General features: G+C 35.7%; 3 protein-coding genes across 7 annotated transcripts; 1 reads left to right on the forward strand and 2 right to left on the reverse strand.

Annotated features, from left to right (window-relative positions):
• The first annotated feature begins 3,059 nt into the window (after positions 1 to 3,059).
• Positions 3,060 to 86,617, forward strand: MS3_00008137 (uncharacterized protein). Its single transcript, XM_051216490.1, has 10 exons — positions 3,060 to 3,113; positions 15,217 to 15,259; positions 17,154 to 18,679; positions 49,617 to 49,793; positions 56,439 to 56,771; positions 67,641 to 67,763; positions 69,899 to 70,225; positions 72,029 to 72,313; positions 77,419 to 77,925; positions 81,446 to 86,617. Exons 3-10 carry the CDS (start codon positions 17,245 to 17,247, stop codon positions 81,526 to 81,528), a joined length of 3,270 nt encoding a protein of 1,089 aa, XP_051067081.1. The 5' UTR covers positions 3,060 to 3,113; positions 15,217 to 15,259; positions 17,154 to 17,244; the 3' UTR covers positions 81,529 to 86,617.
• Positions 51,177 to 52,521, reverse strand: PRDX1_2 (Peroxiredoxin-1; the record flags this gene model as incomplete). Of its 4 annotated transcripts, XM_051216495.1 has the most annotated exons (4): positions 51,919 to 52,521; positions 51,765 to 51,837; positions 51,598 to 51,724; positions 51,177 to 51,456 (listed from the first exon to the last, which is right to left on the reverse strand). In XM_051216495.1, the coding sequence occupies exons 2-4, from the start codon at positions 51,769 to 51,771 to the stop codon at positions 51,240 to 51,242; spliced, it is 351 nt and encodes a 116-aa protein (XP_051067083.1). In that variant the 5' UTR covers positions 51,772 to 51,837; positions 51,919 to 52,521. The 4 variants fall into 4 exon arrangements, with proteins under 4 accessions (XP_051067083.1, XP_051067082.1, XP_051067084.1 ...); XM_051216494.1 differs by having other exon boundaries at positions 51,502 to 51,837; XM_035732755.2 differs by having other exon boundaries at positions 51,240 to 51,456; positions 51,598 to 51,837.
• An 18,183-nt stretch (positions 86,618 to 104,800) lies between the features above and the next one.
• MS3_00008140 (uncharacterized protein) lies at positions 104,801 to 116,285 on the reverse strand. 2 transcript variants are annotated; one of them, XM_051216496.1, is made up of 8 exons: positions 116,258 to 116,285; positions 114,261 to 114,479; positions 112,641 to 112,752; positions 112,528 to 112,581; positions 112,256 to 112,419; positions 111,986 to 112,044; positions 110,012 to 110,748; positions 104,801 to 107,660 (listed from the first exon to the last, which is right to left on the reverse strand). In XM_051216496.1, exons 2-8 carry the CDS (start codon positions 114,420 to 114,422, stop codon positions 107,632 to 107,634), a joined length of 1,317 nt encoding a protein of 438 aa, XP_051067085.1. In that variant the 5' UTR covers positions 114,423 to 114,479; positions 116,258 to 116,285; the 3' UTR covers positions 104,801 to 107,631. The 2 variants fall into 2 exon arrangements, with proteins under 2 accessions (XP_051067085.1, XP_051067086.1); XM_051216497.1 differs by lacking the exon at positions 116,258 to 116,285 and having other exon boundaries at positions 104,849 to 107,660; positions 111,986 to 112,419; positions 114,261 to 114,480.
• Positions 116,286 to 144,179: the final 27,894 nt, after the last annotated feature.

Here is a 144,179-nt window from a genome sequence, read left to right on the forward strand (position 1 = left end):
TTGTCTAGTTTTATCTACCAATAGTACGGGGGTTACCTTAAGTCACGAAAGATTTATTGTAACAGACAAAAGCTGAACACACGTCATTTTTGTGAAGTTAAGTAAAGTCCCATTTTTTATTGTATTTGTAACATTTAACTTTTTCTCCAAGAGATTATCGCCAGCAAAAGAACTTTATAGTACTTTTGGACGCGAACTTCTAGCTATGTACTTAGCCGTAAAACATTTCAACTTCTTGCTACAGGGTTGTGATTTCATCATTACGACAGATCACAAACCCCTTTGCCATTCTTTTAGCACATCGTATGACAAACACTCCCCACGAGAAGCAAGACAACGTGATTATATCTCCCAATTTACTACGGATATCAGGTTTATCAAAGGTCACACAAACATTGTCGCAGATGCACTACCTAGGAGGGATATCAATACGATGGTACGCAATCATGACATCAGCCTTGAAACCTTGGCTAAACTTAAAGTAGACGATGCAGAATTGAAAGTCTGCAAAGAAAAGTCCAGCTTAAATCTCAAACCTGTACCAATTCCTCTTTCAGATGCATTCATCATGTGCGACACCTCAACAGGCAACAATCGTCCGTTTGTCCCACACGCCTGTCGACGGAAAATATTTCGGCACTTGCACGGTCTGTCACATCCAGGCATCAGAGCAACAACAAAGCTCATTACCGAACGTTTTGTGTGGCCGAAAATCAACTCGGATGTTAAACATTGGGCACGTAGCTGCCTCAGGTGCCAACGCAGTAAGACGCAGAAACATACCTACAGTTTAATTGGGAAGTTCCCTATCCCTGACAAACGCTTCCAGCACGTGCATTTAGATTTATTTTGGCCTCTGCCACCATCAAACGTTTTCACATATATCCTCACAGCAACCGATAGGTTCACAAGATGGGCCATAGTATGCCCCATTAAAAACACACCGGCAGAGACAGTGGATTCAGTTTTCCTCGACCGCTGGATATCCATCTATGGCGTACCATCAACAATCACAACAGATCGCGGTCCCCAATTCCAATCCGTCCTATTTCACGAGTTCACTAAGCTTCTTGGAGTAAATCATGTCAAAACCACAGCCTATCATCCGGCAGCTAATGGCATGTTCGAAAGATTCCATCGCCAACTAAAAAGCTCTCTGATAGCAGAACCAGACTCTTCAAAATGGAGAGATGCTTTACCGCTCGTTCTCCTTGGGATTCGCTTGTCAGTAAAGGAAGACATCGGATGCACGGCCACTGAACTAGTCTATGACACGACATTAACGTTACCAGGACAACTGGTCAAGAATGAACTCAGAACGCCAGGAGGCTCTTCTCGTTTTGTAAGCAGATTACTACAAATGATGCACAACATCAGAGCAATAATACCTCGAGAACACAACAACCGAGTCCATCTTGATAAACAGTTAGAAACGTGCAAATTTGTTTTTGTTCGAGTAGACGCGGTAAAAAAGCCACCGATACCACCATATGAAGGTCCTTATAAAGTAATAAAACGCACTCACCAATATTTCATTATCATTAAAAATGGGAATAATGAGACAATTTCCATAGACCGAATAAAACCAGCTCTCTACGAAGTCCCTCAAGACACAGAAGACAATACTGCGAACAAACAATCACTTCCACCGATTACTAATAAACAAGAAGAAGAGGAAGAATTTAGCAATACACCCTCTTGTTTAACACGTTCTGGGAGACTTATAAAAAATCCAAAGCGTCACGTACATTTTACCGTATAAAAAAACTAAAACAATCAAAGCAAACAATTATCGAAGACCTAAACTATCAATACCATCTAAAAATTTTTTCACATTTTTCCACAATTATTCGTCTTGTCACATTTTTTTGTTACAATAATAAACGAGTAATTACGTATTTATTGTACACAAAAATAGACAGTTCAGTTTTTTTGTGGGTCGTTAACAGTTATACACATTATTATCATTGTTAGCCAAACAAGACACTAAATGATAGTGTTTTCATTTTTTTGTGTGTTCGTTAGGCTACGCTACATCACTGCTATTCTCAAACAATAACACATTGCATCTTAGTAGCGTATATGTCATGCCCATCTCCACATTTTCTGTTGGTTATTTCCGTAAATATTATTTTTGTATATATGTATATATCATACCCTTACATTTTCCTTTGTTATAATAACCAGTGTTACCTCCGGACACTCTGGGGGGAGCTAATGTGGAGATAGGTCTGACAAGCTTATTTGTAAATACTTTCAATATTATTTGTATTTGTTTTGTCAATCTTTCACTGTCTGTATATTTATTATTAAATGATTGTACCTGTTGTTTTAGTAAATGACCTTGAACACTTTTTCCCGTTGTGATAATAACATAGCGTGACATACTGTTGCTGGCTAACAAATAAACTACTACTCACACATTCCTCGTTCTATCTTCGTTTGTGATTGAGTTAACTGAAGTCTGAATCAAATTTCGTCTACATTTATAGACTGTAATTGGAATATATCACATCCTACGTTGGATTATATCACTGGAGAGTTCGTCGACACGTTTGGAATTACCAAGCATTTATAATTGTGGATTTACTGTACCAGACAAAAGTTGAACACGCGTCATTTCTGTGAACTCAAGTAAAGTCCGATTTTTTATTGTATTTGTAACATTTAACTGGTATATATTATTATTACTATTGATCTTTATTAACTTTGTTGATATTTTTTGCGTCTATATGTCGTCTGGTCCAGCACAACCTGAATAATAGTTCTGTTATGCAGCTTTGTGATTGATGAGTGCAACACAAGTAAACAAGGATTTGCTTGCGCAAAACCGCACAACGCGATGAAACCAGGGCCTGGATTAACTCACCATAGTTGTCAGGTAATGCCGTTTCGTTTTTAACCCTAAGTAATAAACAGAATTTCATTCGGTAAGCGTTTCGTTTAGCTACGTTTTAGATAAAAAAGCAAGGTGCTTGACAATTTTATCAAAGTGTTACATTTTACATATCCGAAAGGCATGAAGAATGTTACGTTGGTTGTATTTGTTTTAATGTGCCATTTTGGGCGTCCTCTATCATGCTACACTTCAAAGTTCGTTGGTCCGGAAATTGGTATGTTTCTAAAATAATAAGTACATGTTTTTTTATTCGAATGAGTTCTTGTATGGTTTATCTAGTAACGTAATAACGATTCATTATTTTGACGCATTATTTTCACCATGTAAGTGAGTAATCTGCTTGGACGTTCCACATTTGTTCTGTAAATTTGTCGAGAATAATTTATGGACGACATTTGGACGACTTTTAATTGACTTTGAGAATATTAGACAATCAGCAAACACTAAGTATAGAGTAAATATATATTACACAAAACCAAGGGAATAAAGTGGATACATTTCCTATACGCGGTTGAAATACTTGTCAGGGCCAGAAAGAGGTTCAAAGGTTCTAAAAACGCAATTCATGCAATGGAGAAAATAATCCGTATGGCTACAGAGTATTCCGCCTCCGGAGCCATGATAAAGTCTCAAAAACGTTTTCATTCTCTACAATAGTTTCAATATTGTTTATGTGCACACCGGTTGACGAGTGCACAAAATGCTACTTGCCGATAACGAAACGATGCACAAAAACAAGCCTGTGTAGGAATCTGTACGCTCACGAAACATTCTATCGTTTTTAATAAGAAACCGATAGTGACCGAGATGTGATTTATATCGTTAGTTTCCTATAATTCCAATATCCACAAATTGACTTTGGAACATTTTCGATACCAAGACCACTTTCAAATACAGTTTTCTCAGTTGAAATAGATGTTGATAAACTGTTTTGACTCACACAGACGACCCGATAATACACTTCGTGACCGATGTTATTTATTTGTATATCTATCACACTTTGCTAAATAAACCTGTTTCATTCACATCTACCTTAACCTGATAGTCTTTTCTTTCTCAGTGCCCGGTGTTATGTAAACGCAGAAATTAGAACCACTAAAGACAGATTAGAAACGTACATATATGTCGTATTATTAATGTTTTTAGACCTGAACAGCATTTGAAGTATCGGATGATTTTTATGATTATCTTTACGTACGCGACAAGTTTACGAATTTACTTCTTCCATATTCACCGAACCAGTTTACTGAACTGTCGTAAACCCTTGGAATTTAATAGGTCCACAATCATTGAGCTCTAATGAAAAGAATTTCACGCAAACGTTTACGCTACCTATATTAAAAAGCACAGTGACAGTCTTATTGAAAGGGAATATTTACCATCAATACTTTCTTACTTATTGTATGACTTATTTTGACGGTAGTTAAAGTGACTCGTACATAAGCATAAGTATTATTTCAAGGGAGGTTGTTGATTGCATCTCCCTAGTATTTGCTGCCGCATCCTTTGTCTTCGACCTGGTAGATGGACCGCCGATTGTATTTTGCACAGTGCAGACAGTTTTTCAGCTAGACATCTTTGTAAGTGTAGAGATTTTAAGAAAAAATATCCCTAAAATTATCCTGTTAAGTCTAATGCTATCCTTGGACTTGAAATGATGTCATTTTTCTACTGGTCATTATATATTTCACGTGTCGTTTTCCTGTTGGCCAAATTTTGTACAAATGTTATTTTCTATCTTATGCTACGTTGTGGTCTCTTTGTTTGGTGTATAAACTCAGTGTGTTCGAAATATAATGATTCATATTGCAGAGGCTGAAACTTGTGTTCTGGACTTAACTGGCTGGGCTAGGCGGAAAGCAGGGCCAATCAGAACTCTAGGATGCTCGCACGTGCTTTACGCGTCGTTAATCCAATCGACAAGTCACTGCTCTCTAGTTGGCGGTCACAAGTATAACAGTAAGATATCGTACTCACACCCTTTGCCTACACCTAAATACTTGAATTGCATAGGTCAGAGAACTTCTGCAGTTCTTGTATATAAGTATGCACATCGAGTATCCCGGTACGGTTAAGTGAACGCCGGATTCGGAACCCCGGATAATCGAAGATACAACAGAGTGTATGACTAGTCCGATCTTCATCGACCGCCTAAGTTAATTGTCAAGGTTGCTCCTACTATTCAGCAGAGCCACGAGGAGGTTTAAGGTTGGAATTCTCTGTCAAAGTAAAAACATGTTTATTGAAATTACTTCTTTATAGTGAATAGTTGTAGAGCTTTAATATAATATATACACATATTGACATTTAATAAGTAAAAGTTAATCACATCTGCTTTCATTTCAAACACTATTGAAATAAAACTACTGGGTTTGTAAGTTCAACTAAAATCGAATTTCTCAACAGCGACCACGGTCTTCTTAAATAAAGTCTTCAAAAATTTATTTTCAAGCCACAGTAGTGTCACACAGGAGTGACTTATCAGTCTTTAAGACAGTGTATTGTTGTTTTGTCTTTAGGATTACTGTAACAGCTATATCAAAGGTTGCAGTGTCATTCTTGGTGATATATACTAACTACTACTCAATGTAATTGTATTAAATGATGAAGCGGAAAGATTCACTACAAATAATATGCCCTCATTCAGTTCGATTAGAATTTTCTAGACAGTAAAAAGAAGAAAACACCTGTATTTTTAGCCTATAGCTGTGTGTAAAGCAAGGAGGATTCGTCAGTGATATTGAGTCATCCGAGCTATTTGATACCCTATAATGATAATGCTTTGTACCATAACAAAGAAATGTTTTTAATTATTATAATCGACATAACAACCTGATCACAATTGATTGATCACTGGGTGGTGACCAGTGTCATTTGTATCAAGTCCTTATTAGTGCAGATCGAATGCTATCGACCATGATGCAATTTGGCCACCATCCTAGGTGACTTGACACTGCGTGCACTATTGTGAAACCCTGGACGCGGGTTCCCTGTCGACTACCTTCAACCACCATCTAATAACAACCTGATGTATCCTCTCCAAATAACAACAGTATTCATGTACGTTATGATTGATGCCTTCGTACATAAATATGAGATACTGACAGAAGACTTTTAATCGCGGTGATTCGACGTTACCTTCGGTTAGACACCACGAGTTCATCTGATCATCAGTATGTATGTCTATGTTTCAATAGCTGACAAATAAGTAATCAAGTATTTTATTGATATATCCACAATCAGGTAGATCTGAATGTGAAATAGTTCTAAAGATATGTCTTTCTTGAAAGTTATTTAGAAAAAAGAGATTATGTTGAACATATAATATCATGAAGTGATAATAGGTTTATTTTTTTAGGTTTGTACGAAATTTATGCTAGTTATATTGGCTGAGTCAAAATTACGAAATAATAAAAGTTGTAGACTCAGAATTTTGAAGCTTTGAAGACGTTATATGTTTTTTTGTTGCATTACTTAAATAACTTGATCATAAAATATTGAAAATACCCACTGTATAAATCAGAACAATACATACTATCGAGCAGTATTTTTTTATATTTGGATCTTCATCAGGTTTTATTCCAATGTACAGTATTGTTTGTATGAATGTATCAAAAATATTAAACAAACCGAAACAGTTTGGGTTAATTAATTATTAGTTAATGTTAATTAATTAATTACTGATCATTATTACTATTAGCTCTATTCATTATTACATTTTCGGTACAATATGGAATTTTCAACACAATGTATTTCAACAACTTTCTGTTTCTTAACTGTTCATCGATCCTGACGATAAATATTGAGTGATCATCTATGGACCAAAGAGCGTGTTTACTGCGCAGCAGTTCGTTCGGTCCTACTTTATGGCAGTGAAACATGGCCGGTAAGAGCAGAGGATGTTCGTAGGTTACTAGTATTTGATCATAGGTGTCTTCGAAACATTGCTCATATATCCTGGGAATATCGAGTAAGTAACGCAGTTGTTAGGAAACGCGTACTAGGTAAGGATGGCAAATCAATGGATGAAGTAGTGAAACTTCATCAGTTGAGATGACTGGGACACGTGTTACGTTTGCCCAACCACCGACTGTCTCGGCATGCGATGTTCGATGGTATAGGATTAGGTTCGAAGGAAGCTAGGGGCGGCCAGATCAAAACATGGCACAAGTCCCTAAAGTCACTGACAAGTGGACTGAGACATGTTGGTAGGTGTAGCCTACCTGGTTGGGGACCGCGAGATGATAGCAACCGATGGTTATAGAACCTGAATGACATGGCTCAAAATCGTTTGCAATGGCACAAGTGCATCCACTCTTTGTGTTCTACCAAATTCTAATCTTCTGAATTATTCATGTCCCTTTCTTTTTTCTCTTTCCAAATTTATTTTACTGGATTATACTCCTTGAATAATATCTTCAAACCCTAATGTTTCCGATTACTACTTATACTTTTACTACCTCTACCACTACGGGATTTGAGTTGACAACTACATTTCTGTGCTAATGTGGTGTGGCAACTCGAACTGATGTACGTACGTACAAAGTTCTACGTTGTGACTGACTGATCGTCAATTAAGAGGTAGCAGTCCATTCAATTGACAGCTAAATAATGTACATTCTTTTCAGTGTATATTGTCAACAACCACGATATCTCTGACTGAGCCCTGTTGTTACTTGTACAACGAAAGTTTGTACACTTTTCACAAAATCACCTAAATAGGTTATGTGATTAACAGATATCATGATGTATCAAGATGATAGGAACAAGTAGCCCACATGTTGAAGCAGGCCACCAAGTTACATCAATCTTGCAATTTTTCACTTTTATTTTGATCACATCACTTTTCTCAAATCCATAATTTGTTTTTAACTGACTGATGTCAACTCTTGTTATTCTTAATTGCTATTAATTTGTGTCCAGCTTTATGGTCTCTTGTTATTATTTCTGGTGATCTAGAATGCTCTCTTACTCTTCGTATTTGTTTACAGCTCTCTTAATATGTTTTTAGTCTCATCACATTCGAATCACTACTCTACGATGACGCTACATATCTAATTTTACTGTTATAAGTTTTTGAAATTTATAATAATCTTGACTTGAAAGTATTATAAGTTGTAAACACCCAATGAGAATTTAACTAAGTAAAATGAATTCATATTATTATGCCCAATGTTTTGTTTTCACTCTTTAAGAGAATAAGTAAAACCAGATGAGTGAAAGTTAGATGTCCAAGACCTGTTTCCTTTTCACTTATCTGAGCTATGCGAAAATAACTTCACAAAGTCTGTTTACTACTATGATTGAAATATTTGTTATGCAATCTGAACACTTGAATAAACATAGTTTGTAGCCTAAGTGAATCTAGATGAAAACATTCTATGAGTTTGTGAATTCATGAATTATTTAATGAATCTGTTCTATTTTGGAGGATATTTTCTGTGTATGATACTCATGATCCCTATATTCTATACTTAAATCCATTATGTAACATATATGTAGATATATTAAAGCTTGTACTTTATTATAAAAACTTTTGAAACTCATATCAACTTCATAGACTACTGATTCAATATTGATTCTATCGAGCAAGAGTTATACATTCATTGAATATATATATTATTAACGATAAGGAGTATAGAGCTGTCTGGATTATACATATATGTTACTGATGTGTATACATTTTTCCTAATGAGTACTCAGCGATTAAACCACATATGAGTATATATATGTTGGCATACACACAACGGTTTATTCATAATAATAAAAAAATAACTTAGATATTTTCAAATCATATGAAAATTACAAACAAACTTAATCTACTTTACTGTAGTTACCACTCAAACATTTAAGAACAGTTTTTTTTTAAAAAACGTTCTGTACGGATTAGTTGTTGGGATTCAGCTGCTAACAATTAATACTGGTTATCATTTATGAATTCATCACTCTACATAAACTTCATTGACTACGAAAAAGCATTTGATAGCATGAACAGAACAACACTATGGAAGCTTCTTCGATACTACGGCGTGCCTCAGAAGATAGTCAATATCATACGGAATTCCTATGATGGATTAAACTGCAAAATTGTACATGGAGGACAATTGACAGACTCGTGCGAGGTAAAGATCGGTGTCAGGCAAGGTTGCTTACTCTCACTCTTTCTCTTTCTCCTGGTGATCGACTGGATCATGAAGACGTCAACATCTGAAGGGAAACGCAGGATACAGTGGACATCCAGGATAAAGCTGGACGATCTAGACGTCGCAGATGATCTGGCCCTCCTATCGCAATCGCAACAACAAATGCAGGAGAAAACGACCAGTGTAGCAGCAGCCTCAGCAGCAGTAGGTCTCAATATACACAAAGGGAAAAGCGAGATTCTCCGATACAACACAGCATGCACCAATCTAGTCACAGTTGACGGAGAAGATTTGGAGGATGCAAAAACCTTTACGTATTTGGGCAGCATCATTGATGAACAGGGTGGATCTGATGCAGATGTGAAGGCGCGGATCGGCAAAGCAAGAGCAGCATATTTACAACTGAGGAACATCTGAAACTCAAAGCAACTGTCAACCAACACCAAGATCACAATTTTCAATACAAATGTCAAGACAGTTCTACTGTATGGGGCAGAAACCTGGAGAACTACGAAAGCCATCATCCAGAAAATACAGGTGTTTATTAACAATTGTCTACGCAAAATACTCCGGATCCGTTGGCCGGACACTATTAGCAACAACCTACTGTGGGAGAGAACAAACCAGATCCCAGCAGAGGAAGAAATTAGGAAGAAGCGCTAGAAGTGGATAGGACACACATTGAGGAAAGCACCCAACTGCGTCACAAGACGAGCCCTCACATGGAATCCTCAAGGCCAAAGTAGAAGAGGAAGACCAAAGAACACATTACGCCGGGAAATGGAGATAGAGGTGAGAAAAATGAAAAAGAATTGGATAGAATCAGAAAGGAAGGCCCAGGACAGAGTGGATTGGAGAGTGCTATTCGGTGGCCTATGCTCCATTAGGAGTAACAGGTGTAAGTAAGTAAGTAATGATTATCATACTATATTGCGGATGAATTGAAGTTGAACTTTTGCATTCCAACATGGTGATTGTAATAATGAATATGCTTATAAACAGATCATGAGATTCTGAGTGCAAACTGCAGAGGCATTCAATAATAAACCATAATAACTTTCTTTTGATCTGTGATTTGTGATGATAGTCTAAGTGATAAGAGGCTGTGAATTATATGTCCTATAATTGTAATAATAATTATTTCAACGCTAGTTTTTATCGGGAAAAGTTTTCCATGTTTATTTATACTGACGTTCATGATCATTTTGAAGAAAGCAAAATACACGGTAGTAGTTGGTATAGTGAAATGATTGATACACCATGCAGTTTATTATCAGAGATATTCATCTCCTTATTTAAGTAGTTCTTGTAATAAAAACCTCTGTAATATATTAGTCACTATTGTCGTTAACGTAAATATAGTCATTAGTTAAAAAGAAGTGGTGAGTGATAACTAATTTCAATTAGTCAATTGCTTCAATGTAAATACTTGAAACGATACATTCTCCTTGAAAAAAAGAGATGAAAGTTCCCTATCTTTGAGGACTGACTTCGAAAGTCTGAATCCATTTTTTTGGTGACAGAGTTTTTGTTGTTAGGTTGGATATCATCTTTATTGGATCAATCAAAACATAGAAATGCGTGGATTAAACGGGTCTTATGGTAGCTGTTTACTCTATGACAGAATTAAGTTCGTATAAGAAGGCTTAGGGTTAAATGAAAACAGTATCAATATGTACAGTCACTAGTTCATATTTAGAGAGGTCTGGTTCGGTCACTCGAAAATATCATTTCCCAAATCTTAACGTGTGTCCCAACTCATTCTATTTTCATTATATGAAAGCTTGTAACATAGGTAATATTATTCCCTCTATCATTTACTCGACATTTACTGATATAAAGTATGAACATGGACAGACGCATATTCATACCAGTAATTGAGTTATCTATCACTGATCAAAGTAGTAAAAAGCTGATTATATTTCCAATAGGTAAACATAAAACATTCTAAACTTCTCTTTCGATAGTGAACTTTTGGGTATCAGCACTATTTTCTACCGTTTCATTGAATCACCCCCATTTCTTCTATATATTACCACCATTGACCTAACCACTCCTATTAATCCGGGGTTCATCTTTCTGTGCTAATGCGGTATGGCAACCTGGACCGATGCATATATGTGCCTGGTCCTACGTTGTAGTTGACTGACTGACATTTACCATTTAATTCAATGCATTATTAGAAATAAAAACATATTGTATTACTTAACCTTGAATCTGGTGATCAGATTGTGTAATACTATAAAGAATCAATGATAAGTAGTTGTCTGTATTCAGAATTCTGTTGAATCAAACTTTTTGTAAACGTATGGGTTTCTGGAGGGGATGAAATGAACAAGGTTGATAAACGTAAACTAATTGATCAAAGTTGAAGCTAGAACTAAGATCAGTGTGTTATAACTGAAAAATAAATGATGCTGATTAAGGGTAGCGAATTATTGATCGGACCAAAGACGCGTAAACACGTAGAACGACCTAGGGTTCTGATTGGTCTCGCTTCCCTGTATAAACCAGCCAATTGAGTCCAGAACGCAAGTCACAGCCTCGGATATATGAATCATTATATTTCAAACATACTTTGTTTATATACCAGTCAATCAGTCCACAACGTACCATAAAATAGAAGATAACATTGTACAATAATGGACAGTAGGAAAGTAACACGTTAAATAAATATTGACCAATAAGATGATACCATTTTATGTCCAAGGATAGCATTAGGCTTAACAGGATAATTTTTGGGATATTTTCCTGAATATCCCAACACAGTGATCGGAGATATCAGGTCTTATATATCAGATTTTGTCTAAAAGGTACAGGTACTTTCAATCTTTATCTTCCTTTCAGTTTAGATCTTCGATATCATTTCATGCATTTTGTTCCTCGAGTTTACTCTAAACAAAATGCATTCTTTCTCACTATCATTGATACTTCAACTATTTTGACATAATTGCTATTCGCCTTGTTAGTTTCATCTTTTCGTGATGATATGGTTTAGTGATTTGGACTGAATCACATTTGTTTCGGGCTTCACTTCAATTTCCACTAATTGAAGGTGCACACCACTTTCATCTTCTTTATGATACAAAATCCAGGCCAACTTTCATAAACTTGAAACAATCTTGAGTAGACAAGTTAACTATAACCGATATACATAAATCCGCTATTCAAACCTGTTTAAGAATCCTTAGAGAAATGTCTGTATCTAGACAAAAAGTAAGATATTTGGAAGTGCTAAAAAATTCAATTTTACTTGCTATATAATACTTCCTGCAAACGCCTTGGTACGGCCGAGAGTAGATAGAGTCAACTCTCCCTCTCAAAATGCTCTCAAACGATCACGTGCATACAACCACTGACAGGGGAGTTCTACTCACTGCCTTCTCGCGAAGGGGGTGTTGTTTACGAAAACGAGAAGAAGAAAAGTAAATGTTCGGAGCTTTAACCGGGATGTTGGAAACAGAGGGTCCACCTAGGGGAGTTGTAAAACATGGGAACATGGGCTCCAGAATCCTAAGAGAGCAAATGTCGTATGAACCAATTGTTGGTTCACAAATGACAGTTTTATATATGCCAATAATAATAATAATAATAATGTAAATATCATAGAACTTGATAATATAATTTCTTAATAACATTGAATGTTTCATCTCTACTAAAAACACTAACTCGTTACTGAAGATCGTTGTAAATTTCATTAGAAAATGATGTCATTTCAAAACAACTGACAATTCAATACTTTTCAATAGTTCGGATATACACAACTTATGAATTTATCTAAATTGACAATGAGTTATTCATTCATTGTTAGCGGCTTGTTTGAACATGTGTGCTACCTGTTCTTGTCATCTTGATATTTCAACAAGTTATCTGTTGTTTTTTTGAATACATCATGATGGCTATTAATCACATAACTTATTTAGGTGAGTTTGTGAGGAGTATACAACCTTTCGTTGTACAAGTTACAACAGGGTCCAATCAGAGATATCGTGGTTGTTGTCGATTAACTGGACTGCTAACCCTTAACTGACGATCACCCAATATTTATCGTCAGGATCGATGAACAATTAAGAAACAGAAACTTGTTGGATATATTGTGTTGAGAATTCTATATTGTACCAGAAATCTAATATTGAATAAAGCCACTAATAATAAGTAAATCGTATGAGAACAGTACCGCAAGATGAAAACTGAAAATGTTGATCTATATGTTCAAACATTATGATTTAATCTGATTATAGTAACTATGAGAATGATCTGTAAATTATGGAGGTGTATACACCCTCTGTCTTCCCTTAAACTAAGAGATTAAAATCACTTCATATCTTTCTTTCTGCGAACTAGTTCTCTCTTCCTGTACTATACTTTTATATGCAATCTTTCTTCCATATATTACCTCCATTGAAGTGACTACGTCTATGAATCTAGTGTTCATCTTGCTGTGCTAATGCGGTATGGCAACTCCCGACCGTAGCTGCTACCTTGACGCGGTGGTCGGGCGTGCCTATCGTGATGACTCAACCGAGCTATATTGGCTGGAACATATGTTCCTGTAGGTTCTACCATGCCAGGCAGGTCGATTGGAGAACGGTAAGACTAAAAGTAGCAACTCAAGGTCCGAGGGAGAAGTTGTACTGCTGACTATAGAGGGGTGTGACAGCAGTAAGGTGTTTACCTCGGACAACCAACATCTACAGCGATGCTGCCTTTTCACAAGGAAGGAAGGGGTTAGAAAAGGTCGGTCCTAAAAATGTCACACCTCATCTTACTTCACGGATTTCCGTTTCCGGCGGTAAGGCCCTTTGGAGAACGGAGCTAACACATTAACAACCTCCCACGAAAAGTCCGTGCGCGACCGGCCTCAAGTAGTTGTTCCTTTGGCTCTGCGGTCACGCTCCCGGTTCGTCAAGGCCAACATTAATCCAACTTCTTTTTCAGGTTCCTCAAGAAGTGGGCAGCCGGGAAGTGACATCAGCCCTCATACCCGTAACAGCACACGAGACTGACTGACTGGTATGGCAACTTGGACCGATGCATATATGTGCCTAATCCTATGTTGTCGCTGACTGATCGATCTGTAAATGTTGAATTTTTGTGTTCATATTTCAATAAAGTCAGTAATTGGAATTTTGAAAACACCTACTATCTAAAACTTTATGATTTTCAACTGTCTTTTAGATGATTTTTGAGTTTCCGGGGGGTTTTCTTTTGAAAAAACATCTCTTTTATAAAATCGAATAGATGAAATTGTAAAAAAACTTGTTGTGAAGCAATGTATTTCATTCATATAAGAAGATATAACATACAAGCCACTATCCATGTTTGTTTATAAAGCTTGTGACTGAAGGCAATATGAAGGCAATCCACATATGCCAACAAGAGACTGATGAACTACAATCCTAAATAACAATCAAAAGATATAAGTAAAACAACACCAATTGAATTTAAAACTTCACCCCATTACACAAGCAGGTGGTTATTAGGACTCAGTAACTAAGTGGGTAACGCGATGGCGTTTGAAGCGAACGGTACTGGGTTCAAATCTCAGAGTGAACACCAACTCTGGGATGCAGGTACATCCAGCTGACGAGTCCCAAACAGGACGAAACGCGCGTCCTGGATTCCACTGCTAGCCACTATCCATCTTTGCTAATAAATCTTGTAACCAAAGGTAATATCGAGGTAATCCACACAGGATGTACATATGCCAACAAGAAAATAATCAATTACAATCTTAAATAACAATGAGAAGATACGAGTAAAACAACACTATTTGAATTTATACATTTTTTTCTTTTAAGAATTTATTTATCCAATGAATAATATACCCATAATATTTTACATAACTGGAAATGAAAATTATAATATCAGTAATATAAATATGAAGTTTATCCAGTCAGTCAGTCAGTCAGTCATTCAATAACAATGTAGAACTTCGTACGTACGTACGTACATCAGTCCGAGTTGCCATACCACATTAGCACAGACACTGTGGACATAATAATAATAATAGTAATGGTAGTAATGATAATAGTTATAATAGTAGTAATAATATTAATAATATAATTTATTCCCAACGAACACTTGAACTCGGATATAATATTCTCTTATAATATTTTGCTTAAATTTCCATGGTAACATTCTATTTAAGTGGATCATGTTTCTCTTTTTAAGAAATAAAAGAACACACTTTACATTCAAGTACATCTAAGTGAAGGTATGTTTAAACTATACTTACTTAGAAATAAAAAAATTCTTTTCTTTTCTTTTCTATTCTCATATGAGTAAATTTTCTATCTACCAAATGTAAATAAACTATGGTTAATAAATTTGTAGGTATCATTACTATGGTTTGACTTGATCATTTCAAATAAATTAAGTATTGAGTAGATTGTTGTAAATAAATCAATGTTTACTTACCTACTTACTCCTGTTATTCCTCATGAAAGAGTATAGGCCACTCACCAGCATTCTTCATCCAACCCTGTCCTGGGCAATCCTTTCCAGCTCTTTCCAGTTGTTATTCATCTTTTTCATATCTGATTCTATTTCTGTTAGGGACGTTAAATCCCCAGAACTCATTTGGGAAAAGACCTAATTTTGCAATTTTATTTAGAAAATTTGAATTTCTTTATTTTCGCGCCAAAAACACTTGTCGCCTTCATGTCGTATTTCCCACTGGGAAATATCTTAAATACTATTGGTCCGTTGCGTCTTTTGGTATGCTATTTGGTAACTCACCCCAAGGACGGTTTTGAATTGTGTTTGTTGTTATCGCTCGTTTCTGTCTGTTTGCAGAACATACTTCCCCATTCCAAGCTTAGCGGGACATAGACTAGATTAAAGCATGCTCAATGCATGATTGCTTTGCTGCACGCTGATTGGCTAATTCTTATCCAATCAGCACTAGTCAATAGTTGGAGAATATTCTGGAATCTTCTTATGTAGAAACTACAAATATACCGACGTTTTCCATATTGTGCTTCTGGCTTGCATCTTGCCTCCATCTAACCTTGTTATTTGGAATATAATCTCTTTCCTGTTCAACCGTGTTCTGATTTGGGGACTTGTCGAGTGAATCGGTGTCCGAGAATACTAAGCAATAGGAATAGCTGGGTCATAACCGTCAGAAAACAGATTATAACATTCTCCCTCTAGTTAGAGGGGCTGGGATGCATCAATAGCTAGCTTACTGGTCTTTGATCCCTGAGTCTTGTTTCTCGTTTGGAGATTAAATGAACTCGTGATAGCTTTAACCCTAGCAATTTCCTGACGTAATGTGGTCACTATCCAATGAGTTTCGTGACTCGGTGTTAGCCACTTCTTCAGAGTAAATAAATAAACAACCCAAAATTAATCTAAGTTTAAATAGTACAAAGATTATTTATTCTTAATGATTTTTCTTTTGGTCGAACATAAGTCTACTCCGTGCATTATTCTGTAACTATGAAACATGACATTTCATTACAATAAACATAAGTAGTTTGCTAATATTTGATTACAGGTATATTTGAAGCATTTCTCACCTAAATTGAAATCACAGAATGAATGATAATAAGTTGGGTTATGTAGTAATAATTAGAGATGACTATTATTAGAATTACGCAAGAAGATTCATCAAATAGTGAAAGTAGTATAGAGTTGAACATTTTTCACAGTGAAACTAGTCGCATTCTACATGATACACTGTTGAATGGAAGACAAACAGTAGTAGACAAACCCCTGTCACAATTCATTTCTCATTAGCTTTACTAACATAGATGTGGGCGGAAAAGTAAGTACATTAGAAGAATAGAAAGATCGGTATAAAATTGTGCTACTGAATATATGTCAGAGTCTTTATCCATATTTGATCTTCGGTCTTGAAGAATATCTTTCCTTTCAATTTGTGCACCTTTTTGTTATTCAACCCTTGTTAACAATTTAATTCAGAATATGGTTTATTAGAACACTGTCAATGTCTAAGAAAGACTTGTTGATTTACAATTACAAACGAACTGAGCTTTCAATCACCTAGAAATTTAGATAGCTATTTAGAAATTCCTACTAAAGTCAAACATAAATAATTCTTTTACAGAAAATTATATATTTTTCGACTTCATTTATTTCAGTTAAACTAATCTAATCCGATGGATTGGTAGACAGTTAAAGTGGTCTTCAGTTGACCTGTGAAAGGGTGTTTCTCAGTTAAGCAATAACAAAATGACCACAGTCTGGACAGCAAGCAATCTACGCCGACAAGATGGACGTTATAACAGTCTATCCAGAAGTTTAGGATCTTTAATGTCAATTGTACTCGATGAGGATAAATCTCCATCCGTGTTGATTTTTTCTAATCAATCACCAAGAGAGACTAATTTACAAACAAGTGTCTCTGTTGGTGATCGAGTCGGAGATGAGAATATTTTGCCGTTAAATGGATTAAGTTTTCGTTCATTACAAACAGATTCTTCTTCATCGATTGCATTTGTTGGCAAAAAAATTAAACGTGAATATCAATCGGCGTTTGTATTGCCTGATAAACAAACAATTGGTATTATTCGTCAAGAAGCGTTTATGACTGAAGAAGGTTTAGCTCAAGTCACGCTTAGTTTATGCGTTTCGACTCATTTAGATGGTTTAAATGTTAGTAAAAGTGAAAGAATATGTGATTATCTTGATACGGACTATTGGGCTTCCATTTTATTAGCTTCCACTGAATCTCACGATGCTGAACTATTAGGATATATGGGACCTGAATATACTTCAAAAAAACCTAATCGTTTTAACTTTGAACGTTCTGAAAGCCGACGACGTAAACGAGAAATTGTGCTTGTTCAAGAAGAGATTGAAGATAGCGATGAGAAAGATAATGTTGGGCAATTTGATGGTAGCAATATTTTGCCTGAAAGTGTTACAGTGTACGAAAAAGTATATCCTAAAGAAAAGGATGAATGTGATCCCCAGACACATCGATTAATCCTGCATCCTCCACCACCCCTTCCACCTCCACAGCTGCCAGAATCACCGCCGCCTTCACCACCGAAAACTTTAAAAGTATCTGAAAGAAATGCTTCACCAAAACCACGACTAACTTCGAGTAGAAATTCATGTCAGCCAAAAGAACAAGCCCCAATAATTGGACGGGCTGAACCACCTGGAAAAACTAAACCAATTGTGAGTAGTCCGAAATCTAAAGAAAATTTTGAAAAACTTAAACGTCAATGGAATAATCGTATTGCTCAAATGCAAGAACATTTAGATAATCAGTATCGCGATACACCAACATCGCTACCACAAACTTATACAGAAGGACATCGTGGTTCTACAGTTACATCAATTCTCCCCACAGTAGATAAAAGATCTTCTGATCCATATGTAAAAAGTCGAATTTCATCTACTGAACAAAGACTTTCCCCTGAACAAGCATATGATCAACAATCTCTTCCGGATAGAACTTCAATGGATCATGGATCAAACAAAGAGAATTTTATTTTTCACAGCTTTGATTATATCAATTCATCATCACCGGGTTCCGGTGATCTAGTGGATCCGGTTACGGAACGTTGTGAAAAAGATGCACAATTTATCTATAGTCAAGCAAGACTATTTGTTAATCAACAAAATATAGGCAGATTAAGTCCACGAAAATTATCAGGTAAACTAATTATTTTATTTATTATGTCATGTTATTAGTGTTTATTTAAGTACTGATTGATTTATTGATTATATATTTTTTAATTAAAAAAGCTTACTATCGAAACGATAAGTAAGTTCAATGATCGATGAATTAGTATCAGAGGGGGTTTGGTGGAGATTGTAGTAATTTCAATAGTTGAAGCTAGACAACCATGGAAAACCTGGGAGCACTGTCTGACGGCGTTTCGTCCTATTATGGGACTCGTAAGCAGTGCGCATCCATGATCCCGCCTCGCGAGCACTTAATCACTAGACCGATGAATTGTTTGTTCCCTGTTTTCCTCTATAAAATGAGTGTTTCAATGAGTGTAAAACGACAACTTAGGAATCAGTTGCAGATTTGTACACCGTAAAAAAACAGTTAAGTATAATAAGTTTGATGGGATAAACTTTAAGCAAAGCAAGAAATATTTAGAAACTGATAGCTTGCATTATTGAAGATTACCATTTAAGCGATCATTGATCGGAATAACTATACATGCGATGTGAGTGTGTATATGAATGGTGCGAATGGTCCACCAGGGTGCTTGGTACCTGTGTTTTTGCGCCACAGGATTGAGCTGTACTATTCAGATTGTAGTGTTAAAGCCTGCACGGTGTCTGGTTCCTCTGCTAAACGGGGTTGAGCTGCACTGTTTGGGTTTTTACGTGAAAGTCCGGATGGTGTCTGGTTCTCCTGAAAACCAATGTAAAATTACCCTGGCCCACAAGGGTATATTATATATAATATAACTAACCATTTAAACGATAAGATATCATTATGTAATTTAAATCAAATTATTCATATGAATGAAGTGTTATGATTCAGTTAACTAAATTGAACTAGATAAAGTAGATTCTAAATAATGTGGTCTATTAACTCGAAATATGAATAGTTTCATCATTCCTTTCAAACATACAATAAATCTGTGCATCAGATATTTCTTATGTGTAATACTTCAACAGTTTGTTACAATGATTGTAATGAAAGAGTCTAGTTAAGATGAAATTTATTTTTTTCAGAAGTATTTAATAATTCATTTGGTATTATTTACTTGTATCTTTCGATTGTTATTTAGGATTGCAATTGATTAGTGTCTTGTTGGCAGTATGTGCATCCTGTGTAGATTGCATCGATATAGCTTTGGATTACAAGATTTATAAGTAAATATTCATAGTGGTTAGCAGTGGAATTCATGACGTGTGTTTCGTTTTATTTGGGACTCGTCAGCCGGATGTACCTGCATTCCAAGGTTGATGTTCATTCCGGGACACGATGGCTTTAGAAGCGAACGGTGTTGGGTTTGAGTTCTAGAGTGAACATGAACTCTGAGATGCAGACACATCCAGCTAAAGTGTCCCAAATAGGACGAAATGTGCGTCAAACTGGATTCCACTGCTAGCCGCTATTCGTCTTTGGTTAGAAAGTATTTAATAATGTTTAACAAGTTTTCATATTAGTCCGAATATAATTATAATGTAATATCTGGGTTTTTTATTTGTTATATATATTATATAATTATAGCATTTTAACTAATATTAAAACCTTATCTGCAATACATCTGGATGACTCTAAAATCAACAACTTTTAGAGACAAGACAATCTGGTTACAACAACTATTTTCTTTCCATTGAAAACCTTCAATTAACCTAAAGTTCTAATTCCAATGGAATTACTGAGGCCTCTGATGTACCTAAGATTTTAATCCATAATCTCTGTAAATCACTTCATTTAAATTTTTTTAATATAGTTGCAGAAAAGTCCTGATGTGGATATGTGATCAATGTTGACGGAGTGTTTGATAATTAACCCGTTATTTGATATGCATTCCAATTTTGATAGTAATACAAGGTGGTGATTAGAAAACCTAGAAGCACTCGATAGGTTCTGGTTTCGAATCTGGCGAGATGGAATCGTGAGGAGTCCCACAATATGACGAAACAGCCATCTAGTGCTTCCATGTTTTCCATGGTTGTCTAGCTTCAATTGATTCATGATCTCAACTATTGAAATTACTACAATCTTCACAAAACCCACTCTGATATTCATTATAGTTTTATTTAAAACAGAAAGCATTCATGGATAATCTTTATAAATATCTTTACACAATCCGAAATTCTTATATAAAGTGTAAATTTTCATCTTTTCATATAAATAATAGTTCACTCAAATACTTAGACTTCATTGATTATTCAAGGTGATGGAATCCATCAAGGATGATATTTAAAGTTTTATCTAATTGAATGATTAATCGATTGTGATATTTTCAATAATGAACTACTTTCTTTATAACCTTAAAAGTTATACTCCTAATTGGTTAACATTTAAGAATGACCTTGATCACCATAACATTATGATTTACATCGGAAAGTGAATTAACTAGTGTTTATATTTTGAATATTTCCATCAAGTACATATCTATTTAATTTTTATTAATTAAACTAATAAAGGTTGATTCTAATTAGATTATAACAAGTGACCATGACAATCTATTGTAGGTATAAATCGGTGTTAAATGAATGAATATTTATTGATTATATTGTACTCATTTTTACTGTAAAATTGCATATCATCTTTCATGTGATCATGTGATGTGGAAAGAAAGAAGAAAAACAAAACAACAATGTACTTTATTTGTACCTATCCGTTTCTGGAAGATAATCAGTATTTAGTAAACTTTTTAGTCCTTTATATATATATATATATATATATATATATATATATATATATATATATATATATAGGAGCAACTAAACCAAAACGTGGCATCAGTGCTTGAAGTCACGAACTTCTAGTCTCAGTCATGTTGGTAGATGAAGATCACTTTGTTGGGGTTCGCGTGACTATCGTAACCAATCGTTTGAGACTGTGTGTGACATGGCTCAAAATCGATCACAATGGCGTCGGTATATACCTTCTTTGTCCTCCTCTAAACTATGAGATTAAAATCGCTTCATATTTTAATTTCTATGAACTAATTCTTTCTTCCTGTACTATATCCTTATATGCCATCTTTCTTTTACATATTACCACCATTGAATTAACTACTTCTATGGATTCGGTGTTCATGTTGTTGTGCTAATGAGGTATGGTAACTTGGACCGATGTATATGTTTGCCTGGTCCTACGTTGTAACTGGCTGATATATATATATATAGTTTGCTTAAATCCAGGGTAACAATTTGCAAATTGGATCTCCCTGTTATTAACCCCTTAATAGGTCAATTGTAAACTGAGTATTTAAGTGAATAGATGAATACATATGAATGTATGGAGTGATGATGAAACAGTATTCTTGAGTATATGACCAAACTATTTTATTGTCATTGTCATCATAATACCTTTGAACAAACGGTCAATCCTCATTTTTATTTGTTTATATGACATAACTCGTCTTTAATTCATAGGATAATTATGGTGAGCTGTTAGCGGTAGAACCACTGACTTTATCCTTAATGGTGTTTGTTTCTTAACTCTGTTGGAGATACATTGGTTGTAAGCATGATACTTAAGTCAGCTAACTGTTCATTCCTCTATACTTCATTATCGTATCAGCTCATCTAGTTAATCAATCCCATGGAAAGCTTAATCGATAAGATTTTGTAAGTTTTTTCAACCGGGTCTATTGTGAGATAGTAACTCACTGAAGACAATGGTGAATGTGTCGTTCAATTTCGTTGATTGGTCGAAGTTAAACATTAACACCGATGGATGCCGGTTCAGTGGTCTAATAGTTAAGCGCTCGCGCGCGAGACCGATAGGTCCTGAGTTCGAATTTCGCGAGGTAAGATCGTGGATGCACACTGCTGAATTCCGCAAGAGCATGAAACGGCCTTCCAGTGCTTCCAGGTTTTCCATGGTGATCTCATATCGATCGGTTCATGATCTCAACTATTGAAATTTTTCAAATGTATTGAATGCTTTATGTATGAAATTGTTCCTAAATTTGTCATCGGTATCACAAAATCGATGAACTGGAAATAGTCATTTTATAGTTTCCTTAAACTCAATCATTCTGTGAATTCGGACTCACTTATACTTGTCTGGAAAAATTAATAGAGTATCACATTTTGTACAAAAATTTCACATAAATTCTATAATTACAGTCTATAGAATCTAAGGTGATAAAATTCTCACGATACATTTTAAACTTTAGACATTCAGTAATCTTTAACATAACTTTAGTCAGAGCCCTCATGAATGAATACACATTTTGATGGAGGTTGTTATCTTTATTGCTTGGCTTATTGTTAAGACCTCATTCGTTTTTACATATTGTTTATTATCTTACCAAGATTGAATCAGTTTTGTACACATAATAGAGATATTCTCACTGAGTGTTAGTCTTTCATCAGAACTCTTATTGTGAAAGCGATTTGTATGGACAGTGTTATTTTCGAAGTTATTGTCTTATTGAGAATACACATTGAGTAATTTAAAACACAAGTCCACGGTTTTCTGCTGATTCCTACCAATCATCTGGTATCAAACAAAAAGGTTGACCATGATTTCCAGTTGGTCGTATTAGTTACTTCATTGTAATATGATCAACACAATCTAGTCACCTGCAAAGAATAAGCAAACTTGATACCTCAGTTTCACTGAAGATCATTCTTTGCCTAAGCCGCTTACTGTTAATACTTCTAACTATGATATAGATTGATCTATATTACAATTACCTGGACATCATTATTTCCATGAAAATTGTAGATACGCCTTAATGACGTGTACTAATAAAAGCGAAACAAATGTGAGTCTTTTAGCTAATTTTCTCCAACCATCTAACACAAATCACATGACTACGTCGGAGATCACTAATTGATTTTATGGTTGTTATTTGAAGGATTCGGATAAAGCCACCGACGGATTCTCATGTTACATGTATCCTTGTAAGTTATGAACTAATCAATGTTCATTCACTTGATACTCTCTTCAATTTTAACATTTGTTTCTATGTTCATTTTTGTTTGAATTAAGTTCGAGACTGATATTGAAGAAACACCGCACACAACACATACACACATTAATACAAACACCAGATATAAGTGATAGACACTATTGAGTAGAAACTAGATCAATCTATTTTTCATCAAAAAAAAACAAACAACAAACTTCTATTGTCATTTAACAAATTAGCATATTGATTCGAAGAAATGAATGCTGAATTTATAAATATGTACGTTTGTGTGTATACATTTCTGTTATGTGATACATCATAAAGATGGAACCAAGATATAAAAAAGAGAGATACACCTCACTGATCATCATATCATTCATCTTGACATTGTATTAATGAAATATTTTGGCACACATGAAATATAACTATTACTTATTTTCAAAATTATGATAAAACCTATATTTACTTGGTGTTGTTTACTTGTATCTTCCCATTGTTATTTAGGACTCCAATTGATTAGTCCCTTGTTAGCATATGTGCATCCTGTAAGGACTGCCTTGATATTACCTGAAGTCACAAGCTTTATAAGCAAAGATGGATAGTGGCTAGCAGTGAAATCCAGTTTTACGCGCGTTTCGTCCTGTCTGGGACTCGTCAGCCGGATGTACCTGCATCTCACAGTTGACGTTCACTCTGGGACTCGAACCCAATGCCGTCCACTTCGAACTCCATCGCACAGTATTCACATATGCCAATAAGCGACTGATCAATTGCAGTCCTAAACATCAATGAGAAGACTCAAGCGACCAATATCAAGTGAGTTTAAACTTCACCTCAGGACTCAGTAGTTAAGTGGATAACGTGATGGCGTTCGAAGCAGATGGTATTGGGTTTGAGCCCCAGAGTGAACACCAACTCTGAAAATGCAGGCACATCCAGCTGACGAGTCACAAATAGGGCGAAACGTGCATCAAAATGGATTCCACTGCTAACCACTATCCATCTTTGCTTATGATAAAATAATTTGAATAGTATACAAATGACAAATAATTATGTATACGAATTTCCATACGGAATCATCAACAGGTAGACAGACTACATTAAGTTTATATGTTCTTGAGTGACTGATTGCGTGAACGACTGACAATTATGTGACGCTCATATTCGTTTCTATGTTCCAGAGTAGAGCATAAAAACACATTCAACTGGTATCAAACAATATTTCCATCGTGAACTAAGGAGGAACAACTAGGGTGTGATATCTTACTGTGAAGACAATTACTACTGATCTAAGCTGTGCTGATAAGTGCAGGTTTTTTGATTGAGATTCATGGCATAACTGTAATCACTAGTTGAAGACTGTAAGGGATATGAATAGAGACCAGTTACGATGAAAGAGGTTCATTTGCATTGTTTTAATCGTTCTTTTAGTTTTGAACATAATCTGATACATCAGCCTTCGTTTCATATCATGATATCATTATTTTTACTATTGTTTATAACATTATATTCACTTAGCTGTTTTAGTCATTTAGTTGTTTACTAGTTTTCCTATGTTCTGATGCAAAATATAACAATTTCGTACTAGATTTGAGGTTGTTGACATCCATCTATCTTGTTATGTGGTCGCAAACTGATTCTCATTAAAATTACAGCAATATTACGAAAACATTTTAGTACATTAATCTAACTAGTCGCAAGTAAGGACAAATGCTCCCCATAAATCCCACCTTTCAATACACTGAAAAGGAATGCTTGCATGACTTAACTTTATTTCATAAATATTCACTCATAATCATTTCGAAATCAAGAAACCCTGAACAATTGTTTCATTTCCACTTCGGGTTTTTATTCTTCTCAAAGATCGTCAGTGTACAACACTGAAGAGTCCTACATTAGGATGAAACCATTACCATCTCCCTATTAGCTCTCAATAGTTGTTCAGTTGGTGCTAATCCTTGAAAAAAAACTTAATTTCAGTTTAGATTTTTTACTTTTCATTAAAATCAATTACAGCTAGTCAATTTCTACTATGAGAAAATATAATACGCCTAATAGTCATAATATAATACTCCCTCTAATCAATACCATTTGTTTGATTACTGTATATAATTCTCAGTACAAAATATGCAATATTCTAACAAATTCGCGTTTTATAAGCATCCAACCGGGGAATATTCTAAAAAAATGTCTAATAAGCTCAAGAATAATCTTGTGCCCATGATATCTATGCCTACTATGTCCGGTGTATAAATTCTGTCAGTCAGTCACAACGTAAGACCAGGCACATATACGCATCGTTCCAAGTTGCCATACCTCATTAGCACAACAACATGAACACCGATTTCATAGAAGTAGTTGATTCAATGGTGGTAATATATAAAAGAAAGATGGCATATAAGGATATAGTACAGCAAGAAACAGTTAATTCGTAGAAAGTAAGATATGAAGCGATTTTAATCTCATATTTTAAGGGATGACAGAGAATGTATACACCTATGCCATTGTGATCGATTTTGAGCCGTGTCACACAGAGTCTCCAACCATTGGTTACGATCGTCATGCGGACCCCAACCAAGTAATCTGCATCTACCAACATGACTCAGACTAGAAGTTAGTGACTGTAAACACTGATGCCACGTTTTGTTTTGGACACCCCTAACTTTCTTTCAACCATCTCCAACACTAGTCAGCATTGCACGTCATGGTAATCCGTATCCAGGCATTTTCTCAAAAGATAAAGAAGAAAGGAAATATATGAACCACTGTAATGGGACCGTTTGAGTTCTTCAGTAATTAGATTTTTGATAAATTGTAAACATTTATAAATACTTATCGGTTTACCTTGTTGACAGGCAGGTTGTTGATAAAAAACAATCCTAGTAATAAATGGATGTCTAAAAAAGCGGCAATCTAGAAGTTTGAGAAAATCTCCCAGTTAGATGAAGTTAATAACTATAACAATAAAAATAGTCTTATAATTAGTTCGAATGATATACAGTGAACGAGAAAACAGGCGAGGACAACCAGCCGTATTTTGACAAGATTACAAAATATCTTGATCAAGTCTGAGAATCATACAGTTAATACTTCATTTGCAAAATATTCATCAATTTTCTCAGACTTGACTGTTCCTTCATCTCCATACCAATCTCTCTTTGTTCTCATTCTCTTCTCTTCAATTTTCTCAACCTTCTGCCGCTTGGCATTCCACTTTTGACTGACGATACAAACTACTTATATCTGTCGACATCAGTAGCACCCACCAAAGACACAGTATAGAATTTTCTCTTTTTTTTGTTGTTTGTTCTAATACCTAAAGTAGATTAAAACTTTGAAAAACAGTTCATTGAAGTTCTGTCACATTCAAGGATATAGTGTTTTGTGAATAATTATTTTCTAGATGGAAAAGTACTATGAAAGTGTTATAAATGGAGTAAGAGATAGAAAATGTTGACTAGTAGAGTGAAAAAAGTTTTTTTTTTAAATTGTTGGTTTGCATTTCTGCAGTTTAAGATGTGTACAAAATATTGATAACGAATTGTATTGGAAAAAAATGTAATATGATAGATAACTGAAAAACACTTCAGGTTTGATGTAGTATGACATTATTGAGCAGTGAATATCAATGGCTTCGCCGGGGATTAAACAGCGGACTTACAATTTTTTCACTGGACACAACCTTTAGATCACTGACTTGTCATCGAATGGTTAACATTCCTAATTTCACTTATACTGCGATATTGCATAACCAATCAAGCTAGTGTTTCACACCTAACATGGCTGAACCTTCCCACTAGGACTTCAGGAATTACCTTTTGAAATTAATCAACAACAAGCACATGATACTTATTTTAGTATAAGGAGTTCTGTTATTTTACCTTTGTTTTGTTTATTAGAATCGATTGTTTTCATGCATTTTTTTGGTGAATGTTTTAAAATTGGTGATTAGTCTCGTTTTATAATATCTCTAATTTTTTATTAAATTCCCTTAGTAATCGAACTTTTCACTTTGCAGATTACTTACCTACTTATACATGTTACCCCCAATGTAGCATAGGCCGCCGACCAGAATTCTTCAGTCCTTCTCTGTCCTGGGCCTTCCTTTCTAGTTCTATCCAATTGTTGTTCATTCTTCTCATCTCTGTCTCCATTTCTGGGTGTAACGTTTACTTCGGTTTTCCGCCTCCCCTTTGACCTTGAGGATTCCAAGTGTGGGCTTGCCTCGTGATGCAGTTGGTTACCTTCCTCAATGTGTGTCCTATTTACTTCTAGCGCTTCTTCCTGATTTCTTGCTCCGCTGGGATGTGGTTTGATCTCTCCCGCAATACGTTATTGCTGATTATGTTTGGCCAGTGGATCTGAAGTATTTTGCGTAGACAACTGTTAATAAACACTTGTATCTTCTGGATGATGGGTTTCGTAGTTCTCCAGGTTTCCACCCCATACAGTAGAATGCTCTTGATATTTGTGACTTTCGTGTTGGTTGACAGTTGCTTTGAGCTTCAAATGTTCTTCAGTTGTATAAATCCTGATAGTTAACAGTTGAAAGTCTAATGAATTGGTCATTGCATTTTTTAATCAAAAGTAATCATTAAATTTGCAATTTTGTAAAAAAATGTCCTGAATTTACACAGAGTATAGCATTCCTCACTCAACTAATTGAATATATAAATATTGGTATATTGATATTTCTTCGATAGTTATCAGTATAGGGTTGTGGAGACTATTAAGTTTTTGATTTACATCATGAACCAATTGATGTGAGACCATCATTGAAAACCTTGAAGCATTGGACAGCCGTTTCGCCCTATTGTGATGCTCCTCAGAAGCGCACTGCCATGATCCCGCCTCGCGAGATTCGAACCTAGGACCTACCGGTCTCGCACGCGAACGCTTAACGTCTAGACCACTGAGTCGATATTCAACGGTGTTAATATCTAACCTCAACCAATCTACGAAATTGCGCGACCATCTTCCATCACACTGCTGGGTGTCCCACAATAAGACAAAACAGCGGTCCAGTGGTTTCAGGTTTTCAATGATAGTCTCACATCAATCGATTCATGATCTCAATCATTTCGTCGATAACACAAATAGCTGTGATATACCTGAATGTATGTTTATGGGTATACATATATATATACATTACACCAACAAATGGATAATGATGTAGTTAGTTTTCTATTTCCGTTTCTCATCAAGAACACATCATCACCTAGTTATTGTTTTATCCTTTTTCCATGCGAAAAAACAACCAACACAACACAAACAAACTATACATTCATGCCTACTTATAGAGAGTAGTTCAATGAATGATATAACTAAATTGAAAACAACCAATTTAAATCATCAACAATTTGAACAATTATTAATAGATAACACAGTGAAATATACTGAATTAAACAACAATAATCAATCATCAATATCATTTCTAATTGATAAATTGAATATAGAACAATCATCGGAACAAGCTTATATTTATCAATCAATTTATTCACGTTATCCAATCACTATTAAAAATATAAGCTCATATCATCAAAATAATAATAATAATAAATTGATTACTAATAAAATCAATAATCCTATGATCATGAAAGAATTATTCAATAAATTTGCAAAACATGAATTAATATTAAATCGTGAACCAACTTATTCATTTTATATACCAATACAATTATCTACTACTGAATTGAATATACATCGATATAGTAAAACATTACCAAGATATAATAATAAATATGATATGATTATCCATGTCAATGATTTACATAATTCATTAGACAATAATAATAATGTACAATATGATATGAATATGAAACAATCAATTAGACATAGAATGTGTACATCGTTACCACGTACAAAACATGCATTACTTTATTATTCTCAACCAATTAGTCCAAGAATAGTTTCAAATTCTTCCATAGTAGAAGATCAACGACAACAACAACAACGAGATATTCATTCAGAGTTTAGAAACGGTGAATATGAGTTATACAACTGGCTTTTTTTTAAAATTGTTTTCTTCTATCTTCACCATGCGAGTGTAAACCATATGCTTATAAATTAAGGTTGATTTAAAACTGCACAATCATTTGATTAGCACATAGCATCAATGTAATATCTATATATTGCATAACATGACTCTAGTGATTTATTGCCTATATTTATGCGTTTGATTAGCTTTTGTTAATCACTTTGATTCCTCGAGTTTTCTTCTAGCTTATAACTTTTTTTTAATGGAAATAGATTAGTTTGTGCCTTGAAAGTTGCTTTGTGTTATCTTTTTTTAATTAATGTATCATATATTATCCTTAAATTCAAAACGGAGAATAGCAATCCAATCACTCTTGATGGCGAAACTCTGGAAGATGTAGAATCCTTTACATACCTAGGAAGCATCATCGATGAACAAGGAGGTTCAGATGCAGACGTAAAGGCGAGGATTGGCAAAGCAAGAGCAGCATTTCTACAATTGGAGAATATATGGAACTCAAAACAGCTTTCAATTAATATCAAAGTGAGAATCTTCAATACGAACGTCAATATAGTTCTACTATACGGAGCTGAAACTTGGAGAACTACTACAACCATCATCAAGAAGGTACAAGTATTCGTAAATAGTTGTCTACGCAAGATACTCAACATCCATTGGTCGGATACCATCAGCAACAACCTACTGTGGGAGAGAATAAACCAGCTTCCAGCTAAAGAAGAAATTAGGAAAACACGATGGAAATGGATAGGACATACATTAGGGAAATCACCAAACTGCATCACGAGACAAGCCCTAACTTGGAATCCTGAAGGAAGGCCAAAGAACACATTACGTCGGGAAATAAAAGTAGATATGGAAAGGATGAATAACAACTGGAAAGAGCTGAAAAGGACTGCCTAGGATAGGGTTGGATGGAGAACGCTGCTGAGCGGCTTGTGCTCCTTCACGAGGAGTAACAGGCGTAAGTCAGTAAGTAATCATATGTTGCTAAAGTTTCTCTAGATTTGACTAATAGTCTTGTTTTTTGCTTATAACGTTTCTCCATACTATACAAACTTAAGAGATCTCCAGATAATTAAGGATTTGAAAAAAAGGGAACACACCTTATATTTGTTACTTAGTTTTATCCAGTTCACAACCTATTTTTGTTTTATCCCGATGACAATAATGAGTAGTTACTGTTAGAATCTATTTATGGACCAATACGATACCTATATTTTTGTTGTATAATTGTCAAGTAGCTAAACTATGCATATTCATGTTCCTTCTATTACAAGCTTTATTTTGACCTATAGACTATTATTATACGCGATTTACCATTCTTGAGTTATTACCAGTTTATCAATTACAGTCTCCCACATTCACAGCCATATTTGGTTACATCTTGTACAAGTTTTGTTTCCTATTTTACGGTACGATGTGGTCTGTTTGGTTTGTATATAAACCCGGTATATTTGAAATACATGATTCATATCACAGAGGCTGAGATTGGTGTTCTGAACTTAACAGTCAGGGAAAGGCAGGAAGCAGGACCAATAAGTACTCTAGACTGCTCGTACGAGTTTTTGTAAGTCGTTGGTCCGGTCGATAAATCACTGTTCTCTAATTGGTGGTATTATTACGTTATGTATTAATAGGGCACAAGGCCACAAGTTACAACACATCTAAATGTATATTTCTAATAAATGCGTATCATCAAAACTTTATTATGCAAAACATAGGGTGAATAAATCTTGTATCATTCGAATTGCTTCCCATTTATTACAGTACACTAGTGTTATCTATTATTCCATTGTTTAGAATAATTTTTCATTGAGATCATGAACCGATCAATATTGGACCACCATTGAAAGCCTGAAAGGACTAGACGGCAATTTTGCCCTAGTATGGGACCCTTCGGCAGTGCTCATCCACGATTTCGCATACGGGACTGGAACCCAGGATTTTCGGTCTCGCGTGAATGCTTCACCTCCAGACAACTCAGTCGACATCAAACGGTGTTAATATCTAACTTGAACCCGTACGAGTAGTCTAGAGTCTTTATCGGTCCTGCTTCCTGCCTAGCCCTGACTGTTAAGTTCAGAACACCAATCTCAGCCTCTGTGATATGAATCATGTATTTCAAACATACCGGGTTTATATACAAACCAAACAGATCACATTGTACCGTAAAATAGGAAACGAAACATGTGCAAGATGTAACCAAATGTGACTGTGAATGTGGGAGACTGTAATTGATAAACTGGTAATAACTCAAGAATGGTAAATCGCGTATAATAATAGTCTATAAGCTAAAATGAAGCTTATAATTACAGGAATATGGATATACATAGTTTAGTTACTTGACAATTATGCAATAATAATATATGTATCGTATTAGTCCATAAATAGTTCTCATTTATCATTCTCATCGGCATACAACAATAAGTATATGCAATGTTGTTAAAGCTTAAATTTCGTAATTTAATTGTTGGATTCATGAGTCAATTGAAGCGAGACCACCATGGAAAACCTGAAAGCACTGAATGAACGTTTCATCCTAATATGGGACTCCTCAGCAGTGTGCATCCACGACACCGCCTTACGAGATTCGAAGCCAGAAGCTATCAGTCTGACAAATATTTCAAATTTAAGAGCATTTGACAGTTTCCTGACAGATAAATTGAAATATATTACCAAATTATTCAGAATGTGGTTTACTTACCCTCAGTCGATTACTGTTTTAGCCAATTATACCGTTTATCCAAACACAAACCTTTACTTTGATGGCGTTTTGTTCTCTGAGCTGAATGGTTTGGTCGTGGAGCTTTCATCGTTCTTCTGAACGACATCATCAGCACAAACTTCAGATGAAAGTGAAGTGTTCGGATTCCTCAACATTTGATTCACAGCTCGTCCTGTACACCCCGACGTTGATCGGTTCTTATTGACCTTGAATTTGTCATTGTTTACTTCTTTGTTTTGGTTGTGTCTCCCATTGGTTTGATTCTTGTTCCTATATTTGTCCATAGTTTTCCTGGCTGGTTGATAAATTGGATCGATTGCAATGTGCCAGGCTTCTAAAAAGTCTCTGGTGTTTTTGGAATTTCCTCTGTCCATGATTTCCACAATTTTCCAATCAAATGAGTGTCCTCAGTTGTCCACGTATATTGATATAAGTGAGGAAGTATCGTGGCGTTTGACTGCTAATTGATGTTCATGTAGGCGAAGGTGAAGGGGGCCTCCGCTTTGTCCGATGTGGTGTTTTTCGCAGTTGTCACAATTTATTTTGTAGACGATGTTTGATTTGTCTTCTTTTGCTATTTCATCCTTTAGTTTGCATAGGATTGATTGTAGTGATTTTGTCGGTTTGTTTGTCACACCTATTTCGAAGGTTTTCAGCAGTCTCATTGCGGTTTCTGATATGCCTTTTATATATGGTAGGGCAATCCTTTTGTTGATTTCTGTGCTTGACTTAGGTTCTGATGCTGCGTGTGGTTGATATTTTTCGACGAAGTTGATTGGGTAGCCGTTCTTTTACAATACGTTCTTCAGGTATTTCTCTTCATTTTTTCGTGCTGCCAGAGTGCTGCAGTGTGTCCTTTTACTTCAACAGTGGATAATTTTGTATTATTTTGAAACATCTTACCCATTAATGATTTGTTTATGAATATCCCGATTTTTACCTGCATTGATAGGGACGATTACTCAATTGTAAATGCAGTTTAAATCAAATTACAAATCTAACAACTTTATGAGTTTGTTTATAGATTAAAACTATAGGAATTCAATTTTCGAATGGTTGTATTCTTTTAATTGTTGATATTCAGAAGTGTATTAGATCAATCTATGTTGGTAAATGCCTCGATTAGCCCCTGTGATTACAAATGTGATCACTGTTGTTCACTGACTTGAGGAGATGCTTATATGGTTTGAGTATCTGTATGAAAATCAGTATGGATGTAGGTATACTCAGCTGATATATCTCATACAGAGATAAGCACAAGTTCTGAACATCTCTTTTAGCTCAAATCTAAGATATGAATCATTTAACATTGATTGACATCATTACAGAAGCTACTTTAGTCTCAACATAATAAAATCATACAAGACATTCAAGAGATATATTTAGTTATAAAGCTTTACAAATCTTCAAAATCTAATCATATATCTAGTTGATATTTTTGAATAAAACTAAAATCAAACTTTCGATTGATGATACATACTACTTATAACTCTCAACAACAACAATAGCACACATCACATGATAACTTAAGAGAGTAATAAAAATTAACCAATCAAATTATTGATTTAGAAAGTTTTCAGTAGTTACTACATTCATTGATCTCTTGCATACTAACAATTCCAAGAGTTATTTAACATAAATCAATGAAATACATCTTTACTGGCTGGTAACTTTTTCTTTTTATAATCCAATTTGGTTGAAATCGGTGATTAACTTCTATAAATCACTTATTATGATTTACATATAAACATCCCGTTTTTTTTGTGTGTGTTTACCATCTTTCACCTAATTTTTTGAGTGCTGTGTAATGTTTCTCCACTGTGTTTTTGTTCATTGCCTATGCACTTATGTTGTGTGTTCACATATATATCTAATGTTATATAAGTATGTGGTGAGTAAAATTAGCATAAATGCCGTTTTTTTATTGAATAGTTTGAGAAATCCCACTCATCACAAAGTTGCTATAACCTCCATACACACACATACACATAAAATAGTGATTGCGTAATTTGTGCTAACCCATACACAAATTCATAGTCAGTAACTTGTAACTTTCATGTTAAGTAATCTATATCAACAATAACAACAACAACAACAAATTCCTTTGAATTATTTTACAGGAAGTGATCTAACCTATCATGAAAAGACGAGTTATTCAGACTTTTATTATAAAGGTATGTATTACAGTCCCATTAAAGAAATACTTTTCTTATTTGAATTCTACTAAGAATTATTAAATAAACAAAGAAAATTGTAGTTGAGATCATGAGTCAATTGAAGCTAGACCACCATGGAAAACCTGGAAGTACTGGAAGGCCGTTTCGTTCTATTGTGGGACTCGTCAGCAGTGTGCATCCAATATCGCGCCTTATTCACTCCTTCCAGGTTATCCATGGTGATTTATCTTCAATAGACTCATGATTTCAACTAGTGAAATTACTAAAATCTTCACAAAACCCCTTCTGATGCTGAAAGATTGCCTAATTAAACATGTAATGAAGCCCATTAAATTTTCAGTATTTTTACGCTAAAATACCAAAGATGTGTGAAACATAGAACAACACATGTAAGCGAACAATTGTTTTCAATTAGATCGTCATCAGGCTTTATTGTAGTATACATTAATATTTTTACGAAAATGTTACACCAATCAAGGCAATTCGGGTCAATAATCATAATGAAATAAAATAAGTCACTGCACATAATAGGTAGAAATTCATGTTGATAGTAGGAAGACAAGTGTACTGATCGTAGTAAGAATAATAAAGTACGATAACAAAAGTCTTATCAATAGTTAAGCACTGGAAATAAAAGGTCAAATGTGGGTATATAGACTTAGTGTTAAGCGCTCGCGCACGAGACTGATAGGTCCTGGGTTCGAATCTCGTAGGAAGCGGGATCGTGGATGCGCACTGCTGAGGAGTACCATACTAGGACGAAACGGCCGTCCAGTGCTTCCAGGTTTTCAATAGTGGTCTAGCTTCAACTGACTCATGATTTCAACTATTGAGACTTAGAATAGTCATCACAAATTATTAAAACCATTATTTATTAAGAAGTGTGTAAATAATTAGATAGTGAAGAATACAAACGGAAAGAGGTGACAAATTACAAACAAATATCGGGTGTGAAAATAATGTTAATGGCAACAAAAAAATCGTTTGTTAAGTTATAACTGGCTATGGAAGGGATAGAGGGGTCACGAATTTCTTCTGTACACAGAAATATGTGAAGCAGTCAAGTTAAAGTAATTTTTACACCATTTGTTACCACAAATATTTCATTCGATAAAAAATAAGAAGTTCGAAGGAATTTGGTATGGCAATTTGCACTGGTATATGTACGTACGAAGTTCTACGTTGTTGTTGACTAACTAACTTCACATAGTTCATTCAGCTCTGTACGAAGGATTAAGAGATATTTCCGATCATACTCAGTTTTATTCAAGGTTTGAACTTTTAGGTTCTGCTTGCAATATATTAATATACCTATTTTCAAATTATGGCAAAATTATTTTCATCTTAGAAGAAAGTTAATTTTACTGTTTCAAAGAAGAATGATTACTGAAATCAGATAAATAATAAATGGTTATTATGAGCAAAGATAGATAATTGCTAGCAGTGGAATCCAGGACGCGCGTTTCATCTTATTTGGCACTCGTCAGCTAGATGTACTTGTATCTGGGACTTGGACCTAACTCCAGTCGTTTCAAACGCGATGCCAATAAGAGACTGGTCAATTGTAGTCCTAAATATCGATGGGAAGATCCAAGTAAACAATGTGAAGTTAAATAAATGATTATGTTATTCTTTTACTACTTTAAAGAAATAAAGTAGTTCAAAAACATCACACTAAGGATTTAGGGGATACATTCAACCTTAACACCCTTCAACTTTTTAATAAAAACATATTGCAAAAACAATCCTGTTTAACCTTTTCCATCTAGTAAACATCGCTCATGATTTACACACTCATAACCTTCATATGAAACTGTAACAAAGTTGTTTTAAGTACACATAGGACACACGTTATCATTGAATTAGTTTATTAGCGCACCACAGTCAACGTCAAATTGATATTCACATTATCATCACATTTATTATACATACACAAGGATAGTTACGGCGTTATTTTGACCACTTTAGTCAAAACCTTTGTATTTATTTCAATTAGGATATAATTAAACAATTTAAGTCTTGAATAAGTTTCTTATTTACCACTTACAATATAGTTCCAATGGTAATTGGTCATGGTTATTGTTATTACGTGTGCTTACTTTGTGTTGTTTAGGAATGTTTTTCTTTCATGTTGTCTATGTTATATCACTAACTATCATTGTTGTTGTAAATTTTATGTTGTCTATTTATTCGTCTTATTTTCTTGATTTATATCCTCCACCACATCAACACTTGGCAACGTTATCTAATCACCACCTTATTACACATTGAAAACCAAATAAACAACATTATCAAGTAGATGATCCATCAACTGATAGAAGTGAGGAATTTATAAAAACATTCACTAAATACAAAGCATCATCTGAAATAAACTATTCAACAAAGAATAGAATTCTTTTAGATATTGATCAAAATCAATCACCTATTTTAACAGGACCACAATTATATCCATCATCAACTGATCTAAGTTCATTACTAAGTCCTAAAGGTGATCATTTCAAAAGTTATCTAAATAGATACGTTGAACGATCAGAAAAATATTGGAGTCTTCCAAAAAGTTATTTCATAGCTGATGAACCGATTAACAAAAATGAAACAACTACTAAACAATATGATTCAATGAATGATACATTGAAAGATTTTATATATGATAAATTCAAACCGTTATCACCAACTACAGAAGCAAAAACTGATGTAAAACTAATATCAAATCAAGACACATTATCTGTAAAATCTACAGACAATTTACATCTTCTCTTTTTAAAACCATACAAATCTTATACAACAATTACTACTAATGAAAAGAGCTCACAACGAATTAAAGAAATAAGTCAAAATGAGAAATTCAACACTGATGACCTCCTAAGTAAAGCATATTATGATGAAATGAATCGATTGAGTAAAAGAAAATCATTAAAAATGGATGAATTAAGTAGTACATCAAGTTTAAGTATATTAGCAAAGGCATATGAGGAACAAATAGAGAAGCATAGAAAACAAATAGATAGAAAATCGACTTCAATCAAAGGAAATGATAGTAAAACTACTACTGATGAGTTAGGTGAACATAAATCTTTATCTAAGCCAATGAAACAAATTAATGAACAAGGAAATAAACTAATGCAAAGTGATATATTGTCTGATCAACAAGGGAATAATTTAACTAGAGATGAAGAAGTTACAAAGTTTGATCTTCAAAAACCGTCAAAACCTGAAGGAATTCCGAATTTACCACCCTCTGTATTAGACATCAATAAAAGTTTAGAACAATATGATCGAATAAGTAAGCATAAAGATTTAAAACCTGACATTACACATCAACTTGTCACTGATGATAAGATTTCTGGAAAACCACATAAAGATCATCTCAATGATCTGATGTTAAAACAACAAGAATTAAAGCATCATCGACATCCTCCTCCTCCACTTCATCATCAGAAAAGTTCTACAAAGGATGAAATTTTGGAGAAATCCACTGATGATACACATAAACGTTCATGTGACGGTCCAATGTCATTTGCGAAATTCAAAAAGAATATGATTTCAGATAACCTGCCAGTGGATGAAGGGCATAGCCATCATCAAAGTCGCCATCTGTCTCATGACGAGTCAAAAGTTTTTTCAAGAGATTCAAAGTTTAGGAAGCCAATACATAATAATGAAGGCCAAATTGGAACTCCACTTGCTTCTAAACATAGCTTTGAAGACAAACACACCAATAAGAGTAAGATGGAGCAACAAATAAAAACGGAAAATCCGAAAACACAACCTTTGGATACAAAAGCTTCACGTAATTCAGAAGAAAACCATGGAGAATCTGTGAAAGGCCAAGGACGAAGTGAACTTGTTAAACGAAATAAAACACATCATCAGTCACTAAGATCTAAACAAAACAAACCTCATACATCTATAACTTCAAAAAATGATCGTATTTCATCTTGGGTTGAAAATAGTAGATATCAAACAAGGCAACTATTACAAGATGGTATGATTGACGTCGTTCCTCAGGCTCAACCTCAAAAATCTGATTTGAAAAGACATCAGTCTTTAAATGAAAAACGGAACTCCTACAAAACTGATGACAAAATGAAATATAGGCATTCTGATGATCCTTCAAAGAAGTCCATAAAGAAGGACAGTATAACTTCTGATTACATCGCTTCTAAACTACCTAAAGCACATTACAAATTAAATGATCAGAAAGATCCTACAAAACCATTGGATAGTAATCAAATGAATAAAATTGATAGTTTAAAAGATACTCATAAGAAATCAATCATTGAAAAACAACAACAAGACCGAAATAATAAAGATAATATTGTAAAAATACCGGACATAAAACAGGAAGAGAAATATCCATCTAAAAGTGTGCGTAAACAACATCCTTCCAATGAAGTAAATAATCTGGATGTCGAACAATCTGTTGGAGAAATTCCACATCATTCAAAGCAGTACAATCCAAGTAAAATTAAACAACCCTTAAAAGAATGTGATGGTAAACAGTCAAGACTATCAATAAAAAAGCAAGCATATACAAAAGATAATGATGATGATGATGATGAAGAAGAAGGCAAGAGAGAAAATCTTACAAAAAACACTGATGAAGTATTAAATCAGTCGAAACAATCCAGTGAATTAGATCAACATAAAAAAAGAAAAGATAATGTACCATATCGAACAGGTAACTTGAGTTTTTTATATGCTTAAATTGTAGTGCAGTTATAAAATTTAATAAATTGATTTACTGCTTAGATACTATTAATCAATTCAAAATGGTAAGACACTTCCTTTTAATATATAATAATTCACATTTTACATTGGGTTATGTAATTCAACTGGGTGAACGTTATGGTCAATGGTGTTAACCAAAATATCTTTACTTGATATTGATCGGTGTAGTCTCATAGACAGCTTTAGTAACCACAGACTATTAAATGGAATATATATATATCACAAGAGTATAACCAAAGATAACAAATTAACAAACAGTTATTGGTAATAATTTTTGTTTCTATGAACAAGTTTTCATATATGATGTTGTTATTCGTATACGTTATAATGACAGTCTAATTGTTCACTTATATGTGTTGTTCCAGTTTATGTTTTTGTTAACTTCTTTCTGTTCATTATGCACATGGTAACTGGTGTTAGTATTTCTGTTTCTTTTTAGTTTCGATTATTTACTTTATAGCATGTTAAATTCTCATTATTACTAATCAATTGTTCATACCTAAATTCATCAAACTATGTATGTTAAATTCTTCGCTTCATGGCTCACCTACTTGTGAGTAGTATGAAATATTTCGAGAAAATAACAAGATAGTAACTCATCGAAGACAATGGTGTGTCGCGCAATTTCGTGGATTAGTTGAAGTTAGACATTAACACCGTTGGATACCGGCTAACTCAGTGGTTTAATGGTTAAGCGCTCGTGCGCGAGATTGGTAGGTACTGGACTCGAATCTCACGAGACGGGATTGTGGATGCGCACTGCTGAGGAGTCCCATAATAAAACGAAACGGCCGTTCAGTGCTTCTAAGTTTTCCATGATGGTCTAGCTTTAATTGACTCATGATCCCAAATATTAAAATAACAAAAAAGCCTTTGTCACATTATTCATGAAAATATCATTGTTTCTCAAACAAGTTTCTTAGATAAATTTTGAATATTAGCGGGGATTGTAATGGTTTCTCGATCAGAAAATTTTATTTCTGTTCATCACTTCATTGGTGACCAGGGTATTTTTATTAATGAACTTTTCGTATCATCTCCCATTATTATTCACTCCATCAATCATTCTATATGTTAAAGTATGTTTAGTAGAAATTCCGTTTGGTTTTTGAATGTATAAATTAGTTATCACTTGTTTTTATAAACATCACGGAGTTACTCTCAAACAATTACAATAAATAATAACTACTACCTATTTCTAAGTAATATCATTCAATTCTGAGCTACACTTCAGGTTTAAACATTAATTATATCATCCAGTTGTTTTAGTCAAAATAGTTAGAACGGGATTAGAACCTATGACCTAGTAGTAGAAGGTTGATTACCTGTATTACTAGGTTATCAACCCATTATGTTTCTATGATTGACAATTCTGACGACGTTTAGATTTATTAAAATAATAGAGTAAGACATTAGAATAAATTGATCTGTATATCTTGTTAGTCTGAAGCATACCACCTACTTAACAGATATCAGTATCAGAAGCGGTTTTGTGGAGATTTTTAGAAATTCCAATAGTTGAAATCATGAGCTAGACCACCATTGAGAACCTGGAAGCACTGGACGGCCGTTTCGTTTTATTATGGGACTCCTCAGCGGTGGGCATCCACGATCCCGCCTCCCGCGACAATCGAACACACGACCTATCAGTCTCGCGTGCGAGCGCTTAACCATTAGACCACTGAGTTAGCCGGCATCCAACGGTGTTAATGTCTAACTTCAACCAATCCACGAAGTTACGCCACCGTACATGATTGTTTTCAGTGAGTTAATATCTCACAACAGACCTGGTTGAATTCCGCTGGTAACGGCTTCTCACTAGAACTCCAGGAAATGCCTCTTGAAGTCACTCACCAGTCCCGCGCGCGAGACTGATAGGTCCTGGGTTCAAATGTAGCGGGAGGCGGGATCGTGGATGCCCACTGCTGAGGAGTCCCATACTAGGACGAAACGGCCGTCCAGTGCTTCCAGGTTTCCCATGGTGGTCTAGCTTCAATTGACTCATGATTACAACTATTGAGATGTCAATATGTTTATTTACAAAGGTTCAACTTTATAACCGAGGTTTTTTAAACGATACTTCACTCATAAAAATCAAATAGATATTATTAAATAACATAGTCCTTTTAACAGCTTTGTTTTGTTAATAAATGCTTTCAATGGTATTTATTCTTGATACTCAAAGCAAAACTCATACATAGAATACTTGATCAATAAATACATGTTTCAATGAATACAAATCCTCAATGCATGGAAGTTTCTGAAATCAATTGAACTGCAGAAACATGATATCTTCTGTTTTACTTTTAAATAAATAGTCATTACAATAGTTGAGATCATGAATCAATTGAAGCTAGACCATCATGTGAAACCTAGAAGCGTTGTTTGACGGCCGTTTCGTCCTACTGTGGGACTCTTCAGCAGTGTGTATCCACGATCTCGCCTCGCAAGATACGAACCCAGGACCTTTCGGTCTCTCGCGAGAGCGATTAATCATTAGACCACTGAGCCGGCCGGCTGTTGATATCTAACTTCAACCAATCCATAAAATTGAGCGACATATCCACCATTGCCTTCAGTGAGTTGCTCCACTGGTCACTGTTTCTCACTAGAATTCCAGCAAATATGTATTGGAGACTGTCACTAGTGAGCATATGATGATTATAATCAGAGAGGGGTTTTGTGAATATTATAGTAATTTCAATAGTTGAGATCATGAGTGAATTGAAGTTAGAACACCATTGAAAACCTGGAAGCACTGGATGGCCGTTTCGTTCTATTTTCATTAGATAATTACTAATTGGAATGTATAAACTTTAGTCTCGTTTTTTTTTAAATACCTTATTAAAAACATTAACTGCTACTTCTTACATGTTCTATTTTAATGGTATGTTAGAATCTCGACGATAGAAAAAAAGACAGTTTACATTTATCTATAGGAGTTTTTTTTAGAAAAAAAACCCTCTTAGTAACTAAAGATAAATGAACTTTGACTACATAGAAACAATAATATAAATCATGACCAAATGTTAAGTGAATATTACTACATATATCGATTTTTTTAAATATAGCCATAGAAACAACTGGCTAAATCTTCATGATAGACAGTACGATTATTATTATTATTATTATTATTATTATTATTATTATTATTATTATTATTATTATTATTATTATTATTAAGAGTTGATGAGAAAATCTCTGCTATATGGAGACTAATCATATCTAATAGGTTTTTTGTTGTTGTTGTTGAGTTTTTCAAAATATTCTAGCGTCAATCAATTTGAGTTGTGAATATCTATCACATCAATTCTATTCGAATTTATTCAGTATGGATTTATGAGAAAAAATGGTGCTTAGCTCAATATAACCATGGTGATTAGTTATATAAGTACATAAAAATGAGTTACATTTGTTTAAATACAAAAAAAAGAGAATTAATCACTAGGTAACATGTTGTAATCTGTAGTTTTCGGTAATAAAGCAGTACTGATATATATATATTAACGGATGATATATCTAATCTACTTTTGAAAAATAATGAGCATACTGCCTAACATTTCACTTTTTCATTCACTCACAGTTGTGAAATATAATTTATGACGACAATTACGGGTGGATGTGTCGCTCAATTTCGTGGATTAGTTGAAGTTAGACAATAACACCATTGGGTGCCGGCTAACTCAGTGGTTTAAAGGTTAAGGGCTCGCGCGCGACACTGATAAGTCCTAAGTTCGTATCACGCGAGGCGGAATCGTGGATGTGCACTGACGAGGAGTCCCATAATAGGACGAAACGGCCGTCTACTGCTTCCAGGTTTTCAATGGTGGTATAGCTTCAATTGACTTATGATCTCAACTATTGAAATTACTACAATCTCCAAAAAAACCCTTCTGATATTAATTGGAAATTAAACTTTTTTCATCGTAGGTGTCTTAAAGGATTCTTCATGTATATATGGAATTACCAATTGAATAATATTAGGCGTATGATGTAAGACAGAAATGATGACAAATACTTTTATTGTTTTAGTAAATCTAAACATGTATTACATATACTTAGCTGCTGCTTACACTTATATTTGGCTTAGAAGTTGAACGGAAGCTAGGATCTTCTAAACCAAAACATACCATCAGCTGGTAAATTCAATGACTGTTGAACCCAATTACCCGAAATTTTTATTTGTAATTCGTGCAATAGTCGTTTTCCATGGGGAAAAACATTGAGTAATATGGCTTAAGATCGATTACGAGAGTTCAGATCTATTCATGCCTTATTAACTTCTATATCCTGAAGTTAATATCAATCCTACATTTTTATCATTTTCAAACTGTATTGCTTTTATTTAATTTATTTCTGAAGCTGATATTGTTTCTCCTTCATTCTCCATCATCCAGTAAATTTTTTTATCGCAGTACTCATGTGAGTTTTGATAACTTCGATCGACATATATTTGTATGAGGTTATGGGTTGTTTATGACTCACGGATTGTCTGACCTTTAATATCTGAATGGTCATAATTAAAAAGAGTTTAATTCTAAGGTATGATGAGTCCTTTTAAACTAATCAGTCAAGATTGTGTGTTGTCTTACTCATGGACCGATATTATTAAGTTTGCTATTGAATAATTGAGAACAATAAACAGTGGAGATAGTGGAAAAGATTTGCAGCTCAGGTGGATGATTTTGACGGAGTTTTGTTTTCTAAGCTGAATGGTTTGCTTGTGGAGCTTTCACAAACTTCAAGTACCTGAAGTTTGTGCTAATGATGTCGTTCAGAAGAACGATGAAAGCTCCATGACCAAACCATCCAACTCAGAGAACAATACTCTATCAAAATGAAAAGTTGTTTTATAATACTGAACTCTTAAGGACGGTATCACCATCTATTTGATAGGGTAGTACCCACCGAATTCGTGTCTCTAGGTGAGCAATCAACTCTTGTATCAATTAGTTTAAATACGATTGTTCACATTTCTAACTTAAATCAATTTGGAATCTATCATACTGATCATCCAGTGTCATCAGAAACGACCACATTATTCCCGGGACGAAATCTCTGCACAAAATCAAAAAGCTCGTTTGACTTTTGCCAACTTACGTCACCTATGGTGAAGACGAGATGTTCGTCTGTCAATAAAAGGACGAGTATACTGTGCGACAGATCGTTCTGCTTTATTTTATGGATGCGAAATGTGGCCATTAAGAGTTGATGATATTCGTAATCTACTAGTATTTGACCACGAATGCCTTAGAAATATTGCTCGCAACTGCTGGAAACACCAGGTAAGTAATAGTGAGGTTAGACGCAGGGTATTAAGAAATGATGGTAAATTAGTTTATGAGGCTGTGAATCTTCATCGACTGACATGGTTGGGCCACGTGTTACATATGCCTAAACAGCGATTACGAGGACGAGCAATGCTAAGTGATCTTGGGGATGGTTAGAAAAAAGTGATGGGTGACCATAGCATCAGTGCTTACAGTCACTAACTTCTAGTCTGAGCAATGTTTGTAGATGCAGATTATTTGGTTGGGGTCGGCATGACTATCGTAACCAATCGTTTGAGACTGTGTGTGACATGACTCAGAATCAATCACAGTGCCATAGGTGTATACACTCTCTATCTTCCTTCAAACTATGAGATTAAAATCGCTTCATATCTTACTTTCTACGAACTAACTGTTTCTTGCTGTACTATATCGTTATATGCCATCTTTCTTTTATATATTATCCCCATTGAATTAACTACTTCTATGAATCCGGTGTTCATGTTGTTGTGCGAATGAGTGAGGTATGGCAACTTGGACCGATGTATATGTGTGTCTGGTCCTACGTTATAGCTGACTAACTGTCATTATTCCCGACGAAAAACCATCTATAAATTAAACTTCTCAACGTAAAAGCATTTACTCTTGCCATCCTACTAAGTTAGTAATACAATATGAATGTAAATTCTTCTAAATTTTATAATCACATAAACAATCAAATGACCTGCAAACAATGCAGTGCTATTATTCTTTTGTTTGTTTTAAAGTTTCATTCACACCTTAGTTTTTTATTTGTACATAATCCTAGTTTCTTATTTCAATATATAAGGGCTTCATTCATTCATTCATTCACTCATTATGAATAGATTGATTTCATACGGTGGGATAGAGAATATATATATATTGTGTAAATATTTCGTTGACCCTCATTTTAAACAAGCGTGTTTAATACAAAAATGCTACTATGTCAATTGTTTTCTCAATAGAGAATTACATGAGCTATAGAATTAACTGATGTGCCTAATTAACGTAACCTTGAAACGGAGATAGATCAATAGCAAAAGTTCTATACTTCTTCGTTTTGTTTTTATTTCTGGTCATAGATAAAGGTTTACAGTTTACAAAAGAACGGATGCTTATTTTAGAAAACGTTTGCTCAATTTTAAAATATTTTAATGGTTGAAATCATGAGTCAATTAAAGGTAAACCACTATGGAAAACCTGGAAACATTGGACGACTGTTTCGTCCTACTGTAGGACTCCTTAGCAGTGCACACTCATGATCCCACCTTACGAGATTCGAACTCGGGACCTATTAGTCTCGCGCGCGAGAACTTAACCATTAAACCACTGAGCTAGCCGGCATCCAATGGTGTTAATGTCTAACTTCAACCAATCCTCGAAATTGGGCGACACATCCACCATTGTCATCAGTGAGTTACTATCTCACAACGAACCCGGTTGAACTCCACTGGCCACAACTTCTCACTAGAACTCCAGAAAATGTCTCTTGAAGCCAGTCTTTAGTGTTTATATGTTGATTCATATCAGGAGGGTTTTTTGTGGATTTTATGGTCATTTAAATGGTTTAGATCATGAGTCGATTGAAGTTAGACCCACCATGGAAAATCTGGAAGCATTGGACAACCGTTTCGTTCTATTACGGGACTCTTCAGCAGTGCGCATCCACGATCAGATTTTTAAAAACATAGGAATTTAGTTTAAACGATAATGTATACAGAGTAGTTTATATTATCCCATGAGTGATGGCATTGAACATAATGTAACAGACTTTGATTTGTGTTAATTATCATCTCTAAACAACGATATCTAGAATCTTGAAGAGTCAACAAATCCTATACATAAGTACATACATATTTGCCTCATATAAGTATATACATGTTCATAACATTTTTTTAATCAATTTACTTACCAATGGTTAGATGTTATCAATATCGATTTGATGATTCTAGAACCCTCAATACTTTTGATTGAACATTAGTAATTGTCTGTTATCCTCCGAAATCAACATTTGAGTAATATAGTTATGAACATCTAGATTTTTGATGAAACTTTTTTATGTAATTACAATTATGTCATAGAAATATATTTGAACTGAGATCATCCTAGAATTATATCATACAACTATTCGAAATACAACATAAGAGATTCTTATTTATATCTGTACATTCTGTTATCAACTAACTATAAGAGAATTTGTTTGGACTTCTATTGTTCTTCATAAAATGTTATAAATAATCTTAATTCTTTTAGAATAAATGGATTCAGGATAGAAATGAAATTTAGAATGGAATTTTTGTTCTATTTAAAACTTTTCATCTGAATATATATATCTACATCCTATGGTTGATATAAACATGAGGACTTGAGTCTAACACCTTTCGCTTTGAGCGACACCCAATTATCCACTGGGCTTCTGAATTCGAACACCTAAAAACTTGCTCAATGATTATATTGTATATATCACTATTATTAAAGGTTTGAATTATTCTATGTTGCCAAAACCTGCAAGTAATCCTTATTTTTTAATCAGTATAGGTTTGAAACTTTAGATGGTAATTATACTCAGTTAAAAACCACCATCAATTCAGTTAAAACACCGGACATTCGCTTTTCATCCTCTCAGTTTCGTAAACAAGATAGTGAGATAGGACTTCCCTGATAGTGGTTGTATGCACATGGTTATGTGAGATCATTTCGAGAGGGAGAGCTAACTCTACTCACTATCGCGGTCGTTTCACTACGACTACTGTTACTAGGTCAAGTATTTGTAACAATATTCTCAACTCATTCTGATAATTTTGTCTAACTTAAATTTCATTGTCAGTCAGTTTACTGTTTTATTTTGTTTGTAACATTTCCGTTATGATTTAACTATTGTTTATTTATTTGAACACAGATATTGGTACAAGGGGGCACCAGATACATATGCGCCACACAAATCTCATTTGATTTGTGTGAGGGCTGTGATACTACCCGAGTGCCCAAACCGAAGCAGGTGGTTTTCTTAGGGGACGACGAGCGAAGCCTTCGATATAAAGGTCTAATCCACAAGGCAGTGAAGCATCGTAAGGAGATGTAGTCCCATGGTAACCTGTGACCAACGATTGGTTCATACGCCATTTGTTCCTTCAGGATACTGGAGCCCATGTGCACCATTAGTTTGGAATCAGGGTTTTCCAACTCCCCTACATGGAATCTCCGTGCCCACCAACCCGATTAAAGCGCCGGACATTCGCTTTTCGTACTCTCCATTTTGTAAATAACACTTCTACCACGAGAAAGCAGTCAGTAGGACTTCCCTGGCAGAGGCTATATACGTGTGGCCCTGTGAGATCATTTCGAGAGGGAGAGCGGACTCTCCACACTTTCGGCCGTACCAGGGCATTTATGGGTTCGGTTAGCTCAGTCGGTAGAGCATCAGACTTTCATGATTTGACTAAGAAAATGTTGTCCTTCAATTATTTTGAGTCCAAATACAGAAATTAATTTTCTATCCCCTTCATAACTGCAAGTAAATTAATAAGAGGTAGCGACATATTTTATCAAATATTCGACATGATCATAAATAAATTAGGTTTATTGTAAAAATGATAGCTGTACGGACCTCTGTCAATAGTACGCACCAACGATGTCCACGTATAAGTGAATGTACTAAAGCCGCTTAGTTTCAAGGCGAGCGCAATATTGGGAAACGAATGAGTGATTACTAAACGATTCACACTTTACAGTCGTTATCATTGGGGTGATCAAACCAAGATATGACTTCAGTTCATGAAGTCATTGACTACTGGATTGAACTACGTTGATATGCGCAGACTATTTGATTGAGGTTATAGATGCATTCACACTGTCTTCCCTTGGATCTTAAGTTTTTAAATTATCTCACATTTTTTATTCCGTGAATTCATTCTTTATTATCAATTCACGTTACCTACACCTAATCTTTCTACTACTCTGGCATTTTTCTTGGCAATATCATCTCTTTTTGATGTCATTGTGTGGCAACTTGAATTGATAAATATATGTGCCAGGTCTTACTTTACTTGTGATTGACAAACTGATGGAATGGCATACCAATAGAGGAACCTTTAGAGGTCACACAGCATTAAACACTTGTTTCATTCTAGTGTTTGAGAGTCTACACGTATGGTCCCGCACAAGAACTTCAGTTTTCTTAGTAAACATAATAGCTCAAAACCTGTGAGATTAAACTCAGTGACCAACATCTCTAACTTCAGTCAAACTGAACTAATCTCTACAAACCATCCGACTAAATTATACCTTTATTTAATCTTGGTTCCTTTTCTCGTATATTTTCGAGTTTGAATATGGTCTATAGTTGCAGTAATAGTGTCCCAATGAGGTCATTTACTTAACTGCTAAGAGGATATGGAAGAGATGAGAGAAAATACATAAACTAATGTTTTAACTATGCATCATACACAGAAGTAGCATACATTTTATGCTAAAAGTTATTTTACACATCATTAATTTACTGACTAACTAGTTTACAAATACTAGAACAGAACCAGATAATTTGAGCAAATAAATTTCCCCATATGTTACGACATTATTAACTAATAGATAAACAAATTCAGTTTTTATTTGAGTTCTAAGAAAAGATAGGAAGGCAGATTTCAATCTAATTATTTGCAGATTAAACGCTCAATAAGACAACTGAATGTCTTGGGTTCGATCCCTCATGAGTGGTTACTGCTAAAGAGTCTAGAATGAAACAGCTGTTCAATTCTCTGTAGTTTGCAATGGTATTTCAACTTAGGTTGATCACATATATAATATCTACATAAAACTAGAAAGACTAATCAAAGAATATCTAACAGAATAATGATCCCTAGGATTATCTCCACTTTGGAAACTTAGTCAGCTAAATCAATGGACTTGTAGTCTGACTAGTAACCAAAACACTTAATCCAAATCAGATGCTGTGTAACATAACACAATGCTATCATCATCATATAAATATTAGGAAAATCGACATCTGTTCTTAAATGTAAGTCTAGATGAATAAATCACATATTAATATCACTTCACAATTTCATTATCTCATTTTGCCCTAATATTTATACGTTTCAGTTGATCGAGGTAATCGTCATTCGACTACGACAGAAACGCGAAGTAAAGTGACCGATGAGCTCCCAGGTCATAGACGCCATCCTCCACCGCCTCTTTCTCCAAACTCGAAAGAAGATATACACTATCCACGTGACGGGACTGTTAGTCGACCTCGAATTTCAGATGGTTCTAAAGCTGGTAAGTCTTAAAACCAGTTCATAGAGGAGCTGAGTTGATCATCTCTATAATATAAACGATATCTTGATCTCTGGAAACAATATTATTTAATAAACAACAGTTTTTACTATTATCTCGATGTGAAATAAACATAGAGTTCAAGTTAGGTGAACTATTTCTACGACAATAACACTAGTGCTCGTCTGTATAGTCATAAATTGCGAACTGCTGTTGGACAACTAGTGGAAACCAGAAAAGATCGGATAGTTGTTTCGTTCTAATGTGAACCCAGGGCACTCACGGTTGGAGACCTGAGCCCAACCCCTCGATCATTGAGTTGGCAGAGAGTGGCTATGATTCCTAACTTCACTAAACAATATCAGGCATGAAACAAGCATCGTTAATTGGAATGGATTATAGTTGCGCAATATCACAAACCAACCGTAGTTGAGGATGCGAACTACTGAGTCTCAACCCAGTGACATGGGAGTTAAGCTCTCGGCTAGAGGCCTGAAGTTTAATCCCCTGTTGTGTTGTATGTGTGCACTGTGAAAGTTTTGTATTAGGTCTCAACAGCTATCCCGTGCATTTCTAATTCTTAGTGGTTGCATATATATATATATAATATATAAACTTAGTAGAGCTACTAAATAAAGCTACCAAAAAAACTCTTCCCGACTACAATACTTTAGGTTGCCAATGAATGATCTAAGTGTCAAGATCTACCTATTTAGTATAATATTAGAGGAGAGTAAAAACCCAGGGCTTGATGTTACTCACCAACTACTTTTTCCCAAGCACATTCAAGGATAATGCAAATGAGTCTCTTAGGTTTTAAACGTGAGGTGCTTACTTCAAAGCAAACCTTACAAAAAATGAAATGGTTAGGAGTGTGGCAAATACAATGTAGATCTGCACAGAGGACAATTTCGCCATGAACAGTTAGAGCTTACCCATACTAATCATGGCACAAACGTGAGTTCTGGGAGCTTATAACGAGTTGAACCGACATAGTAGCAACCTGAACTAAATATCATAGCCGGTTGAGGCAAGTCACCAGATACCTTTAACGTTTTACGATTTTTGTGAAATCATATCGCGAATCGACCAGACACGCTGACGTCACATACTTAGTCACCACACCTTGAGGCTGCAAGCTAGGTCGGGTGAAAAGAGGTGAGACACAAAATGAAGCCCGTTAAAGGCCTATATGCTCAGTTCCCATTCGCGGACAAATGGTGCCGATTCACTACACACGCCATCATCATTACTACATCGTAGCAAACAAGCTAGCATGTAATAGAACAAATACCACGTTCAACAAGAATCCGACTAGAGCTTCCCTGTTATACCCAGCAGATAGTGCAACATTCTACGCATAAAATGCATCCCACACAAAACCCATTGAAACAGATGACAAAAACTGTTTATTAATGTTAACTAAAATATGATATCAATACAAAAACCTCAGTGCACAGACGAGAAGTAGGAGAGAGAAGCAACAGGATCGGGTACTATTGTTGCTGAATTTGGTTTCCAGTTCGCTGGACAAACTTCGCCATGTTTCTCAAAGAAAATAAAAGCATCCAAAAGACGAATCGCCTCATCAACTGATCTCCCTACAGGGCGATCGTTAACAGTAATTTGACGTAAAATCCCGTTGCGGTCAATGAGGAACATACCTCTAGAAACAAACAAATAAATACGGAGTCAGTTTACGGGCACAGACTCAGGATATGGCTCGTCTTTATGCAAGTACCGCCTGGGTGACATTTGCAATATGATAAATATAGCAGAGATGTGTTCATGAATTAACAAAACGAACCTGAATGCATGACCTTCCTGTTCGTCAAGAACCTCGTACGCTCGTGATATCTTTAGGTTTTTATCGGACAGCAAAGGTATATTCATTTGCCCCAAACCACCAGCTTTGCGATCCAATTTCGTCCATGCTAAATGAGCATAGACTGAATCAGTTGAGCATGCGATTACTTGACATTCTCTAGATTGGAACTCAGCAGCTCTTTCACTAAATGCAATTAATTCCGTTGGACAAACAAAAGTGCTGAAAGGAAAACATGGGTGTTAATTTAATTACGTGAAGTATTGTAAAATTGTTGAGAAATGAATTGTACATTTGACTTACAAGTCAAGTGGATAAAATACCAGTAACACATATTTTCCTTGAAATTGACTCAAACTAATTGGACGCAATTCCGTGCCAACAACGGCAGTGCCTTCAAAATTAGGAGCAGGCTGATTTGGTAATAACATATTTTTTAAATTAAAATATCCCAAACGTACGGAGATCTAAGTAAATTATGACGATCACATCAATGCGTCCTCTGTATTTAAACACTTCATTCGTAAGGGGGAAAACCATGGAAAGCGTGGCTAGCCATACAGACATGTCTAACTCTCGATACAAGCTATTGGTTCAATTCAAATCAACCAATCAACATTCTGACCGTAACCAAATAACCTTGAGTAGCCTAACGTGATTGATTGACTGAATTTTCTATCTCAATCGATTAAACCTTATGTTTTGTCCAGTGGTGTTTCTATCGCCTCAAGCACAGTGACCTTCATAATCTTACCTTAACATATTGAGAGCGTTTTTGGGTTATCTAATATGTATTGTTTGGTAACTTTGCTGTCAAAATTACGCTTCGTCCATTACGAAACATTAATTTGCAATGAAAAGTACTTGATCAGTCGGCATAGTTAATGGTTATATTAAGAAAACTAGTTTCTCACAAATAATCTTCTTCGTTGTTGAAATGTTAGATCTAACCTTTTTTTACTACGATTACAAGTAGATTCAATATTATTTACAGCTTACTTACTTAAGCCTGTTACTCCCAATGGAACATAAGCCGCCAACCAGCGCTCTCCAACTCACTCTGTCCTGGGCCTTCCTTTCTATTCCTATCCAATTGTTGTTCATTCTTCTCATGTCTGTCTCCATTTCTTGGCGATTATTTACAGCAGTTACCTCAAATTATTGATTTCTAACAAAGCAAAATAGGATTAGTGGAATAAAGTGAGATTATTTCATTACAGGTCTTCCCTTTACTTATTAGCACCTTAAAATGTACACACAGATGGTAATCATGATAAAGTTCCATAAACTAGAAATAATACGTGGATTAGGCGTCATACATGACTTTTAGTCACAAAACACCCGTCCTTTTACACGGTCAGTATCACGTGTTACAAACAAAGAATCCCACCGATTATTGAGCAAATTAAATTCAGAAACAATCTATCCATTGTGTGGTTATGAAAATACGGTTCTGAAGAATTACGAACTACAAAATATAGTTGCCGACTATTCCTGTGTTTCCAATGGTTCTTTTCCATCTGACAAAGTTTGTGATGGAAACCATCATCATACTTAAAAAATTTATTCTCTGAAGAAGTGACTTACACTAAGTCACGAAACGTCAGAAAATCCAATTTTCTACTCATTGGGATGTTACAAATATATTATTTCTATTTATGACACCTTCCTTCAAGCACCTTCATTTATCAGTTATATGACATACCCTTGTGGTCCTGGGTAATTTTATATTGCTTTTCAGGAGAACCAGACACCGTCCAGACTTTCACGTGACAACCCGGACAGTACATCTCAATCTCGTTTAACAGGAAGGCTAGACGTCGCCCAGGCTTAAAATTTGTAGCCCAAATAGTATTGCTCAATCCTGTTTCCAGGAGAACCAGACACCACCCCAGGCTTAAACTTTACAACCCGAGCAGTACGGCCCATTCCCGCTTCACAGGAGAACCAGACACTATATAGGCTTTAGCGCTACAATCTGAATAGTACAGCTCAATCCTGTGGCGCAACCACACCGTTACCAATCACCCTGGTGGACCACTGCAAGCACCATAGTATATTAAGATTTGATATTCGGAGCCAGTCTCTCGTAAATTGAGGCACCCACCCCTGTTCATTATCAAAAACTAGAGTTACTAAAATCAAACAAGTATTTGAAGTAATAAGCTCCCTTTCTAAATTTTACTGGAACAATGACAGGACGGAATTGATGCATTTACATCAAACATTTCGAACAATCCAGTCACACATATACTTGTCGAGGCATTTTATATGAAAATTAAGAAAGGTCAAATAAAGTTCAAGTAGACAAAATGATAATTGTAAATAAAGAATGAAAATTAACACTGTATGTAAAGAATAAGAAATGGTCTCATTACCCTAGGTTACAAAATGACTTGAGGATTACGAGGGCGAATTCAAGGTTACGACGAATTATTTGTGTACGTATAATGAGTGTTTGAATTTACGAATAGACAAGGCTTCTACAAACCTAAGAATTCATCGTTGACAAATTTTATACGTTTTAATAGGTGTACTGATGTCAATTCTATGTCCCATTTCAGTTATGTACTTTACTATCGATGAACATGGTTTTCTACTCCCCATGTTTATCGGAGCATTTGACACTAAATGGTTTTAAAGCCATCTAAACGTATATTCCATAATTATCAGTATGGGGGTTGTGGAGATTGTTAAGTTTTTGGTTGAGATCATGAATTAATTGATGTTAGACCACCGTTGGAAACCTGGAAGCACTGGACGGCCGTTTCCCGCGGGTTGGGGGTCGTGGATGCGCACTGCTGAGGAGTCCCATACTAGGACGAAACGGCCGTCCAGTGCTTCCAGGTTTCCAACGGTGGTCTAACATCAATTAATTCATGATCTCAACCAAAAAAATATATTCCATAACCCTGGATTGAATTGTTCGATTACTCCTCCCCATGTATGTGTGTCCACAAAAACATGTAAATTGGTAAATACGATGTTATGTAACGTAACTGTTCGTGGAATGTCTAGACCTATGAGAATCATGAGTTTAGTACTTTCAACCACAACCAGTATAACAGTATATGTTTTCTCGTTGGCTGCTTTTAGTTTATCTTAAAATCATGCTGTTTGATTCATGACTAAATGGTAGAGATATAAACACTTTTCTTCGCAGCAGAATGTTATAACTTGTGGCCCTGTGCCTGATTAAGTTATAACGTAATGATACCACCAATTAAAGAACAGTGATTCATCAATCGAACTAATGGTGCGTAAACTCGTACGACCAGTCTAGATTCCTTATCGGTTCTTCTTCCTGTCTAGCTCTGCCTGTTGAGTGCAGAACACCAATCTCAGCCTCTGTGATATGAATCATGTATTTCAAATATACTGGGTTTATATACAAACAGATATACTGGGTTTATATACAAACCAAACAGACCACATCGTACCGTAAAATAGGAAACAAAACTTGTACAAGATGTAACCAAAAGTAACTGTTAATGGGGAGACTGTAATTAATAGACAGGGAATAACTCAAGAATGGTAAATCGTGTAATAATAATCTATAGGTCAAAATGGAGCATAGGCCGCCGACCAGAGTTATCTAACTCACTCTGTCCTGGGTCTTCCTTCCTAGTTCCAACCAATTGTTGTTCATTCTTCTCATGTCTGTCTCCATTTTTCGGCATAATGTGTTCTTTGGTTTTCATTTTCTCTCTTGATTGGGAGGTTCGTGGGTGCTACTTCAATTTTGGGTGAGTTCAATGGGACTGGTCAATTTAAGAGTTCCTTAAAGTGCTCTGCCCATCTGTTTCACTGTTCTTCAATGTTGGTGATTACGTTGCCTTTCAATTTGCTTAAGACATGGTTATTTCTGAGATTGCGATAAAAATTATTTTATAGTCATATGTTGTATATATAGACCTCGGTGAACATATTTCCTTCCATTTCCTCATACAACTGTCAGCTGTTATTATAATCATTAGCATTATTATCATTAATATTATGATTACTTCACTAGTGTTTTTCTTTAGTAATTAACATCACTTTCATCATTTCTGTCTACCGTAATCATAATAATTTGCACATGTTTCTTTTGTCCGATCACATCATGATCTCTCTTCCATTTAATCCGTTCTACCCATTGAACCTGCATGAATATGAGAAGTATTTACAGTTATTTCTTTTCCCTAGTGAAGAAGAAAGTTATTGTATATAGCCTATTATAGTCCTCTTTTATGCCTCCATATGAAAGATAAACTGCCTAACTTGGCTAATTTAATGTATAAATATCAGTTCACTTACTTCTGTGGGGTTAGATATGTAGACCGTTCGTTATGTCTACTTCGACAACATTTATCACCATTACTTATCATTGGGCAGCACAGATCAATTACGCTTTCTGTTCTGCCCTATGTAAAACCGTGATCACGGACTTACGAATTTGAACCTACCTTACGTAATTTTCTCGCCTAATTAATATCCCATTCCTCGATATTCCATAATCAATCACATGATATAGCATTGTCATTTATAGCATGTCAATGATAGTACCTGTTTGATGATTGTCAGCTATGGTTAAATCCCATCCACAAGTCTACATACTACTCACTATTTGGACTTGGGGAAGTTTTCTTTCTAGTTTTATTATAAAGATTGTTCAATTTAAAGCGTGATTCTCACTATAAAGGTCATCGAAATTGTAAAGTGTTTATTTATCAGATAGATAAGAATTTTTGTTACTGTCTTGTAAAGTTATGAAATTCAAACAAATCCTTTATGTATGCATCAATAGAACACCTTTGTTCCTTTGTGTTTTTTTCTTCACACAGCTACTCCATTAACTCCTACCAGACATTCATCAAAAAATCTTGGTGACGATCCAGAGAAAAGAAAAGGACAACAAAAGCTATACGACGACGAATTCAAAAATGGAAATAGAGAACCAATGCCATTGGATCCCAGGAAACCAATTACACAGTTTAATTATGGCATACTTCAACATCCAGATGAATATAATTATTTAGCTGAAGCAGAAAAACAAAAACCAACTATAGATTTTGCATCAGAATTATCTTATGATAGTAGTCTTTATGGTAAAATTAGCCAAGGTTCCGCTCGAAAACAACCACCAATTAAGCATTATGATAAGTATAAGGATAAAAGTAAGCTGATAATTTTTGCTTACATACGTATTACAATTATTATTACTATTATATTACTTATTCTGCGTTAGGTGATTGGAGTGAATGGATGAGTAGCCTTGAAACATAGTAATGTGAGAGTTGATACATGACAATCAAAATAATCTGTATTAACAAAGGAAACGATGAACTCCATGTTGTACAAATTGTTACTAATCTGTTTTGTTATATGGCTAAGATATTCACACCTTAAATGACATCATATTGGAAATAAACGTTTAGGTTACTATTCTATCACATGCTGTAGATTATAATCTATCTATCAGATAATATAACTTAGTTACCTCATGGTTTGTTATCACAGTTTATCTGCCGTAGCCCTTGTTTCAACTTATTTCCATGTTAGCCAACACACTTTGGCCAGGCTTGTCCTACATGAAACTTGTTAAAACCACAGCCAATTTACCGTATCCATAGAGTATGCTAAAGATTATTTGAATTGTACTTATTCGAGGATTTTCTCATACATCTATTAAGTTGGGAAATATTACAAGGATTATTGGTAATTAAGATGTGACTGGAAAATCCTATACCACTAGAAATAATACAGGGATAGTTGAAGTTACCAGTAGTTTTATAATTATAGATACATCTTACTAATTAGTCTTAAATAGGTCACAACTGATATTTCGTGTTTATTCTTAAGCTTCAATCAAAGTTAAAGTAGTGGTGCGGATCCCGTAAGTATCCTCCCTGCCATTTTGAATGATTTATTGACCAATTTATACTACTAACTGTAAACACTTATTCATTAACTTCTGATATAGCAGTAACTGTTTGTTGTCAAATCATCAATTTCTGATCAATTCTATTAGAACAATCAAATGGTATACTGATTAAAATGATTCTGTAAAAATTTAAAGGATTATATATTTTAAAGTCAGGTTTTCCAAGGTGGTCAAGCTTCAATTGACTCATGATCTAAACCATTGAAATGGCCGTAATATCCACAAAAAAACCGTTCTGATATGAATCAACATATGCTCACTAGTGACTGGCTTCAAGAGGTATTTCCTGGAGTTCTAATGAGAAGTTGTGACCAATGAAGTTCAACCGGGTCCGTTGTGAGATAGTAACTCACGGATGACAATGGTGGACGTGTGGCTCGATTTCGTGGATTAGTTGAAGTTAGACATTAACAATGTTGGATACCGGCTGGCTCAGTAGTCTAGTGGTTAAGCACTTGCGCGCGAGACTGATATTAATTTCAGTTGGGGATCGGTCCAATGTTTTAGTAAATCAATTGTTTTCTATTTTATATGACTTCAGTAAACTGAGTTTCGTACAAAATAATTATTGATTAATCTCAATTGTAGATTGTTCTCAGTGAAATTTTTACTTAGAATCTAACTAGTAATCAAGGTAGATATTAACAAGCAGAAAAAAGTAACTGTAGATTAATCTCATTTGAGAACAGTTAAAAACCAAGGAGTCTACGTCACTATACATAAAGGTTCGGAGGTCGTCGGCATGTACTGTTCAAGAGTCCTATACCAGAATGAAACGGCTGTCCTGTGTTTTCTGGTTTTCAATGATCCAATTGATGTTCTTGACAAAATACCTTATCTAAGAATCAAACTCAATTTATTGAGGAATTTAGATCTCGGTTTGTTTTTGATGTCTAGTAAAAACTGACATCAGTTTTCTTCTTGAATAATTTCCATTGAGTTGTATATTTCTGTGTGCCATTTTCTATTAGAGAAGATTCTATTGTTCCTAGTTAGAGGAAACTCAATTGTGTATAAGTTGTTCAAACAGCTGATCTTCCTATTTATAATCCATTTATTAATTAATATCAGAAAAGGTTTTGTGAATATTATAGTAATTTTTATTGGTTGAGATCATGAGTCAATTGAAGCTAGACCACCATGGAAAACTTGGAAGCACTGTTTGACGGTCGTTTCGTCCTTTCGTGGGACTCCTCAGCAGTACGCATCCACGATCCCATCTCATGAGATTCGATTCCAGGATCTATCGGTCTCATGCGCGAGCGATTAACAATTAACAATTATCAGTTTAGAAAATACATTTTTGTGACACATTTTATAATCATATCATTTTCTGTTACAGGAAAAATAAGTTGTTGCTTTCTTATCATTATATCTGATACCTGGCAATGTACTAACTTGAACATTAATTCAAAGGTACTTGAACTCTAATACAAAATACACAATCACTTAGATCACATATTTCAAGGTTATTATTGGCACGTCGATTGAATTGTCATACCATAAACACATACTTTTTTATGTAAATCAGAATACACAACACCAAATTAAGTTATATAATTCTGATAATAGATCAATAAACTCTCAAAGTTCAATGTAGGCAAGTATAACACTATAGTCATTTTAAAGTTTGACCATGTTGGAGTAGATTATATTCATCAAATGAGATTATCTGGTAAGGGTAATTATCGTAATAACCTGTGCACACTAATGACTTGGATGGAGATAAAACTTACTGAAATGTCTATCAGAAAATGTGATTTGAAGAATTAACCTCATTGATTGTATGATGGTTGATCATCATTGACAGTAGATGTAAATTGCATTGTAGCACAAACTGACTGTTCAGTTCTTCTATTTTCAATAATTCTCAATCGATGACTATTATCATTGAAATACAGATAGGATGTTAAACAAATGATTCATTCAACTGTACTCAATCATCCCATTAATAAAGTGATAACTTCTCAGACTTCGAAGTTGTGTGGCAGATTCTCATCTCGCAGAAAGCTTGATTTATCTCAAAACTAAAGGTACGCCTTGCTGACTGATACCATAGTTTCCTCCGCTCAAAATCAAAATATTTTCACTATCAAGATGATGGACTAAAAATCAATTTTAATTACTCTTCTAAAGTAACTTAAGTAAAACATTTAGGGAAGATTTAGTCCTGAGACCATTCAATTTTCAACCATTTGGTTACAAGTTCTAACTATAATTCACCTATTTTAACTTAGACAATCGCAATTAGAATCACTACCCCACAGATATATATATATATATATATATATATATATATATATATATATATACGTAGAGCGCTTAATTAGTAAGTTGTGCTGATAGATTCCTTTGAAATTAGAATATGATTAGAAAATGGGTTTCGATAAGTCTATTTCGTAGGTTGTTTGCCAATTATTGGTCGAATCCTGATGAGAGACAAACATTTAACTGTTGAACTTTGATAACTAGTCCTACCATTAGTATTTGTAAATTTAAGCCTGTAGACACAATGTTCATCCACAAATGGATTTATATTAGATATATGGCTAGATCTAAGCACATACATACATACACACAAAAGTTGACATTTTCATCATGGATAATTTTCAACTAACGTAATGTTAGGCTAATCCACTTTATCAAATGAATTCTGTTGAATTAATAATCAGTGGTCTAATGGTTAAGTGCTCGCGCGCTAAGCCAATAGGTCCTGGGTTCGAGCCCCGCGTGGTGCGGGATCGTGGATGTGCACTGCTGAGGAGTCCCATACCAGGATGAGACGGCCGTCCAGTGCTTCCAGGTTTTCAATGGTGGTCTAGCTTCAAATGACTCATGATTTCAATCTGTGAGAATTAATAAATGTTTGTCCTCGGGTGAAAAAAAACACCCTATGGAAAAACTAGTTAGTTTATGTTATTCGAATGAATTATGCTTTGAGGAATATAATCGGACTGAACTAATTCACATATTATAATTTCAAACAAATTGTCACCTTAATCATATATTGAGTAATTTGTTATAACTTTTCAGTTGAATGCTGCTTGTTTTGGGGTTAATAAATCTTCACTTATACCAGTCTTTGTGTACTTACTTTCGCGTCGTGGGAATTGCAGAAGTCTTTCGTTTCGAGTATAAGTGATGAGCGTTTCCGATGTAACAAGCAACATTCAACTGACAAGTTATAACAATTGGTGACGGGGTGAGAAAAAATTTTAAACCCTCAATCTTCAAATTAACGAATCCAGGTCAACCTGTAATTGAACAAAATTCAGTGTAATTATTTCGAGCAATCAGCATACAGGGTTCTCACCGGTGTCCTTGAACGACATTGATTGTTAATTAATCATACAGTATTTTTCATTACCGTGCTGATTCAGAAAATGGCTATCTCTTCCGATTAGTCACAGTTGCTATTTGAACGACAACAGCAGCCTTTCAAAAAGAGCCAGTTGAATGTTTTAGACGTTTTACGCACATGGCTGCTAAATCATCCATGTTTTGGAGATGTGACAGAAGTTGATAAATTAATTTCTAATTTGCATACAGAGCTGGAAAATGACTGCAGCACTTATGAACACGTCGATGAAAGCCTCCGTGAATCCTTGATAAGCGGTAATATAAACGAAGTAGTAGCAGTTATTCATGATCAGCCCAGTGGTTCAGAAATGTCCATTTCAGAGACATGTCCTATCGTGGGTTCAAATCCCATCCCCGTCGCCAATTGTTAAACTTGTCAGTTGAATATTGATTGTTTTGGTTGTCGCTGATTGTTAAGTGGGAAACGGTTATCATTTATACTCGAAATGAAGAACTTCTGCAATTCCCACGACCCGATAGTAAGAACACAAAGACTGGTATAAGTGAAGATTAATTAACCTCAAAACACGATGATGACGACGACCTTAGTCGAAAAACACACTCATTTATATATTGCTGTACACACAAAGATTAATAATTAGGATGAAATCACATATATGAGAAATAGAGTTATAACAAATCATATGCTGAGCATAGTTCATGTCAATGGAATACAAGAATATCGCATATTATACGGTATAAAATATCATACGAGACAATAAAACAACTACTACATTGAGTAATCATTACATTGAATCAAAACGGAAGTAATGTTGAACAAAACTGATAATGAGTAAATCAATCGGATTTGGACTTTTCTTCTCGTCATAGCATAATTACTTATTAATAGTTGGTGATTACATTCTGTGGGAGTTTTTTCTCTTAGTAGAAAATGATAACTCGATTAGTCCGTTACATCGAGTGACTTTATCTCGGATGACATGGAGTGGATTAATCCACATACTGAGTATAGAAATTACTGACCATCACGTTTTAATTGAATAGGACTATTTTAATCCACTTGATGAAATGCCCTGGTACGGCCGAAAGTGGGGAGACTCCGCTCTCTCTCGAAATGCTCTCACATGGCGACGCGTATATAGCCTCTGACAGGGAAGTCCTACTCACTGCATTCTCTCAAACGGCGTGTTGTTTACGAAATTGAGAGGACGAAAACCGAATGTCCGGTGCTTTAACCGGGTTGGTGGACATGGAGAGTCCATCTAGGGGAGTTGGAAAACCCTGATTCCAAACTAATGGTGCACATGGTCTCCAGTATCCTGAAGGAACAAATGGTGTGTAAACCAATCGTTGGTCACAGGCTTCCATGGGACTGCATCTCCTCACGATACTCCACTGCCTTGTGGATCAGAACTTTAGGTCGAAGGCTCCGGGTGTGGCCCCCTGAGAAAACCACCTGCTTCGGTTTGGGCACTCGGATAGTATCACAGCCCTCACACAAATCTCATTTGATTTGTGTGGCGCATATGTATCTGGTGCCCCCTTGTACCAATAAATAATTTGATGAAATGTACTAAAAAGCGGTTATGTCATAAGTAGCAACTGTTTCTCTTCTGACCTATTTGAACTTTGTACATTACTTATTCATATCAGAACTGAAAGAATTTATCTCATCGTCAATTCCTCCGTAAGCACGATTATAATATTATTAGATGAATTTTGTACAAGATTGAAGTCAATCTGTGACATATTCTACATTTAAAACAATTAGTCCTTTTGATAAATTTCAATAATGCAATGAGAAGACGAAGGTTAGCAGAATTATGTGATGATATATTTGTGAAGTACATTTCGAACAATTTGATCACACATCTATACTTGTTAAGACATTTTTATATGAAAACTAAAAGGTCAACTAGACAAATACATAAAGTACACAAAAACAATGTGATAATCACTCTGGGTAATAAATCAGTATTACCAAGGTAGGTTAAGGGTAAAAAAGATTGTTTTTGAATACATACAGAGGGTTTCAGTTTCCGTACTATACGTCCTTGAAGGCTTTCGTATAACACTACAAATGCCGACTTGATATCGACCTTATAACGAATCTTAACAAAATGTTTCGTAATGGAAGACGATGTCTGTTTATCGTATGAACTTATTTAACCATTGGGATTCATTTGTTTCTGCAGACATTTGGGTATGTGTTCCACCATCCTTAATTGCTCCTCCCTATGTACATGTTCCGCACGTATATGTAAATTGATAGACAAAATGGGATGTGATGTTTGGGTTTTTGGTGAAACATAGACCTTGTATTTTCAATAATGCCAATTTGGGCTGCATAAAATGTCCTGTTGATGACTAATTTCGATCTCCGTTTCAACTTGAGACTATTTGGGTAGCCTCTAAATGATAACTGTTATGTCCTTTGGTCTGTCTACCCATTCTTGGTGCTGAGGCTACTTATCTAATCCAGACTAAGACCTTGACGCGATAGGCTGACCGACCTAACCTTGAGGCTAGTACACGTGAGTTCGAAGTGGGGTAGAGAGGAAACTATTCTACCACCTGATTGGCTGACAAGCACGCGAATGAGAAAACAAGACAACTGGAACTCTACTCGATCTATTCCCGATATCCTGATTTCAGTTCAGTTCGGGTTAGTGTAAAAAGGTACATGAATAAATAGGTGAATAACCCGATCATCAAGTACAATAATTAGGATAGATACAATTATGTCCAATACTGGGAATTAGCGTAGAAAATAGGGTACAAAATATTATGTTTAAATTACAATAGCTACGGAACAGAAAAGGGTATGACAATGAATCATACATCGGACGAAAGCTTATGTTCTATAGAATAGAATAGGGACAAAAATAAATGTTAGTGTTTTACAAGCTTTGAATAAAATGGGATAACGTCCCGAAAAATAGCTTTCGTAGTTTGTCAGGGCTTCTTGTTTCCCTATTCACACCAGTAACATAATGTAAACTCGCTTTTTGGGTGCCAGAAGTGTCATAGGTCTAGCCGTATTGCAACAATTCCAGCGGTTTATGAACTTCAATGAATAATAGTTAATCATTAACGTTTTAGTCAATAGCTTCGTCTCTACTTCAGTAGTATCGTTAGTACAAGTATGATTGATTCTATTGAATAAGCCTCTTATTAATCCACGTTTGTAATGAATTGGGTAGTCACTATGGAAGTAAAGATATTACCCCGTCCATGTCGGCTTTGAATGGAACCATTATCTCTCCTACTAATCAGTACGTCTAGAAAAGGAAGTTTGTTATTTTTCTATTTTCCACATGTAAGAGAAATATGCTTTTGACTTGTGTTAAGTTCTTTTAACAAGCGGTTCACATCTTCACGTCTATCCTCTATGATTATGATGTCATCAACGTAGCGTTTATACAGACACATCTATTGAATTGAGTCTCCAGCTAGATTTTCAACATATCTCATAAACACATCAGCCAGAAACGGTCCAAAAGGGCTACCCATAGCTACGACATTGATTTTTCGAAAGTGCTCACCCTTAAAAGTGAATTTTACATTGTCAGTACATAATAATAACGAATCTTTAAGAGTTTTAACCGGAAATGGCAATGGAAGGTTATTCAATGAGATATTGTCATATAAAATATCAATAGTTTCCCAAAGAGGTATATTTGTAAATAAAGTGTTCACATTAAGGGAGAACATTGTCTTTGTTTTTATATTCATGTTTATTAAGTACTTAATCCAAATGAGTCAATCAAAGAATAATTACAAAATTGATTTCGGATAGGGTTTAACACCCTTATCAACCATTTTTTAAGGTTGTATGTAGGTGACCGACACACTGATAGAATTGAACGTAATGGGGTATTAGGCTTATGAATTTTTGGTAATCTATATAAATTAGGATACACTGAACCCATAGATTTTAATGAATTAAACTCATCCTTGTCAATAGCATTCATGTTTAATAATTTCATTAGATTCAAGTTTACTTTTTTAATAAAGGTACAATTGTTTCTTGGGAGCTATGGTCATGTACTTAGGTCTCCACGATCACACTTCACTCAGCTTTCTTATCTAGCCCCTCAAGAAATATCCCTCCAAAGAATGGGCCACCTCTCTCATACCTATAATAGTACTCCAGATTACCTTGCTTACAATTGTTATTGTATGGGGCTTCACTTCAGTGAACATCTATTACGGTGTTTGAAATCCCCTGGTTTAGTGTCAGTGGTCTTGACCTCTAACAGCACTCAAGATCACTGAGACTAAACCAGGATATTTCAAACACAATAACAGATGTTAACTGAAGTGAAGCCTCATACAATAAAAATTGTAAGCAAGGTAATCTGGAGTACTATTATAAGTATCAGAGAGGTAGTCCATTCTGTTCTACTTTACGGTTGCGAAACGTGGCCATTAAGAGCAGAAGATACTCGTAAGCTACCAATATTCAACTACAGGTGCCTTAGAAATATTGCTCCCAACTGCTGGGATCACCAGGTAAGTAATAGTGAGGTTAGACGATGGGTATTAAGAAATGATGGTAAATCAGTTGATGAGGTTGTGAATGTTCATCGACTGAGATGGTTGGGTCACGTGTTACGTATACCTGAACACCGATTACCACGACGAGCAATGCTGACTATTGTTGGAGATGGTTGGAAGAAAGCTATATGTGGCCAAACCAAAACGTGTCATCAGTGTTTACAGTCACTAACTTCTAGTTCGAGTCATGTTGGTAGATGCAGATTACTTGGTTGGGGTCCGCATGACGATCGTAACCAATGGTTGGAGACTGTGTGTGACATGACTCAGAATCGATCACAATGGCGTCAGTGTATACACTCTCTGTCATCCCTTAAACTCTGAGATTAAAATCGTTTCATATATTAATTTCTACGAACGAATTCTTTCTTGCTGTACTATGTCCTTATATGCCATCTTCGTTTTATACATTGTCACCATTGTATTAACTACTTCTATGAATCCGGTGTTCATGTTGTTGTGCTAATGAGTGAGGTATGGCAACTTGTACCGATGTATATGTGTGTCTGGTCCTACATTGTAACTGACTGACTAACTAGTTTAGTCTCAGGTACGGTTATGAATGTATTTTGAAAAGAAGTCTCAAACAACAAGTTGTCTAACATTCACCAATTTTCAATGTGGCATCTTAACTGAGACGAATTTTTGTTGAAAGAAAATCTTGAATTAGAGCATTATCGAAGACTGTATTGAATAAATCGATATAACTTTGAATGGTTTCGATCAAGATTTGAAAAGTATATAACTGATATTCTGAACTATACAATTTCGAATAGCGTATAGATGAATCCAAATAATGAATGTTAACAGGAATGAGTTCTAAGTGTTTAGTATTGTTTTTGTTTTTCAGTTCAGTTCATTCTTTCATATTAACTGGACAATTTACTGTTGTCTTTCACTATTTCAGTTTTGGGGTTTAACGTTAATTCATTCTATTTCAACATAATTGTTCAACGATAAAATCAAATGACTTCAAATTACTACTTAATAATGATTTTGTTATTTTCATAATAAAAATATAAAGTAGAAGAGAGAGTCAATCAGAATTGACGGGGTTACATTTAAGTATTTACGTACATTTTAAGGATAAGTGGCTTTTATATAAAGATTTTACATAACACAAGAATCAATTAGTTTCCTCTTTGTTTCTAGTAAACTATTAGTTTTTGATTAACATCATGAACCGATAGATGTTAGATCACCATTGAAAACCTGGAAGCAGTGGATGACCTCAATCAAAAACTCGATAATCTCTACAACCTCTATATTAATAATTACCACGTGCTCACTAGTGAATAGCTTCGGGAGGGAATTCTCGGAGTTCTAGTGAGAAACCGTGACCAGTGGAGCTAATCCGTGTCGGGTAGCGACAGGTATCTATTTCAGTACATTGGAAGATGGTCACTCAATTTCGTGGATTGGTTGAGGTTAGACAATAACACCATTGGATGGTGGCTTAGTGGTCCAATAGGTTAGGTATTTGCGCACGAAACTGAGGCCCTGGGTTCGAATCCCGCGAGCGGATCGCAGATGCGCACTGCTGAGGAGTTCCACAGTAGGCCGAAACGGCCGTCCAGTGTCCCCAAGTTCTCAATGGTGGTCTAACATTATTCGGTTCATGATCTTAATAAAAAATCTAGTATGAATAGACCTACACTTAGAATAATAATGTTATCTCATGAAATTTCCGGAATATTAAGACCGGAAAACTGGTAATAAACTTTGAAAAGCCAATAAATTTTTTTAAAAACAAACAAACTATTTTGTTTCGAAATGCTCTTGGTTTATACGAACTTATTGCTCAGTGACTAAAAAGTCCTTTCAAAATCAAGGAGCCAATTTAGCAATCGCTCAATCTCCTCCTTATACTATACTTTTATCTCACTAACCAATAAGTCTATAATTACTATTTTACCATGGTGTTTTGTTTGGAAGAGTTCGTACTACTTGAAAACAATTCTCTCATTCTACTCACTGAGAGACTAGAACACTTTAAATTCAATCTTGTAAGTGAATGTGAACGATAGAGAAGTTGAAAACTAGGATGATGAAATAGTTTTTCAGTGTTCCTTGCTTTTTCATTTTATCTTACATCAGTATCAGTTTATGGTAAGCAAAATATTGCCCTAGTTCTTAACTTTGAGTAATAATCCAAGCTCATATTGAGTTGAGAGTTATGGATTAGGCAGGACTTATCTTTCTTTGTATATTTCAAACGTAGAACCTGATAAACCACATCGTCATCCACCGCCACCTCAACCTACTGATCATGACCAAACAAAACGTTTAGACGATAAACCAAGCCCAAAACCAGGCAGAAGATCAGGCCATGGAATGGTTTCAGGTTAGTAATTTTTTAATGCCTTGATGTTCTTTCAAACTAAATTATTGTTTGTTTGTCTTTTGGAAAAAAGCTACGAGGTTTCAGTTATATATTACTGATGGGTACTCGTAATTATATCTGAAACAGCAAGGGGAAAAACTTTAGATGAGGCTGGGTTCGGGGTTATTGCTGGTGATTTTCTCGGTTTTACAATCCCCTTATGATCACTTTGAAAATCACAAGGAAATTTCTGTCACCATTTGTGCATCATATGAGGATAGGAAGATACTTTGTTGCAAATAAGATTGAATGACCGATTGATCTTCTCTGAATCTGGATTACAAATAAGATTAAGTGGGTAATCAAACATTTTCAAATTCTGCGATCCGGTCAAGACCCAATAAATTAGAGGATTCATCAGTAACATAGCATTTAGATTTGACTGTTGAATCACTAAATTTAACAATACATTTGATAGTTCCAGAAATTTTTATTGGGATGCTCGATGCATTTTTTATACAATCATTTGTAGAATGAATGCTTAACCAACTAAGTTCGTGCCAAGTTTTACGACAAAGCAAAAAGACATCAAATGCAGTGTCCAACTGCAAAGTCATGATACATTCATTAACACTGATGGATAAGTACTTACGTGAGCATCAGGGGTTAACATAACTGATTCTTTTTGGCATCCGATAATGAGATGAGGGCTTGTTGCGTTTGAAAAATCCCTCCTTATGACCCGTTACTCTACGTTTTGCTCATTTATATTTCTTGAATGGGCGCAAACGGGAGAAATGCCATGTGCTACAGTTCCAATAAGTAGTGGAAGACTTGATTAGCTCTCTATAGCACATACACGTGTGTGTTTAAGAATCGTAGACTTGATGGTTTCTTCTTCAGTCGAATTGTTATCCTCCTCAACAGTGCTCATCTACGATCCCGTACGTAGGTTTCGAACCTATGACTTCGGTCTCACGCGTGAATGCTTAAGCTCTAGACCACTGAGCCGGAACCTAACGGTCTCATTGAAATTTTGTTGAAATAAAACAGATCCGATTTTTGTACACTGTTATGGTTTTAGACATAACTAGCACTGTCATATAGTCTATAGTATGTTTTGTGAACAATCCTTCTTTGAATATTTCACGAGACATTTTTCTCTTGATTTTGTATGCCTCAAGAATTAAAGTCTACAATATCTTGCATATATTTTTGTAATAATCACACTATATTCTAAACAAAAATCAATGTTTTTGTTTACACGTAACTCAGTTGTTTTGTCAAAGATTCGATAGAATTAACCTCTTCAGTAGACTATTCACTTGATTATGAGGTTAGATTTGCTGAATTCAATGAATATCAAAGACCACTGAATATCTGTTTAATTCTAATTTGAGACCTTTCTGCATAGCTCTGTTTAAAGTAATCAACGTTTCTAGTTGTATGAAAGCGGTATTGTTATTAAAACAGGTAATGGGCTTCATAATCTATCATATAAACTGAAGGGCATAATGAGCATTTAGTTAATTGATGAAAGATCATATATATCGATTATTTATTTATTTATTTGAACACATAAATATTGGTACAAGAGGGCACCAAATATATATGCGCCACACCATATTGGTGTGTGTGAACTTTGATACTGCCCGGGTGCCCAGACCGAAGCAGGTGGTTTTCGTAGGGGGCCACACCTCGAGCCTTTGACCTAAAGGTCTGATCCACAAGGCAGTGGAGCATCGTGAGGAGATGCAGTCCCATGGTAGCCTGTGACCAACGACTGGTTCACATGCCATTTGTTCCTTCAGGATACTGGAGTCCATGTGCACCATTGGTTTGGGATCCGCTTAAAGCGCCGGAAATTCGCTTTTCGTCCTCTCATTTTCATAAACAACACCCCCGCCATGAGAAGTCAGTGAGTAGGACTTCCCTGGCAGAGGCTGTATACGCGTGGCAATGTGAGTGCATTTCGAGAGGGAGGGCGGGCTCACCCCACTCTCGGTCATACCAGGGCATTTGGGGGCATATACCGGGGCATATATACCGATAATCATAATTATGAGATACATGAAATGATTAAATCTAAGAACTCTAAAAGCAAATCACATTTCTTAGATCTTAGAAATAATTTTCTGATTTGATATTTTTTTTAGTCGATGAAAATTATTATGTAAATGTACCTGGTTCAGGTCCACCAGTTATTCGTCCACCATACAATGGACACAAGAGATCACTGCAAGATTTAAGTGAACGTTCCGGCCCTCATAGTGCTTATGATCCTAGATTGGGCGATACAGTTATTCAACCAAGTAAACCTAGAACCAGTGATAGAATATCGGATCAAATGCCTGATTATTATGATCAATATACATCGGATGAAAGTGATTATGATGATTCAGGAGAATCGGATGAAGAACTTAGGCCGCCAGCATTACGTACAATAACTCAGACAAGGAGACGATCTGAACCAGAACCTTCGAGTATGTAAATTTCTAGTTACACAATTACTTTTATGGAATATTTTTGGTTATTTATGGAACTCAATAGAGTCAAATTTTATAAATTATTCTGTAACTATTTGAAAAAAATAACAGTCAGTCATCCTGTTACGTATTTGATTTGGTTCAAGCTGTTTAACCATACTAACACAAGGAGTTGATTTTGAGATGAGTAAGAAAGGAGTTGAAATATTCTTAGAACCGATGACGTTGAGATTAACTAACCATAAAAAGTATGGTGTGAAAAGACAGAGTAGGATATTATGCATGAAAGAATACTGGGGCTCAAGATCTATAAGGAGATAAAAAGTGAATATATTTACGCGACTGTTACTGATTTTAAGCCATGTCGTCCAATGTTCTCAACCATTATTTGCATTCTTCTCGAGGATCTTCAACCGATAATCTGGTTTTACCTATACGACTCAAACTAACAGCTAATGAATTCTCGATTATCTTATTATTATTGTTAGCTTTATTCGCTGTTAGATTTTTGGTACAATATAAAATTCTCAGCACAAAGTATTTCAACAAGTTTCCGTTTCTTACTTCTTCGTCGATCCTGATGACAGATATTGAGTGGTCGCTGGCTAGAAGTTTTTGCAGTTCAGGAGTCGACATCTGATGACAGGAACAGGTAGCCCAGATGTCCAAGCATTAATAATACTCATTAAAAATACCGTAAAGGTGTACTAAGAATTTAAAATACGCTATATTTTTTTCGCATCGTTACACAGTTACAATAAATTACATTAACATCAGACTGGATAATAGACTGACTACATAATTCACTTTGCCATTCCTAGTCATTTCTCAATCTTTCGACTACCATAACGAGTTAGGCAATCGGATGGTTGTGGAATATGAAAGTAACTGATTGATTTGAGACACATTCCAATAATTAGAAGAGTGTTTCTTAAAATTTTAGATTTTGTGTGTTTGGTGGTAAATTTAGACAGTTTGGTGGATTATCGACTTCATGAGTTGCGATATCTTAAAGGTAAATTTAGTTAACTATAGAAAAGTCCTTGCTACAGCTTACAACTACACTCTTTACTTATCAGTATCGTCTAAAAGTTGGTTACCTAGTCAGTTTATTTACCAAATTTATCTGAATACTGCTCCGACTAAGTTATACATAATGTTGTCTACCAAACGAATGTTATGTAAAGTTTAATGTAAGCCTCTGTATCTGATTGTGAATGATTTGTTATGAGGTTAGATGGTCAATATAAATGCTTTCTTCACAAAACATGAGTATTAAAACAGAAATGTTCTGACATTTTGACCTTTCTCTAAATTGAAACCTATTATATAAATGATGGATAGTGGCTAGCAGTGGAGTCCTGCTTATGCAATGAGGTGAAGTTTAAATTCATTTGGTGTCGTTCTACTTGTAGCTAAGTGGATAACGCGATGGCCTTTGGAGAGAACAGTACTGGGTTCGAGTCCCAGAGTGGACGTCAACTCTGAGATTCAAGTACACCCAGCTGACGAGTCCCAAATAGGACGAAACGCGTGTCAAACTGGACTCCACTGCTAGCCACTATCCGTTTTTGTTCAAAAACCTTGTGACTTAAGGCTATATCGAGGCAATCCTCACAGGGATGCACATATGTCAACATGAGACTGCTCGATTGCAGTCCTAAATAATAATGAGAAGATACAAGTAAAACAACACCAAGTGAATCTGTTATATGAGATGCTAATATTAACTAAATTTATCAGGTACTTAATTATTATTGAGTTGTTTATTGATCATTTATTTACAAATACCCAATGAAGACAATTATCCACCTGTACAATTAAGAAAACAGTCAAAAGGACAAAAAACTGGACAGTCAATCACATCAATTCGTGATAGCCTTATTAGTCCTGAAGGTATGTCGATTCCTTCCACTCCGGGTTATGAAAATATTTATGATATTTATTATAATGATAAAACAGGTAAATACATGAAAGGACTAGATCGTGATCATTCAAATGGAATGTCACAAGAACGTATATCACGACCACGTTCTAAACATACAACTGCAACAAGTCGAAGTTCTGGTTATTACGGTGTTAATGGTAAGTAATTATGGAATCAAATTAATGGGCTGATCAAATTTTTAATTAAAAGAAGAATTTTCACTATCTGAACTAAAATATTAAAAGTATATAGATAGTGTTGGGAGTTCATGAATGTCCTTCGACAAAGTCTAGAAATCCAGGCTGAAAATGTTCCATCCAATCATCATTGAACAGAAGCTACGCAGAAACATAGGGGAAGATTATTTGTCAAGTTTGGATTGTATAATTATTTATATTGTTACCATATTCAGCATGCTCTCAGAAGTCTCTAGGAAAGAAAGGTCATCTGAAAACCCATAAACACACCCGACTGTTCGTCCATAAATTAATCTTGGAGTAAAACTTTTGCTCATATTTATCACCTTTTCTCTGTTGATCAAGTTAAGTGTAGTAATAGTTTATGACTATAGGTGGCTGAGAGGTCAATAACAAGCTTTCAATTGGAAGATTTATCAAAGTGTGTGTGTGTGTGTGTGTGTGTGTGTGTGTGTGTGAATATAAACACATTCATTCATACACATGACTTTTAGCTATAATCGTTATTTGTGATAGTCATGTGTACTGAGGCATGTTAAGTTTAATTCGAACCAACAACCAGTTGGTTGAAAGCTAAGCTCTTTTGGGTTTGAACAACTTTCAAGCAAGTAATTGGATGTTAGACCAGCGTTTGGTTCTATTTTTGGAGGTAGTTGCTATTCTACATTTGATACATGTGGACTAATGAACCATTTCACTTTGCCAAATATTTCATCTTCTTTGAAATCTGGACCCAATGAATTAGGGAATAGTCCAAAGTAAAAAAAAATGGAATTCATTTAGTATACTACTTTTATTATCCATTAACATACTGTGTAGCCTGACAATAGAATATTGTCTAGTTGAAACTCAACTTTACATCTGTTTATTAGGCTGACGTTTTTTTGTAATAATTTTTGTGTAAATCATTATATACATGCTACTTGGCTGATCATTTTAGTGGTGAATGATACAAGTAAGTTGCGTTTAATAATTTAACGATCATCATAACATCAGTACATTGTTTTGCAAAGATTGTAAACCTTTCATAGTCTAAATCACGAACCGATCTTAAATAGACTACTATTGGAAATCAGAAAGAACCAAATGACTATTTCACCCTAGTATGTTGTGACTCATCAAAGGTGTGCATCCATAACTAGTTTGAAGTTGCCACTGCTGGAGTTTCATTGAGACTGTGACCACTGGAGTTAAACCATATCAAGTGTGAAACAATTATCCTCATCAACTAATGGATCAGAATTGAGCATTATCATGAATCAATTGAAATTAGACACACAAACTGTTGGATTATGAGTCAGTGTTCTATAAGTTAATTGTTCACATGTGAGATCGATGATCTTGGGTTCGATCGCTCATGGTAGGATTGTGAATGTGCATTACTGATGAGCTTTATACGAGGATGAAACATCTGTTCAGTAGTTCCAGGTTTCTATACTGATCTAAGTGAGATCAGTTCGTGATTTAAGAGCTACGAATATATCATCATTCTATTTTAAAAAATTGTTCATCATTTATTCATTTCGTTGATGAGTCTTTTTCCTATTAGTAATAAACTTCTATTGTAATATTTGATGTAATTTCGGTTTCATCTAACATATTCATACATAGATATCTTAAAGGAGAAAAAGAAATTAGATATAATTCGCAGCCAAGCTTTGTGTTTGCACTTACGCTGAGTTATGTGTTCCAACTGTTTAGTGATTTCTTAGTGTTATCAGTCCTTAGAAATCAGTTAAATAAATAATTGGCGACACTATAATTTAAAGACGAACGAATCAGATTTAAGATAACAGGTCTCGGATTTCGGCGCGAAATTCATTCATCCAACTGGCTAAATAGAGTTTTGGCACTACAGCTGATGTCAATTTGTGAGGATAACCCGAAATCTAATTCCTAACCTTAACTATCAACTGTAAATCATAATTCTAATTCCCTACACTGTTTTGTAACCCTCATTTAGTCCTAGTTAGTAGGTGAACACTCTCAAGGTCAGTTTAGCGTCACTCAAAGGTCGTCCATAAATTATAGTCTCAGCAAATAATTTATAATTCAGAACATTTGTTGAAATTAATCACTGACTGATTTATACGACACTTCAGCAGTACGCATCCATGAAACCACCAAGTATTCAACCTATTATCTTCAGGTCTCGCAGTAAACTTTCAACTTCAAACCACATTAAATACATAATATTGTGGAACTATTATACATTCGCAATGATAATATTATATTCTTTCGTACCTGATATGATCAAAATCTTCTAGTCATATCCATTTCTTCCCGTACTATGTCTTTATATGCAATCTTTCTTTTATATATTACCACCATTGAATTAACTACTTCTATGAATCCGATGTTCATGTTGTTTTGCTAATTAAGGTATGGTAACTTGGACCGATGCACATATGTGTCTGGTTCTACGTTGTAACTGACTGACTGACTTCTAATCACTTCTCTTAATGTTTCTCACTAGTAAACATGAATTGAATTGTTACTGAAAGAGTGATTTGAGAGTTTTGTAAACCTTTTAATTTTTATCTTTTCCGTTAACTAACTTCAATTACATTCGAATGGAAAATTAAGGGTTTTTAAGTTAACCAGGTACTGTGTGACTTTTTTTTTTCTTCAAAAAAGAAACATCTCACTCTAACTTTACTTCTGTCATCATTGATCAATCGATTTCTGTATGGAAACTTATAGCAGGTTTGCCTATTTGAAATTCATTTCTAATATAACCTGTATAACTAGAGCATAGATACAACTAACATACATTTTCATCACCAGTTTGTATAAAGAAAATTAACATACATTAGATGTTTCTGTTAACAACCAAATCAAATAATTGTTGCCATTATTTGTCATGAATAATTAAGTTTAGTTAACTGAATTTATGACTTATTTTCATTTAAACACATAAACATTGGTACAAGGAGGCACCAAACAGATATGCACGACATAAATCATTTGATTTATGTAAGGGCTGGGATACTTTCTGGGTGCTCAAACGGAAGCAGTTGGTTTTCTTAGGGGGCCACATTCGGAGTCTTTGACCTAATCCACAAGGCAGTAGAGCAACGTCTGGAGACGCAGTCCCATGGTGGCCAGTGACCAACGATTAGTTCATACTCCATTTGTTCCTTCAGGATACTGGAGTCCATATACACCATTGATTTAAAATTAGGGTTTTCCAACTCCCCTAGGTGGATCCTCCATATCGACCAAGGCGATAAAAGCCCTGGACATTCACTTTTCGTCCTCTCAATTTCGTAAACAACACCCCTGCCATGAGAAAACAGTGAGTAGAACTTCCCTGCCAGTGGTTGTATGCACGTGGCCATGTGAGAGCATTTGGAGAGAGAGCTGATTCTCCCCACTCTCTTACCAAGGCATTTGGGGGCATTTAACTGAATAGAGTAAACTACAGGGAAGGAAATATTGAAGTCACCACATTCAAAATCTTTGATGTCAATTAACTAATTTTTAAATATTAATTAGAACTAAAGATCCTCACAAGAAGCAGTAGTAATCATAAAACTTCATATTATCTCCTACTGATGAGTATGAACAACCAGACTCAGGGATTTATGTCTTTTAGATACAATTGTTCAGTAAATAACACTGTATAGTTAGTTACGAAGTGACCTAATCATACAGCTACCTCTTGAAGACCAAATTTTGTCATATACTAACTAAACAATGAGAAGCTTACATAAAGTACTGATTTATTATTTAGGATGAAGTTTTGGTCGAAAGAAAGAATTTTTTCGAAAATTAAGTATTCTTCTTGAATATTCTGTCAAGATAGTTGATTATTCATAGACAACGTAAGATCTGGTAGAAAATTGTCCATAGTTTTAAGTTGAAACAATTCATACCATGTAGCAAGACGATCAGAGGAGACAATAATATCAAATGTATCCGTAAGAGTCTGTACTTTCTAGTTCTTGACGTTTGTTGATCCGTATCATCATGGGTGATAGAAACTTACAAACACATACGAATAAAATTGATACCTGTTGCACCAACCGTTGACTTGCTCGACTCATTAGCTTAGTGGATAACGTGTTAGAACTTGAAATGAAAACAATTGGATTAAAGTCCTAATCTGAACACCAACACCGGGATGCAACTACACTAGATGCCAAGTTTCGAACGGGACGAAGAGAGAATTCTGGATTCCACTGCTATTCACTATCCAGCTTTAATAAAAGTAGTGATTGTAGTATAAGGCCAAATGTAGGAAGGGTATTTCAAAAGGGGCGAATGGAAATAAAGAACAAGCAGTAAGGAATTGTTGTGATTCGCTGTGTCCAATAATGATACTGGCGTGCAATTTTCCTATATACCTATATGCCTTAGAAAATTAAGCCACCGGCGATGTATATTTTCTTCCCTAGAAATTCAAGCTACTTTTTGACTAATCACATGTGCTTAGCATTTGACTGGTTTCTGATACACCCGGTTTATAACTTTTTCCTCTTAAATAATAGGTCTGGCTTCTCAGAGTCAGCTGAATATAGTGGAATACAGGCGCATCATAAATGACATTAAACTCAAGATTTTAAAAAAAGATCACTGATGTATCCAAGTCCAATATTGTAATTGTCATAGATTACAAATATCTTACGATTTTCAACTTGATATTCTACAACTAATGACATAGTTCAAACTGATAATCAATAATTCCAAGAACTGATACCATATATTGGTTTCCCAACCATTAACTTTGTTTCAACTTAATCCTAAGTCAGTCAGTCTTATACATTGGGTTAGATATGGTAAATGCTTCCCCTATGTAAGGCAACTGATTTCTACATTATCATACCTCTCTTAAGCTATACACTTCATCCTAGCATTGTTCACCTAATGGTTCCATTACATGAGAGAAATGTTTTGAATATCTACCAACTTTCTATGTCTTTCTGTTTTAGGGGCCATGTTTATATGTACTATACTTGTATAAGTTAGCTAAAAATTATCAGAACATTGAACAACTTCATTAGTTCGTAGTATATAAGTAAATCGAATAAACACTTTTTTTAATCGTATATGTTTTTTCTAAGGTTCAAAACACAGTTTAATAATCAGTACAAAACGTCGAACACTAAGTGGTTTAACTGGTACCCACCCATCAAAACATCGTTCCAGTTCAATGAATACTTTATGGTTCGGTGATCATCCTGTACCGTCGGAACATACAATCTCGCCAGCTACACCAGTTAGATTATCAAATATACAAATACAAGCTCAAGCAGAACTTGAACGTCGACACAGATCATCTTCACATGGACATAGTTTAGATAGAAAATCTATATATAGCACAGGAATGACAGAAAGTCATTTGTCCAAAGGTTTAAGTGATTATCATCAAGGTTATGAAGGAATTGGTTATGCATATGATAATCGAGGAAGATTAATACATGGTGGTGCATGTTTACCTGAACGTTCAGCTAGTCGTAAACGTCGATTATTAGATGGTCATGAAAGTTTATCAAGAGTATGGATACCACAAAGTGGTGAACACTATCCAATTAAACAAATATCTGATAAGACACCTAGTTCGCTAATGAGTAAGTTCTTATTTCCGGTATATATATATATATATATTCATAACATGCTTAACATAGAAATTAGCTTAAGGTTAGTGTCGATTAACATTCGATACTTATTACTTGGTAAAGCAGTAACTCTTAGGAAATGTAGAATTTGACACATATACACATAGATTCAAGTTACCACGCCACATTAGCACAGCGAAATGAAATTATCAAGACGAATACTAGAATAGTAGAAATAGTAATGGTATCAGTATTTGGTGTAAACAATGACTAGAGAAAAAGAATGACTTCACAGAATAAAATCTCTAGGGTAATTTTAAAGCTCGAAATCTAAGAGAAGAAAAAAGTGAATACATCTGTATTATTAAGACATATTCTGGGTCGTGTCATCCAACATCTCCAACTATTAGTGAGCTGCACCAACCAACATGGCTCTATCTCACAGTCAATGACTTCATAGACCTATTCCTATATCATTAAGCTTTGCAAATCAAGGTCGTTGATCCCTTGGCATACATAATACATGTCCCAACCATCTTTTAGATAACAGACAATTGTTTCATCATTGTATCAGTCGAATTTCTGGTGATTAGTTTATTATTCGAGTCAAGAGTAAAAGTGATGAAATTAGTGGTTAAGTCAAAGTTGAAAAATATGGACTTTGTAAGTTTAAATCATCGAGACTGTAAGATGTTCACAGTTTAAATCACAAACTGATCTCACTTAGATCATTATAGAAACCTGGGACTACTGAACAGATGTTTCATCCTAGCATAAAGCTCATCAGTAATGCACATTCACAATCCTACCATGAGCAATCGAACCCAGGATCATCGATCTCACATGTGAACAATTAACTTATAGAACACTGACTCATAATCCAACAGTTTGTGTGTCTGACTTCAATTGATTCATGATAATGCTCAATTCTGATCCATTAGTTGATGAGGATAATTGTTTCACACTTGATATGGTTTAACTCCAGTGGTCACAGCTTCTAACTTACGAGTAAATAAGTGTAATTATCTTGTAATCTTCAGTGATTATGTACTATCTCTTGTGTTTTTTGTCATTTCGGATTCCCTGTCCGGGTGATTTTTGATGAACTGAATATACGAAAATCATCTATACAATAATTTTTTTAGCAAAGAAGTTAAAATTGAAAAAATTCTAAATGAAAACCATCTCAAAGTTACTGACATTTGTCTAGAGAGAGAATAAGAAAGACCGAATAATAGTTAGTTCTATGAGTACTAGATTGAATTGAAATGATAGAAGAAGAAATGAACAATAATATGTGATATGATGATTCATTTCAAGAAATATAACTTCTATGGACATCCAAGATAGTTTCATTAGTGGTATTGAAGGTAAGGCAAGTTTAGTGCTACAAGTTGAAGGAATTTTGGAAGTGATAGAATTTATATAAAATGAAAATTGATGTCCTCAGTTTGCGTAGTTATTGGACAGTAAACGTATATTTATGTATTAGAATGCATAGTTGACATATACATTCAGAATCAATTATATTCATAATCTTCTCTTATTTCAAAGTACTTTTCTTAGTTTCTTTTCAATATTTCAATGATTGTCGTAACTTTAACAGATGAATTGATTATAACTTGTGGTCTTGTGCCCTATCAATATATATATATATATATATATATATATATATATATATAGAGAGAGAGAGAGAGAGAGAGAGAGCAGTAATTTATCGACCAGACCAATAACATATAAAACAAGTACGAGCAGCCTAGAGTCCTTATCGGTCCTGCTTCCTGCCTAGCTCTGACTATTACGTCCAGAACACCAATCTCAACCTCTGTGATATGAATAATTTATTTCAAACATAATAGGTTTATATACCAACCAGACAGATCACACTGTACCATAAAATAGGAAACGACATTTGTACAAGATCTAACCCAAAGTGGCTGTGAATGTGGGAGATAGTAATTGAGAGACGAGGCATAACTCAAGAATGGTATAATAGCAGTTTATAATAGTTCATAGGTCCATAGGAACACGAATATGAATAGTTTATTTACTTAACGATTATACAATAAAAATAAATCAGTTTGGGGGTTGTGGGATTGTTAAGTTTTTGTTTGAAATCACGAGTCAATTGAAGCTAGACCACCATGGAAAACCTGGAAGCACTGGACGGCCGTTTTGTCCTAGTATGGGACACCTCAACACCCCGCACCCCGCGAGATTCGAACCCAAAACCTATCAGTCTCGCGCCAGGCGCTTAATATATGTATAATATTATTCCACAAATGGATCCAAATAGTTACTATTCAATATTATCGTCAGGATATAACAGAACTTTTGTTTTAACTGAAGTTGAATTTTTTTCTCCATACTAATTCTCATTACATAATCGATCAAAGATTGTTAAACTATTCACTGTTTTATAACTATGAAACCCTATGTACACCATTAGTGTACAATCAAGGTTCTCCAGTCCCACTTTGATGAATTCTTCATGTCTACCAAATCCATTTAATTACCGGATATCATCTCATATCCTTTCACTTTTTCGGAACACTCCCCATAAGACAATATGAATCGAAATGTTTCAAGGAATAATTTTCATTGATGGTACTACACAGTCTGTAAATTCCTCCTGGACACTTTATCCTGTTTTTTTTAATCATTAACTAATCAGCTTAAATCAACTAATCATTTGTTCATCATAATTTTAGATTGTTTAAAAATGTATAGAAATAGTTATGCTTCTTTGATTTAATAATGTTTCACAGTTTCAAATCGGATATTATCATCTGAGGTTCTTTTAGCTTAGTGAGACATAAGGTATGGTGAAGATATAAATTTTGTTTATTGTTTCCAGTTGATTGTTACCAGTATAAATCCGTTCTTATTATCCTACAAATGTACCCAGGACGAGACGGCTGTCTACTGCTTCCAGGTTTTCAATGGTGATCTAGCTTAGATTGACACATGAATTCAACTATTCTCATTATTATCAGAAGGGGTTTTGTGGAGATTTTAGTAATTTCAATAGTCAATTGAAGCTAGACCACCATAGGAAACCTGTAAGCGCTAGACGGCCGTTTCGCCCTATTATGGAACTCCTCAACAGTGCGCATCCACGATCCCCCGCGAGATTCAAACCCAGGACCTATCAGTCTCACTTGTGAGCGCTTAACCATTAGACCACTCAGCCGGCCGACATCCAATTGTGTTAATGTTTAACTTCAACCAATCATTATCTTGCAAATGTACCCAGTTATGTGATATATAATTTCAATTTGATATCTCATGTTCATTATGTTAAACAATGTTCTGAAATCTATGTCATATCATTTAATAGCTCAAAAGAGTCTTATAGAAGGACTAGACGATCGTCTACTGCTTCCAGGTTTTCAATGGTGATCTAGCTTAGATTGACTCATGAATTCAACTATTAAAATTACTACAATCTCTACAAATTCCCATTGTGATCAGAATAAATAGTTTTTTTTCTGTCCTTTTGATAATTTTTATAAAATTGATTGTCATATAGATCGTGATGAACGGCAAGCACAATTGGATAATTCAGCGATGGCATTTGCTTTACGGGATTTTAATGCGCCTAAAATTCGGTGAGCTCAAACAATATAACAGTAATATTCACATTACATCTATAATATTATCTATCTGTCTATCTATCTATCTATCTATCTATCTATCTAGACAGAAACGGGTTTCGAATAAATCACATCGGAATCATGATGATGATAATGCTAATATTAATAGTAATAATAATAATAATGATAATAATAATAATAATATTAAACATGTAACCCATCGTACCGCTATACGCAACAAATCAGATAGCATTAAGAAACATCAATGCAGACCATCCATTCTCAATTGTTGTATGCGATAGTCTTACATTTCTTTGCTTATATCATCATGATCATTATTTATCTGATTGGCAATGTTTTAATTAACCCTGATTATAATTGATTTATTTTATTCATTATTATTATTATTATATTTTCTTATGATTCCATTTATTTTTTAATTGAGTAAACTAATTTCTATACCTGCATAGTGATTAATCTTAATCTATGGCTGTGACCTTTCATGAAAAGTTTTGGCTTGTGTTCAGTTTTTTTTCAAATCTTAGTTACATCCACAAGTTTGTGTGTGTGTGTGTGTGTTTATGTTACCCAAGCACTTAAACTATCAACACAAAAACAGAACACATATCAGTCCAGTTTAATTTTTTCCTTTTTTTTAATGTTTTTAACCAAGAAATATGAATAATTTGTTTGTTTATTATTTTGTTTTTATTTACACCGTTTTCAATCAGTATATTCCCTGATTGCTGTGAATATTACCGAATAACAAAAGCAGTTTTTTGACTTTTATTTTTTTTACTACTGATTATAGTAATATCAGTAGTAATATTAGTTCTCAGAGATTTTATACTCGTGTATGTGCGTGAATCAAAACATATTTCTAGATTCTATGTCCATAGTATCATGGTTTCCTAACATACTATAAGGTTGGTTGTATTAGAAGAGGGTTTTATGGGGTGTTCTCTCACTACAACGCTACTTGGGTTGCTTAAAATGGAGTAGATAAAGTGTGATTTGAAGTTGTAATATATCATTCGAAAGTCGAGTAAGTTAACCGCTAAACTATTGGCTCTGTCACTCTGATGATTATTAAATTGACAATTGAGAGTTGTGAGAATCCACGACCCCACCTGCCGAGATTCGAACACAGGACCTACTGGTTTTGCACGCGAACGCCTAATCTCTAGACCAGCCAACGGTGTTGATGTCTAACATGAACTAATCCACGAAATTGAGCCACACATTCATCATTGTCATCAGTGAGTTACTATCTCACAATAGACCCGGTTGAACTCCACCGGTCACTGCTTCTCACTAGAACTCCAGGAAAAACCTCTTGAAGCCAGTTACTAGTGAGCATATATTGATTAATATCAGAAGGGATTTTGTGGATATTATAGTAATTTCAATGGTTAAAATCATGAGTCAAGTGAAGTTAGATCAACATGAAAAACTTGGAAGTACTGTTTGACGGCAGCTTCGTCCTATTGTAGGACTCCTCAGTAGTGTACACTCACGATATTTGTCTGTTATTTTCATGAGTAGTATAATATTTGTCGTGTAAAATGTGTAGATGATTGGAAGAACGATAGAAAAATTAGAAAACAGACAAAAACAAAACAGCAACACTGTATGAGTGAATCTCTGAGTCAGTAATTATTTAAAGTAATCTAACACCATGTGTTAAAAAATCAATAATTTTGTTCCGTGAACTTATATTTCAATACAATATAAACTGTTTCAAACCGTATATGTTTGTACTTAAAGGGCGGGACTATAATTTATGGACGAACCAATCACGTATAAGATAACAGGTCTCGGATTTCGGCGCGAAATTCACTCATCCATTTGGCTAAATAGAGTTTTGGCACTACAGCTGATGCCAGTTTTGTAATGAAAACCCTAAATCTAATTTTTGACCTTAATCATCAACTGTAAATCATAATTCTGATTCTTCACACTGGTTTATAACCCTCATTTGATCCTGGTCAAATACATAAACTGGTATGTGGTAAGGGAATATAACAGTAGCATTAATAATAGCACACATATCTAAGACTCCTGGAAAAAAACTGTTTCCCTGCTGCTTACGCCTGCTGCTCCTCGTGGAGCACAACCTTCTGGTTAACATCTTTTTATTAAGATTGTGTTTTACGGTATTGGGTTATTGACCTTATGCTCAACCCTCCTCCTTTACCCGGGCTTGGGACCGACAATAACCCTAGAAGAGTTACAGGCAGAGTAAAAAACCATTACTGTCCCATAAATTTGAAAACACTTTATTCTACAGTACACCTTGTATGTAAGGTAAGCAGTAAAGAGCCCATAAATAATTTGCTCATAAAAACATATTACTCCATTAAATTTATTTTGTGATGCTAATTATCGTCATACTGTCTTGATGAGTGTTAGGTAGTTTGAGGTAGGTGGCAGGAAACTGTGATTGTTTTAGGCTCCATGATAGTTGGTATTGGTTAAAAAGGTTTGGTCGCAAATTTGAAGAAAACCAATGCTACTTATAGCATTTGAACCAACGTCACATTGCCTCATAGTCTGAATATGAATATTAGTATTAATAATAGTAGTAGTAGTAGTGTGCTGTATGCTACTGGTGTTGACACGTATAAGCAGTTTGTATCACCATTTGAAAGTGGAATGACTGGCATCAGAAGGTTGACAAAATCGAAGAGAAGAATGGTTGATATGGGAATGAAGGAACAACAAAGTCTGAGACAATTGATGGATATTTTGCAAATGAAGTATTTACTGTATAGTTCTAAAAGTTTACTAAGAGATTCTGTAATTTTGTATCCCCATACATATGGTTGTCCCAACTTGTATTCTCGTTCATTACAGCAGTAGTAGTAGTAACAGTAGTACAGGAAGATCCACGACTTAAATATGGTCATAAAAGTAATTTATTTAAAATTATTGTTTGATTTGCGTCTGTTATGAGTCACCCGTGCTTCTGGCTTACGGGCTGGGACGCATCGAATAGCTAGCTAATTGGTCTACGGTCACAAGTCTTTGTTCCGTTCGCATACTATGTGAACTCGTAATAGCTTCAAACCTAGCAAATATGCAAAAAGGCAGTAAGCAGTTTATTGCTTATTAGAGCCGGTTATTTATAAGTTTTATATATAGAAATTTGAATTCTAAACAACGGTACATTGAATATATATGTTTCTGTGTTGATTTGACATTATCATGTTATTTAGATAGATTCCACCTCAAGGGAAAGAGGAGAGGATACTTTTAAAACTCTATGGATATTTACTATTTTATTTTTAAGTGAAAACTGTTGAATGTAAAATAGAATTTTAATAGTTGAATTCATGAGTCTATCTAAGCTAGACTACCATTGAAAAACCTGGTAACAATGGACAACCGTTTCATCCCAGTATGGGACTCCTCAGCAGTGCCCATTCATCGATTCATGATCTCACTCAAAAACTCAACAACCTATGCTATCATGTGCTCACTAGTGACTAGCTTTGATAGGTCATTCTCGGAGTTCTAATGAGAAGCCGTGACCAGTGGCAATTAGTTACTGAAGACAATGGAAGATGATTGTGCAACTTCGTGGATTGGTTAAAGTTAGACATTAACACCGTTGGATGTCGGCCCAGTGGTGTTTACAGGGTAAGCATTCGTGTGCGTGACTGAAGTTCCTGAGTTTGAATCCCGCGTGAGGGATTGTGAATGCACACTGGTGAGGAGTCTCACACGAAGACGAAATGACCGTCCAGTGCTTCCAGGTTTTCCATGGTGGGTCTAGCTTCAATCGATTCATGATCTCAACTATTGAAATTACTATAATATCCACAAAAAACCCCTTCTGATACTAATCAATATATGCTCACTAGTAACTGGCTTCAAGAACTAGTTCTTGGAGTTCTAGTGAGAAGTAGTGATCAGTGGAATTCAACTGGGTCTGTTGTGAGATAGTAACCCACTGATGACAATGGTGGATGTGTGGCTCAATTTCTTGGATTAGTTGAAGTTAGACATTAACATAGTTGGACGCCGGCTCAGTGGTCTAGTTGGTTAAGCGCCTGACACGGGACTGATAGGCTCTGGGTTCGGATCCCGCGAGGCGGGATCGTGGACGCACGTTGATGAGGGGTCTCACAATGGGACAAAACGGCCGTGCAGTGCTTCTAGGTTCTCCATGGTGGTCTAGCTTTAACTGACTCATGATCTCAACTGTTGAAAGTCTAACAATCACCAATTTGTCTTAGATTGACTCATGAACTCAACTATTAAAATTGCTACAATCTACACAAATCCCAATTCTGCTAAAATATAATTGTCACATTTGTTAAGTTGGTGAATATGACAAACCACATTGTAATCAATTAAGCGTTTTGCACAGCAACTTGAATTCATTTCAAATATTCATACAAATAGCTCGTTTTCCTATCCTTTCATAGACATTAACCGGGAACAACTTGCTGAGTATAATCGAAATGAAATACTTATTCCTTTGTTTCATTTAATTCAATCTAATACAAATATCATTATTAATAACAAAACATTTTAATAGCGTTTCATAACTTCTTAACTTGTTATGACAGCTTATACAACACTAATTCTCTTTATGTTCTCATCTATTGATGATTTCATTTTAGTTATTTAACACTTTTTATTCGTAGTGTAGAGGTGTTCTGTAGATTGTTAAATTTAGCATTTCATATGGCATGGTGATTGCAGTTAGTCATCTATTGAAAACCAAGAAGTTAAAGACAAATATCTCATCATAACATACAAATCTTCCATTATAAGAATCTACGATCACATGGGGATCAAACTCAAGATCTCCGTGTCTCGGATCAGTGATTATGAACAGCCCTCATCAGTTGAGATTGGTGATATTTGTTTCACGTCCTATATAGTTTAGCTCCACTGACCTCACCTTCTCACTGGAACTAACCAAAGTCAAACCCTAATGTGAAACCATAAACATTTATTAATTTTGAAAGTCTTTTGACGATTATATATTTTCAAAAAGGGTTTTGTGGATATTATAGTAATTTCAATAGTTAATCGTTCGAGCGCGAGACTGATAGATCCTGGGTTCGGATCTCGAGAGGCGGAATCATGGGTGTGCACTGCTGAGGAGTCCCATAATAGGGCGAAACGGTCGTCCTGTGCTTCCAGATTTTCAATGTTGGTCTAGCTTCATTTGACTCATGATCTCAACTATTGAGGTTATATATTTCTCGATTTAACTTTTCTCTCCTATTTTGAATTTGTCCAGCTAGATTAAAAGGATTAAAAGTGTGTAGGAAACTTAACTATAAAGGACTGGATGAATGTATACAAAATTTGTCTATATACATTTTGTATTCAACTGGTTCCGTTGAGACTATTGTGGGTAATTACTTTGACCGTCTTGTATGTACACTTTGCAATTATGCGTGATTTGTTCAAGTTTCCACTACATATTATCCCTCTTTCCTCTTAGGCAAATCTTCCTTTTTGAAATGCACTTGGTTTTGGTTGGTGATTTCATCATAAACTGACATCTATGAATAGAACTATAAAGTCTCAGGATGAACTTGATAGCCCTTTTAATCCTAATGTTGGACTCTTTAATAATGTCCACACACTTAGCATCTTATATGTAATTGATTTATGAATATTCAGGTTTCGTGGAGGACACAAACACATTTAGATAACTGAGTTCGTTAATAGTGGTACAAAAGTTTAGCTTCGGTTAATTGTCGATATAGTATTCCTATAGGTTACATTTCACTTCAACTTTTAAAAAAATCTAACGAAGATCTGTTCACTTTAAATTGATATCGTTCAGTGGAATAGTTAGTGAAACTCTTAGTTGAACACAGTTACTAATCAATATATCTACTTGAATTATTCTCCATAGAACCGTAAATTTAATGGCGAATAAGTTCAAAAGAAGAATTTTCTAAAGTATCAGTTAGAAATTGTGACTTATCAAGTATACGATGTTGAAGATGTTAGAGGATGATCGTTTCAATATATCATGAATTGATCGACGTAGAAAATAATGATTGCAAGATACCAATGTAGTGGTCTAAAACCACTACGCTCTACTTGAAACCTGAATGTTCCGGAACCGATTATGTAAACAGGTTGTGGCTTTGAGTTATTAAATTAGTTTTGAACTAAGACAGAAATAGCCGTCTAGTGCTCAGCAGTTTTCAATGACTTTTCACCATGCGCTTATTAGTAATTAACTTTATTAAATGTTCCCCAAGAGTTCTAGTGTGAATGTATAGGACGTGAAATAAATATCACCAGTCTCAATGGACAAGAACTGTTCATAATCACTAATTAACCAGAGTTAGAAATATAGATCACCGAATAACAACTTCCTAATGGTCTAAAGATCAAGAAACTGATCCGAGACACGGAGATCTTGAGTTTGATCCCCATGTGATCGTAGATTCTTATAATGGAAGATTTGTATGTTAGGATGAGATATTTGTCTCTACCTTCTTGGTTTTCAATATTTATATCTAATATCAGTTACTATGTGATACAAAATCACAAGTTTTTCATCAAATCGGTGTCATTCTGCAAAAAAGGACGTTTATCTTCAGACAATTATTTTCGTACTAATTGTATTTTCTCATATATAAATCTCTCAAATGTCACTATGAAACTATCTATTCGTCTCTTCAGTAACAATATTGATCAATCTCTTACATCATTATCAACTAGTCTCATTTTTCTAAAGAAAAACTGCTTTTATGTAATAACTTGAAAACCTCTATATAGACGGGGTGGTGTGGTGTGTGTGTGTGTGGGGGGGTAGTGATTATCATGTTATCCATACTAGACTGATATCTTGTTTCATAATTTCTTAAAGTGAATTTCTTCCACCTATCCATGATTACTTTTCTCATTTGCAGTTATTGTAACAAATTCATTGGATTTAGTTGATATGTAGGTTGGAATCATTACTGACTTTATTGTTTCTGACCTTTCTGCTTTTGTTTTCTCTCTTCAAATAACGATTGTGTAATAATAATGATAATGATACAAATGAATGAAATTTTGTTTGAGACATTCCATGTGTTTTACTTTTTAAGTAGTATATTATGAAGCTTAGTTTTTAAGTTTCCCTATATATACATATTAAAGTTACCTAAGATATTACTGATAAAGTTTTTTTTTGTTTTTCTTTTTTACTGATATTCAAGACTGAATATGACTAGTGTGCAGATTAAGACCTTGACTCTATGGGTTGACTGGCTTAACCTTGAAGCTATTTTGTTTAAGTTCGAAGTGAGACCAACGGCTTGAAGTAGAGAAATGAAAACTATTCTGTTACCTGACAAGTACGCGAGTGAGAGAAGACAAGTCAACTGGAACAGTACACGATTGATTCCTAATTTCGGTTCACACAACGATTTCGTTCCGATTCAGATTAGTGCAATAAAGATATATGAATAAATAGATGACTAACATGACTCCAAACAATTAGGAAACTACAAATATATTGAAAACTGGGTATTAAGGTAGAAAAATAGAGTACTAAAGTGCCCCTTCCAGCCAAACAAGTTAGTAAAGCCTAGTAGGCCCTTTCGGAGAGAAACAGGCCACATCGAAGCATGGCATAACTACCGGAGCTAGAATAGCTGTTTTTGCAATCGGTTGGAGTTTTCCCCGTAGGGAACAACCCCGTACATTCCATGCACCACTTGTATGAATGTTTTGTCGTTTTTCGATCCAGGAGTAATTGTGCCGGAATTCTTTATGGATTTCGTAATCAGTTTGTGAGTATCGGTCGAGTGGGTGATTAGCTCGATCTCTACCACCCGGGTTACCGATCACGTTAGTTCATGGGATTGAGTCCCACTATCCAGGAGGCACCATGAGGACATATGAGTTGGGCTTTGCCTCCTAGAGTACTAAAGGTTATATTTGAATTACAATGCACCTCAAAAGCAGTTATTATCAAGATAAGATTGTGACAATAGAGAGACATACACATGTTTTGGTAATGAACAATAACATCGGACATAATACGAAAGGGTTTCAATGCAACATTTATGATGCTTGTATTACTTAGGTCTTAAGCCTTTTTCCACGGCCTTCGGAAAATGTTTCTAGCATTTTAGTCGATTTCCCTAACAATTGATTCTTTATACGAAGTGTAAGAATCATCTTAACATGATTGTCATATGTTATAGAGTTTAATTGACATACCTAGATGCATTCTGTTCTAGCCTGGTATTTCTGCTCTGACCTTGTTACTTGAAGAAGCGTAATCAATCAACCAATCAATCAATCCATTTCATCAAAGTATTAATTGAACACGTGAAAATCTCCCACGATGCTTCATAAACAATTGAGACAAATTTTCAACCAGTTCTTTTAGGAAAGAACGGTAATGTTCACTTCACTTACTTACTTACTTAGGCCTGTTACCCCCAATGTAGCATAGGCCACCGACCAGCATTCTCCAACCCAGTCTGTCCTGGACCTTTCTTTCTAGTTCTATACAATCGTTCTTCATTCTTCTCATTTCTGTTCTCATTTCTCGGAGTAATATGTACTTTGGTTTCCCGCTTCTCCTTTGGCCTTGAAGATTCCAAGTGTGGGGTTGCTTCGTAACGCAGTTGGGTGCTTTCCTCATTGTGTGTCCTATCCATTTCCAGTGCTTGTTGTTTATTTGTTCCTCCACTGGAATCTGGCTTGCTCTCTCCTATAGTAGGTTGTTGCTGATAGTGTCTGGTCAACGGATCCGAAGTACTTTGTGTTGGCAACTTTTAATAAACACTTGTATTTTCTGGATGATGGCTTTCGTAGTACAGTAGAACTGTCTTGACATTTGTATTGACCTTGGTGTTGGTTGACAATTGTCTTGAGTCCCAGATGTCCTTCAGTTGTAAATATGCTGCTCTTGCTTTGCCGATCTGCGCCTTCACATCTGCATCGGATCCACCGTGTTCATCGACGATGCTGCCCAGATATGTAAAGGTTTTTATATCGTCCATAGCTTCTCCATCAAGTGTGATTCGATTGGTGTATGTTGTGTTGTACCGAATAATGTTGCTTTTTTCTTTGCGTATCTTGAGACCTACTGCTGCTGCTGCTACATTGGTCGTCTTCTCCTAAATTTGTTGTTGCATGTACGATAGGAGAGCCAGATCATTTGCGAAGTCTAGATCATCCAGCTATATCCTAGCTGTTCACTGTATCCCATGCTTCTCCTCACGTGTTGACGTCTTTATAATCCAGTCTATCACTAGGAGAAAGAGAAAGAATGAGCGTAAGCAACCTCGCCTGAATGTTCACTTCACACTTTACACAATATATGAATTTTGCAGAAAAATCTAAAAGTCACATTCTCGATTCTGATTGGATAACCCTTATATTATCTTTTTACCTAAGTCTTGTCTTTATATAGGGATTGGATAAAATTACAACTTAAGTCAATCTTCAATTATTTTGATAAGATTACAGCATACATGATAAGTAAACAGATTGAGATAATTCTATAAAATCTTATTTGTCATACTGTAGTGAACGAGAACACAATCGGGTACAATCGAATGTATTTAGATACAAAATTACAGAATCTCTTATTAAAATCCTAGAACTATACAGTAAATACTTCATTTTCAAAATGTTAATCAATCGTCTCAGACTCCATTGTTCATACGTTTCATTCTCTGTTCTCATTCTCATCTCCTCGATCTTCTTAACCTTCTGCCGCCAGTCATTCCACTTTCAAATGGTGATACATACTACTTATATCTGTCGACACACACTAAAATACGTTCAAAACAAAATTGAAATATCGTTTTGAGGATTCTTTAAATTTTTATAGGGCTGTTATAAAGTTGTTAAAACATTACTGTTGTAGACTAATCATGTAAAGAGTGAGTTTGTTATTAACCGATGACATTCATTAGATTTTAATTATCATGAGAAACAGTCGAAGTCTGGTAACATAGAACATTGAATTACAATTTACAGGTAGAAAAGTAACGTATTCCATACGAAACCTGAAGGTTCAAGTTATGACGAAACAATTGAAGAGAATCAAACTACAACGTCAACTAATCTCCATCAACTGTCCAACTAATTTTCATTCCATTGTATTTTGTTAGACTCCCAGTCTTATCACCTTTGCTATTGTAGTCTTTGAGTGATTATACTGAAAGTTTTCATAAAAAGCGTTAGCATATTGCCTTTTTCGATTCTGTTGGAGGTTACTATCTAGCGGGAAACAATAAAATATGGTAAGAACTGTTAACTAGTAACCAATCATATAGATTTACATTTAAACCTGTATATAACTGTGTTGAGGTTTTGAAGGTGTTGCATTCTCTAAACTGGACAACTCAATTATCCAGCTTTCATCGGTGACTTTTCGAAACAGGTTCAATAACACCTATATCGATTGAAAGTGAGTTAACCTATGGACCCAGAATAAATCTGAAAATTCTATGAAAAGGCTAAGAAAACTTTAAATGTGATTCATTGATTAGAATAAAGTGATAAGCTAATGAGTGCAGACAAACACATCCGTCTACATCAAATGCAAATGATGTGTCTTGTACATAAATCTCATTTCACTTTGATTTACTTATAAACTACTTTGCATTATAAGCAAAGATGGATAGTGGCTAGCAGTGGAATCCAGGACGCGCGTTTCGTCCTGTTTGGGACTCGTCAGCTGCATGTACCTGCATCTCAGAGTTGATGTTCACTCTGGGACTCGAACTCAGTACCGTTCGCTTCAAACGCCATCGCGTTACTCACTTAGCTACTGAGTCCTGATAGCCAGCTGACGAGTCCCAAACAGGACGAAACGCGCGTCCTGGATTCCAATGCTAGCCACTATCCATCTTTGCTTATAACGCTTGTAAATTAAGGCAATATCGAGGCATACGCACAGTATGCACATATGCCAATAACAGACTGATCAATTTCAGTCCAAAAACATCAATGGGAAGATTCAAATAAAACAATATCAAGTGAATTAAACTTTGCATTATGTTTTGAAATACCCTGGTTTTAGCTTCAACGTGATTCTTAATTTTGAGTCAGATAGCGGAGCCAACTGTATCATGTGATCAAAAGTCGTTATTTTTAAGCCTGTTGAGCTACTGCTCAATTTGGTATTTAGTTCTCCTGATCTGATCATCTATTACTGGGTACTTGATGCTCCATACAACTTGACCAATTCATCCAATCGGCTGTACAAAATGCATGTACGTTCTCAGTATATTCAATAGTTTGTATCTAGTCTTATTATTCCAGGAGTTCACACTTGAGAGTTAATGTTAGCTTGCAAAAAATTACAAACTACCCACCTTAGTTATAAGTTATTTACTACCTTATCGAATCAATCCTCTGTAGATTGGCTTCCCTATTCACCCAAATACCTTCAGATGAAAAGAATCTTCTTCAATAATTCACCTTCTCCTGCCAAATTTCATAACCATGTATAGACTCATATCGATCGTAGATGCGCACTACTGGTGAGTTTCATAATAAAACGAGACGGCCGTCCAGTGCTTCCAAGTTTTCAATGGTGGTCTAGCTTAGGTCGACTTGTGAGTTCAACTGTAAAAGATCATATAGACCTACCAATTAATGTAAATGCCAGTCTACAGGTTATATTTTTTACGGGTTCTCTTTAGAGAAGTAAATGTAGCAGATTCAAGAATGCCTATGACTTGAACGAATACAATGCGACTATTAAAGTTGTTAGGGACGCAGAGGAATATACCAATCATTATCATGTTAAGTCTAATGATGTCCTTGGACTCTAAATGGGCATCTCCTATTGGCCATTATTTATTTCACTCGTTAAATATTGTACAGATGTTGTTTTCTATTTTTATGGTACGATGTGGTCTGTTTGGTTGGTATATAAACAGAGTATGTTTGAAATATAACGATTCATATCTCAAAGGCTGTGACTTGCATTCTGGACTCAACTGACTGCGCTAGACAGGGAAGCGGGACCAATCAGGGCACTAGGTCGTTCACTACGTGTTTTCCGTGTCACTGTAATCGATCGATAAAACGCTGCGCATCTAACCTGCAGTCTACCCGTTACAACAAAAGTAAGTGATGTGTTCAATATTTGGAACACATCTGTCTTATCCTACAGTTCATTCTCCTTGAAAATCTAAGTAAGGTAAGAACAGTAGTTATTCCAGAAGACAGTAAGAGATATAACTGCTAACTCAATAATTCATGGTGACAAATATTAGAATTTTTTGTAACCCTTTTGTTTGAATTCAACAATCATAAGTTTCTCCCTCCTCTTTTTCATAATCATTACCAGTACACTATTTTGCCTTCTTTCCTATTCATCCTGGTAATTAAACTTCACTGTATTGATGTTATATGGTGACTTGCACTAATGCACATTCCTTTCAGCATGCACATTGTTTATGACTGATTGATTGACTGAGGAGAAATAGACAGATTAACACAACATAGATTCTTCACTAAAGTGACATTAACACAGTAATCAGTGAATCAAAAAGTTATTTTAAATTATCAACATAATTCACGAAATTGAGCGACACATCCACCATCGTCATCCGTGAGTTACTATCCCACAATAGACCCGTTTGAACTCCACTGTTCACTGCTTCTCACTAGAACTCCAGGATATACATCTTAAAGCCAGTCACTAGTGAGCATATGTTGATTAGTATCAGAAGGGGTTTTGTGAAGATTGTAGTAATTTCAATAGTTGAGATCATGAGTCAATTGAAGCTAGATCACCATGGAAAACCTGGAAGCACTCCACGACCCCGCCTAGCAAGATTCAAACCCAGGACCTATCAGTCTTGTTAATTTGAAAAACACATTATACAATGGTAATTAGCAAGGTGTATAGAATGTAAAAGTAAGTGAAGTTAAGATTTAAATTTGCTACAGGGCAGAAGTGACAGTCCTAGAAGGTTTTCAAAATAATTTTCATTATCTAATGTAGTAGAAGATTCAAAAGATTCATAAAGAAGAGACATGTGAACTAAACTCACTATATTGTCATTATGAATAATTGAATAATAAAATTGAGAAGAGATGTCAAAATCATTTGGTTACCAGGGGGTTCCAAAGGATTATCCAACGAGTTTCTGTGAGTAGAAAGCTTAAGCTCAAGCTTTCTAATTGCTAAGGTTTCCGTAAATTTTATTAATCCAGAGTTGGATTGTCTGTTGTGCTATCGAGCCACGAAGACTATTTCATCATCATCATCATCATCGAATGAATGGGTTCTTTGAAACATGTTCAAAAAAACGTGAAGATGCCCATTTTTCAAATTATTTTCTTACAAGCCAACCTATCAGCTTGTATGTAACTGGAGAGGATACATCGAAACACAATAAATTCATCTTATTTTGAGGTAGATAATCTAGAAATTCTTCCAAGTAATTAATCATCATACGTTTTAAATTTTGATATCCTATCCTATGAAACGCGTACATTGAACGTTTTTGTAAGAGACTTATTTTACTACTTTATATTAGTAAGTAGTTAACCTCTGATTCAGGAAATATTTTCGTGATTCATGACATTCAATACTGTGAATGGATCATGTTACTACTGAGCGGATGCCAAGTGATAATGAAAAGAGATCTACAAAAATAATATACGACAGAGCATGCTTTAATTATTGTGTTTAGTTTGACAATGAGATATTTGCCAATCATTATAGCCTACGAAACACAGTTTTACAAGTTTTAAAGAACCATCTGTCCTAAGGTTTAGAAACCTAAAATGGGTTAATGCATTTTTGTATTGGTTGTTTGAATCTTCTTATTGATGTTTAGGACTGCAACTGATCAGTCTTTTATTGGTATATGTGCATCGTGTGTGGATTACCTCGACATTACTTCCGTAGTGAACATAAATTCTGGGATGCAGGTACATCCATTTGACGAGTCCTAAAAAGGACGAAACGAGCGTCCTGGATTTCACTGCTAGCCACCATCTATCTCTGTGTTTCGATATTCGATTTTTGAAAGCAAACAGCAACGACAGTGAAATTCCATCTGGTGAATTATAGAAGTGAACCTCATTCCAGTAGATTTGATCTGAGGAGCCTGGTTAGGAAGTAAAACAAAATGTGACGTATAGGCCTAGGTGCGCGAATATGTTGGTGATAATGAAATTAAGACAATTAAATAATTGATAAAGTGAAAATGATGTTCGAAGTGTCACTTAAACTTCAGTGGTGGAACTATAGTTTATGGACGACATTATAGCGACGCTAGACTGACCTTAAGAGTATCCACCTAATAACTAGGACTAAAAGAGGGTTATAAACCAGTGTGAGGAATTAGAAGTATGATTTATAACTGATGGTTAGGGTTAGGAATTAGAGTTCTGGTTTTCATCACGGATCGACATCAGCTATAATGACAATACTCTATCAAACCAAATGGATGAGTGAATTTTGCGGCAAAATCCGAGACCTGTTATCTTATATCTGATTGGCTCGTTCGTAAATCATAGTCACGCCGTATATTCACATAATGAATCGGTAATTAGAACCCAAACTGAGTGTTACAAAGTTAAAAATCTGAAAAAAAGGTGTTAAGTTATTTTGATTTGTTTTCAAATTGATGATTTCAATGCTTGGATACAATTGCCCAGTTGTCCTGGAACTATAATTCATGGTAATTAGCATCTGTCAATAGTAGTTTATCTGTAATCCAGTGGGAATCGTTGCTTCCCTATGGAATCTGAATTGAGTTGTATAACTTTACAGTTAAATACACCAATATTAGGTTTATTTAAGTTATATGAATCATTAGGAAACTAGTCAGAATAAAAATGGTCCAATGATTTAGCTATCTTAGCCGGGTCAACCCAAGTGTATCATTCACGGACTAAATTTTTAGATAATTGAAATGGATATGTTGTACTAAAATAAAATTGTTTAAATAATAGACGTGACCTATTTAGCTTGAATTTAATTTAACAATAAATACCACCATAATTCTGACTGGTAAATTTATTCATTCAAAATGGAACAGTATGGTAAGCCCCCAAATACCCTGATACAACCGAGAGTGGGGAGAGTCAGCTCTACCTCTCCTAAAGCTCTCACATGACCATACGTATACAGTCACTGACTGGGAAGTCCTACTCACTGCCTTCTCACGGAGGGGCTGTTGTTTACGAAATTGAGAGGAAGGAAAGTGAATGTCCGTCGGTTTAACCACCTTGGTGGATATGGAGGATCCAATTGGGGTTGTTGGAAACCCTTGATTCCAAACTGATGGTGTACATTAGCTTCAGTACATACACGTAAACTGGCAAATATAATTGGAAGAAAATTGAGGTAGGAACTTATCCACCTTATTTGTCTTGGTAAGTTATTTGTTTGACATAAGGAGGCTAGTTTAGAATGGCTTTTTAATGACAGTAGGATATTCCATTCTTGCTTCTCTATAAATACCAATAAAAGTTTATGGGAAACCATTATCTCATAGAGATTTTTCAAATACGGTTAATTCACCTTCGATTTTCTATCATAAATATGACTTCTGTAGACGACTGAGTGCTATAATCGAAACTTGCATACTGGGCTCAGAAAATTATGCAACAAGAAAAGGAACTTATAGTTGGAGCAATCAGATAGCGAAAACTGAAGTCATCGGTTTTAATGTCTACTAAGCATGCACATTGGTATTAAATAATAATAACCGTAATTGTAAGTATCAATGTCAAGGTTGAACTTGTTAGTTTCAAATAAATTGATTCTAAGTGGTTGGAGTCAATCGATCGGATACTCGATGGTATTCACTCTATTTATCTGAACACATAAATATTGGTACAAAGGAGCACCGAATACATATGAGCCACACAAATCACTTGATTTGTGTGTTGGCTGTGATACTTCCCTAGTGCCCAAACCGAAGCAGACGGTTTTCTTAGAGGGCCATTCCCGAAGCCTTCGACCTAAAGATGTAATCCACAAAACAGGGAGCAATGTTAGGATATGCAATCCTATGGTAGCCTGTAAAAAACTATTGGTACCTACGCCATATGTTTCCTCAGGATTCTGGAGCCTATGTGCACCATTGATTTGGAATCAAGGGCTTCCAACAACCCTCCATATCCATCAACGCGGTTAAAGCGACGGGAATTCACTTTTCATCCTCTCAATTTCGTAAACAACACCCGTGATGCGAGAAGGCACTGAGTAGAACTTCCCTGTCAGTGGTTGTATGTACGTGGCCATGTGAAAGCATTTTGAGAGGTAAAGCTGAATTTCACCACCCTCGATAGTACCACGGCATTTGTAGACAAACGGTTAGCGTTTCGTGTTCGTTACCAATCGACAACATTAAAAATATATCCATCACTTTAAGTAGATTGTTTCCCTCCATGGGATTCATATTTGCTGTTACTTAGTTTCACAACCTAATACTTTGCTTTTCGGCTTAATGGGGATAGGAATGACTCCTTATAGGACTGAAGTATCTACAGCGATTAGTCAGTATAATTCTGTCAGTGATAAAAAAGAAACAACGTGAGATTGGTTAGTACTAAGTCATCTGTTAGTATACACTTTCGTCTATTAGATTAACGTGCCGGATCATGTGGTTACTTTCAACGATTCATGTTTAGAAGTTCTGTTGGTGATACGGTATTAGATTTTTAAAAACAAATGAAGACAAAAAAGAACAGAGTAGCCGCTATAAATTCCGAACCGAACCACTGGAATCTTTTTGTTTAGTTGATACCGACTATCCAATTCAAGTTTACTATAAGATACTTTATGGATGGTTATCCTGCATTAGTTTAACTGTGTTCATTTCTTGTTTATTGCATTTCTGAGACAACTGAATGTTACCAATGAAGGTTATGATTTTTTTTGTGAGCAATATAGATCTCAGTCATCTTAATTAGCCCTGATTTAAAGAACCATCAAAATGGATTATCTGCTTTACGTAATACTTAATTTAATTGTTGAATTCATGAGTCAGTTGAAGCCAGACAACCATGAGGAACCTGGAATCACTGGACGGCCGTTTCGTCCTACTTTATGAGATCAACTTTCGAATGTCGAAGAATTAGTTAACAGTCATGTTAGAATTAAGTCACGACTAGAGTAGTTGCTTAGTAGTTATTGTACAATTTTCACTAAATATCAGGGGGGTTTTTTGTGGATATTATAGCCATTTCAGCGGTTGAGATCATGAGTCAATTGAAGCTAGACTACCATGAAATACATGGAAGCACTGGACGAAACGGCCAAAATTATCGAATATAAATAGGTATATGGTTCTCCGGTTCACGTTCGGTTCAACGTTACCAATGTTTAAATTAGGTATTTACATTAGTGTGTAAGAGAGATATGATGTGAAACATTGGATTTACTTCAAGTTCATTCTTCCTCTTTAATGTCACACATCAACTCAGCGCTCACATACTGTGAAACTACTCGATCAAATTTAGACAAGAGTTCGATGAGATTATAATTTATGGACAACCTTTTAGCGACTCTCGACTGACCTTGAGAGTATCTACCTAGTAACTAGGATCAAATGAGGGTTACAAAATTTGTCCGAGTAATTAGAATTACGATTTACAATTGATGGTTAGAGTTAGGAATTAAATTTGGCGTTTTCATCATGAATTGACATAAACTATAATGCTAAAACTCTATTTATTCAAATGGATGAGTGAATTTTGTACCAAACCCCGAGACCTGTTATCTTATACTTAGTTAGTTTGTCCATAAATTATAGTCTCGCCAAAAGTTCTTATAAACTGATACTGTTACTCCTTTCTGAAAATAGATCATATATCGTTTTATTATAAACATTTCTGAAATACACATCATGTCGACTTTCTCATATCTAAATCTATCTATCTATCTGTCTATCCATATAATTGCTATCAATCAAAAGTATCATAATGATATTGCCAATTAGAGAACAGTGATTTATCGGCCGGACCAATGACGCATAAAACCCATACGAGCACTCTAGAGTCTTTATCGGTCCTTCTTCCTGATTATCTCAGCCTATTTAGTCCAGAACACCAATTTCAGTCTCCGCAATATGAATCATTTATTTCAAGCATACTGGATTTATATACCAATCAAACAGACCACATCGTACCATAAAATAAGAAACAACATTTATACACAAGATCTAACCAAAAGTAGTTGTGAATATAGGAGATAAGGGGAGATTCCAATTTATGGACGAGCCAATCAGAAGCGTTTTAGAGATTTCAGGGTTACGGCGCCAACTTCAGCGCTTAATGCTAACGTACGATCGGTTCACAGAGAGTTTTGTACAAAACGTAATAATTGAGCGGCTATAACAAATAAAACGGGAAGACTATAATTTGTAGACGAATCAATCAAGTATAAGATAATAGATCTCGGATTTTAGCGTGAAAGCCTTTCATGCACTTTGCTAAATAAATTTCTGGCATTATAGTTGATGTCAGTTCGTGATGAAAACCCCATATATAATTCCTAACTAAGGCAAATTACGACAATTATTACAAACTGGATAATAAAAGCACGAGTAACATTGGCTGCAGCCAGGTACTACAATATATACGGATGTTTGGAGGGCGTACAGACTCCTACATAGGCTTGGTTATGTGCATCGTGTCGTTATTCACAAGTAGTATTTTGTACACTCAACAACCGGAGTTCACATAAACAATATTGAAGCTATGTGGTCGGAGCTGAAAAAGTTTTGCGACCTTGTCATGGTTCCTGAGGCCGACTATTCTGTAGTCGTATGGATGATTTCCTCTACTGCATGCATTACGATTTTAGAACGTCTGAATCTCTTTCTAACCCTGACAAGTTTTTGAACCATGTATAAGAAGTGTATCCACTTTATTTCCTTGGTTTTGTATAACATATTTTTACACTATACTGACTGTTTGCTGATTGGCTAATATTCCTCAAGGTTACTTAAGATTCATTCAAACGTCGTCCATAAATTAGAGTCTCGCCAAGCTTGTAATAAGAGGAATATGAATATGCCTAGTTTATCGACTTAACAATTATACCATAAAAATATACGTATATTATTGATCTATAAATGGATCCCAACAGTTATCATTATATTATTCTCATAGGGATATAACAAACAGTTATATCATACTATACCAATATTGATTCAATAAATAATTACAAAATTCTTTTATTTTTCATGAATCAATCAAGACATTTCATTGGATCTAATCCATTGAACGCCAATTCCTCTTTAATAAGAAGTAAAAGTTTTCAACATATTACCATCAACTATTATAAATCATCAATAATGAAATTATGGAAACATGAACATTGGAATTGTATTCCATGGAAATCTGATCTAACATTATTTCAAAATAATAATACACTTGAATTGGATCACAGATCATGGTTATACTTATATTATAATACAAAATATATACATGAAACAACAGTTTAAAAAACAAAACACATCTGATGAATAATCTGTCCAGTATGGATCTATTCAATGAATGGAGTATAAACAATATCCTTGTATATGATATCTAAGATAAAGTAGACTATGGTTAAGAATGATTCTGTATCAATGGTCAACTATTAACTTTTGTTATAATGATGATTAGATAAATTGTACGTATATATATATATATATTACATTTGGATGTTTGCCGATAAAATCAATACTGGCTTCTTTCATTAAATATAATAAAGGGTTGTTATATATTCAATTTTATATGTCGTTATTTGTTATATCGAAAGAGATTAGATTCTTAATATACTATGTACAATGTGAGCACTGGAACGTTTAAACTCTTTCAAGTTGTAAATGAATAGATAGAAGATAAGTGAGAAGGAATGCTATTCTTAAAAGTGTCACTTATGGTAGAAAACTGTCAGGTATTTATAGGAAATCATCATTATAGTCCTCCGCGAAATGCGCCTCGTACGACCGAGAGTAAGGAGAGTCAGCTGTACCTCTCCTAATGCTCTCAAATGACCATGTGCATACAACCACTGACTGGGAAGTCCTACACACTGCCTTCTCATGGCGAGGGTATTGTTTACGAAATTGAAAGGATGAAAAGCACATGTCCTGCCCTCTAACCGGGTTGGTGGACACGAAGAGGGTTGTTGGAAAACCCTAATTCCAAACCAATGGTGTACATCGGCTCCAGTATCCTGAAGGAACAAATGACATATGAGTCCATTGTTGGTCACCGGCTACCATGGGACTGCATCTCCTCACGTTGCTCCACTACCTTGTCTACCAGACCTTCAGGTCTAAGACTCTGGGTGTGGCCCCCTGAGAAAACCACCTGTTTCGGTTTGGGCACCCAGGCAGTATCGCAGCCCTCACACGAACCGAATGATTTATGTGGCGCATATCTGTTTGGTGCCTCCTTGTGCCTATGTTTATGCGTTTAAATAAATAACAAAATAGCATTTGTTCAATAGGGAAGCTATACATAGTGATTCTGGATTATTCTTAAAAAATGATGATTAGATGGAATATCTTCGGCTCTATCTGAGCTACCTCGAGTTCACCCGTGGGTCTTCCTCACATTATTTAGTAAATACATCCTCTCGCTAATCAACAATAATCAATGATCTATATATGTACAGAGATTCAGGTTCATTCAGTTAATGAGTGTTAAATAGGATGAAACATACATCTTGAATGTTAGTCACTAACCAGAAATATAAATTAAGCTTAACAATACAAGCAATATCAAAGTATCCCATTCAAGATTTCCACGACATAATATGTTAACAGAGATTGATTAGATTCATTCATCACTATAAATAACAAGAAAATACAAATTCTTTGTAAATATTTTGAATGTTAGTTTCATACTTATAATGTAGATTTATAGTACTAGTAGTCCTAGAAACAAGGAAATTCACCGATACAAGTCAGACTATCAAAACCACTCGACACTTAATATAATAACTTTTCAATTTCATACTAATTAGTATAGGGTTGTGGTGATTATTGCGTTTAGATTGATATCATGAATGGATCGGTGTTAGACCACCATTGAAAACATGGAAATACTGGACGGCCGTCTCGTCCTATTATGGGACTCTCCAGCAGTGTGTATTCACGATCCCGGACGCGAGACTTGAACCCAGGACTTTTGGTTTCGCGTGCGAACGCTTAATCTGTAGACAACTGAGCCCGCAACCAACGGTGTTTATGTCTAACTTCAACCAATCCACAATATTGCGCGACCGTCCACCATTGTCTTCAGTGGGTAATTGACTCACAACACACATGATTGAACTCCACTCGTCACCAAAGGTCCTGAGTTCAAGTCTCGCGTGCGGCATCGTGGATGCGCACTGCCATGGAAGAGTCACATACTAGAACAAAACGGTCGTCCAGTGCTTCCAACTTTTTAATGATGGTCTAACATCGATCCATTCATGATATCAATCTAAATTCCATATTTAAACAATGGAAAATAATTGGGAAAGCACCTTTCTGAAAATTTTTGAAAAGAAAATGTGGTACCTAAAACGTGTATGTTTTTGCTCTTCAATAGATATAACAGTCCCATACATCTGCAAAGCCAGATACACATATTCAGTAAAGAAACTAATTTATCATACTAGCTCTATATCAGTGTTAATCTTATAGTTAGTCTCACCAATCTTTTTTATTAACAGTTTCATATGTAATTATATTCCACACACATCAAAGAAATCAAGATGACATGTGAACACTTAATCCAATTCAATAACGAACAGGGGAATTTACAGACTAAATTGTTATCCCGATGTTGTTCACTTCTAATTGATTAAATACTTCAATGAGAAACCAATTGTATGGGAACAAATTGACGAAAAACAAACGTTTTCATACAAAACTACATGAGATAATGTTGAGAATCGAAAACAACCGGTACATACATTGACGTCATTATAATCACAATAAAAACGTACATATTCTTTACAAAAATCAAATTTGTAAGTAAGCAGGTTTCAGATTGAGACCCCAAAACAGCATCAGATACTTGGTGAAAGATAAATTAGTAGAACTTAACACTAGATCAATAGAATTAAGAAGTTGCCATACTTTATCAGGTGATACACTCGACTCAAATATTTGCACAAAGATCAAGAAGTAAAACATAAATTAGGAAAAGTGTTCCTTAACTCACAATACAAACCAACTGACAAGTGGAGTCCAAAGGAAACCAGAGGGTAAACAGCTTTACATATACGAAATTCAGTGTAGTTGAATGTGTCTACCTTCGCGCATTGATCAGTTGCAGCTTACTATTATACAAAAATCATGGACGTTTTAATAATCAGTTTTACCGGTTATAAATGAAATTGCGTAATGTTGTTACCCGCAATACTTGCATTAAAGTCCTTGTTTAACGACAGCGATTTACAATTTAAGCTAGATGGTTTCAGATTCATACGTACAGTACGAAAATGGTACGTTGGAAAGAAATCAGTCAAATATAGACGATGTAAAACTTAGTAAAAGATTGTATTCATTCAAGCTGTCATATTTTATGTTGAATCAAAGAAACAAATCTAACAATATGAGAAACCTAGTAGAAATAATAGTATTAACTATAGTAGAAAGTTCTTGATAGATGCTCCGGAAAAATCGAATGAGCAGTATGAAATGCCAATAAATCTAAAGTTTAAGAAGGAACATGCTGAATAAATACAATAACTACATTGATGCGATAGATTTCAGTCCATGTCAAATAACTACATAAGCATTAATTTATGACGATTGCTAAGTTAATAACCAGAAAGTCTGCATAAACCAACACAATTCTTGACTTCATGGATTGATACCATATCTTAGATATGGTGTCTAACGTCACCAATCCATGAAATTGCGCGACCATCTTCCATTGTATAGAGGTAGATACCTGTCTCTATCCGACATGGATCAGCCCCACTGGTCACGGTTTCTCACTAAAACTCCGAGAATTTTGTGGATTGGTTGAGGTTAGACATTGACACCATTGAATGCCAATCGGCTCAGTGATCGAGAGTTTAAGCGTTCGCGTGCGAGACCAAAGGCCCTGGATTCGAATCCCACAACCAGGATCGTGTATGCGCACTGCTGAGGAGTCCCACAATAGGATGAAGCATCCAGCCAGTGCTTCTAGGTTTTCAATGATGGTCTAACATCAATCGGTCCAAGATCTAAATAAAAAACAATACTGTTCTCTTAACTCAACTGTTGTAACGGGTAGACTGCAGGTTAGATGCGCAGCGTTTTATCGATCGATTACAGTGACACAGAAAACACGTAGTGAACGACCTAGTGCCCTGATTGGTCCCGCTTCCCTGTCTAGCCCAGCCAGTTGAGTCCAGAATGCAAGTCACAGCCTCTGAGATATGAATCGTTATATTTCAAACATACTCTGTTTATATACCAACCAAACAGACCACATCGTACCATAAAAATAGAAAACAACATCTGTACAATATTTAACGAGTGAAATAAATAATGGCCAATAGGGAATGCCCATTTAGAGTCCAAGGACATCATTAGACTTAACATGATAATGATTGGTATATTCCCCAGCATCCCTAACACCCCTTTTTTGAAGATCCGGAGTTGATATCCGGATTTTTAAAATTTTCTGCGTCCGTCCTCCCCCGCGAAATAATGTTGGGTCCTCATATACCCAAGTAACAGTTAGTCTGATTCTATTTAAAGCATATTTCCCGCATTGGGTAGAGGGTCCACTAGAACTGACTAGATGATGAGTATCAGCGACACTAGATATGAGGTCATTAAGGTTTGATTCTTGTGGAACATATTCACCAGACCTCTTCAAAATTCCATCAGTGGATAATAGATCACTAAAATAAACAGCATCTTTGAAATTTGTATTAGATTTCTGACCATTATTTGATGCATGGGACACATTTTCTGGCACGAGGCGTTCTTCTTGTGAGCTGGATGCCTCACTGTCTGTACATGTTTCGGGCACAGTGGGATTTGAACCCACGACAGGGCATGCTTCTGAATTGGACATTTCTGGATCGCTGGACGGATCATGAGCGACTGCCTCGTTTGCATTACTGATCATCAGGGATTCATAGAGGCTTTTGTTTTCATATTCATACGTCCTGCAGTCATTTTCGAGTTCAGTATGCAAGTGAGAAATTAATTCATCAATTTCTTTCACATCTCCGAAACATGGGAGATTTAGCAGTCGCGTGAGTAAATTGTCCAAGACACTCAAATGGCTCTCTCTGAAACGCTGCTGTTGGCGATCAAGTAGTAGTTGCAATTGATCGGGAAGGATAGTCATTTTCTGAATCAGCAGGGTAATGAGAAATACTGTGATCAATTAACAACCAATGACTTCCAAAAACACCGACGATAAATCTGAATGCTGATTGGCCAAAATAAATAGCCTGAATCTCGTCCAATTACAGGGTTCAACATTTTCTCTACCCCATCTCCAACTGTTGTAACGTGTGGACTGCAGGTTATGATAAGCAGCGTTATTATCGATCGATCCAGAAGTACATGACATGCCGAAAATGACATCGGAGAGTACAATAAGAAGATTGTCAGGATTGTTTGCTAGTTTTGGGGTTCCAGAGATATTAGTGACCGACAACGGTACTCAGTTTATGTCATCTGTTTTCAAACGCTTTTGCAGTGAAAATGGTATATTGCACCTACAATCTCCTCCGTACCATCCTCAGTCGAACGGCCAAGCAGAAAGATTCGTAGATACGTTAAAGAAAGCTCTGGTCAAAGGGGGAGGTGAGGGTATCCCGGAACAAGTGATTAATAAGTTCTTGATGTCTTACAGAGTTACCCCTAATCCTGCAGTACCAGAAGGAAAGTCGCCAGCCGAGTGTATGTTCGGAAGAAAAATCCGGACAGTCTTTAACAGTATGTTGCCGCCCAGAGAGACAAATAAACCCACGAATGAAGATCGTAAGGTCAATCGTAGCTTCCAGGTGGGCGAAAAGGTACTTGTCAGATCGTATCAAGGTAATAAAAAGTGGGAACTAGGTGTCATAGAACGTCGAATCGGAAATGTACTGTACCTAGTCCGGAAAGGTGTCGGAAAATGCATAAGACACATAAATCAAATGCAAAGAAATGATAGCACAGTGGTCCCAGAAAATCGTCTCCCATTTCAATTGCTCGTAGATTCATCTCAGAAGAACCATCATGAGTGCAAACATCGAAAAGACAAACGACGCAGAGAGAAAGCTGTACAACCCTCGAGAGTAATGGACCGCAAGAGGAATGTGACACCCAAGCTTCAGGTGGATCCAAGAAAAAAATCTTACACAACGGACTTTAAAGGGGGGAGGTGTGATGACGGACCACCGGTGAACTCGAGGAAGCTGTAAGAGGCTCATAAGGAGCCAAAGACGTCTCAACCAATCACCTTTCGGAAGAATATTCTAGAATTCCAACGTGTAGCTTCCCGATTGGATAATGCTAATAACCCCCTGTATGCGAATCGGAAGACTGTAATGATGATTTCGTTCTCACTAAAAACTATAAATACCTGACAATTTTGTACTATGATTGACACTGTTTGGAATAATATTCTTTTCGTTAGTCTTCTGTCTTCTTACTGTGACTTGGAAGGGTTTTGATGTTCTAGTGCTCTGTTATACGCGGTAGTATCAAGAAAAATCAACTTTTCAAGATATAACATCAATCAACTATGAATTTGAGTATTTGTTACAGGTAGAACTCTTGAAATTTACATCATATAATGCATACAAATAATCGTCAAGATTAAAATGAATAGTTTGACAGAAATTGGGCGTCAAGTATACAGAAGTGATTAAATATGTGAAAACTATATTCTGAAATAATCTCACAACGATTGAAATCAAAGCTTAAAAAGTAGTAGTAGTTAGAACTTCAGAGACATTCCATAAAAATAAGTTGAAATTTGTAATGGTTAAAATAAATAACAATAAGATGAATTTTACTATTTACAAATGTTTAAATGGAGACAGATTTGCAGAAAATTAAAAAATAAAACATCAAATATTTACACATTATTAGATATACTACTTAAATACTGACTATACAGATATATACTACTTATTATTGATCCATAAGAGTATAGAAGAAAGTATAACTGTAACATTTGAAAATGTATTTACAATATAAATTAATCAACAATTTACAGCCTCATTTTCCATACCTAAAAAAGAAAGAATTGAAATGTAAAAATGATTATATAACTGAAAGTATATTTCAATTTCTAGATAATTAAGAGAGTTATTGTAAATGGTATTATTCACAGATTCAAATTGAACTAAACAACTTGTAAAACTATGAAGTACTAAACAGCTGTTTTACACTACAAATTCCGTGGTACAACCGAGAGTAAGGAGAGTCAGCTGTACCTCTCCTAATACTCTCAAATGACCATGTGCATACAACTACTGACTGGGAAGTCCTACACACTGCTTTCTCATGGCGAGGGTATTGTTTACGAAACTGAAAGGATGAAAAGCACATGTCCTGCCCTCTAACCGGGTTGGTGGACACGAAGAGGGTTGTTGGAAAACCCTAATTTCAAACCAATGGTGTACATGGGCTCTAGTATCCTGAAGGAACAAATGGCGTATGAGCCCATTGTTGGTCACCGGCTACCATGGGACTACATCTCCTCACGTTGCTCCACTACCTTGTCTATCAGACCTTTAGGTCAAAGACTCCGGGTGTGGCCCCCTGAGAAAACCACCTGTTTCGGTTTGGGCACCCGGGAGGTATCGCGGCCCTCACACTAATCGAATGATTTGTGTGGTGCATATCTGTTTAGTGCCTCCTTGTACTAATGTTTATGTATTTAAATAAATAAATAGTATAGGACTACTCAGTAATGTGCACCAACGGCCAAATCAGTGATCAAAACCATGACATACAAGTGATCCCAGGAGCTTAATAATTAAACCAATGAGTTTGAACCTAATGGTACAAATTTGAATTTGAATTAATTTACGCCCATTATCCAATGTCACTAGTGACGACTGTCTTGCTTTCAAAATCACAAACGAAACTATCTGGAGGTGTGTGTGTGTGGGAGATCAGTCACTAAAAGCTCATAAAGACTGAAGTGGTTTCATACTGTTTAAGAACTGATCAACAGGTTTTACCCACAATGCTACATGGGCCATAACACAAGATCTTCAGGTCTTACGAATCATTAACCTATAGATTGAACAGATTTTTCAGGCACAAGTTTATGTACTCAGTTTGAGATAAACCTTTTGTGTGAATAGTTAGTTATGTTAACGATGGACTGAAGGCGGAATTGGGGAGTTGTGTTCCGACTTGCGACTTACTAATTGTGGGTTGCCATACTGTAACCACTAAACAACTGCGCACATGACTTTGGGTAAACGTAAATAAGAAACGAACCTATTGAATCAAGAAAGATAGATGGACCACAGAGTCAGTATCCAATGAAGAGTCACACCTCGAATGAAATCTAGATTAGGCGGCGTTCCCTCCAGAATACCTCCAATCAAGCCCTAAGATACAACTGATACAAAACCTGTTGCAAATGTGTATCGATTTCAATCGACACGGTTTATGTCAAAATATTGATAGTAAATTGAAAAAAAAGAAAATCAACACAGTCGAAATAATCATATCAGTGGTATGAGTGTTGTGAATGAGAACACAAGCGGGGACCACCAAATGTAGTTTAGTACACTATAGAATACCTTGGTAAAATCTGAGAGCCATACAGTAAATACTACATTTGCAAAATATCCACCAATTGTCTCAGACTCTGTTATTCCTTCGTTTCCATAACGATTACTCTTTGTTCCCGTTCTATTCTCTTCAATCTTCCCAACTTGATGCTGCCAGTCATTCTACTGTTGGATGGTGATACATCAGTAGCACACACCATATGAGCAACTCGAACCATTTGGCTGACAACCACAATCTAATTACGGACAAACCAAACTGCATAAACGTGGTTTACCAATGAAACTAATTATCTCTATCATTAGTAATTAATATATTTTTTGTTATATCGCAATGAGTAGAAAAATTGTAGTTCTAACGTTTCGTAACTCAATGTAAGCCACTTCCTCAGAGTAAATAAATAACCGAATTAAATTAACACAAGATTAAATAGTACAAAGGAAATAATGCAGAATATTTTTAGTACAACCAAAATCATAATAGATCTGAAGGGAAACGGAAAAGAGGAAAGCCAAAGAACACACTGCATCGAGAATTGGAATCAGATATCAAAAGAATGAATAACAACTGGAAAGGATTGTCCAGGAGAGAGTTCTATGGAGAATGCCGGAGGGCAGCCTATGCTCCTCCACGACGGGTAACAAACGTAAGTAAGTAAGTTGTTTTACCCGCCCTCTGATAATGTAACCTTCTTCCTAACTTTTTTTTATTTATATCAAGCTGATTCAGGTGTATATTATTCGAAACGCTACTAGACGAGAGACAACGTAACTACATACATAACCCATAATTGAATAACAACCGATAGAATAATGCATAACACATACTCACCTTTGTTAAATCGTGTTAGATTTTTTATATCCGGTTGAATAATATAAGATTCACTGAGTTTTATTTGTCGTGATGGTTGTGATAATGTTTTCGATGGATTCACAACAATAACAGGTTCTAAATCAATTAACGCTGTTTGTGAACCATCACTTTGACAACTATCACGACGATGTGAACAACTACCGGTTTTTGTTTCCATTCTATCAATTTTATTTAATAAATCTACACTGGAATCAATTTCACCGATGACATCATTTGTAAAGACATGGCTTGGATGAATTAAATGTGAGTTTTTAGTAAGCGTTTCATGTTCAGATGATGAAACTAATAATTCATGCTTTTTACGATGTGTTGAATGAGATAAACGTTTTAAATTTAAACCGCTAGGTTGTCCAGTTCTGGATAATACTTTAACACGTGTTGGACGTGATTGATTAACTATAGACGTTGATGGTGATGACAATGTAGGTGTTGATAATGCAATACTTGAAGTTATTGTTGTTGTTAGCGGTGATGATGAAGATGGTATTGTAGTTGTTATTGTTGTAACAGAAGCACTTGAATGAACAACACGAAGTTTTGAATGTTCTGTTGCCTTAAATAGAAATGATGGAAAATTAATTTTAAAATTTGAATGATTTCTTTTATGTATCTTTGATGACTGTTCGGATGATGACTGACCAAAAGTATTGGTTCCACCTGATGAATAGACAGGCCATGGTTTTGTACGATTGACTCTTGAACGATTAAAAAAATAGTAATAATGAAGGTGACACAATGAAATCGAAATCATCAAACGTATACTTTATCTCAGAAGGGTTTTTTGTGAATATTATAGTAATTTTATTAGTTGAGATCATGAGTCAATTGAAGCTAGACCAACTTGGAAAACCTGAAAGCATTGGACGGCCGTTTTGTCCTATTGTGGGACTCCTTAGCAATGAGCATCCACGACCTCGTCTCGCGAGATTCGAACCCAGGACCTATCAGTCTCGCGCGCAAGTGCTTAACCACCAGACCACTGGGCCGGCACCCAACGGTGTTAATGTCTAACTTCAACCAATCCACGAAATCGAGCGACACTGAAGACATTGGTGGATGTGTCTCTCAGTCTCATGAATTGGTCGAAGTTAGACATTAACACCGTCGGATGCCGGCTCAGTGGTCAGGTGGTTAAGTGCTCGCGCGCGAGAATGATAGGTCGTGGGTTCGAATCTCGCGAGGCGAGGTCGTAGATATATTTTTATGATGAAATCATGTCATCACATCAAAGAACATTTTGTATCACTTAACAAGTTGTAAGCAACTATTTAGAGTAACTACACACAGAACTACTGTTATAATTGCCTATAGTTCGTTTTAAAATTTAAATCAAGTTGACCTATATGAAGTTGCCTATCTATTTTCCAGTGTTTAAAAAATCGTTCGATTTCCGGCAACTCCAGCATTTCTTTCTCGTTCATTTATTGGGTGAGTGCTGCATACCAGTATTGTATCTAGAACAAAATATTGGTATGGTTACTTGTTATAACAACACAGTAGAACAAACCAACTAAGCTCTACTCGGTAAGTCAAAGCATCTTCATATAAAAGAGTTACGACACCTAACAGTGAAAGCTGAGATTTTTCAGAAATCAAGAGGCCGATACCCTTCTCATTTGAGATGTTTTTTCCATCTTGTCTCTTAATTAGAGAATATAAAAGAGAATAAATTAGGATTCATTCATTGAACACATTATCCGCTTTTTGTCATGAATTGATTACAAATTGGGGAACAATTGGATATCAGGGAGTACTAAGTGGTTGTTTCCTACGAGGAGTCCTATACTAAAATGAAGCCTTTTGTTGGTGTTCTCTGGTAGGTCTCAACGGTGCCCCCAGTTGTGATCATTCTGTGATGAAAGCCAACTTATAAAATAACAAATTATACAAATTAAAAGAACAGATTAACACAATTTATAAATATAAACTTACATTTCTAATAAATTAGTTTGCAATTCACAAAACCGTTTATATTCTGATTCACCAAAAGGCTAGAAAGAGAAACCAACATTTGTAGAATATGTATTTTTCAATGATTTTAAACTACTACATAGTAGTAGTAGTAGTACTGGTAGGGTAGTAGGAGTGTAGGAGTAGTAGTAGGAGGAGGAGGAGGAGTAGAATAGGAGTAGGAGTAGCAGTGGTAGTAGTAGTAGCAGTAGTAGTAGTAGTAGAGAGAAGAATAAAGGACAACTTACGTACATTCAAATCATGCCTTGCCCACAAATACAGTTGACAATATTCTTCAATGTGATCACGAGATGGTGGCGGATTCATGACATTATGACGAGCTGTCAATAAGAAATCACGTATATCTCTTAATGGAGGAGCTTCTAATGTCGAATCTAAGGAAAGTATGGCTTGTTCTATTTGAAATACAAAACAGAAAAAAGGGGAAGAAAAAAGCAACAAATTAACGTTTATAAGTTATTTTTATTAAAAAGTAAAAAAATAAAATTCAACAACCAACCTACTTAACATGAGAAACTGATCGACTGTTTTAGCACGATAAAGGAAAGTTACTTCACCTGTAATATGATAAAGAAAATAAGCCAAATTATTGATGTTTGGGTTACATTATACATACCAGTAGAAGTGTAGACATCGTAATTTTCAGAATAATGAGGACCGAATACCTGAGGTTCAGTGCGTATTTTCACAGTGCCATTAATTTTTTTCTCGATATTTGATTTCCAAACCTTGGATCGTAAATAAATGAAGAAATATAAGATTCAACTCAGTATAAACCCTTACAAATAGATTGTACTTGTTCATATAGAGTTGGCTGGTGGTTAGTAGTGAAATTCAAAATTCTCGTTCCGTCCTATATAAGGTTTGTCAGCTGAATCTGCATGTACTCCAGTGTTGATGTCCCCACTGAGACTCAGTAGCTAAGCGGTTGACGCGTTGGACGGTATAAGCGAAAAGTACTAAGTTCGATTCCAGGTGCTAAAATCAAATCTGGGGTGCAGATGTATCCAGCTGACTAGTCTCAAATAGAACGAAAAGAGCATCCAATCAGTTACTATCGAACTCTGTTTAAAAAGTGTTTGTGACTTAATGGAAATATCGAGATGATCAACTTCGAAACTGATCAATTGTAGTTCTTAACATCAATAAGAAGATGCAAACTCTTACAAAGGAATTGAATTGTAATTGGTTTTTAAGAACTGCACTGTTTGAAAAGAGGGATTTTATTATAGGACTACAATTATACAATACAATATAGTTTTTTCGCTCAACTCGAATACATATTAAATAAAACAAGGTAGTAGATTGATAAAAGAAAGCATAAGCTTTTGTTTACTGGGTTTTTCGATTTATGTTTTAAGTAGGCATAGGATGCATCGGCTTACAATAATTTAGTAAGCAAAAATAAAATAGGAACAGTCAAATTGAGGTAATACAAGAGAAATTTACGTGAGTTATAAAATGAATATTGGACCACTAGAAAAAGAACACTAGGTAACCAAAATAATTAACTATAGATACACAGTGAAGCCGTTTAGATGTATTCATGTTAGTACATTGATACTGAAGCAGTTTATACAAACCTCATACAAATCAGTAGTCGGGAAAGACTGAGTTATGAAAAAAGCATTCCCAAAATGAATAAAAACAGTCTATGTTTTAGTACAAATTCTTGAAGAGCACAATTTGACCCTTTACCGTGACGAGTATGATAAAAGTCGTTAGGATACCTTGGACAAAATCAGATTGTAACTAGTGGTCTCTGAGTTCCTGAGTCGAAAACTATGTTAAAAATACCTCTTTGTTTACTAATTTTCAACTTGACCTCGATAACTGTGTAATTTTAAGACAACAGTCACTACCTCTGTGTAACCAAGTCTACAAAGCATTTTTTATTTTGACTAAAGAAAAATTTAGTTGTAATATTGGAATCAACACTAGATAAGTTTTGATTTTACATCTTACTTCACTCATAGCTTATTAAAATCCAGCAACTATTAAACTATTTCAAAGCTTTTTCCGAAGGATAACTATTTGTGATTCAATAAACAACTAGTTTAAGAGTCCAATGGATATAAAATCCTTTATTTCTACAATTTCACTGATTTGTACAGACAATAATAACCTATGACGAGTAAGTTTCCCGAGTTTATCGAGAATACTTAGTTCGGGAAAATGAGGGACTTAATCACTCGGTTGCAACCGACAAAGTACAAGTAACTTTACATTATCTTACTTTTGGTAGACCATGTCCACATGAATTATAAGTAGTACGTCCTATTCGGCTTTTTCGTCGAGCTATACGTCTTTTGACAATAACTAGTATGCTGATCAAAATGATGACTCCAATTGCCAACAGAACTAAGAATAATGCCAGAGCAATATGTTGTGTTGGCATTGTAAATGTAAACTAAAATCGGAGGTAGATATTTATTCTACATCAACGATTCACAACCTGTAAATTCAGAAATACGTAATTTTGAAAAACTTCACATTTTAGGCATTTCAGTAGACAAAATAAAAATGATTAAGGATCGAGGAGCAGGCATCTACATAACTGTAAAGATACTGCGTGTAATTAAATAAAATTTAAGAAAACAAAGTATGAAGGTGTGAATAACACAAAATCCGGATGCTTAAAGTGATAAAAGGCTTAACCTCATGGTTGATAGATTTATGAATGTTTGATAATCCCAAACTCTAGTCCGTATTTCAGTCAGTTTAGCAGCTAAAATCTGACGGCTATCTATAAGGATCTCAGTCATTAATCGATCAGGGCCTTCTGCTTTTTATCACTTTAGATTAGCTATGGCCTTTGTAACCTAAAGGTTAAAGGATTTGTGTGATTTCAAGTTTTTGGGACAGTGAGTAGCCAGAACATATATGGAGGACAGCTGAACTGTTACTAAAAGTATGTTGCTTATCGATCATTTCGAGTCTTCAAGATAAACTCTTACTACAATCGACCAAGTGCATATCTAATTCCTCCTTGCATGTATCCCTGAACTTTCCATCTTTAAATTGCTATCTAAATGGTGTTACTGCTGTGGCCTCCACAAATCCAGTAAAACTCAAAGATAAACGAAATTTTATTGTATTATGATCGAGGTTCAGGCATGTACTCCAGAAGGAGCAGAAGTTTTTAATCGACCCTGCCTAATGATTAGTGATGGCGGAGTGATCGATTAATTTCCATTACTGGGTTTGTGCTAGGGGCTACCAATGTCTTTTCTAATGCTTAAATTCCATTATTTTTAAAAATAATCGGCTGCCCAAGCATAATTTCAGAAAACAATCACCGTTATCTGTTCACTCGGCTGAAATACTATAAGGCCCACTCAAGTATCTTTCAGATTGATCCGGTTGGTGAAACTAAGGTTTTTGGAAGACGTATGAACGACTTTAAAGTGACCTTAAGACGAATCATTAACTTTCTAGGATCGGAAAAGTGTTATGAACTAGTATAAGGAATTAGGATTACGAGTTTAAACTCAGGACACCAGCTATAACATCAAAATGTCATTTAAGTATGTGGACGAATGAAACTCGCGCCAAACCCTAAGGCTTAATATTCCTAATTTCATTTTTTTGTTCGTACATTATGGTTTCGCAGGTAAAATGTTTCCTGTAAGGCTTATATTTACTTGATCTAAGTTGCGATCATGGTATGCATAAGAATAAACGACGAGTTATAGTGGGTTTTTCCTCGCTAAATACATATTTTTAGAGATTTGGTGAACTTTAAACAAGTATTTTATCGTTATTTGATTATTCGTTTAAACTATTTAATTACGCATCTCAAATAAACAGAAACAAGTAGCCAAAATCTACATTTTAACGTCCAGAACGCCAACACGAACCGTTGAACGTAACAGCGCAGTAATTTTATAAAACAAATAAGGAACTGGATGATGACATTGGCATTAGATAAAGATAAGCAACATAGTAAGATTACTACACATCTCGTGCCACCCCCTTACAGCAGACACCACGACGAATCTCACGCGAAAATAGTTCAGCAAAGCTGGAAGGACACATCTTAATGTGTTAGACTAGCATTAAGTAACGAAAAATTAACAATTAATTGGACATCTGAAGCTAAATAGTTCAAAAAGACAATATATTTAAATGAGCCGATTGATTCTTTAAAAAATGTGCCACTTGTATGAATCAAAACTTTAAACCTCAATTATACAGTAAACAAAGAATGAACCTCGCAAACTAAACTCACACCCCTTGGACTGTTTAACCTTGATCTAACCTTGAAGTTATGTTTGGCGCACGAACAGTAACAAATATCCAATATCCGCGTCCTGAGCTTGCTTCCTGTTGTTTATCTACTGTTCTAGGTACTTTATGGCGTCTAAATGATGATAGTCTGGTTACGTGGCTTCGGTATTTGTTGTCATTTTGATTATCGTTTTTGAGTTGAAAATCTTGCAATTTGAGTGGGCGGGTGTGTCTCAGGATAGTAGGGTCTCTGGATACCCGCAGCAATCATATAATCGGGTAAAAGGTTGGCTGGTTGTAATTGCTCTAGTGCAAAGAGAAGAGGATTATTTCGGGAATGATACGTAAGTTAATGAGTTTGAAATGCAGACATTTTGGGAAGACCAAGGTGTATGAGAAAGCGGGAATACGAACCGGAGATAAACGAAGTTGTTACAAGTGTTTATTAGTGACAACTGTGCTAATTTATGAGACAGGCATCAGACACACCTGTCCAAAAAAGTTGATGATCCGTGGTTTAGTTTATGTTTTTCAGATGTCCTCCTAGAGCTTTCCAATGGTATTGCTCTAGTCACATTGTCCAAATAGGAGCAACTCTTATTGAGAAAACGTGAGAGAACATTTGAATATCTGTGTGATGATTAGAAGTGTTTGAATTATTATACGAGCCAGGAATCCCAGAAATCGCACAATCTAGATCAAAATGAACTACGTGAGCACAAACGAAAGTATTGTTCTTCAGATTCGAAATCAAGCAGACATCAAGTACAAAGGGACCATTAGTTCATACAAACACCACAATTCGTTTTTTTATTTGCAATCTCCTGACGGTTTCCTCAAGGAAGGTGGTGATGGTGTTTTGGTAATATGCTTGCGTTGAGGTAGCTTGGAGTACTTAGTATTATTCTCCTGTAGCTCGACGAGAATAATACAAGGCGTTTAAGTCTATATTCTCAAGATCTATGATCTAGACCTATCACGCACTTTGTTGACTGTGTCCATACATGGTTTAGGAGATTTACCTATTTTGAGTAGAGGTGGCTCAACGACATCGTGGACTCCATGATAAAGCTGTGAGTACGCTCGAAACAGTGTCGCAGACAGATCTGGGGTGATTGCGCTAAATTGCCTATACATAAGGTCAGTACTTGAGTTTGCCTTGGCTTCATTTCTATGTAGTTTGAGCTGGCATTCAAGCGCACCTTGGTTAAAAGCCTGAGGTCACAGTGAGAAAATAATAAGGAGCTGATTTCGATTAAGAGCGTAAGTGCTTGGTGTCCAACGAAGCAAAACGCTAATGACACGGACACACTTTTTGGATTTATACGTCTCAATTCTTTCAGCCTTAAATTTCGTTAATCTTGTGAACTCAGTTGAGATAGTACTGTTCTTAATTTATTGCAGGCTTTAGTTTCCTTAATTTTTCACTGAATTTCTTTGTTTCTTCCTGAACTACATCTATGTTGTTTCAAATGATATTTGTTTATGGAGACTGTCATATTGACTCATCCCCCTTTTCTGTTGAGCTTGTGGTGGACCAAAAAGTATATTAACCAAAAATTAGCAATAAAGTTATTACGTCCAAAAGTTAATGTAACACTAATAGTTTATAAATTAGTAACACAAAATAAAATTTCAGGGACGTTACTTAAATCAGCTAGTTGCCGCGTATTCCTTTGAGTTTTGGTACCAAAATCCACAATCATAAATGAGTAATAACTCCGATGAGGTAAATGTGACTCCAGTAAGTTTCCTTGACGTAGGATGTTGTAGATCACCAACGTAGATGACCTATGTCGAAATGATTGGACGCCCACTCGAGTTAGACGTGAATGGTGTGACAAACTAGCTAACGTCGAAGTCACACCTCGTGGTCAGCACCTTACGTGGACTACCCGACTGACGTATCAAGGTACCATAGATGCTTTGAAGACCGTACAACACAGAGGACATTAATGCGGAAATATATTAGTCAAACTAGATACAAGCGAAAGTAAGACCACTGCCAGGTGGGCCAGTCCGTGGCATACGATCAACTGATGCGCGTTGGTTGTCCCTGACCTTGACGAGGATCGATGATTTGCTTGATATTCAATGACCCAACTGCCGGATGATTTGGCTAGGGCTTGGTGACATTTCGCTGGCTCTACAATGTGGATAATATTCGATTTAGAATGCAATTGGCTCGATAACGCGTGAGAATAGAACAAGGAGCGTGTGTGTAGTAGTGTTTTTTGCGAACAACCAAGTGTGTCACGCTATGTCAGTATCAAAACGGAAAGTGTGTTCAAGGTCATTTACTAAAACAACAGGTACAATCATTTAGTGATAAAATATACAGACAATGGAAGATTGACAAAATAAATACAAATAATATTAAAAACTATTTACAGAATAAGCTTGTCAGGCCTATCTCCACATAGCTCCCCCAGAGTGTCCGGAGGCAACACTGGTTATAATAACAAAAAAATGTAAGGATATGATATATACATGTATACAAAAATAATATTTACAGTTATAACTAATAGAAGTGTGGAGATGAGTATGAAATGTACGTTTTTGTGTGAAAATAGCACAGATGTAGCATAGCATAATAAACACATACACAAAAATGAAAACACTGTCATTTAATGTCTTGTTTGACTAACAATGATAATAATAAGGTGCAGAACTGCTAATGACCCACAAATAAAAACTGAACTGTTTATTTTTGTGTACAATGAATACTTCATTACCCGTTTATTGTTGTAACAAAAAAATGTGACAAAACGGATAATTGTGGAAAAATATGATTAATTATGTACACTGTTAAAATTTTTTAGATGTGATCGATAGTGTAAGTCCTCGATAATTGTTTTCTTTGGTTGTTTTAGTTTTTTTATATGGCAAAATGTACGTAACGCTTTGGTTTTTTTATAAGTCTCCCAGAACGTGTTAAACAAGAGGGTGTATTGCTAAGTTCTTCCTCTTCTTCTTGTTTCTTAGCAATTGATGGGAGTGATTGTTTGTTCGCAGTATTGTCTTCTGTGTCTTGAGGGACTTCGTAGAAAGCTGGTTTTATTTAGTCTATGGAAATTGTCTCATTGTTCCCATTTTCGTTGATACTGAAATATTTGTGAGTGCCTTTTATTACTTTATAAGAACCTTCATATGGTGTTGTCAGTGGCTTTTTTACCGCGTCTACTCGAACAAAAACAAAGTTGCACGTTTCTAAATGTTTATCAAGATGGACTCGGTTGTTGTGTTCTCGAGGTGGTATTGCTCTGATGTTCTGCATCATTTGTAGTAATCTGCTTACAAAGCGAGAAGAGTCTCCTGGCGTTGTGGGTTCATTCTTGACCAGTTGTCCCGGTAACGTTAATGTCGTGCCATAGACTAGTTTAGCGGCTGTGCATCCGATGTCTTCCTTTACTAACGAGCGAATTCCAAGGAGAACAAGCGTTAAAGCATCGCTCTATTTTGAAGAGTCCGGTTGTGCCATCAGAGAGCTTTTTAGTTGGCGATGGAATCTTTCGACCATGCCATTAGCTGCCGGATGATAAGCTGTCGTTTTGACATGATTTACTCCAAGAAGTTTAGTGAACTCGTGAAATAGGACGGACTGGAATTGGGGACCGCGATCTGTTGTGGTTGTTGATGGTATGCCATAGTTGGATATCCAGCGGTCTGCGACAATGTGTGACCTTTGATAAACCTGATGTCTGTAGTAAATTGGGAGATACAATCAAGTTGTCTTGCTTCTCGTGGGGAGTGTTTGTCATACGATGTGCTAAAAGATTGGCAAAGGGGTTTATGATCTGTCATAATGATGAAATGACGACCCTGTAGCAAGACATTGAAATGTTTTACGGCTAAATACATAGCTAGAAGTTCGCGTCCAAAAGTACTATAACGTTCTTGTGCTGGCGATAACCTCTTGGAGAAAAAGGCAATGGGGGGAATCGTGTTGTTTACCCGCTGATGTAATACTGCCCCGACGGCTTTTTGTGAAGCATCCGTGCATAGTATCAACAGTGTTGTGGGGTCAGTATTTAGGTGTTGGGGCATGGTAGCATTGGCAATCATGGATTTAGCTTTTTCAAATGCTACTTTGACATCAGGAGGTAACTTGAATATTTGGTTCTTTTCTTTCTTGGTACCTGATTTATCGTTTTTCAGTAAATCTGTCAACGGCTGTAGTACATCGGCGCAATTTGGTAGGAATCGTCGATAAAAATTTCATGTTCCAAGAAAACGCCGTAGTGATTTTACTGAGGTTGTTTCTGGGTAGCTGATGGTGGCTTTGGCTTTTTCTTCAAGCGGTTTAATTCCTTGGGAATCAATGTGATGTCCCAGGAATTCCAGAGATGAGGCGCCAAATATACACTTCGAAGGGTTGATTACAACCCCATAACATTTGAATCGTCCGAAAAGCGTGTGTAAGTGCTGAACATGTTCTTCAGTGGAAGAACTAGCGATTAAAACATCGTCGATATAGACAAACACAAAATCCAAACCTCTAGTTACTTCGTCCATAAATCTCTGGAAGGTTTGAGCGGCGTTTTTTAGTCCGAAAGGCATTCTCAAGAATTCAAACAAGCCAAAAGGTGTGATTAAGGCTGTTTTCTCGATATCCTCAGGTGCCATCGCTATTTAATGGTATGTTCGAACTAGATCTAACTTTGAAAAGATCTGTTTTCCATGTAGATTTAAAGAAAAATAATGCAGATGAGGGATCGGATACCTGTCTGGGATAGTCTGTTTATTTAAACGGCGATAATCTCCACATGGGCGCCAGTCTTGATCTTTCTAGGGAACCATGTGTAGCAGCGAGGCCCAAGGACTGTTAGATTGCCTGATTATACCAAGTTGCATCATGTGTTCGAATTCTCTCTTAGCGGACTGCAACTTGTTTGGAGGGACTCTTCTCGCCCTGGCGCGAATGGGTGGTCCTGTAGTAGTGATACTGTGTTGAACATGATATGTGGAGCATTCGCTTTGGTAATCAGCTCTGGTTATACTTTCATACTTCCACAGGATATCGGTGAAAATTTTATTTTCAGGTCTTATCATTCGGACTCCATGAATTTCGTAGTTGGAGATAGTTGTGCCACTGACCTGTAAGCTTGTGTTTTTGTCAATTATTTTCTTTTTCCCCATATCTACAAGTAGGTTGTAAGCACCGAGAAAGTCGGCCCCGAGAATGGGTTGTTTGATTTCACCTACGATGAAAACCCATGTGAAACGTCTGCGGAGACCGAGATCTAGGATAAGTGATTGTTCGCCATAAGTTTTAATGACTGTGTTATTGACTGCGACTAGAGACAATTTAGTACTCTGAGAGTGCCGTCGTTGCGAGAGGTGTAATGGGATAATGCTGATTTCGGCTCCTGTATGGACCAAAAAATCTGAGACCAAAATTCCATCCCTGACGTGAAATAGACGGCTCGGGTAGTGGCCAGAAACAGTCGCCGCCATCACTGTCTGGCCGGACCATTTCCCTGATTCTCTGTGTCAGCCGCAGAAAATGTGAACGGTCGTGTGCAATGCCGTGCTTTGGTGCCGTATTTTAGGTGGTACCAACAAACTTCAGATGTTCGCTTCGGTGACCGAGACCGTTGTCTGGAAAAAGATCTTCGTTTGGAGGGGGATCTCGATTGTCTAGCTTGGATGGTTGCTATGGTCGATTGCAGTGACGCCAGCTGGCTTGTTAATTGCGTTAACTGCCTTTGAAAGGAGGCTAAACAACTAATATCTGCTGGTCCAGGTGGTTGCACAGAGTTTGCGTGGGGACTATCATGATAAACTTCCATCATTTTGTCTGCCGTGTCGGCTAAATCATCTAGGGCGACCGACTTCCCTGAGGCACTGAGAATTTGTCTAACGCTATGTGGTAATCTTTGAAACCACATTGGTTTTAGAAGGGCTTCGTCTAGCTTGTATGGACTGGCAAGTTGTTTCATGTGGTGGAGAAGTTGAGAGGATCTCTTATCTCCCAAGTCACAAGATGTTAACAATTGTTGCAGCTTTTTCTCATCTGAGACCGTGGTGTGTTGAATCACTGCTGCCTATAAATTATCATACGGTTCCGACTCTGGCACATGGTCGATTAAACCACCAACTTCAGCAGCTATCTCTATGGGAAGTGCGCCGACATGTGCATACTTGGTTGCCTGAGATCTTATGCCTCTAGCCATGAATAAAGCTTCAATTTGGGCAAACCAGACTCTTGGATTATTAGCTCCATAAGTTGGGAGTCTGAATTCTGAGGTAGTATTAACTGAACTTAAATTATTTTCAGTAGAGTTCGACAATGGGACGAAAGTTGTTACCGGAGGCGAATCCATATCAATGAGTTTAGTGGGAGAGGACATTACGAGAAAAACAAACCAGAATATCGTGTGTGATGGTAAACAATATAACAGTTAGGATAAACACGAGGCTCACCAAAAGCTGCTTGATCTGACTGAAATTATACACTTTCAGTTGTTAGTTGAAACACTCTTTCAGAGCTGGTAACACTCATTGTTATGACAAAATTAAATGTTATCTTTCAAACAGTCTGTTCGCGATCTGCCGAGAAAGGATAGAATAAGATTTTTGTATAAACAGGGATATTGATCTGCTGAACTTGAATTAATCACTCATTGAACGACTATTGGTTGAATAATTGGGTAGTGATATTTGTTGAGAACCGTATTTTACCTGACTTCTTAGATTTGCACTTCGACCAATTGAAACCACGCATGTCTAAACTAGCCTCAACAGTTGTTTCTCAATCCAAATTTAGTCATGTTAGCAGCTAAACCGGAAGTCAGATATTTCACAGACTCTCAGATGGAACTAGAATTGATAAGTGTTCTGGCTTCCAGACTTCTTGCATTTCGGCTGCTAGCCTGGCCTGAAAATATATCCGGTCTCTTCACACTTTGGGTTGCATCTGTTTCTCAATGCCAAGTAAGAACTACAGACAGAATGAGACATTTCACTTTGCAATACCCTATATTCGGCTTGTAGAAAACGTTCTGTGACTCGTTTAACCCAGAGTCTTATTTTTCCACGTGCGCGCTTTACCAGAGCTAGATAGTGTAGCATGGCATGTTGAATGATATCCCTCACTATCTGACAGTAGTTGATTTCTTGATGCTCATTACATATGCTTCGGCGCTGTTCTAGATCCTTCCTAATGTCAACTGAACTGTAATTCAACTACACGCCTGTACTGGCACAAATTAGTCCTGTGTTCCTCAATAATTTGTAGTGGGTTTCTCCACCTGTCATGTGGAGTGCCCCGGTTCAAATTCAGGAGTATGTACCGACTGATCGTATTGTGCTAAAGTAATGATTAATAATACTAATAATGGATGTTTGTGGATTTCGTAAAAAGAAGGCAAAAAGAAGACGATTGTCTGTAGAAGCGAATAAATAAGATATTTGTTGGTTAGAAACAGTGTGGGTAGATTGAAAAGTAAAAGTAACAGGTGAGCAAAGATAATAAGAAGTTACGTTTAAAAAGATGCCGATGAACATAAAACACAAAAAGAACCAAGAAAGAAATGGAACATATGTGAAGAAGATAGATTTTTAACACGCTCTCTCTGCCTGTTTGTTCGAAAGTGAGCCGAAAAATATCGGGAAAAAAACATAAGAAACCAAGAGTGTCACCCTAGACTCGTGTCAATGATACCAGTAAAAAACGCTTTCAGTGTTGAGGTAGAGGCGACAGTGTCGTCTTCAGTTTGGAGGAGATTCGCTCCGCTGCGCAAACTAATTATTCGCGCGAATGATAATGTCGTAAGATCACCAACTGAACTGGACAGGTTTTAAATGGTCGAGTAGTTGAACAGCCAATCGATGTACCAAAATCAGTTAGATAACAGCCACAGAGTAAACACTACTTCACGAAACAAAGTGCGAGGTCGAAGTTGAATAACTGCAATACTTCAGATGTGTTATAACGTCAAATCAAATTAACATTGTTCCTACGAATTGTGACAGTTGCACTGAACGTTCGTCCAGGTATTATAAGCGTAACAGTCGGATTTGTGAATAAGAACATATGCAAAGACTACGATGGAATTCGTGGAGAATTCCATGGGACGATTAGATATTTCCCAAACCCGTATTGCATGTAAATATACCTCAAAAGGAATTAAAACGACTGTCGTGTAACGAGGAAGTAGAGCTATGATTTACCTTGTGAAATAATACCAACAAAAAAAATATTGTGAACATTAATTAAAATGGTAACCACCAATGTAATAAAAGTTTAGAAGGTTCAGGTAACGTTTCCATTTCGTAAAAGGCTGAGGTAAAGAGATTATTAACTAGCATTAAGTGAAATATCACGTCCGAAAAGTGGCTAGTTAAGACATGGAATAAGATTGCTCGTGTAAACGAAAAATGTTATGCCGGAGTATGTGCACTCACAAGTAAAAAATGTACATGTATTCGTATAAAACTTGACGACAGTAACAGGATATACAAAAATTGTACGAGAAACAAAGTACAATGTCTTAATTACAATGGCCCTTGAGAACACTGAAAAGAAACTACCGGTATGAATGAAATCTGTTAACCGGTAAACCAATTTTGTGCATCAAAAGTGAACAAACTTTTGACCATAACTTTTCAACGGATCAACCAATTTTGTTTATTCTTATTTCATTCGATTTCTCTTGCAAATATCTGTCTGAAAACATTGCTATATATTGACCGGGAAAAATCTTTTGGTCAAAACGACTGAAATTCCCTCGGTCAACAGTACAGCTCAATCTCGCTTCACAGAAGAACCAGACAGCATATAGACCTTAACGCTACGATGTGAACAGTACAACTCAATCCTGTGGCGCAACCACGCAGGTACTAAGCACCCTGGTGGATCATTCGCACCCTTCACATACACATTTACTTCACATGTATAATAATTATTTTGATCAATGATCGCGTGAATCAATTATTCACGGCACGAACAGACCAATGTTGACCTATTCCGCATACACGACAATCAAACACATAAATGTTAGCACTGGTGACATACCTTGCAATATCCTAATAACAATGTTCCTTGAGAACGTTTACTGTCTTGTGAGAACTTTTTTATGATATGGTGAATAGTACAACTCATATAATATCATCAATAAATTTTAACTTAGCTGTCATCATTGCGTGTTACTGTTATGTCCGAGTGGAGATTAAATTACAGGTAACTCCCGAGGACTATTAATGGACTAATATTCTATAAATATTCTTATTGTATAATTATTCAACAATTACATTACATATATTTATATTCCTCTTATTATAAGCTTTATTTTGACCTATAACTTATTATTGTACGATTTACGGTTCTTAAGTTATGTTCAGCTCATTAACTACTGCCTCCCACATTCACAGCCACTTTTTGGGCTTATTTGTGTACAATATTATTTCCTATTTTATGGTACGTTGCGGTTTGTCTGATTGATATATAAACCAAGTATGCTTGAAATAAACGATCTGCTCTGATTCTGGTCTGATCTGCTCTGATTCTGGTCTGATCTGCTCTGATTCGGAAGCTGGTATCTTGTTCTGGACTCAAGTGGAAGGGCTCGTAGGACATAGGACCAATAAGGACACTAAACTGCCCACACCGGTTAAACGTCATTGGTTGGCCTAGTGTGAAGATTCGTATAAGTCGTATTCGGATTGGTAGATAAGTCGTGTGATCGAAAAGTCAGACATCCAAGGTCATAACAATTGGCGACGGGGATTTTGGCAAAAACAAAATAATTGGGAGACGCAAGGTCATAACAATTGGCGACGGGGATTTTGGCAACAAAGAAATAATAATACAAGTGGTGACTCAGATTTTGGAAATAAATTAGCTGTATAATTGCCGGTGATTTTTGGAGCTAATATTATTGGCAAAAAAAAATGTCGATTTCTTTCGAACAGTTGCGGTTAATATTACAGCACCAGCAGAAAATGTTTGCCTTGCAACAAGAGCTATTTATAACAGTTTTGGGCAGACTTTGCATTCAAGCAGAAAAAAAGAAATCTATGTATCATGCAGATAATGGTGCAGTAATGGACATTTCAGAAGCATATCCTGTGCAGGATTCAAATCCCTCTATACCAGAAGGGAAACGTAATATTGGTAACGTGTCCAGCTCAGAGCAAGAAAATATTGTGTTAAATGCACATGAAGTTGTGACAATACCAGATGATCAGAAGCCAGATCCTGTAGATGATGCCCAGAGTCCAGAATCAAATGAAACACTACTGGTACTGTCTAGCTGCGAAAATAAACGTCAGCTCGAACAAAATTGTGGTCCACGTGCTACTAGTCGAGAAAGCTATGGTGACTCGTATTCAGAAAATAACTGGAGCAACACGATGAACAAAATTGTACCAGATGTTACTCAAAATCACCGGAAGACAGAATTTTATATTGAGTCAACTTATCCCATTTCTAATGACAGTGTGCCAGATATTGATTCTCAGAATAATGCATATGATTTTGATGAAACTTCTTATAACAATGAGGGAAATATGTCAGCTGAGTCGAATGATGGCCAAAAATCTAATTTAATTCTGTTAGACGTTGACTTTCTTAATGACTCGTTATCTGCTAACGAGATTCATAATGAATTTGAAAATAATGAACTCAGATCAAAGGCCGTTCATCATCATCTAGTCATTTTTAGTGGCTTCTCCAGTCAATACGAGAAACATGGTTTAAATAAAGTCCTACTAGTTGTATTTTGGAGCCATAAGGACCCAACATTATTTCGAGGAGGAGGAGAATGTTGAGGAATTTAAAGTCACATATGATTCTTTTTTTTTTAATCAGAATCTAAAGTTGGGTTTTTCAAAAAAAAAAAAAGGGGAGGTGTTATGTCCGAGTGGAGATTAAATTACAGGTAACTCCCGAGGACTATTAATGGACTAATATTCTATAAATATTCTTATTGTATAATTATTCAACAATTACATTACGTATATTTATATTCCTCTTATTATAAGCTTTATTTTGACCTATAATTTATTATTATACGATTTACGGTTCTTAAGTTATGTTCAGCTCATTAACTACTGCCTCCCACATTCACAGCCACTTTTTGGGCTTATTTGTGTACAATATTATTTCCTATTTTATGGTACGTTGCGGTTTGTCTGATTGATATATAAACCAAGTATGCTTGAAATAAACGATCTGCTCTGATTCTGGTCTGATCTGCTCTGATTCTGGTCTGATCTGCTCTGATTCGGAAGCTGGTATCTTGTTCTGGACTCAAGTGGAAGGGCTCGTAGGACATAGGACCAATAAGGACACTAAACTGCCCACACCGGTTAAACGTCATTGGTTGGCCTAGTGTGAAGATTCGTATAAGTCGTATTCGGATTGGTAGATAAGTCGTGTGATCGAAAAGTCAGACATCCAAGGTCATAACAATTGGCGACGGGGATTTTGGCAAAAACAAAATAATTGGGAGACGCAAGGTCATAACAGTTACGTTTAATGTTGTCTGTGATTTTGATCAATTTTGACTCACCTTCTTATTTCATTAACATTAACTAATAAGCATCGAAGGACAGAATATGTCGCTATTTATATGTATAAACATGTATAATTAGGAAAAGACAATGGAAATTGATAGGACATGTATCACACAAGTCATCAAACTGCATCACTAGGCAAGCACTAACTTGGAATCCTGAAGAGAGGCGGAAAACAGGAAGGTCAAAGAACACGTTACGTCGGGAAATAGAAGCAGATACGAAAAAAATGAATAACAACTGGAAAGAACTGGAAAGGATCACCCAGGACAGTGTTAAATGGAGACTGTTGGTGAACGGCCTATACCCCTTTCCGAGAAGTAACAGGCGTAGGTAAGTCTTGTAAAATAGCATAGTTGTATCCTAAATATGAAAACAAATTCAAATAACAACGGGATATAATTTCAACGGTTGAGATCATGAGTCAATTTAATCTAGACCACTATGGAAAACCTGGAAGCACTGGACGGCCGTTTCGTCCTATTGTGGGACTCCTTAGCAATGAGCATCCACGACCTCGCCTCGCGAGATTGGAATCCAGCACCTATCATGTCGATCGCAAGCGCTTAACTACCAGACCACTGAGCCAGCATCCAACGGTCTGAACGTTTCTGAGCACATTATATCTCAAGTATCCAAAGCTAGAAAGCTCACCGGATTGATAATGATAAACTTCAATAATACCGAATCGACATTGTTATTATACGGAAAATGTATCTTACCTATTCTTGAATATGGTATTTTAGTTTACAGTAACTGCAGGCATAATGACCTGATTAACATCGAAGGTGTTCAAAGAAAGTTCACCAAAGCTGTTCTGAGGTATTCCGATAACAAAGACTATCACCAAAAATGTCAACAACTCAACTTAGAACCTCTTTGGATCAGACGTATCAAATTAAATCTTGTCTTTATCGACCGGCTTATTGACCGTATTTCCTACTCCTCGGCATGCGCCCTTTCATACCTTATAATATCATCACAAAATCTACGCAATAATGAGAATATTCTAGCGATTCCAAGAACCCACACAAACTTACGTCAGAATTTTTTTCCTTATTCGCTACTCAACCATGTGGAACAGACTGCCAGTGAACCTCCGTTGCAGTGAAACTACAACCCGATTCAGAAGTCTCCTTGATGATTTTCTTTCCGAAAGTGGATTATGTCACCTACTGAATATCAATGTATTCAATAATGATTTATACAAACAAGGTCCGTCATCCATCTAATTGACTAAAAAGCAAAATGTAACCTTTGAAACTTTTCACGTCTATTTTATTTTATTTCTATTCATCTTAACATATGAAGTTTGCTTATGTTCGTATTTATCATTATTACCGTTATTATTATCATTATTGGTCCCCCGATACATTGGATATTCTTTTTATCTCTTCTTATCCTTCTAAACATATTTAACTCCAGATTGTTCTTTGAAATCAATTCTGACTTTCATAGTATCATTCTTAATTATTATTGCACAAATATTTATACTAATATCCGGTTTCACTCTGTATACTATTACACAAATCTAAATGTATTCATCCGAGTGCTTTCAAGGATTTTTAATTTATTTTTCTCAATTGCTGGTTTACTTCTGAGGTCGATATTCATTACACAATTATTATTCTTATCATGGATGAACCTTTTCACTGGATATTCAATTCTTTCCTCTCTCTTTTTTCCTTCTAAATAAATATTATTTTTAAGATTACGAAGTTTGTAATCAAGACAATAACTTGTGTTACATTTAAATTAACTTGTCAGACTCGTTTTATCTTCACTATGCATAATTGTGGTGCGTGCTACTTATATCGATGTAAGTAGTATATGACGCAGGTTAAAAACGCAATGTCTTGCAGTAGAAGATGGGAGAAGATCAAGAAAGGAAGAGCGAGAACACAATGCAATTTGTAAGAAACTACATGAACAATGAAATGTGAGACAATGGATTGATGTTTGCAACAGCAACAGTCCGGTTTGATATGATGGATTGATATTTTGCAAACAAACGATTTACTATAGTGTTTTTCTATTTTGTAAAGTAACTCTGTAATGTAGTGCTGAACACATTCGGTTGAGACTTTCATAGCATTACTCCAAGCTATAACTCCACAAACATTTATTCTAGCGTCATATCTTACTACAATAATAAGTTATTTTTCCTTAATTATTTAATGTTACTAATCTGACGATCTATACATGGTCGTTTATTCTTGTTCTGTGTTCATAAACACGCCTATTAAACTATTTGCGTAATTCACGTCTCCTTTATTTCTATTAACTTATTTTCTCCATTTCCTTCTTTAAACTCACTTCAATATTCTTCTCAATTGCACAGACCCGATTTACTATTATTATTATTATTATTATTATTATTATTATTATTATTATAGAGCACAGCATGCACCAATGAAGTCACAATTTAAATAGAGCAAGAACAAACACTGATGCAGAATAGTATGAATTCATATTATTTCGAGGTTTCTCGTCAGCTGCTTACAAACCAAAAAAATGTGATAGAATTTTTTACATTTGAGATAGTGTGAAACGATTGACATAAATGAGTGTAACTGACTGGATTACAATAATAACTATATATATATGCTAGAAACAGGTCAGAGGTCAAAAAGGGGGTTAATCCAGGTTGGGTGGTGTAATAACTTAGTGAAGTTCATAAATTGTGTGATAATTAGAAAGAATAATGGAATTGAATAATGATAAGGTAGATTACGTAATAATAATTAAATAGAATGCGCACTGCTGAGGAGTCCCATACTAGGACGAGACGACCGTCCAGTGCTTCCAGGTTTTCTATGGTGGTCTAGCTTCAACTGACTCATGATTTCAATCTGTGAGAATTTGAAAAGTTAAGATAATTTAAAAGGATCAGGTTGTGGGAATGTGTGTGAATAAAATTTTAGTTTAAGAATTAGGTAATAGGGGGGGAGTATAATATATCTTAAAATAAGTAAATGAAGAAAATAACCAATTAACCAAAACACAAAAAACAAACGGAAACAAAAGAGATTACCAGGGTATTGATAAGTTTATTAAAGTCTCTTTTTGAATGCATAAATCCAGTTTCAGTTTCTTAATTGCAATGGCTTCAGCAAAGCGGAGAGTGGTAGTACTTCTTTGTCTATTGATAATTTTAAACGTGTGCAGAATATCGACGGCATGTCTGGTGTCAAGTAGATGCCAAGCTATTGCGCTGTTGACAGCTTTAGTTCCTCGCAGCGTCAAGTTCTTCGGAATATGCAGTCACAATTGACGGAGAAGATTCGGAAGATGTAAAAACTTTTACATATTTGGGCAGCATCATTGATGAACAGGGTGGATCTGATGCAGATGTGAAGGCACGGATCGGAAAAGCAAGAGCAGCATATTTGCAACTGAAGAACATCTAAAACTCAAAGCAACTGTTAACCAACACCAAGGTCAGGATTTTCGACACAAATGTCAAGACAGTTCTACTGTATGGGGCAGAAACCTGGAGAACTACAAAAGCCATCATCCAGAAAATACAGGTGTGTATTAACAATTGTCGACGCAAAATACTTCGGATCTGTTGGCCGGACACTATTAGCAACAACGTACTGTGGGAGAGAACAAATCAGATCCCAGCGGAGGAGGAAATCAGGAAGAAGCGCCGGAAATGAATAGGACACACATTGAGGAAAGCACTCAACTGTGTCGCAAGACAAGCCCCCACATGGAACCCTCAAGGCCAAAGGATAAGAGGAAGACCAAAGAACACATTACGGTGAGAAATGGAGATAGAGATGAGAAAAGTGAACAAGAATTGTATGGAAGTAGAAAAGAAGGCCCAGGATAGAGTGGGTTGTGGAATGCTGGTCAGTGGCCTATGCTCCATTAGGAATAACAGGCGTAAGTATGTAAGTATTATTACTCTTTTTTCTAAATATGGCAAATATAATACTAACATTATAGAAAATTGCGTATTATTGCATTTTTTGAAGAAACCCGAAATGGTTTCTTCAAAACACTTATGTACCCATAAGATGTTTGTGAACAATAATAATAATAATAATAATCCACCATTGTCATCAGTGACTTACTATCTCACAACAGACCCGGTTGAACTCCACTGGTCACTGCTTCTCACTAGAACTCCAAGAAGTAGTTCTTGAAGCCAGTCACTAGTGAGCATATGTTGGTTAGTATCAGAAGGGGATATAAGTTTTTTAGGCTACCAATTGAACTAAGTGACCAAAAGAGAAGAGTAAGACCAAAGAATACACTACGACGAGAAATGGAGACATACATGGGGAGGATGACGAACGATTGCATAGAACTAGAAAGGAAGGCCCAGAATTGAGTGAATCGGAGAATGCTGGTCGGTGGCTGATATTTTATTGGGAGTAACAGGCTTAAGTATGTAACTGAACTGAGTAATATAATTCAAACATCGCCTTCAGGATTGCAGACAGGTTTATTGAAAATCTTTTTTGTTTCTAACTCTACATTTTGTTCAATATTATTTTCTTTTATGCTACTTATTTATTTAAATACATGAACATTGGTACAAGGAGGCACCAAATGGATATGTGCCACATAAATCAGTCGATTTATATGAGGGTTGGTATATTGCCCCGGTGCCCAGACCGAAGCAGGTGGTTTCAATGGGAAGGGCACAACCCGAGCCTTTCACCTAAAGGGCTAATCCACAAGGCAATGAGGCAACGTTGGCAGATGCAGTCCCATGGTAACCGGTGGCCAACGATTGATTCATGCACCATTTGTTCCCTCGGGATACTGGAGCCGATGTGCACCACTGGTTCGTACTCAGGGTTTTCCAACTCACCTAGGTGAATCCACCGTATCCACCAACCCGGTTAAATCGCTGGACATTCGCTTTTCATCCTCTCAATCCCGTAAACAACACCTTGGACGTGAGAAGGTAGTGAGTAGGACTTTCCTGACAGTGGTTGTATGCACGTGGCCATTTGAGAGCATTTCAAGAGGGAGAGATGGCTCTCTCCACTCACAGCCGTACCAGGGCATTTGAGGGTTATATAGTGTGAAGATGAATAGTCGTATCTTTTTATTACTGTTTTGTAGTATTAGTGTTAGGTAGTCGGAAAAATAGACCAATAATTATGATGTTAAGTCCAATGGTGTCCTTGGACCTTAAATGTACATTTCCATTGGTCGATATTTATTTAACGTGTTATTTTCCTGTTGGCCAATATTGTACAATGTTATTTTCTACTTTGTGGTACGTTGTGGTCTGCTTGACTAGTATATAAACAAAGTATGTTTGAAATATAATGATTCATAACTCCGAGGCTGTGACTTGCGTTCTTGACTCAACTGGCTGGGGCTAGACAGGGAAGCGAGACCAATCAGGGCACTAGGTCGTCCTTACATGTTTACGTGTCCACTGTCACCGAATCGATCGATAAATAAACGCTGCGTATCAAACCCTGCAGTCACACCCGTTACAACAATTAGGATACAAATAATCATGAAATTCGAACTTATCTGATCCTAATCAATAATATCATCAATAACCCCTCCCCCATTCCTGAAAATAAAATGTATTTAATCCTATGATTTATCACCTGGTATCCAACAGAAAAATTCATGTTTATATTCAATTACATTAGTTAATCTGCTTGCTAATCGATTCATTTATTCAATAGACTATGTAGTTCAAGGTCATTCTAAATAGTTTTGAGATAAAAGAAAAAAACACGAACAGACTCATTTCTCATAGTTTATTAGTTCAAGAATTCACGTTTCTTAATTGATTAATTTTCTTCTTATTTGATTGAGATCATAAAGGGATTGATGTTAGACCATCAATGAAAACCTGGAAGCACTGAACTGCCATTTCGTTTTATTGTGGGACTCCTCAGCAGTGTGCATTCACGATCTCACCCACGGTATCCGAACAAAGAGCCTTCAGTCTCGCGCGCGCGAGCGCTTGACCTCTACACCACTGAGTCGGCATTCAACGGTGTTAATGTCTTACCTCAACCAATCCTCGAAATTACATGACCATCTTCCATTGCACTGAGGTAGATACCTGTCTCTATCTGACACAATAGGACGAAATGACTTTCCAGTGCTTTCAGGTTTTCAATGGTGATCTAACATCAATCGTTTCATGATCCCAATCAATAACTTGATAATATCCACAACCCTATACTGATAATTTTTTGTCTTTGAATAAAGATTCAGTTTGAATTTGTTTGGTTTTTTGCTACAGAATTGTTTTCTAATATCATCAGTTGTATATACTAAAATAGAAACATGAGTTATTCAATGATAATCTTAGATTACATAACATGGTTACTATTGGGATTGTTTATGTCATCATAATTTGATCATAAGGCATTTCAAATGTGATTAGAATTTGAGAAGAATGAATTAATCAGTTATAATTAGAACTACTTATCTACAACTGTGGTATGTGTCGACAGAAATAAGTAGTATGTATCATCGAATCGAAAGTGAAATGTCTGGCAGAAAAAGGTTAAGAAGATTGAAGAAAAGGAGAACGAGGACAGAGAATGATTGGTGTGGAGACGAAAGAACAATCCAGTCTGAAGCGAGCAAATAATATTTTGTAAATGAAGTATATTTTACTGTATAGTTCTCAGATTTTACTAAGTTGTTCTATAATTTTGTGTTAAAATACATTTGGTTGTCCTCACTTGTGTTCTCGTTCATTACACAACCATCAAAATTGCAATTGAATACTTAATTGTCGTAATGTGTGATGACTGAGGTTTAATAATGATTCCTTCGCAGAAACCTACTTGGTCATTCAAGTGAAAAGACTGAGAATAAGAAAGAAAGCTTATTAACTAAACCAAATTTACACGTATATTCAGTAATACTTAGAAAACTAGACGACCAATTATGTAAATCTCATCCCTTAGAAATAAAAGACGTTTTATAGCCAATCACGTTCATGTATCATCTGATTGACCAGATGTTTCGCTTATTAGCTAGTGTCTTTCTGGATTCCCACCTGTTTAAATGTTGACAGATTCCAACTTGCCATGTAATATTCTTCTGCTGATAAATCCCAGGTTAATAGGACGAAACGTAACTTGTTGCAGATTACTAAACATGAATAGTTCATATTAATTTCTATAGTCCGAGCCGCTGATATATGTCGGGGGGGGGGATGAATAGGATTAGTAGTACAATTTCATAAACCTTTTATCTTTCATATTTTGATTCTACTGAATTCATTAATTTTCTAACTGAAAATATTTCTATACTTTGTAATATTGACAATTATCTAGTTTACATTGAAAATCCACCAATCACATTCAAAGATGGTTGAGTATTAGTGAATAAAATTTAAAATGTAAGCCATTTGATCACTGGTGAAGTTATGAATATGCGCTTCTGACAAGTTCCATACTAGAACGAAACGACCAATTCCAGCAGATAATTTGACTGTTACACTTCACTGTTTGTTTTTTGTTGTTAGATTAATTAGTTAATCAAAAGACTATCATAGAGATGATATTTCTAATATCTTGAAAGGAAAGCTTGATCATGTGACTGTGCAATGAATTACTTGAAGAATACGTTCTAAGTAAATACATACACTTGGTAATCATTTATTTCAATTTATAACCCTCAATTTACCCACTTCAAGTTTATGTAATCAGAAGAGGTACAGTTAAGCAAACTAATATACAAGTATATGTCATGGTATTGATAACACAGACAATATTATACAGAATATCTTGGTAGAGTCTGAGAACTATACAGTAAATACTCCATTTACAAAATGTCAATCCATTGCCTCAAAATTGACTATTCCTTCGTTTCCACATCAATCATTCTCTGTTCTGGTTCTCTTTTCTTCGATCTTTTTAACATTCTGCTGCCAGGTATTTTACTTTCTAATGATGATACATACTACTTATATCTGTTGACATCAGTAGTACACATCACAATATTAGTAGTTTTAACTGTAAATATTTTTAAAAATATATCTATTTTCTATCATGATTTCATGATAAAATTATATCTAAGAATTCAATGATGGATTGGGAGAAGTATGAACATGTAATAAAGAAATTCTTGAATACCAAAAAGTAATTAAGAACTCAAACTGGTTCGTCATATTAGAAAGGTTATATCGACGTCGGAATACTGTTCGTTATCGTTTAAACTGTATGAAAGGTAAAGATAACTGATAATATAGATAGAATTTATCAACAAGATAATTTCACAATCTTGACAATACTGATACTCGTTAATGAAATCAAAATAGCATCATTCCGTGTTAAACAAATTCATTCGGGAGGAAGTACTAAACACTCACTATGTATTGTTACTCACTCATTAGTTCAACGATAACGTGTTCACTGAAAGATATATAGGTTTTAGACATAAGAAGAAATTTTAAGCGTAGATGGATGGTGACTAACAGTGGAATCCAGGATGCGCGTTTCTTACTATTTGGAACTCATCACCTGGATCTACCAGTATTCCAGGTCCTTGTTTTGAGTTCTAAATTGAACATCAACTCTGGGATGCAGGTACATCTAGCCGACGAGTCCCAAATAGGACGAAACGCGCGTCCTGGATTCCATTGCTAGCTACCATCCTTCTTTGCTTATAATGATTGTGGCTTAAGGTAAGATCGAGTTAATCCTCTCAGGATAAACATATGCTAATAAGAAGCTGATCAATTATAGTGTTAAAGATCAATGGGAAGATTCAAACCACCAGTACAAAATGAATAAGAAGAAATTGTTTCCACATTTCTTGCTACATTAAGTAAATTACATACACGCTAAACGATGAGTAAGAGATGTTGTCATGTTGATGCTATTGATCGAGATTTGGACATGGATAGATATTTATGAATGAGTTGTGTATATGTCGTCCTCAAATGCCCTAGTATGGCTGAGGGTGGGGAGAGCTAGCACTCCATCTCGAAGTGCTCTCACATGGCCACGTGCATACAACCACTGTCAGGGAAGTCCTACTCACTGCATTCAAGCGGCATTACTGTTGTTTTCGAAATTGGGCGAATGTACGGCGATTTGACCTGGGTTGGTGGATATGCAGGATTCACCTAGAAGGGTTGGAAAACCCTCAGTACAAACAAGTGGTGTACATCGGGCTCCAGGATCCTAAGGGAAGAAATGATGTATGAACCAATTGATAAGTCTTGCGGATTGAACGCTATATTCGTCTCCTAAGCTATTCTGTAACCCCCAAGCTAGAACTATACAGCGACCAGAACACGACAGAGAAGACTCAAAGTATGCGAGAGGTAGTTTACTCCAAGGTTTATTCTAATACAGAAAATACAGGGTTTTTATAATATTTTAAATGTCCTTGGGTTGCCAGAAGATTCTGGAATGCTACTAAACATAGTAGCAGTGTAGCAATCAGCCAATAAGAGCCTCTACATTTGACGTTTCATTTCCTTGATATTTTTGGCTAAGATTTGAAGTGAACGCTGACTGGATGAAACGTTTCTTAGTGTTTCCTGATGTTTGCTTGTCTTTTGAAAGCAATTTTCTGAATCACTCCAACACCTCCCCTCTTTCAAAAAATAAGACCTCTTCTTCGGGTCTACTTGCAGCTTTACAACTGGTTTCCTGCGGCGTTCGGACTTTCTTGGTATCCGGAGTCTATGAGTGTCTGTTGGGGTTCCTGTCATTGGTCATCGGCTACCATGGGACTGCATCTCCTAACGTTGCTCCACTGTCTCGTGGATTAGATCTTTAGATGAAAGGCTCGGGGTGTGGTGCCTAAACAAAAACCACCTGTTTCGGTTTGGGCATCGGGGCAGTATCCCAGCTCTCACATAAATCGAATGATTTATGTGGCACATATCCATATGGTGCCTTCTTGTATCTATGTCTATGTGTTCAAATAAATAAATTAGTAAAATCTGAGTACTATACAGAAAATACTTCATTTACAAAATGTAGATCAATTGTCTCAAATTTGACTGTTCCTTTGTTTACACATCAATCATTCTCTGTTCTCATCCTTTTTCCTTTAATTTTTGAAACTTTCTGCAACCAGACATTTCACTTTCAATTGATGTTGTATACTACTTATATTTGACGACATCAGTAGTATATATATGTGAAAACTTGCTATTTTTGTTTAAAAATAGAAACGGTTTTTGTTTTTCAGTTTTAAGTCGTTTATGTATTGAAACTTTGTTTACAATCACATGATATGAAATCTCTCTATATTACTTAATAATGGAATCATAATTTATACTATACAATAAACCTATAGGTGATATTACAAACTATAATTCATATGATCAATTTGTAAATCATTTAAGGCATTGTACTAGTATCACTGATTAGATTACCATAAAGTAAAGAGCATTAAATTGATTTGTTGAAGTTCATTTTTCTACCCTTAATGGGCTAATCCGGATCTCTGACATGTACACATGTAAAACTTTGGTACAAGAAAGTACCAAATACATATGCGCCACATAAATCGAATGATTTATGTGGTGGGCTGGGATACTGCCCCGGTGCCCAGACAGAAACAGGTGGTTTTCTTAAGGGACCACACTCCGAGTCTTTCATCTAAAGGTCTAATCCACAATGCAGTAAGGCAATGTTGGCAGATGCAGTCCCATGGTTCATACACCATTTGTTCCCTCAGGATGCTGGAGCCAATGTACACCATTGGTTTGTATTGAGGGTTTTCCAACTCTCTTAGGTGTATCCGCCATATCTACCAACCCGGTTAAATCGCTGGACATTCGTTTTTCATCCTCTCAATTTCGTAAACAACACCTTGGACGTGAGAAGGTAGTGAGTAGGACTTTTGTGATAGTGGTTGTATGCACGTGGCCATGTGAGAGCATTTCAAAATGGAGAGCTCACTCTCCCCACTCTCGGCCTTTATCAAAGTATTTAGAGACCAGATTTTACTACGATATTCCCACTTGTATTCCCGTTCATTCCAGTATTAAATCGAGAAAAATGGTCAATAATTGAAAATGACAACAATCTGAATTATCTAATATGCAAATACACATTTGAAGAAAAAAATAACACAATGAATCGGAATGTATGAAAATCAACATTTTGCATAGCAACAAGTTTTCTAACAAAAAACAAAAGAAAAGAAGTACACATTAAATGATTCCATAAAAACGACTATGATGATTAGCTCAATTGTTGAAAATAAAATTGATCAAATTCTTTCTTGATTAATATTGATACAGACATTTTCTTTACCAAAAAAAAATAAAAAATAATAAGATAAATCTCACTGATTGGTTAATATTTCTCAAGGTCAATAGAATCCGGACTACTACATCAATCATTTGTGAACAGAATGTACTTTATTTTTTGGATCAATAATTGTAACCAAATCAATGTGTTTAAATAATAATATGATCAGTTTAGGTTAGATTTAATATATTAGATACTTATGGTTGAGTTTTGAAGTAAACTAACTGATTGTTATATCCGAGCGAAGATTAAATCACGAGTAACTTCTGAGACATATTAATTGTTGTGACTTGAACTTGGATCGATTTTTACCCCGTACCAATTGTTGTATCCTTGACTGAAAGATTAGAGAGTAGTGTATTGTCGATCGGACCAAAGACGTGTAAAACACGTAAGAACGACCTAGAGTTCTGATTGGCCCTGCTTCCCTGTCTAGCCCAGCCAGATGAGTTCAGAACGCAAGTCTTAACCTCTGAGATATGAATCATTGTATTTCAAGTATACCGAGTTTATATACCAATCAACCCGACCACAACGTACCCATAAAATAGAAAATAACATTTGTACAATAATTAGCCAGAAGTGGATGTGAATGAGGGAGGTAGCGATTAACAGATAGGGAATAATTCATGAATGGTAAATCGTACAATAGTAGTTCATAGGTCAACATAAAGCTCGTAATAAGAGGGGTATGAATATGAACAGTTTAGTTGCATAACAATTATACGATAAAAATATGCTCATAATATTGGTTCATAAATGGATCCCAAAACTTACCACTCACTATTCTTATCGGGACACAACATTAATTAACTAATATTATCTATATATTCTTATGGTATAACTATTCAATAATTCGACTATGTATATTTATATTCCCCTTGTTATAAGCTTTATTTTGACTTATAATTTATTATTGTACGATTTACGGTTCTTAAGCTATATTCAGTATATTGACTACTGCCTCCCATGTTCACAGTCACTTTTTGGCTTTATTGTGTATAAATGTTATTTCCTATTTTATGGTGCGTTGCGGTCAGTTTGGTTGATATATAAACCCAGTATGTCTGAAATAAATGACTCATATTACAGAAGCTGGCATTGTGTTCTGGACTCAAGTGGACGGGCTAGGGGGACGTAGGACCAATAAGGACGCTAGACTGCTCATACTGGTCGAACGTCATTGATTCGGCATAGCGCGAAGATTGTATAAGTCGTATTTTGATTGGTGGATGAATCATGCGATAAAAAGCCGGACATAAAGTCACAGCACTTATAAATACATATTTCCCATATTTTGGGATTCAATAATAAACTGTTGCATTGGAACCTAATTGATCAATAGTTCATCAAACATTTCATTCAAGTAAACTAAAATGTATGATAAAGGGAAATTAGATATTTATTTTTGTGACTGTTAAACATCATACAGTTTTCTACCATTTTTTGTTAGGTCGTACCACTAGGACTAGAAATCTGTGTTCTTAAATCTAATATTATTTTGTATATTGTATTCCCTTACTTTAGACTCTATAGTTAACTTACGTTCACTCAATCAGCCAGCTACAACATAGGACCAGGCACATGTGTGCATCGGTCCAAGTTGCCATACCTCAGTCATTAGCACAACAAGATGAACAACGTATTCATAGTACATAATTCAATGTTAGTACTATATAAAAGAAAGATTGCATATAAGGATATAGTACAGCAAGAAAGTTTGCAGAAAGAAAGACATAAAGTAATTTTAATCTCATAGTTTAAAGGAAGATAGAGTGTATACACCGACACCATTGTGATCGATTCTGAGCCATTTTACCAAGAGTCTCCAACCATTGGTTACGAAAGTCACGCAGACCCCAACCAAGTAGTCCGCATCTACCAACATGACTCAGACTAGAAGTTAGTGTCTTCAAGCACTGATGCCACGTTTTGGTTTGGCCACCCCTAACTTTCTTACAACCATCTCCAATACCGGATAGCATTGCACGTCATGGCAATCGGTGTTCAGGCATACGTAACACGTGGCCCAACCATCTCAGTCGATGAAGATTCACAACCTCATCAACTGATTTAACATCATTCCCTAATACCCTGCGTCTAACCTCACTATTACTTACCCGGTGATCCCACCAGATGTGAGCAATATTTCTAAGACATCTGTAGTCAAATGCTAGTAGCTTACGAGTGTCTTCTACTCCTAATGGCCATGTTTCGCTGATGTAAATTAAAACAGAACGAACTGCTGTGCAGTATATTCGTCTCTTAATTGATATACAGATATCTCGCCTTCTCCATAGGTGACGTAAGTTGACAAACGCTAAACGAGCTTTTTGAATCCACGCAGAGATTTCGTCAAACACCAAAGTATTAGGGCTGATCGGACTTCCAAGATAGGTGAAGTTGTCGACGCGTCCGACTATTTCACTTCCCATCCTTAGTTCATGTGTTGATGCAGGCCAATCCTGAAGCAATAATATGCATTTAGAGGGGAGAAACGCATCCTAAAAGTTCTGGGATTGTTGCTCAGTGCGACCAAAAGACTCTGTATTTTATCAGCGTCTTCACCAAACAGGACTATGTCATCTGGGTATTCTAAGTCGATAAGTGCACCTCCTGGTAGGAGAACTCAGTCGGCGAGTACGTTATTCCCATCAGTATGTCTATGATCAAGTTGAACAAAAATGGAGATAGTGGACAGCCTCGACGGACACCACTTGAGGTTGCAAAATCAGGTGACAGTTCGTTATAAGCTCTCACTTGATTAGAAGTGTTAGAGTAAAGAGTCTTCACAAGGTTTATATACTTCTGACGTACTTACGTTCACCAATATGGAGTGTAGCAGCTTACACCAGTGTATATTTCTGTGATTTAATGACTGTCACAAAACTACTTCTTATTCGAATTTCTTTTCATAAAATCAAAATACATAAAGAAAATTGTCTTCCTTAATGAATATTCTGACAAAGTATAGAGGATACTGAATATCATGAGTGTTTAAATAAATTAAAGTAATAGAGCAAACTGTTTATCTCATATGTTAAGAAGGTTGTAAGAGTGGTGATTACTGATTAAATCTTAATATGAATACAGGCTACCCTATCATTATTGAGCAAATAATGTCACTTAAGTTGATTTTGTGTTATTCGAATACCTATCGTGTGGCGTAGCAGTTTGAGAAAAATAAATAAATGTGATAACTTCTATGTTCCATTTATAGATATGCTACCAGTCCATGTGAAATTTGAAACGAAATGATACATTTGCAAATTGTTATGTATGTCGGATCCTTCTTAGTGCAGAGAGAATTCTAATGATCAAATCGAAATATAGCCACGAGTCGAGGTGATCTGATATCGTGTTTACCATGTTGAAATGTAAGGTGGTGGTTGTAGGCAGCTGATACGAAACCCTGGACCTAGGTTTCGTGCTAGTTGGCACTCACCAGCACAGTGAACCTGTAATATGGAGAGGACCGATGCTCCCTGGCGGATCCAGCTTCACATCGGGGTATGTGAGCCGCGATCGACCTCCTGTAGGACTGACCAACACCGATACTCAATCATTTCAAGTTAGTTTAGGTAAGTACATATTTCAGGCGAAATCGGTAAAAAGCTATACATTGGTACATGTTTACATTCAAATTGTAGGCTCTTATTAAAGATGGGAAATAACGAACAAAACTTCACCTAGAGTCCTGCTAAGATTACCGTCGGTCCGCAGCCCGGATAAAGGAAGAGATTAGGGCATGGAGTCAGCTGGCCCATCCCGTAGAAAACAATGTTGCTAAAAATCGCTGATCAGAAAAAACAACTTAAACCGTTTAATTTCTGTCCTGGGAGTTAAAGGATCCTCGTCTAAAATTATGAGGCCTGATGGTGAGAGCCAAGATTCTTCGGGAGTCCCGAGGCCGATGCCCCTTCTAACAGCCGGAGTAACAACTAACTTAGGTACATGGAATATTCGGGCAATTTGAGAGACCGAGAGGACCAGTCAAACAACTGTGAAAATAAGGATACAACCTGGAGATATTTGGAAAAACCGAAACCCATTGGACCCAAGATGGACGGAAAAGATTAGTCTAGGGAGAGTTGGTATTGCACTCTAGTCATGAAGGAAATGCCCCCCACATAAAAGGAGTTACATCGATGCTATCCAAAGCAGTATGAAAATCATTTAAAGGAATTGAATTTCAGGGATCCAGGATCATCAAAGCATTCTTCAAAACGAAGGAGATGGTCACAATGACTGCTATGCAACCACCGATGAAAGCAAAGAAGAAGATAAAGATAGGTTATATGAGGGGTTACAGTCCGTCGTGGAGAGGTGATCAGGAAGGGACCTGACAATCCTGATGGAAGACCTAAGCACCAAGGTCAGGATGAATAGCATCGGGAATTGAGGTATCACAGGGCAGCGTAGACTGAGAGAAAGTAAAAGTGGTGAGAGATTCGCAGATAAGTGCCTTCAACAAAATGGTTGTGGATGACGTCATATTCCCACAAACACATACACAAAGCTATATAAGATTCAACAGAGAACCAGACCAATCACTTTTGCATTAATAAAAAATTCAAAAGACCCATGGAAGACGTGATAACAAAGAGAGGAGCTAACATAGGTTCAAGTGACTAAGTGGTTATGGCGAAGATGAAACTGAAGCAAAAGTAAAACTGGACAGCTTGGGAAACAGCAGTACAAAGGTTCAATGCAGCCTTCCTACGGGATACTGACAAACTCAATGAATTCAAGATAAATCTCAACAGGTTCCAAGCCTTACAGGATCTACTGATAGAAGAAACGACTATGGAGGACAACTGTAAAAGGATCAAAGAAGCACTAATTTCAACGTGTCAGAAAGTGCTGGGCAGCAACATGCATCATCATAAGGAATGGATCTCAGTGGCAACTCTGGACAAGATTCACGAAAGGAAGAACAAGAAGACAGCAATTAACAACAGTCGAACAAGAACAGAGAAAGTTAAGGCACAAACTGAATACACAGAAGCAAGCAAGCAAGTGGAGTGTTAGAGCCAACAAGCAGAAATACGTAGAAGACGTTGCAATGAAAGCAGAAAAAGCAGAGAGAAGGAAATATGAGAAAACTATGCGACACAACGAAGAAACTAGCAGGAAAATATAATACACTCTGACGACCAGTCAAGAACAAAGAA

Source organism: Schistosoma haematobium, chromosome 4 (genome assembly GCF_000699445.3).
Source record: "Schistosoma haematobium chromosome 4, whole genome shotgun sequence".
NCBI classification, from domain to species: domain Eukaryota; kingdom Metazoa; phylum Platyhelminthes; class Trematoda; order Strigeidida; family Schistosomatidae; genus Schistosoma; species Schistosoma haematobium.

Excerpts from the sequence above, each read along its gene's own strand:
- MS3_00008137 (XM_051216490.1), top strand. The coding sequence starts at position 17,245 with ATGACCACAGTCTGGACAGCAAGCAATCTACGCCGACAAGATGGACGT. Across the intron at positions 18,680-49,616 it reads AAGTCCACGAAAATTATCAG|TTGATCGAGGTAATCGTCAT; the intron begins GTAAACTAATTA and ends TATACGTTTCAG. Across the intron at positions 70,226-72,028 it reads ATCTGAACCAGAACCTTCGA|ACAATTATCCACCTGTACAA; the intron begins GTATGTAAATTT and ends TACCCAATGAAG.
- MS3_00008140 (XM_051216496.1), bottom strand. The coding sequence starts at position 114,422 with ATGCCAACACAACATATTGCTCTGGCATTATTCTTAGTTCTGTTGGCA. Across the intron at positions 112,753-114,260 it reads GTGGACATGGTCTACCAAAA|GTTTGGAAATCAAATATCGA; the intron begins GTAAGATAATGT and ends TTACGATCCAAG. Across the intron at positions 110,749-111,985 it reads CAAACTAATTTATTAGAAAT|AGTCAATCGTACAAAACCAT; the intron begins GTAAGTTTATAT and ends TAATCGTTCAAG.